At 39.8% G+C, this 101,086-nt stretch overlaps 1 protein-coding gene and 1 long non-coding RNA gene across 4 annotated transcripts; one reads left to right on the forward strand and one right to left on the reverse strand.

Annotated features, from left to right (window-relative positions):
- Positions 1-221: 221 nt before the first annotated feature.
- Positions 222-16,821, reverse strand: LOC105746396 (uncharacterized). The gene is made up of 3 exons (XR_001118783.2): positions 16,599-16,821; positions 11,485-11,586; positions 222-414 (listed from the first exon to the last, which is right to left on the reverse strand). It is a non-coding gene; the product is annotated as an uncharacterized lncRNA (long non-coding RNA).
- PANK1 (pantothenate kinase 1) lies at positions 15,540-71,193 on the forward strand. Of its 3 annotated transcripts, XM_071215781.1 has the most exons (8): positions 15,707-15,865; positions 16,045-16,349; positions 42,003-42,355; positions 54,016-54,269; positions 59,096-59,272; positions 59,775-59,898; positions 65,270-65,395; positions 69,737-71,193. In XM_071215781.1, exons 2-8 carry the CDS (start codon positions 16,079-16,081, stop codon positions 69,794-69,796), a joined length of 1,365 nt encoding a protein of 454 aa, XP_071071882.1. In that variant the 5' UTR covers positions 15,707-15,865; positions 16,045-16,078; the 3' UTR covers positions 69,797-71,193. The 3 variants fall into 3 exon arrangements, with proteins under 3 accessions (XP_058154787.1, XP_004461472.2, XP_071071882.1); XM_004461415.5 differs by having other exon boundaries at positions 15,589-16,349; XM_058298804.2 differs by lacking the exons at positions 65,270-65,395; positions 69,737-71,193 and adding an exon at positions 60,443-65,153 and having other exon boundaries at positions 15,540-16,349.
- The last annotated feature ends 29,893 nt before the right edge of the window (positions 71,194-101,086 follow it).

Raw genomic sequence — 101,086 nt, forward strand, 5'->3', positions numbered from 1 at the left:
AGGCCTTTTGTAAGTTCCAAATTCATTCCTATCCCAGGACCTTTTAACTGTGGTTCCCTTTGCCTTGATCTTCATCTAAATTGCTCCTTCTCATATTTTGGGTCTTAGCAGTATCAGTTACAAATGACTGTTGGCTGCATATAAAAGAGACCCCATCTAAGAGTGGCTTTAAAAAAAAAAGACAATATTAAAAAAACAACAAATGAAAAAAAAGAGTGGCTTACACACATAGAGGTTTATTTGTCTTACATAAAATTTCCACAAGTAGGCATTTTAGGGCTGGTGCAGCACCTTCATGAGATACAGGGACTCGGCCTTTTCCATCTTTCAGTTCCACCACCCTTCATATGTTGACCTCACATGTCTGACCTCATGCTTCCTCATGGTCACCAGATGGCTGTTGCACCTAAAAGCCTTCAGGTGCATGTTACAGGAAGAAAGGAAGAATATAAAAGCCCATTTTTATGTAACTTTTTATTATGCAGAATTTAAATATAAAAAATAGAATAGTGGGAAGCAGATGTGGCTCAACTGATAGAGCATCCGCCTACCATATGGAGGGTTCTGGGTTCAGTACCCAGGGCCTTCTGACCTGTGTGGTAAGCTGGCCCACACGCAGTGCTGCCACATGCAAGGAGTACTGTGCCACCCAGGGGCACCCCTGTGTAGGGAAGCCCCACGCGTAAGAAGTATGCCCCGCAAGGAGAGCTGCCCCACGTGAAAAAACGCATCCTGCCCAGGAGTGGCACCACACACACAGAGAGCTGGTGCAGCAAAATGATGCAACAAAAAAGAGATGCAGTTTCCCGGTGCCACCTGACAATGCAAATGGATGCAGAAGAAAACACAGCGAATGGACACAAAGAGAAGACAATGGGGCGGAAGGGGAGAGAAATAAATAAAATAAATCTTTAAAAAAAAAATAGAGTAGTATAAAGACTCCCCCTTCCCTGCACATAGATACCATGCAGCTACAATAATGATCAATTGCAGCCAATTTTGTACCTATGCCTGCCCCACAGCTCTTCCTCTCTCATTATTTTGAAGCAAATCCAAGACACTGTGTCATTTTCACACAAAAATGGTTTATTATGTGTCTCTAAAAGATAAGGGCTCGTCTTTTATAAACAAAGCTACAATATTATTATCACATAACAAATTAACAATTCTTTAATATGATCAAATAATCAGTTAGTGTTCAAATTTCCAGTTGTACAATAAAAATCATATTTTTTACAGTTAAAAGTATCTGAATAAGACCAATACTTACAACTGATATGCCTTTGAATCTATTGGATACCCCTTCTTTTTTTCCTTAAAATTTATTTTTTGAAGAAGTCAGTTTATTTGTCTTGTGGAGTTTTCTAAAATCCATATTTTCCTTATTCCCTATGGTATCAGTGTTCTCTGTATTGTAAACTAATAGATTTTACATGTTTTAATTAGATTTAGGTTTGTTTTTTTTGTTTTTGTTCCTTTTTTTCCCCCTCAAAAACTACCTTGTAGGAGGCCTTGAGTTCTGTTATCTGGAGACACATAATGTTTGCAATGTCTGGTTGTCTCTCTTTTTGTGATATTGGCAGCTTTTGATGAGGACTCCCTTGGCCCATTAATTCATTATGTTACAAAATGGCTGTTTTAATTTATCATTACTTTTTCATTTATTAGCTGGAATGCCTCTATTAAGAGACCTTTCCCCTTCTATTTTTGGGTTACCCACTGGTATAGACAACAAAGGAAATAAAGATGGTCAGTTCTTTGCCTTAGTTTTCCAGTTTTCAGAATAATGAATTGATTCACTACCACTCTCCAGTGATAGTCATGCTTTAAAAAAAATTATCAGTATGAACTCATGGATTTAAACATATCTGATGTGTTTTAATCCATTGCAGTTATTATCTTTATTGAGGCTCAGATTGTCCCATCTTTGGCCATTGGGAGCATCTTCAAATTGGTTCTTCAAGTCCTTTTTGTCAGAAAAAAAAAAATTTTCCTGCAACATCACTTGAAGGTTTCCATTTCTATCTCAATGACAAAAGTTGTGTCATATGGCCACCCAGAGCTGGAAATCAGTGGTGGATGGTGTTTGGGTGATTCACAATCTCCTCAAAGAGGACTTCCCAGATAACCCATGTAAAGAAATCACTCCCTATTATTCTACAGAACTCTATCCTTTATACTTCCTTTATAGTACTAACCATAAACTATGGATGTTTTGTTTATTCTATTATTAAGGGTTTGACTGCATAGATTATATGCTTTATGACATTTTACTCTTCATTGTATCCCCTAGCATAATACCTGTAGGTGCTCACAGAAAATGCTCAATAAATATTTTTTAATAAATCAATGAATCGGGTGTAGACCCATTGTATACATTGCTGCCCAGTGTGGTAGCCACTTGCTACATGTGGCTATTTAAATGCAAATCTAAATCAATTAAAAGGAAATAAAATAAAAATTCAGTTCCTTAGTCTCATTTAACCATATTTCAAGTATTGGAAAGCCACATTTGCCTAGTGACTACTGTTCAACAGGGCAAATATAGAGCATTTCCCTCATCACAGAATTCTAGTGGATAGTGTTAGAGACATGAAACCAGCTAAGTGTTAGATTAACTCAACCAATATCACATAGCTACTAAGAGGATTTATGTCAGAATAGCTTCAAAGAAAAAGAATTCTTAACATCATAACGTAATTATCACTGTTGTTATTACTTGTTTAGTCCTGCTTTCAATTTTGAGCCCTCTGGAGGAATTTACAAGGACTTCAGTTCTGTTTATCTCATAAGGTGACCAACAATCCTCATTTGCCTGGGAATGAGGTAGTTCCCAGGACATGGAAAAGTCTTGGGCAACCATACAACCTCACTATCCAAATATTTCATTGAGGTTTGTGGCAAACAAATGAATTGGTTCATCAGCTGCATTTCAACTCCAAGTGATGTGCCATATTTCATGCTAGAAGTGAGAAAGCTAAGGACTCCATTTCCTGGATATCTTTCCATCTTGGGTCTTGTACATGGACTATCTCTGCCAAGCAGATGTACATGGGCAACATCTGGAAGGGCAGACCAAAATGGAGGGTGTACTTCTGCTGTTTTGTCTGGCAAGCACAAAAGAGGCAGCAGAGGTCCCAGTGTCTAGTCCTTAACTTCATGGTTTAGAGAGACAGGGTACAAGGCATGCGATTTGTAGGTGAAGATTCAGCCTGTGACAGTCAGTCCTGGAGCCAGCAGTTAGGGCAATGACTTCCTGATTTCTCCGTTTACAATGGAAACAGAAGTAGCAGCTCTCTTAGTAAGCTAATTCTATGGTGGAATTCTAGGAGTCATTCCTGAGAGCCCAGTCTATAGCCTGTTCCTTCAGGCCTTCCAGTGACTTTGTAGCCATGCAATCTCCTGTATTAATTCCTTTTTTGCTGAAAGGAGCTAAAGTGGTTTTTATTATTTGCAGGTATATTAGTCAGTCAAAGGGGTACTGATGCAAAATACAAGAAATTGGTTTTTATAAAGGGTATTTTTTTTGGGGGTAGGAGCCTACAGATACCAGGCCATAAAGCATAAGCTACTTCCCTCACTAAAGTCTTATTTTCACTTGTGGGATGGAGCAAGATGGCTGCTGACAGCAGTGAGGGTTCAGGCTTCCTGTATTTCTCCCTTCCAGGGCTTTGCTTCTCTCTGGGTTCAAGGTTCCTTTCTTCCCGGGGCTGGCTTCTCTCCCTCTGTGAGCTTACAATTCCTGGGGCTCCAGCTTAAGTCTTCAGCATCAAACTCCAAATCAAAACTCCCAACATCAGAAACCCTCAACTGTGTCCTTTTATCTGTGATAAAGCAGATAATCCCTCACTATCCAGAGGGGATGGTATGAGGCAAACTGAATATCCTGCATGTGGGGACCTGGTATAAGACTTTCCCTCTCCCTGCTATCATTCTTGAAGAAATGAACATACACCCTAGTCACCAGCATCCTAAAAATACTGGAAATTTGATTATAGAGCAATTTGAGGGAGGGCACCTTAATTTCAAGAATATAAATATATATTCATCTTCCAGATTCTGGAATGCTCTTCTAAATCTTTTTATATAACAGGCTGCCTCTCAACTTTCAGATACTAGCATAAATGGTGCTTCCTTAACTACTCCATCTAAACTGGTCCTCCTCTTTCAGTTATTCACTTCCACATCATTTTGTTTAATTTTAATGTCATTTACAATAATCTGTATTTATTTCTTTATTCACTCCCTGTAGCAGTTTGGTATGGTTATGAATTCCAAAAATAGATTTTGGACTATATTTGTAATCTGGTCTGTACCTGGGCATGATTGAATTATGATTAGGGCATTGATTGGGCCATGTCATTAGGGCATTGAATCCTCACCCCTTAGTGGGTGGGAACTCACAGATAAAGGTATGGCAATGGACAGAGTTGAAGGTTTCTAATGTTGGAGTTTTGATGTTGGAGTTTGATGGCTGAATCCTTAAGCTAGAGCCCCAGGAAGTAAGCTCATGGAGGAAACAGAAGCAAGCCCCAGGAAGAGAGGAACCCTGTGCCCAGGAAGAAGCAAGCCCTGGAAGAAAGGAACCCAGGAAACCTGATCCCTCACAGATGTCAGCAGCCATCTTGCTCCAACATGTGAAAATAGACTTTGGTGAAGGAAGTAACTTATGCTTATGGCCTGGTATCTATAAGCTCCTACCCCAAATAAATACCCTTTATAAAAACTAACCAATTTCTGGTATTTTACATCAGCACCCCTTTGGTTGACTAATGTAAGGGTCAAGGTTCATTCTTTCATTCATTCATTCAGCAAGTATTTATCAAGTGCCTACAATATTTTGGAATGGAGTACCCTAAGAATATCCCCTCCACATCCAAACCAACCCTACTTAACCCTAATTCAGTTTTCAGAATTCAGCTTAAATATCACTTCCTCTGTAAAGACAAAGCCTAGGCCAGGTATCCCTGGTATATGTCCTCTTCACACAGGGTATCTTGCTTCTTTTGCACTTTGCAGTTTGTACTTAACACCATTGCTTTTGGGTGATGTGAATCTGAGGTCTGTCTTCTCTATCATCTCTGTGTGGGCAGGGACTTTGTTTTTGCTCATGAATATATTCCTGGTACCTAACTTGGTGCCCACTATATAGTAATTGCTTAATAAATGCTTCCTGGCTTGTCAGAATCTCATTATAACAATATTTATTCACCAGAGCAGTTTTTGCTTGTTTTTGGTGGTTATGTTTTGGTGTTTTGGTTGGACATCTCTGCCCAATTCTAGGACCCTGCAGAAAGCAGTATAAAAACCACTTTGCAAGAAAGTAGAATTTAAAATAAGTACTTGTTTTAGTTTGCCAAAGGGCTGCCAATGCAAAGCACCAGAAATGGGTTGGCTTTTAAAAATGGGATTTGTTTGGGACAAAAGTTCACAGTTCCAACACTGTGAAAAGTCCAAATTGAGGCATCATAGAGGTGCTTTCTCACCATCATCAGCTGCTGATGATTCTGATGTGTTGCCACATGGTGAAGCAAGATGGCCACCCATCTCTGCCGAGGTCTCCACCTTTCTGTAGCTGTAGGCAAGCCTGGCATAGAGTTTGTCTCTTACCAGACCTCTTTTCTGAGTCTTGGTGGCTCAGCTCTTTGAGCCTCTCAAGGTTTTCTGTTTTCCTGCAGTCCTCTCTCACACATTGCAGAATCAAACGTGGCGGTTCCCTCTTCCCTGTGTCTGTCCGTCTGTGTCCCTCTGTGTCTCCATTTTTATCAGACCCAGTAAGAGGGCGGAGACTAACATGAATCACACCTCACTGACATAGCCCAATCAAAAGGCCAAAAGCAATCCTATCAAGTAATCTAATCAAAGGCGCCTCACCGGAATTTAATGCAGTCACATGATATCATACCCACAGGAATAGATTAGTTTAAAAAACATAATCTTTCTCTTTTTGGGATTCATAAAATAATATCAAACTGCCACAGTACTTAAGTACTAAAAAAAGCTTGTTTTAGGGCAATCTCTTTTATGAGGTGGCCTCATTGAAAATCTTTGAGGAAGGCACCAAGATCAATAATAAAAAAGCAAAAATAAATATCTGCCCTAAAAAAAGAAGTCCATCCTGACTCAGTATTATTCTGGCAATCAAAGTTCTGATAGTTCTTTGTAAATTATGTCTTTTTTTTTTTTTTGAGGTACTGGGGTTTGGGGATTGAACCCAGGACCTTGTGTGTGAGAAGCCGGTACTCAACCACTGAGCCACATCGGCTTCTTTGAGTTGGTTTTATCATTTGTTTTGTCTGTTGTTGCTTTTGTTTTTTTTTTCAGGAGGCAATGGAAACCAAACCCAGGACTTCCCATGTGGGAGGCAGGCACTCAACTGTTTGAGCCACATCTGCTTCCTATAAATTATGTCTTGAAATGACCCTTTCTCTGAGCTCACACTGTAGGATCAATGTTAAGTTGATGAAAGCTTGGGCATGTTTTGCTTTATTTCCCCTTTAGCAGTATAACTAGAATTTCTGCATGGATAGTATAAAATGGTAGACAGATTTTTAGCTGTGTCTTCAGAAAACAACAGTGAATTGTAAGCCTTATTTAAATTAATTAAAAACTAGGTTATAAATCCACATTGCAGACCTCTCTCTTACCATGATGGAAACCTTACCTAGAATCCCACAGGCAGCTTTCCCTGATGTTGGCCAGATCTCCTAAGTGGGTCACAAGCTCAGACCAATCGAGATTCCTCCTTTGAGTCTGGGCCAGTTCCTTGGAGAGTTTTGCTGTCCCTATGTTCAACAAACACTAGGACTCACCAGCTAGGAAGAAGGAAGAACTTGCTTTGAAGGGAAATTCCTTGTCCTTTCCGTGGCTTCAACTTCTTTATCTGAACGATGAAGGAACTGCATTTCTTCACACACACATTTCTTCAGCTCCCATTTTGTGTCCGGTATTGTGTTGAGTCCTGGGAATTCAAAGATGAACGCTTCTGTGCCTGTGCTGAGAGTTGTGCGTGTGATAATATGAGTCTGAGAGGTATCAGAAATGCTTCTGGGACCAGGGAGGTAACAAAAACATGTAAGTTTAGGCAGATGCAGGACAGTGAGGAGTGGTGAGGGCTATGGGGAATGTCCAAGAGAACACATTGGTAGGAAGGGAGATTTGATTTCTTGTTTGCTGATCTTGGAAGACACAAAAAAATTGCAATGAAATGTTATATATTTAATTAGACTGGAATAGGCATAGAGTGATATGACATACACCAGAGAAGCACCCAACCCAGTCTAGTGGTAGAGTTGCTCAGAGAAGGCTTTTCATTGAGTACTTTGAGACTTGAAGAAGAAATCGGTGGCAGTCAGATCAGGGGTATCGCAATTCCTGAAAGCATAAATAGCACAGTACTTTCGGGGAACTGCATAGAATACCTTTGGTTTCCCAGTATCATAGGTTGTGAATTGTGAGTGTCAGGAGATAAAGGCTGAGGCAGTAAGGGTCAATGACATGAAAGATTTATTTATGAATTGTGGGGCATCATTCAAGAACTTTAGGTACAAGAATGTCATGATCAAACCTGCAGTTTTAAAGATCATTCTTGTAAAAATGTGAGCTTGAGAGAGTATAGTTAGAAAGTTTTCCTTCTTTTCTATATTCTTTATCTTGTACACAGAAAGCGCCCCATCCCCAGCTTCCCAAAAGGAAATGCAGACATACCTCAGAGATATTGCAGGTTTGGTTCCAGACCACTGCAATAAAGCAAATTTCCCAGTGCATGTAAGAGTTATGTTTATACTATACTGTAATCTGAAAAATGTACACACCTTAATTAAAAATACTTTATTGCTCAAAAATGCTAACCATCATTTGAGCCTTCAGTGAGTTGTAGTCTTTATGCTCGTGGAGGGTGTTGCCTCAGTGTTGATGGCTGCCGATCGATCAGGGTGGTTGTTGCTGAAGGCTGGGGTGACTGTGGCGATTTCTTAAGATAAAACAGCGGTGAAGTTTGCTTCATCAATTGATCTTCCTTACACAAAAGATCTCTCTGTAGCATGCAATGGTGTTTGATAGCATTTTAACCACAATAGAACTTTCAAAATTGGAGTCAATCCTCTCAAACCCTGCGGCTGCTTTATCAAATAAGTTTACGCAATATTCTAAATCCTTTGTTGTCATTTTAACAATGTTCACAGTATCTTTAGCAGGGGTAGTTTCCATCTTAAGAAACCACTTTTTTGGTTCATCCATTAGAAGCAACTCTCATCCAGTTAGAGTTTTATCATGAGATTGCAGCAATTCTGTCATACCTTCAGGCTCCACTTCTAATTCTAGTTCTCTTGCTATTTCCACCACATCTGCAGTTACTTCTTCTACTGAAGTCTTGAACCGCTCAAAGTCACTCATGAAGTTTGGAATCAACTTCTTCCAAACTCTGGTTAATGTTGCTATTTTGACCTCCTCCCATGAGTCATGAATGTACTTAATAGCATCTAGACTGTGAATCCTTCTAGAAGGCTGTCAATTTACTTTGCCTAGGTTCATCAGAGGAATCACTATCTAAGGCAGCTATTCCATTATGAAATGTATTTCTTAAATAATAAGACAAAGTCAAAATGACTTCTTGGTTTATGGGCTGCAGAATGGATGTTGGGGTAACGGCATGAAAACAACATTCATCTCATATATCCCTCTCAGAGCTCTTGGGTGACCAGGTACATTGTCAATGAACAATCATATTTTGAAAAGAATCTTTTTTTCTGAGTAGTTGGTCTCAACAGTGGGTTTAAAATATTCAGTTAATCATGTTATAAACAGATGTGCTGTCATCTAGGCTTTGTTTTTCATTTATACAATACAGGCAGAGGAAATTTAGCATAAATCTAGGATTTTGGAATGGTAAATGAGCATTGGCTTCAATTTAAAGTCATCAGCTGCTTTAGCCCCTAACAAGAAAGTCAGCCTGTCCTTTGAAGCTTTGAAGCCAGGCACTGACTTATCTCTACTATGAAAGTCCTAAACAGCATCTTCTTCTAATAGAAGGCTGTTTTGTCTATATTGGAAATTCCGTTGTTTAGTATAGCCACCTTCATTAATTATCTTAGCTAGATCTTCTGGATACCTTGCTGTAGCTTCTACATCAGCACTTACTGCTTCTCCTTGCATTTTATTTAAGGAAAGATGGCTTCTTTCCTTAAATCTCATGAGTTAACCTCTACTATCTTCAAACTCTCTTCATATCAGCAATAAGGCTGTTTTGCTTTCTTATAATTCATGTGTTCACTGCAGTAGCACTTTTTAAAAAAAGTTTCTCTTCCCTTCCCCCCCCCGCCAGTTGTCTGCTCTCTGTGTCCATTTGCTGTGTGTTCTTCTGTGACTGCTTCTATCCTTAGCAGCAGCACCAGGAATATGTGTTTCTTTTTGTTGTGTCAGCTCTCTGTGTGTGTGTGACACCACTCTGGGCAGGCTGCACTTTCTTTCACTCTGGGCAGCTCTCCTTACGGGGTGCACTCCTTGTGCGGGGGACTCCCCTGTGGGGGACACCCCTGTGTGGCAGAGTACTCCTTGTGCACATCAGCACTGTGCATGGGCCAGCTGCTCCACATGGGTCAGGGAGGCCCAGGGTTTGAACTGCGGACCTCCCATGTGGTAGGCAGATGCCCTATCCATTGGGCCAAGTCTGCTTCCCCTGAAGTAGCACTTTTAAAAATATATGTTTTTGTAAGAGAAGTTGTGAACTTATAAAACAGTCATGTATAATGTGCAGAATTCCCATATACCACCCCTCCACCAACATCTTACATTGTTGTGGAACCTTTGTTATAGATTATGAGAGAACATCATCAGACTATTACTGCTAACTATGGTCTATAGTATACATTTGTTATATTTTTTCCATATCCCCTCTCCCCACTATTAACAAAGCACCTTCTCTGACACTGAATGGAATAATATTACAATATTGCTGTTAATTATAGCCCATAAGTTATGTTAAATGTATTTTTCCCAAGCATCTTCACATTCTTACCACCTTGCAATAGTGACGTACATTTGCTTTAGTTCATAGAACATTCTTGTATTTGTACTGTTAACCACAATCCTCATCTACCTCTGGATTCACTAGGTTAATCAGTCCCTAGGTTATTCTCTGCTTTCTTTCAATTGATATTTACATCCCTAGACTACCCCTTTCAGCCACAATCCCATTTATAAAGCAGTCCTGTTAGTTATACTCACGATAATGTGTTATCATCAAACTCTGCCCATTTCCCACATGAAGTAGCACTCTTAATTTCCTTCAAGAACTTTGCCTTTGCATTTATAACTTGGCTAACCCTTGGGTGCATGAGGCTTAGCTTTCCACCTATCTCAGCATTTGACATGCCTTCCTCACTAAGCTTAATTTTTAACTTTTGATTTAAAATTAGTCTTGCGACTCTTCCTTTCACTTGAACAGTTAGAGGTCACTGTAAGGTTATTAATTGACCTCATTTCAATATTGTTGTGTCTCAGGGAATAGGGAGGCCTGAGGAGAGGGAGATTGGGACTGGCTAGTTGGTGGAGCAGTCAGAATACACATTTATTAAATTTGCCATCTTATATAGGTGCAGTTCGTGGTGCCCCAAAACAATTACAATAATAAAATAGTAACAATAGTAATAGTAAAGATCCCTGACCACAGATTGCTGTAACCGATATAAAAATATAAAAATAATGAAAAAGTTTGAAATTTTGCAAGAATTACCAAAATGTGCCACAGAGACAAAGCAAGTCCATGTTGTTGGGAAAATGGTGCCCATAGACTTGCTATACGCAGGGTTGCCACAAACCTTCAATTTATAAAAAACTCAGTTATCTATGAATCGAAATATAGCAATGTACAATAAAACAAAATATGCCTGTATAGAAATCATCTTTGTTTTGTCTCTTTCTCACCCTCCAATTGCCTATCAGGTCCTGCAGAGATTAATTCTTGAATCCATTTGAAGCAGTCATTCCTACTGCTATGTCCTTTACTCAGTCCCTATTGTCTTTTATTTGGTCTTGTTCAATAGTCTTCTATCTGGTCCTTTCTCTCCCAATTTATTTTCTAAGTGGCTACAGTAGGGCCTCCTAAAATGTAAATCTAGTGGTTTTTCTACCGCCTAAGTCTTTTCAATGGTTTCCAGTGGGCCTCAGGGTAAAGTCCAGACTCCTTTCCCAGGGGCCTAGAAAGCCACCAGAGAGTTGGGCTCTGTCTAACCTTTTCAGCCACTTTCTGCCTCTGTAGGCCATTCTTTAGCCTTGATGAACTCCTGGCAGTTTCCCAAACAGGTCAGACTGTGTTTCAAACCCATCTGCAGAGTCTAGGCTCCCTCAGTTTGAAATGGATTCTCTCCAACCTCCTCTCACTACACACCTGAAGAAAAACCATTATTATTCAAAATTTGGTGTGTCACTTTCTCCCTAAGCCCATTTCAACCCCCACCTCAACACAACCTCCCTTCTCCTCCCTACCTTGCTCCATCAATGCACACTCTCTGGACTCCTGTAGAATTACTTCCGGCAGCATAGGTGCTGTACTTTGCTTTTTTCATTGTTTCTCCAAGCAAGGACCATCTGCATCACAATTGACTGGTGTGTGTGTAAATTGTTATTGTTTTCAAACTTACTTTTAATATTTATTATTAATCATCATCATTATTACTATGCAGATTACTGTGCTCCAAATCTAGTGACTCAGTCTCTTTTACTCTGGACCTAGAATCCGCACTTAAAAATTTTCTTACGTTATTGTATTAGTCAGGGTTCTCTAGTGAAACAGAATCAACAGGAGATACCTGTAAATAGTATAAAATTTTATGAAATTCTCTAACATAACTGTGAGACGGCACAAGTCCAAATTCCACAGGAAGGCTGCAAACCAGGGGCTCTGATGAAGGTATCTGATAAGCTCCCAGGAGACATTGGCTGCCTGAAGTCAAACTGGAAAATTCTCTCCTGAATGCTGAAATCACTTCCCCTTTTAAGGTATTCAACTGATTGGATAAAACATCATTCATTGCTGACAGCAATCTCCTTGGTTAATTGTAGATGTAATCAGCCATCTATGTAATAAACTCACAGGTGACTACAGTCCATAAATGTCCTTGTATTACAATTAGCCCAGTGTTTGCTTGACCAAACAACTGGGCACAATTACCTGCATTTTACATATTAGCCTAACCATCAGTTACTGATAATGTTCTCATTTTTTATCAGGTGCTGGTTACATGGAGTGCTCATTTGTGCAAAATTCATTGTGCCGTATCCTTAGAGTATGAAGGTTTTTTTAATAATTCAAAAGGAGAAACTCCCTAGGTTATTCTTATATACATCAATATTTGAATGATATAGGCAAAAGTGGGTTCTTTTCCACCCGATGCACTTTAAAGACCAATTCCTGAGACACCAGTGTTTCAAAGAGAGAAAGAGTTTATTTGCTTGTTTATAGCAAAGGAGGTCAGAGGCCTAAAGGCCCAAAATCTGTCTCTGGGAATTGCAGTAATCCTGATAGTTTTATAATATCTGGGTTTAGTAGTTTATGCTAATGAGTGATTGGAGTGGGACTGGCTCAGGTTCCTTCATTAATAAACATTAAGGGGCTGAACAGGATGGTGGGCTGGTGGGTACAAAAAGAGGAGGGGAGGTGTTGCTGAGTCACAAGGTTATTATAATCACAAGACAATCATTATCAGAGATCAAGGCATCAGGGGATGGGAGGTACAGAATGAGGGTCAGTTGTAAGGTTTTTCTTATGGATTTCAAACAGAGGAGGGTAGAGTGTTTACCATTTCAATAGAAATGTTCATATACAAGTGTGAGATCTGGCTACAAAAATTATCATAATAGCAGGTCTTAGAAATGATCATATACAAAAGTAAGCTCCCTTTGGAATAATCATCACAATGGCAGGCTTTAGTTGGGAATGACCATATATAAAGACTGAGGTTGGTCTTGCTAGTTTCAGTAATTTCAGAAATTAACCTTTGGCTATTTTATAGTGATTTCAGTAATCATAATTATTTGTTAATTCTTAACCCTCAGTTATGTAAGACCCACTGAATTATCTGTTTCTCTCTATTGGATTGTAAACCCCTTGAAGGCAGTGAAGGTACCTATTTTGTCTTTGTAGTTCCACCATCTGTTTTAGTGCCTACAGTATAGTAGGCAATCATTAATAAATGATTGTTACATAAATGAATGAATGAATGGAGAGAAGTGGCTTGTCGATTCCCTCCTCCCTCACTCTCTTCCAAACATTTATTCCTTGTTCTTCCTGGAGCACAAAATATCTCAGGCCTCAAAGTTACAGCTCCAACGTCCCCCCCTCCCCCCAATAAACCCATGAGTTACACCACTGCTGGGGTGTAACTGATCCTGACTGACAGCTCAACAAAGGCGGCAGATAGGAACAGGTAGAGGACATTCTGTCCCCTTACCAGCAACTTCTGCCCTGCCTGGGTCTGAGCCACCTGGCTCAGGGCACCTCAGCACAGTTGGAAATCAAGCTGGAGAGAATATGCCCTTGAAAATACTGTAGTACTAAAGCTTCTATTTGCATTTCTAATAAAAGTTACTTCCTAAGCGACTTGGGTCATTTATGAGGAAACTTGAAAACTGTACATTTGAAATTTTACGAGAAGCAATTTTTAGCAAATTTATAGTAGGTGAGAGGGACCAAAAGCTTCCTGGGGACACAATGATGAACAAAAGAGACACATACCCTGCCTAATGGACCTTACAGTTCTGGGGGGTGGGGTGGAGAGATAGGCAATCAAATAATATCTAACTTTTTCATAGCATTTGTGATGCATGGGCACTGGTTTAAATTCTTTTACATATGTTCATTAATTTAACCATTGTAACAACTCAGTAATGTCATTTTCCTTTTTTTAAGATACCAGGGCAGGGGATTGAGCACCAGACCTCATATGTGGGAAGCCAGTGCTCACATTGGCTCCTTTGTTGTGTTTGCTTCTTGTTTGGGTTTTTCTTTGTTTGTTTTTAGGAAGCCCGGGGGGTTGGCGGGTAGGGAACACAACACGGACCTAATCGGGGACCTCCCATGTGGGAAGCAGGGGCTCAATCATTTGAGCCACATCCACTCCCCCTATAATTATTCCTATTTTACAAATGAAGGAACTGAGACATTGTATAGTTACAGACTGATGAGTCATGAAGGTAAAGTATGGGGAGTTGACAATGGATCTAGAAAGGAGACCTAATCTGGTCCAGGCCAGGGAAAGCTTTTCTTAATAAGTGAGGTTAAAGCAGGGATCGGATGGGTGAGTTGGAGTCTAGTAGTCAGAACAGTCTGGGTGAAGAGAATTTCAGACAACAGAAACAACAAATGTAAAGGGATATTCGTTTGAGGAACTGAAAGACTGTAGTGGGAGGACAGGGACCCAGAGATGAAGACGTCTGTAAATGCATAAGGTCAGGGAAAATGAGGAGTAAAGAAATTTAGGGGTTTAGTCTTAGTTTTGCTCTTAATAGCTTCAGCCACCTCTCTGTGGCTCAGCTTCCTCATCTAAAAATTATGAGTGGCTCCTAGAGTTCTCAAGTGGCCCCTGTGGTTCTTAAGCTCTGATTCTAGGCTGGAAAGACCTGCCAATCTAGAGGTCCAGGCCACGGACACTGCCAAATGAACCCAGGCCCAGTGGCCCATCGAACATTTGCCATCCTCTGATTCCTCTGTAAGTACAAAGGATGGAGAACAATGAATATACCTGGTTGTGAGCATGTTTTGTTTCCCTCACTTGAAATGAAGTCAAACTACTACTACTAATAGTGTAATAAAAATAATAATTACCTCTTTGAGCACTTATTATATGTCAGGATTTAGATAAATTCCCCCCCAACACCCAACACCTTTCTTACAGATAAGAAAGTTGAGGCCTTAAGGGATTACACAATTTTGGGAAGGTCCTCACTACAAATTTGCCCTGCTTCCTGAGCATGCCCAGCCAGTATGCTAACTGGAGCTGACTTTCTCTGGGTTTGCCTGGTGGCTGAGGTGGAATTTCAACCCAGTGCCAATTCCAAAGCGCCTTCTCTTGACCACCATGCAATGCTGCATTCCCTTCTTAAAACACAGGCAACTCTATAAATAGCATGACATTGTCTCTTGAAGTCCTTTCTGGGTGAGGAAGGTGCTTTTTATAGCTTGGGGTTGCTTCTGTTTACATGGTTTCTTCCAGTATGGGTAATCCTGCCTACAGCTGTGTCCTTCACTGTCCTTAGAGTGACTTCCTTCGTTTCCCCCCTGCAAAAGACAACTCCACGGAGACCACATGGTGTTTGTTGAGTATGTATGTGCGCCAGCAAAGAAAATTTTCACTCCCTTCCCTCCACAAGTCTGCCTATCTTTCTATAAATAATCGTTCTCCTCCCCTTAGGCTTGTGAACGGTTTGGTCACATAACTAAAACACACACACCCAAAGAGGGAGCACCGCAACGTGAGTGACCTTGCAAAGGTAGCGAGCCCACTGAGGACAGGATTAGCAAACCTGCAACCTCCGGAAATATCTTTTTTCTGCATTCCTTCCAAAGCTGTTCACCACCTCTCTGTGCCTGCCTCGCCCGTTCCCTCTCTGCTCGGTCCTCCACACAAAGCCCAGCCCGCCTTTCTTTTTGCAAACCCAGAGAACTTCAGTCCCCATGTTGAAACTCGTCGGTGGCAGTGGCAGGCAAGACTGGGCATGCTCAGTAGCAGGGACGGGTCTAGGAGACGAATCCGCGTTTGAAGTTGCACGGCCGGGGGAGCCAGGGGAGGCAGGCGGCCAGGGCCCTTGCGGGGCGTGCTCGGGGTTCCCGGGTTCCGCGCCCCGGGCGGGCATGCTTGGGGCAGGCGCCGTGGGCCCGGCGGGCGGGGGCCCGGGCGCGGAGGAGGCGGGGGAGCCGGAGGGAAGAGGGGAGGAGCGCCCGGCTCGCCATCTACCGGCGCCGGTTCTGCGGCTGCTGAATCGGAAGCCGCAGGGAGGGTCCGGGGAAATAAAGACGTCCGAGAATGACCTCCAGCGAGGCCGCCTGAGCCCGGGCCCGCGCGCTGCTCCGCCAGCCTCAGGCATGGGCGACCGTGGCGGGCAGCCAGAGCGCTCAGCCCCGCACGCCCCGGGGGTCCCTGCCGGCGCCGCAGTCGTGAACGGGCTGCTGCACAACGGCTTCCACCCGCCGCGCCTCTGCAGTCGGGGTTCCTCGGGCAGCGATGACGCTGCGTCCCAGCGCCTCCCGCTCCAGCCCGAGCTCCAGCCTCAGCCGCCGCCCCCTCAACACGACTCTCCGGCCAAGAAATGCCGGCTGCGGAGGAGGATGGACTCGGGGAGGAAGAACAGGCCGCGTAAGTCCCGCCGGGATGGGAGCGCGGGGCTGGGGGCGGAGGAGCGGCGGGGGCGACTGCCACCACGCGCCCCAGGCGCCCGAGCGCCTGCCGCCGGGGGACTGACTGTCCGGAGGGGGCGCCAAGCACTAAACATCACTGCCTGAGCCTGACCCCTGCTTGCTCCCCATCCGTAGGAAGAGCCGATTGGAGGCGGACCTGAGCTGGTCCCTGGGTTACGGTTTTCCGAAAGGCGAACGTTCTGCCCACCTTTCTTATTTGTAGCTCGGAAAATGCCTGTGTGCACGTTTGGTGGGGTTCCAGCGTGAGGGGAGAGCGGGCGCACAGCCGGAGCTCCTTTCTCCCTTCCCATCCCTCTCCCTTCTCGGAGCGCCTCTTTCTGGGGTAGGCGCTCAGGCGACCAGCTTGCCCTTTGAATAGCAGAGTAGCCGCCAGTGCCAGCACCTGGGTCTATTGGTGGATGCAAAGACCGAAGGCGTGGAGTTTGACAACCCCCCAAATCACGGCCTATAAACGCTGTTTCTTTGCAGCCAATGAGAGGGCCTGCTGGGAGGGACACACCTACTGATACCATGTGGGCCGGAACTATGTGGGCCAATGAGAATTGGAGGTGGATTTTTAGGGGTGGGGTGGGGTGAGTAGGGTGGTAGAGTTGAAGGTTTGTAATTGTAATGTACAGCTCAGAAAAAGAAATGAGTTGTTTTATTTCTAAAACGGATATAAATAATGTTAGTTTGTAAAGAGCACTTTCCGGACATTCTGGGGTGTAAGTTTGTAGGTAGAATTTAAAGTTGGTTTTTCTTGTCTGAGCCGAGCATCATTCAACTGGTTACCTCTTTCTGGATCTTTTTAATGAAGCTTATAAATGGCAAAAAGCAAAGTAAGTAGAATGTATGTTATAATCATTGCATTCCAGCATGCACTGTTTGCATATGGATTATTATGTTTGATATAAAAAATTACTAAGTAGGCATTTGATTTGTCTGTATTTATGTTTACTTTGGCTCTTAGCTTTTCTGCATTGAATTAAACGTTTTTAAGATTGTAGAAAGTACTTAAACATGAGTTTGAGATCATGATGATTCTGATACTTACGTTTTGTAGGTCTAAAACATTAAGTTTGAAAGTTAAGATTCTGTATGGAACTTTGAAGCCCCACAACAAATTTGGCTAAGGTGATAAGTAAAACATCCACCATCTGAATTTTTATTTGATTTTTTATTCTTGATACTTGTTAGAAAACGACTTTCTTTATGGAATTCATTGATAACATGATTTATTAACCTATTTTGCTTTTGAAGCCATTTTTTAGGTATTTCTCTGCTGTAGGTTAACCAATAGTACCAATGTTTGCAATTTAATAGCTGATGGTAAACTATAAAGAAGACAGTTGTATTGAGTTTTTGTTTAGTATTGCCAGCTTGAATAGTTTGTGCTCAGATGAGGGTATAACAACTCCTGAAATAATTTTTGAGAAGCTGAAATACAATCCAATGCTATCTTCAAGGCAGAGACAAAGTAACCCAGAACCTTAACTTGTGCTTGCAAACACATAGGAATTTGTTTTTAAGTACAAGAAAATATAGCTTTCTGCCTGTCTGCTTTGTGTTAGAAATTATAGTAGTTTGTTTCTTACAAAAATAACCTCTGTTGCTTTATACATTTAAAAAAAAAAGATAAATCAAAATTGGCTTTTCAGTATCTTACCATGTTTTCATTTCGCAGGTTTGAACAAACATTTCTAAAATAAATTTTACCTTATCTGTCACATTTACTGTGTTCACTATCCAAATTTCTAAATTAAAATTGGGTTTGATTTAATATCACTGTGCCTTGCCTATTAACATTCAGGTTTTGGTTTGTTTTTTTAATAAAAAGAGATGTTGATATTTAAATCCTCCAAAGGGGAATCTACTTACAGTTAAGCATATCTCGATTTTTTGATGACTGATAGCTGTCACGTAAGCAATTATTTGGGTGCTTTAAATGTGAAATTAAGAGTATGGTTGCTTGTGGAAACATGGAAACTGGACAGATAATTCCTGCATACCTTTTACAACATCAGATGCCTATCTCTGTCCAAACCAGAGTTGGGTTAGAACACACAATGATATCACTTCTATCAGATAGGTACCTACAATGCATGTGTGGGTAGGTGTGTTTCTTATTTGATAATGTTTTGGGTAGAGTGCAAAATACATTACAATGCTTGGTTTGACAACAATGAATGGAATGAAGTAAAATTTCAATAATTTAGAGTATTTAAAAAATTCCAGTCTGACCCTCAGCTCAGGGACTATTCACATTCTTCTAATCTAAAAATCAGATCAATGATGGGTTGATTTCCCTCAACCAAGAAAGGGAATATTGTCCACTCTTTTTATCTTAAGTGCCATCACCTCACTCTACTCATTCTTGGAAGGTTTTTCCAAGTCTGGCTGCTTCATAAAACTTCCTTAGTTATTTCACTTGCCTCTGTTGTTTAGCAGCAGTGTGACCTCAAACAAATTACTCACTTTCATCTTGAAATGCTGGAGTTGGGCTAGATGATCTCCAAGTGTTGTTTCTTGTACCTTTGGAATTACATGCAATTTCAGAGCTCACAGATCTTCCTACCTGACCTCTATACTACTTATCCACTGTGGCACATGACTTATTATTTAATTATTCCTTTTCTTTGCCTAGTGCTAATTGTTTCATGTGTGTTATTTGTCTTATCTCCCAAATTAAATTTGAAGTCTTTCATTAGAGTTTATGTATTATTTTTTCCCGTATGCCTTGTACCTTGGGGTTCATGAATATTTGATTGTTTTCACAGAAAAAGGTTTAAGTGTCATCATTACCACCTCATTTATTGAGGTAGTTGTTTCCATCCCTGTAACAGACTTAGATGATATTCCTGATATCATAAGATATGAAATAAGGGAGGTCAGTTTGGTTTACTCCTTGGTGCTCTGCATTCTTTGAAGGACGCTTAAGTAGCAGCACCACATGGGGGTCAGTTCAAAATATTTGGGAATTGAACTGACCCCATGTGGTGTTACTTATGCATCCTTCAAAGAATGCAGGACAAATATTCTGGTATTACTACTTTCTGCAGATGTGGTCAAATTCCCAAGTTTTCAAGTCTCCATTTTTCATTTCTAAACAGGAATACATTTTTGCCCATCACTTATTTTATTTTTTTAAAAGATTTATTTAGTTTTATTCCTACCCTCCCCCCCCCCAGTTGTCTGCTCTGTGTCCATTCGCTGTGTGTTCTTCTGTGTCCACTTGCATTCTTGTCAGCGGCACCGGGAATCTGTGTCTCTTTTTGTTGTCATCTTGCTGCATCAGCTCTCTGTATGTATAACACAACTCCTGGGCAGGCTGCGCTTTTTGCGCAGGGTGGTTTTCCTTGCAGGGCGCGCTCCTTCATGTGGGGCAGCCCTATGCGGGGGACACCCCTGCATGGCACGGCACTCCTTGCGCGCATCAGCACCGCACATGGGCCAGCTTCACCACGAGGGTCAGGAGGCCCTGGGTTTGAACCCTTGACCTCCTTTATGGTAGGCCGACGCTCTCTCAGTTGAGCCAAATCTGCTCCCCCTCATTACTTATTTTATTTATATTTGTTTATTTATATTAGAGAAGTTGTACGATTACAAAACATTCATGCTTATTGTGCAGAATTCCCATACTTCACCCCTCCTCTAACACCTTACATTGATATGGCATTGTTACAGATTGTGAAAGATCATCAGATTATTACTTCTAACTAGGGTCCAGAGCTTACATTTGGTATACTTTTTCCATACACCCCCTATTATTAATACCATGTATTAGTATTGTCCATTTGTTATAGTTCATGAGAGAACACTCTCATATTTGTACTATTTGCCACAGTCCTTCCTCCACATGTCTCACTCTGTTATATAGTCCTATGCCTTGTACAGTCCACCCAAAGTGTACACTCTGTGACTCTCCCTTTTATCACAGAGCTGTGCACTTATCACCTCAGTAAATTTTTGAATGTTTTTCTTAGTCCAAAAGAAAAAAATCCCATACCCCCTATTATTATACCCTATTGATTAGTACCTTTTCTGACATTGATGCAAGAATATTACAATATTGCTGTTAACTATAGTCCATAAGTTATATTAATCATATTTTCCCATGCATTACCATATTCTTACCACCTTGTCATAGTGACATTTTTTCTAGTTTATACACAAATGTGCTTTTATTTGTATTATTAACCACAGTCCTCATCCACCTCCAGGTTTACTATGTTATTCAGTCCCTAGATTATTCTCTAGCTTACTTGCAATTGACATTTACATCCCTAAACTTCTCCTTTTGGTTACACTCCCATTTATAAATCGGTCATGTTAGTTATACTCATTGTAATGTGTTCCCATCAACTCTATCCATTTCCATACTTTTACGGTCAAGCTAATTGAAAATTCTACATATGTTAAGCATCAGTAGCTCTTCTCAGCTCTCATCCTATCTCCTAGTAACCTGTACTCTAGGTTTTAACTCTGTGTGTTTGTTCTTCATATTTAGTTCATATTAGTGAGTCTATACAATATTTGTATTTTTGTGTCTGGCTTATTTCATTCAGTATAATTTCCTCTAGTTTTATCCCAGTTTCATTTTTTCTTCATAGCAGCATAATATTTCATTGTATGTATATACCATATTTTCTTTATCCACTCATTGGTTGATGGACACTTGGGTTATTTCTGTCTTTTGGCTATTGTGAATAATGCCACTGTGAACACTGGTGTGTAAATATCTGTTCCATTACTTTTTAAAAAAAAATTTATCTATTTATCCCCTGTTCTCACTGTTTTGCAGTTGCTGTCTGCTCTCTGTGTCCATTTGCTGTGTGCTCTCTATATCTGCTCATCTTCTCTTTAGGAGGCACTGGGAACTGAACCTGTGACCTCCCATGTGTGAGAGAGGTGTTCAATCACTTGAACCAACCCCTGGTTTGTTGTGTCTCTCATCATCTTTCTTCTCTGTGTCTCTCTCTCTCTCTTTTTAAAGATTTATTTATTTCTCTCCCTCCCACCCCCATTGTCTGCTCTCTGTCTTCATTTGCTGTGTGTTCTTCTGTGTCTGCTTGCATTCTCGGTGGCACTAGAAATCTGTGTCTCTTTTTGTTTTGTCATCTTGCTGCGTCAGCTGTCTGTGCGTGCGGAGCCACTCCTAGGCAGGCTGCACTTTTTTCACACGGGCGGCTCAATGCGAGGCATACTCCTTGTGTGTGGGGCTCCCCTACACAGGGAACACCCCTGCGTGGCACAGTATTCCTTGCACATAGTAGTGCTGCGCATGGGCCAGCTCACCACACTGGACAGGAGGCCCTGGGTTTGAACTCTGGACCTCCCATATGGTAGGTGGATGCTCTTATCAGTAGAGCCATGTCTGCTTCCCTCTGTGTCTCTCTTATTGCATCATCTTTCCATGTCATCTTGCTGCATCAGCTCACCATGCCTGCCCATTGCGCCAGCTCACCTTCTCCAAGAGGCACCGGGAACTGAACTGGGACCTCCCATATGGTAGGCAGAAGCCCAATCACTTGAACCACATCCATTTCCCCCAAATGAATTATTGAAGCATTTGAAGCAGAACAGAGAATGGCAGGAAAAGGTCAACATGTCCTTTGCTAAGTAGGACAGTGTTGGAAGATGAGAAGTTTCGACGAGGGAGTCTCATTCTCAGGGAAGAAAGTATTCTGCAGATATTTAGTGAGGGTCCAGGGTTGGTATAAGGGTAGAATTTCTTTGAAATCATATCCTTGTTTTCTTCTCTTTCTACCAAAAGTAGTTGGGCTCAGTGCTGCCTACCCAATGGGCAGACTAAAAAGGTACTCCCCACACAAGCAAAACATTAGGGGGAGGCAGATGTGGCTCAAGTGATTGAGCTCCTGCCTACCACATGGGAGGTCCCAGGTTCGGTTTGTGGTGCCTCTAGGGAAGATGAGCAAGATGGCGAGGTAATGCAGTAGGCTGGTACAAGGTGATGTAGCAAGAGACACAAGGAGACAGGCATGGGAAGCGGACTTGGCCCAGTGGTTAGGGTGTCCATCTACCACATGGGAGGTCCGCAGTTCAAACCCTGGGCCTCCTTGACCCGTGTGGAGCTGGCCCATACGCAGTGCTGATGCGTGCAAGGAGTGCCATGCCACACAGGGGTGACCCCCACATAGGAGAGCCCCATGGGCAAGGAGTGTGCCCCGTAAGGAGAGCCGCCCAGCGCGAAAGAAAGTTCAGCCTGCCCAGGAATGGCGCCCCACACACGGAGAGTTGACGCAGCAAGATGATGCAACAAAAAGAAATAGATTCCTGTGCCGCTTACAACAACAGAAGCGGACAAAAACAAGAACATGCAGCAAATGGACACAGAGAACAGACAACTGGGTGGGGGGGCGGGGAGAGAAATAAATAAAATAAATCTTTAAAAAAAAAAGGAGAAAAACATAATGAGACACAAAGCAGGAACGGAGGTGACTCAAGTAATTAGGCACCTCCTTCCCACATGGGAGATCCTGGGTTTGGTTCCCAATGCCTCCTAAAAAGAAGACCAGCACACAGCACAGACACAGCAAATGCAAAAAACAATGACGCGGACGGGGAGAAATAGATTCATGAAACAAATTTATAAAAATAAAAAGCATTAGGGGGACCAAGGAAAGAAAGAAGGAAGTCATGTCTTTATATATCTTTATACCTATGAATCTATTATAGATATATAGAGATATAGATTTATGCCCATGCATGTACCAAAGTATTAATCACAGGAAAATTACAACTTTGGATATTTATTTATGCATATTTCATGGTTCAGTATTGTTTTTATTTAGAATGCTTTGATGTATTTTGAACTACTTACTCATTACATGTCAACTGGATAGCACTATATCTTTTCAGCATTTAAGTACTTTATTTATTTTTTATAAGATTTATTTATTTATTTCTCTCCCCTAACCCCTCCCACCCTGGTTGTCTGTTCACTGTGTCTATTTGCTGCGTCTTCTTTTGTCGGCTTCTGTTGTTGTCAGCGGCACAGGAATCTGTGTTTCTTTTTTGTTGCGTCATCTTGTTGTGTCTGCTCTCCATGTGTGCGGCACCATTCCTGGGCAGGCTGCACTTTCTTTTTGTGCTGGGCGGCTCTCCTTACGGGGCGCACTCCTTGGGCGTGGGTCCCCCCTACGCCGGGGACACTCCTTGCGCGCATCAGCACTGCGCATGGGCCAGCTCCACACGGGTCAAGGAGGCCCGGGGTTTGAACCGCGGACCTCCCATGTGGTAGATGGACGCCCTAACCACTGGGCCAAGTCTGCCGCCTAAGTACTTTAAATAAGTGTAAATCTGGCCCCACATGGGCCTCACATCTTTATAGTAAGATTTATAATTTATTTATTGCTGCTGAAACAGCAGGGTGGAGTTGCCAGAATATCTTCACTTCATGTGTCTGGTTGGAGTGGGCAGGTTGAAATATTTCCCAGCCCAGAGGGAAAGATGCTTGGTATATTTGACTTCATAAGTAGGAAATATGAGGCGAAAAAGGAACTTCCCAGTTTCTACTCACTTGGGTTTTACCACAGAGGTAGCTCACTCTCTTCCACTTGTTTAGCCATTCTATTTCTTTTGTTTTTTAATACTTTTATTGATATATAGTTCACAAAAGTTTTAGTTCACACATTTTAAGTTTACAATTCAATGTTTTTTAGTATTTTTTTTGCTCATTGCCTGCTCGTTGTCTGTTTTTTTTCTTTAGAAGGCACCGGGAACCAAACCCGGGACCAGAACCTGGGACCTCCCACGTGGGAGGTGGGCGCTCAGCTCCTTGAGCCACATCCTATGCCCTGTCTAGCCATTCTGAATAAGGACTTGGAGAGTTTGGAGGATTTAAAAGACGTTTTTATTTAGGAAATTTCAAACATTATATGAAACTAAAGAAAATATAGTGTAATGAACTGCCAAATACTCATCACTTGGTTTTCATAAATATCAGCTTATGTCCAATTTTATTTTCTCTATTACATGCCCCACCTCCCTCCCAAAACTTGTATTATATTGAAGTGAATACCAGACACCATATCATTTCACCTATAAATATTTCATATATATTTTTTAACCCCCCCCCCTTTTTGGCTTGCTTGCTGTCTGCTTTCTGTGTCCATTCGCTGTGCATTCTTCTGTACGTCTGTATTTATTTTTTATTTATTCCCCTCCCCCCCTTGTGGCTTACTTGTTGTCTGCTCTCTGTGTCCGTTCGCTATACACTCTTCTGTGTTTTTACTTGTCTCCCTTTTTGTTGCGTCACCTTGCTGAGTCGGCTCTCCTCAGCGCTTGTGGGCTGGGCGGCACTCTGTGTTGTCCTGGCCGGCAGCTCTCCGCAGTGTGTGGGCGAGCCTGCCTTCACAAGGAGGCCCTGGGATGTGAACCCAGGGCCTCCCATATGATAGACAGGAGCCCAGCTGATGGAGCCACAGCCGCTTCCCTTCATGTATATTTTTAAAAGATAACTCTTAAGAAACAATCACAATTCTGTTACTCTGAAAAAAGAATGTATTACTATATATTAAATATTCTGTTGAAACTGTAGTGTTTTATAATGTACCATTAGGAAAATAAATTCAGTTACTTAACCTCAGTCAAAATTGCTCCATCCTACTTGTAGGTAAATAGATGAAAATCTGATACTGTGTTGTCCTTAGAGGATATTTATTTGCCCGTACCTGTTACTGTTGGTTTATGATTAAATTTTAACCGTTTCTTCATGGTCCAAGACTTGCAACCTTATTCTTAGATTGAAATAGTTTTGTGCCCTCCCAAAAAAGGTGCTTTGAGAATGCCCTAATATCGCTGACCCAGAAGTAACTAGCATCTCCTACATGTTTTTTGTCTTAACATGCAGGTTAAGAGATTTGAAACAATATTAAAAGAATTCTATCTTCCTTTGCTCTGAAGTCATTATGGTGGGACTGGTGGGGGCCGGCAAGGTAGCACTCATCCTGAAGGCTTGCGGGGTCTGGACTGGACCTGGACCTGGGAATCTGGAGGTGCTGGATTCAGGGTTTAATATAGGCTTTAGGAGAGGTTTGTTGAGATATGTGAAATTAATGATTCCAGACCATTTTCAGACTTATGACACACTGGCCCTGTATTTCTAGTTAACTACAAAAACAAAGAGAAGGGTCTTGAATCTATTTAGTGTCACTCTTCTTATCAAGCATTCCTGGGAGCAAATCAGTTTTACATAAGTGAAGTCTTACTTATAGAATGGTTAGGCTTGTTTTGCCTTTGTCAGATTTATGAAAACTTGTTTTAGCTTGAAGCTTGATGAAAAATTTGCTTAAAATGCATTTCATACATTCGTACCTCCCTCAACATCATCCTGAGTATTATTTGTGTTCCTGATAATTTAGGGATCATTAATATCAGTTTTATACTAGGTTTTTTATACAAGAAGTCTTAGGAAAAGGTTTGCAAACTGTATTTATTCTTTTGTTTATCTGTTTATCCATTTATTGATATTTGTTGTATATCAGCTATGTGCTGGGTATGACTTTTAGGGGATCGAAAGGTTTCATACAAAATTGTTTAAAATATTTTTGTGTATTTAAAAACTATAATTAAAAACATGCATAGACCACATAACTAATATTTGGGCATGTTCTTTAACCTCTCTGAGCCTCAGTTTTTTTATCTGTAAAATGGGCATCATAATAGTACCTACCTCATTGGGTCATGAGAACTAAATGAAATGCATGTAAAACTCCTAGCTCAGAGCCTGGCACAGAGTAAACTCTTCATGTTAGTTGGTATAATGCTACTACTACTAGATTAACTCATTTTTTTATGTTCCTTGGAATAAACTTTTGAATCCTTATACATAGATCTTTGATTGAAACTTTTGCAGCTCTGAAGTCTGTTTAGCCTGTGGATATTTGTCTATATAAAATTACACAAGACATATCACTTTCAGCCCATCTTACCACACTTGATTATAGGCAAGGTTTAGTCATATTTGCCTGGTCAATGTTTTCACTTGGACTTAGGTCAGTTATGTAATAAGAAGTGAATGGGTAACCTGTCAAGTTCTGGCAATGCTTTGTTAGTTTTAAAATTTATTACAAGGAAAGTGGCTATATCCATGAATAATAATGCCCTGCTTTTATGTTTATTAAAACAATATCATTATTATCATTAAGTATGTGATAAGATTTATCAAGTGAAGCAATAAGATGTGTTTGGTTTTGTTTGTTGTTGTTTTTTTAGGAGGTAATGGGGATCAAACCCAGGACTTTGTGCATGGGAAGCAGGTGCTCAACCACTTAGCTATATCTGCTCTCCTAAGATGTTGCTTTTATCTATTTCATATGTGGGGTTCACAGTTGAGATTTTTTTTAAAAAAAGGATTCCAATGCTAAAATGTTTTAAAATCTCACCTTTTATGATACAGAAGGGCACTGAGCCCCAAAACCAAATGGCCCCAGAATAATAAGATAATTTGGATATTCACATTTATTCTTTAAGAGTTTTAATCTCATTTCTCAGTCAGATTGCTGTGCCTTTGTTAAAAATTATTAAAGTAAAAAAAACATTTCTTATTGATTACAAGGACCGTCACTTCTCTGGCAACTTGCCAGTGATTACCCAGAAAATAGCTGAGAGTCTAGAAATAAGCAAACACTTCTGAGCAAACAAAATCACTGCCAGAAAGAAGAAAAATTGAAGATGGTCATGTACCTCCTACTTGGAGATGTCTGTGCGCTCCCTTGGAGTCTGTTTACTCTTACCAAAGTCACAGTTTTAACAGACTTGCTTTTCTGGTTTCTCTGTATCCATACGAAACTGGTCAGGGATAGATAGATAGAGACAGCAGTGAGGAGCTTATACCATCAGCCAAAAAGCAAAACAGAAAGCCATAATAGAGATGAAAGCATACTCAGACAGTGTCATCTGGGAAGCACAGGTTTACGTGGTTCCTGAGAGCACATCTGTGTGTAATGGGCATAATAATTGATTTGCATATGTGACTCTCGAGTCATCAGGAAAGAGCTAAATTGTCTTCACTCTAATTTTGTGTGTGTGGTTTAAGAAAGAATATGGAAAAGTGGATCATGCACTTTAGAAAGATTTTCTTCAAAAACTATTATAACTTTGGCAGTTATACTTTGAAACTTGAGTTATCTATCAAGTGAGGGAATTCAGCCAGAGCTCTTTAAAAAAACAACAAAACCCAGTTTTATTGAGATATAGTTCACATTCTATGCAATTGAAGTGCATAATTCCATGATTTTTAGTATACCCAGAGTTGTGCAACCATCATCACAATCGATTTTAGAATATTTCATCACATTTTCCCCAATCCCACTAGCAGTCACTCCCCTTTTTCACCTATACTCTTGAGCCCTAGCCAGTCACTAAACTACTTTTTATCTCTATAGACTTGTCTATTCTAGACATTTCATATAAATGCATTCATACAATAGATGATCTTTTGTGACTAGCTTCTTTTACTTAACATAATGTTTCCAAGGTTTATTCATTTCATAGCATGTATCAGTACTTCATTTTTACTGTTGAGTAACTTTCTAGTGTGTGGATAGACCCCAATTTTATTTATCACTCCCATCAATTGATGGGCATTTGGGTTGTTTCCACTTTTTTGCTATGATGAGTAATACTGTTATGAACATTCATGTACAAGTTTCCATGTAGACATATATTCTCATTTTTCTTGGGTATATACCTTTGAGTGAAATTCCTCACAGATAACTCTATGTTTAACCTTTTAAGCAACTGCCAGACACTTTTCCAAAGTGACTGCACCATTTTACATTCTCACCAGCAGTGTATGAGGGTTTTGATTTTTCTATATCCTGGTCCACTCTTTTTACTATCTTCTTTTTCATTCTATCCATCCCAGTGGATATGAAGTGGTATCTCATTGTGGGTTTTGGTTTGAATCTCTCTAATGGTTAATGATGTTGAATGTCTTTTCATGTGCATATTGTAGACCAGAACAGCTTAATTATAAATTTCTTGAATGGCTAGAAAAAAGTGTCAGGCTTTTCTTCATGACAGTTACTTAAGAGCATGTTTTATACTGAACTGCCATTAGTAAGAATTAAAGATAGTTCTAATGAAGCAGTGTTGGGTTCTCGGACAATGCAGATTTCCCTTAGCTGAGTTTTCACTCCTTCTTTCCAGACTGTTTGTGATTAATAGTGCTTTCAGACTAGACTGTAAGTGCCAAGAGAGCAAGTTTAGGGCTGTATACCAACACTGTCTGGCATAGGACCTCCCACTATCTAGGAACAAAATGATTATCTGTTCCATGAGTCAGTGAATAAGCATGTAGTTCATTTCAGATTATTTGAGGAGTATGCTTGTAACCTGGTCTTTATATTTCACCTTGCATTGTTGAGTGAGCCACTGGCATACTTTCTCCCTCGTTCCCCACACCGCCTGATTTTCCAGATTTGAACTGTCAAGTCTAAACTAAATGAACAAAGCCCATTTCTCGTAGACCTGTTGTTTAGCCTGGAAGTGTTTTTCTCCCCAAAGCCTCCTTAATTAACTACTCTCTGGTATTAAATTGTTACTAGCATCCCCGGAGTAAGCAAGCATGCTCTGGTGGTTTGTCAAGATAGAAAGCTAAACCTCTTGGTGCTTTAAACTGGGATTTGTTCAAGCTGGTAATGAGATCTTGAGCCTCAGTGTAGGTCATTAGGGAGTGCTGAAGGAATGTACCTGGATGGATATTGTGATCAGTTCCCGTTGCTGAAATTATCACATACACACAGGCGAATCGTAGTCATTTTCCTTGACACATCTATGCATAGTCAAAACTATGGAATCTACCATATTTCTCATGAAGAAAGTGGTGTGATTAAAGCTGAGGACCACATGGAAAGTTATTGACCTTCCATCTCCTCTAGATTGGTAAGGCTTAGGGGTGACGATAGCTTTCTGTCATTGTGTTTTTTCCCACCTCTCCCCAGAGGGCCTGCGAACATTACTTTGGAATGAGAAATAAATGTCACCTGCTTACCATTTCTCTTCCTTAAGACCCTGAACAGAAATACAGGGCTTAGCTGCAGGGGTGACAGGGCGAAGAAGGGCTTGGAGGATAGTACCATTTCACTCTTCCTCCCACCTGATTTTCTCCTAAGGATGGCATGGAGGTGCTCCAGTGACCCCTGACCTCGTTGGGCTACTCAGAACATTTCAGAAGAGACTGAAGGAAAACAAATTTTTTAACCTAATGGGCTTGACATTTTTGGGTCCCCTCATCTACAGCTCTATCTCACCGCTGTTTGTGCCTGGCCAACATCCAAACTAAAAATAAATTTACTGCTGCCACCAGAATGGCGCCTCAGTACGTGGCTTCCTGTGACCCTTTTCCCCCTCCCAAATCTCAGCCTAAAAAAGGTGACATGGCTTTTATGTGAGTTTTTCTTTTATTCTGATTTCATGTGTTTGCTCTGTCAAGCTCAGCCATGTGAGTTGCAATTCAGAGAATGTCTGCCTGAATGACCCAAATACATCAGAACTGTTGCAGAGCTAACTTCTTTATGGAGGAATGCATGCTTATCTTTATATGGAAGTCAGTGGGAGAGAGGAGTCCATTGACAAAACTTAATTATACATGGAATATTTCTAAACCCAGTCATGCCGTTTAGTCATGGATGGATACAACCTGAACTTCAAAGGCTGTATTTAACATTTGAAAATCACTATTGATATCATGTTATAAATTATCCATAAATAATTTCATTAACAAGCAGTTAGATGTGTTCAAGCCTCTTCTGCAAATGGGAACATCTTCTGGGTCATTACAGTACATTGTCCTCGGCTGTCAACCTCCTGGTTCTGCCCTGATAATTACATGCAGGGGCAGTTCATTCAAACTCAGATTTCTCAGACTGCTTTCTAGCACTTTTGAAACTTGATCCAGCTACTTAACAACATTCTTTTTTTCTTAAGGCTTTATTGAGGTATAGAACTCACCATAAAATTCAAAGTGTACAATTCGATGATTATTAGAATATTTACAGAGTTGCACAACTATCACCACATTTGTTTTTCATTGTGGAAACATATATCCAACATAAAATATCCCATTTTAACCACTTTTAAGTATACAATTCAGTGGTATTAATTATATTTACAATGTTGTGCTGCCATCATCACTGTCCATTATCAAAACATTTTCATCACCCAAGGAAAAACTCTGTACCTGTTAAGGAATAACTTCCCATTTCCCTCTCCCGCCCACAGAGCATTCATTTTAACTCAACTAGAGGTGTGTTTCTGAACTTCACCAATGAGAATTATGGAGGCCTCTTGTTGAAAATATTTTTTAGGGCACCACTCCAGTCCCACAGAGTCAGAATCTCCAAGCGATAGCCTGGGAGTCTGTATTTTTAAGTAAATGCCTTGATGATTTTTTCACTTTTTTTATTTTTCAAAAGATACTTAGATTACAGAAATGTTACAGAGAATATATAGGGGATTCCCATATGCCCTGCTCCCCAAACCTCCCACATTTTCCCACATTAGCAACATTTTTCATCAGTGTGGTACATTCATTGCAACTGATAAACATATTTTGGAGCATTGCCACCTAGCATGGATTATGGTTTACATTGTAGTTTATACTCTCCTATATGACTGTAGGTTATGGCCAGATATATAATGACCTGTATCTGTTGTTGTAATGTCATTCAGGATGATTCCCAAGTCCCGAAAATGTCCCCCTATTACAGTGTGGTGTCACTGCCTTCACAATGGTATTTCTTCCATTGCTAGAATCACAATAAGTCTATAGTAGAATGATGATTTTTATGATTAGGCAAATTTGGGAAACAATGTAGTTGAATATGACCAACTGTTTTATAAAATATAATTAAGGGAAGTGGATGTGACTCAAGCAGTTGGGTGCCTGCCTACCACATGTGAGGTCCTGGCTTTGGTTCCTGGTGCCACCTAAAAAGAAGATGAGCAGACACAGAGAGTACACAATGAGCAGACAGTGAGTGTAGACAACAAGGGTGGCAGGAAGAAAGAAATAAGATAAATCTTAAAAATATATATATAAAATTAAACCTTTGACTTTAAAGTTTAATTGTGCTAAATTCTAAAATTGTATTAATAGTTGTTTTAAGGAAATGAGACTGTAAACCATTGAGATCCAGTACAAATTACAAATGCCAGGTAGGCATGGCTCTGATAGTGCATCATTTCCAACTTGGGTTTGGGTGTGGAACAGAATGTAAACAAAGGCTCAGAAGGGAACATGGCAGCAGGGTCACATTATGACTTGTGGGCCCCTTCCTCCATTTGCAAAATAGTTAAAATTATACTTTTATGGCTGCATTGGTATAAGGATGTATATATTATTATATATTGAAATATTTCTTTGCCCTTAAAGCTAATATTTCTTCTAGTGATTTAAAAGAAATTAAAATATTTTCATTGACACATAAAAATAAGGGGGCCTTAGGCCCTGTGCCTAGTGTGCCTCATGGGTAAGTCGGCCCTACAAGGCAGAGGTGGTGAAGTCCAGACTATATTTCTCTGTGTAGCTGTTATGATAATATTTCTAATTGCCTCAGAAGTTCTGAAAGGAATTCCCACTGTTCTCTTTTCTTTCTTGAATGTGAGAAGATGATCAGCCCTTTTGTTCCTTATCAGGTGAGAGGAAGAAAACTGAGAGGAATCTGGGGCTACGCCAGTGGGAGGAAGATTATTGTCTCAAATGGGGCGGTGGCCTTTCCCACAGTAACCCTTTCCTGCAAAGGAGCATTGTGTCCCCTTCGGGGCACCAAGTGTAAGGTATGGTTTGTGACCAGATAAAAGTGTAGGTGGGTGAATTAACCTCAGGCCTATTTCCCGCCCCACATTCCAGCCTGAAGGAGTCCTGGTGTCAGGAGTCTAACTGGCTGAACAACTCTGCTCTTGGATATCAGGATTTCCCTGTCATTCTTGATGGCTTGTATCTAATAGATTTCGATAATAGGGCTTGATAAGGGTGAATGTAGGTGGGATGTTACATCAGAATGGAAGTAACTGTAGAGTTGGGGAATGAAAGCATGCTGTTTTCCGTGGGCAGACCACAGATCTGCTATCTTATCTGTTCATTGAGGCTAAGTTAGAACAATATTTTTTCTTTTGTGTCATTACAGAGCAGTTTTTGACTCTATTTTAAATAACCTTTTTTTTCGGATTATAAAGATGAAATATGTTGATTATAAAAAATTGAAAAGCCTCATCAGAAAAGCCAGATAAAGAAAATAATCACCCTAATCCATGATCTAGGGATAATTGCTCTTCATATTTTGGCCTAAAATTTCCAGTCTTGTTTCTGTGTCCAAATAACCTTTAATTTTTAGGCAAAATTATAATCATACAAAGCATACCATTTAATCACCTGCCTTTTCACCTAATAACTTTTTTTTTTTTTTTTTTTTTTGAGATACCAGGGGTGGGGATTGAACCTGGGACCTCATATATGGGAAGCCAGTGTTCAACCACTGAGCCACATCAGCATCTCTGAGTTGGTTTTTTCATTTGTTTGCTTGTTTGTTTTCAAGAGGCACCATGAACCAAACCTAGGACCTCCCATGTAAGCAGGTACTCAAATGCTTGAGCCACATTCACTCCATTTACCTAATAATATATCAGTCTCTTTACATCATTAAATGCTGTCCTCTAAAATAATTTTAATGGAGGTATATTATTCTTTTGTGTCAATGAGAAATTAGCCTTCTATTGTTGGGTGATAAGTAAAGTGGAAATACTATATCAAAACTTATAGGAATCTTGAACTTTTTAGTATATATTTCCAAATAACCCTGTGGAAAAATTGCACCAGTTTGCATTTCCATCAGTACTGTTGCTTGTGTCCTTGCCAACACAGGGTCTTAACATGTGACTAAAGTTCAAGAGAAAGAAATCTGGTGTGCATTAATTTGAAAAAAAAAAAAAACATTTCTTTGCATAGAGTATTTAATGTTTAGCAGATTGCTCTGTGCAAAATAATTATGGGTTACTTTACAATGTTACATAAAGCCTCTAATTAAATTTCTGCATTTACCACTTTCTTCAAGGTTATGGTCCTTAAATGGTTCTTAGTTTTTCAAATCCTGTGTTTTATGCGGTTAAAATTATGGTTTTGGAGGAATGTGTGTGTGTGTGTGTATTTAGGATCATGGAATGTGATCAGGGAACTTAATTACAAGTTCTCAGTACAATGGATATTTAGCTTCTAGTCCAACAGAACTGTAGACCTGTAAAGGAACCTTAGAACTGATACAGTCAACCTCATTGCTTTATAGAATTGGAGGCTCAAAGTTAAATGGCTTTCTGAGGTTTACAACTGGAGGCAAGGCCGGAATGTCCACTGCACTGAAATTCTTACATTCCATGGAATGTGGAAAGGGTGCATCGGTTTGCATTCCCAATAGGAGTGTGTGAGTGTTTGTGTCCTTGCCAGTCTACCTCCATGTTAAACAGATTAGTTAATGGCTCAAGTAAGAAATTTGCCCACAATCACTCTATCTGTTGGGATTCTTTCAGTTGCAAGTGACAGAAAACTAAATTTGGAATTTATTGGTTTGTCAAACTGAAAAGGGGGGATTAGACTGACTTTGGGTGAGGCTTAAATCACGGGGCTTAATGTTCATAAAACCTGGGCCTTCCCCATCTGATGCTGCTTGCTGCCCTCCATGTTAGCTGTAGTCTCAGGTGTACATATTGGGAAGATGACTGCCAGCAGCTGCATGTTTAAATCCTCCCAGCTTCAAGTCCTGTGGGAAAGAGTGTGCCTCTTCCCACTGAGCTAGTACTAATGGCTTTCCTATGCCCATTTCTGAACCAATCACTCTGGCCAGAGGGAATGCAGTCCTCTGATTGGCCAGGCCGAGAGGTGGCACCAACTCTACCCAAAGCACATGAGGTGAGAGTGGGAGGGTGTTTTCCCAGAGGAAGACATTATCACCAAAAGAAGGGGAATTGATTCTGGGTAGGCAATCAACAGGAAATATCCACTGTACTCACAAATGTAGTGACATTGCCAAGACTGAAGAACCTGGGTTTCCCATCTCTTACCCAGATGTATAAAGCAATTAAGCAAACATTATCTTTGTAATTGTAGGGAATCTTCTTGCTTGTAATTGAGCTATGTAATCAGCTAGTTTAGTGGTAGCAGAAGAGTCATGATAATAGTACTTGTAACTCTCCCATCACTAGACTCGAGTTCTCTGTAATCTTACCAGCAGACAGAAGAGAAGCCACAGGAGAATACAACACCTTCCCTTTTCCTGCCCCGCCACTCCTATGCCCGCATGGTATTTTTGAACATTTTACCTGATGGGAGAAAAAGGCATCTTAAGTATTGAATATCCAGAGTTGGTGAAACTGATCCCAGGAACTACTGCTAGAGCTCGTGGTCTATTTGCCATGTCATTTAAAATATTAATTTCAGGATGAATGATAAACCCTGTTAGGTGAAAGTACCTGAACACAAAATTTAACACAATTAATTTTTGAAGGTTGAATGTTAGACTGAATGCTCAGGGAACTTAATGACAAGTTCTCATGCTGCAGATATTTAGCTCCTAGTTCAACAGAACCAAAGAACTGGAAAGGAACCTCATTGTTTTATAGAATTGGAGACTCAAAGAGGTTAAGTGGCTTGCTGAGGATTATAACTGGAGGCAAGGCTGGAATGTCCACTGCATACTGCTTCATTATTCTTGGAGATCAGGAAGGTTTGGGTGTAGCTTTTTTGAGTAAACTGGTATTCTTTCCTTAAAATTTTACTAGCAGCTATGTACAGCAGGGGAAACAGATTGAGGGGTGATGAGTCTTGTTAGGTTTTTTTATAATTATTATTATTACTGGAATAGTGAAAATGCTCTAAAAATGTGTTTGAAGTGATGAATGCACAACGGTGTGGTTGTACAGAATACCATTGATGTACACTTTGGATGGATTTTTGCTATATTAATATGTATCGATAAAAGTGATTTGTAAAAAAAATTACTAGCTAAAGCTCACATAATTTGACATACTCACAATTAAGAGGCTTTTACAATTATGTTTTGCATTGGATTTATTTCTGGGAGCAAGGCGATCAAATATGCTGCTATTGAATATTGAAGAGTGGTGTTGAGTGTAATAAAAGTGCTAAACATTGGCCTATCGGTTTTTATAAAAAGACTTGCATTTTGCAGGGACTGAACTATTGAGATATTTAGTTTCTAGGTAAAAAAAAAGAGTATTAGCTATTAAAGCTTCTAGTACATGGATACAGAAATGCAGGTTGGAGGTGTTGGTTGACTGAGGGACTTTAACCTTGTTTAATTGGATGTTAGGGACTTTGGTTTCATGGGAACACTTTAACTAGGTTAATTATTGGGTTTGATAACAGTAGGAATAGTGATGTGAACATGAACACAAAACTTAACCATATTTCCACAGTAGCCGGTATGTTCAAGTTCTCTGCCTAGTTTGTTCAAGTCAGTTTTCTCAAGGAGAGAAAAGAAAATTTTGCCTTTCTGGGACTGATGCATCCTTAAATGAATACCAGGACTTGGAATTCAGGGCCCTGGACCTGATACTAATTCTACGGTGAATGACCTTGGGCAATTCCTTGATCTGTCTAAGCTTCAGTTTTCTTATCTGTAAAAACAGGATGTTGGGCTTGACCTAAAGTTCCTTCTACCTCTTAAAAGTTAAAATATATCTCTGAATATATTAGCAAAGAATTACATTAAGCTGTCAACCTAATTTAGGCATAATGACACCCTCAGAGATAGGAATATTTCTAGGGAAATACAATTTTATTACATACTTGAATCTAAGTTAATATTTTTCAACTTGTAGAGGCAGCTTGTATGTAATTAGTATGCATTTAGTGAAAAAATATTTCCAAAATGCTTTAAAAGCTTTTTTTTCCCCTGTTAAGTTGATTGCACAAGGCTCAAACATCTTTTCCACCTGTTAGTTTTCTTAACAAATCTATTCACAAGTAGTGGAAAAAGAAATTTCAGTCCTGTAGCTCCCTTCACAGTTATTATAACTAATTCCGACTTGGTGGAACCTTGAAAGAGTTGTTATTGTCCATGGCAGCAGGCGGTTGCTGAGGCAGACCCATGCTGAAAGTTCATCTCGAGCACTGAGATGCCTGATTTGCATTCCGGAAGAAATGTTGGCGTTAAGGGAACTTGGCCCACCAGGTCTACTTCTTAAAGCTCTTCGGCTAGTAGTGCGGAAACATTTTATGTTTAGTTCCCTAACACTGTGCTATCCAGAGGAGGGAGATTTTTTTTTTTATTATCAGGCTCCCATAACTCTTCAAAACCGTTTCTTTGGCTAGTAGGAAACTTTTTTTCTTTCCTTTCTTTTCTTTCTTTCCTTTCCGTCCGTCTTTCCTTTCCTTTCCTTCCGTCTTTCCTTTCCTTTCCTTCCTTCTTTCCTTTCCTTCCTTCTTTCCTTTCCTTCTTTCCTTTCCTTCCGTCTTTCCTTTCTTTCCTTTCTTTCCTTCTTTCCTTTCTTTCCTTCTTTCCTTTTTTCCTTCTTTCTTTCCTTCTTTCTTTCTTTTCTTTTTTTTTTTTGCCTTTGTTCATTTGAGCACTTTGGTGTTCACTGTGTACCCTGGAAATTTACTGCAGGAAGCCTAAGTTCCCCTCAGAGACTGCTTTAGTGTTCTGAAAAGGTCTTTAAGAAACAGGATTTTCTTTAAAGGTATTGATTACTAATATAATTTTAAAATATTTTTACCACATTTTATTTGGGTTACAGATTTATTTCATGGTTTTAACTATGACTGGATTGACAATCTTGGTTTGTATTTGGAGAAGCAAATATAACAGAATCTAGACGTCTTTTTATTATAAGCACACGTCATTACCACAGTGATCATGGCACTCCTATATCTGTTCCTGCAGAGGGAGGGTTCCAGCGAAAAAACAAGTCAAGTATTCGATGGAGTGTTTACTGGGATAGGCCAGGTTAACCTGCAATAACAAATAACCCTCAAAACTCAGTGATTTAAAGCAACAAAGGTATATTACTCATTTACACCCATATCCATTGAGGGGTGGTTGGGGACTCCATTCTGGCCCATCTTCACCTGAGACCCAGCTGATAGACTGATGGTTGCCTTGGATTTTGCTGGTGCTGGTAAAAGAAAGAATTTGGAGGGTCTTGCCCAGGCTGTGTAGGTGCTCTTGCCTTGGATGTGCCATATACTATTTCCCTTCTCAATTCGCTGGCCAGATTAGTCCCGTGGCCCAGCCCAATTATAAGATGGCCAGGAGCTGCAGTCCAACTCCTTGGGCCAGGAGGAAGGAGAACCAGAAGTATTTATCTGGCAGCACAAATGACTATCACAACCTGTTCTTCTGATTACCAGATACTTGGCTCACTCTCTCCTGCAATCTAGATACACTCATCCCCTCCCCTAAGGAGACACCCCCCCATGTCCCACCCAGTCACTGCATCTGGTTGATGCACAGTACTCAATAAGGGTGTGCTTATACAAGCCAGGTTTTACATCGGCTCTTGATATGGTTCCTCTTGATCTCGATACTGATGAACTAAAGACAAGTTAATTGTCATTGCCACTTTCCCACCCCAATATAAAATGGTGAAACAAAGATTGGAAAACTCAATAGATACTCCCATTTAGAAAGGAGATGGATGGGAGACATCCAGCAATCCCAGGTCATCAGCCATTCTAAAATACTGAAGCAGTTCTGAAATCCCTCTGGGCTTCCTGTCTTGTGGGTGGAAAATATTCCTTTGGGGCCCTGGAGGGGGTCCCCAGTCCATTGTACTCTGTGGCACTTGGCTCACCCCTTGGAATTTCTCCTTTTCCATTGCATTCTTGATCACATCTCAAGTGAGCACTAAAGAATCTCCCTTCCTTAGGGACTGAGCAGCTTTCTCAGAGGATTCCTGTCTTTCGAAGATTGGAGCTCAAGAGTTCTTTCAGATCTTGAACAGTTTTCCTGGCTTTTTAAAGGTTCAGATTCATGGTTTCTTTGGTAGTATAATTTTTAAAACTAAATAGGTTTCTTGTCTATTTGATTCCAGTTTATTTCGAAGTGCCAGTAGTTAAACCCTCAGTTCTTTTCAAGACAAATTTATATTTGCTCTAGGCCTTTGTGTTTTTGCTTCCATGCTTTTCTTTATTGATTTACTTGATGATACCTTGACCCTAGCAAGCTCTGGTGGAAGAACCACACCTTTGGTTTCATTTTTCTTGAGCCATTCTAATTGAAAGAATTAACTGAGAAGCAACAACTGTACCTTTACTTGGAGTATATTAACCCTCTCAAAGTGTAACAGTTGGTATGATTGCCATTCTCTTGGATTGAGTTTCACCACAAAGCTGAGTGTTAATGAGCCCTTTGCACACAAAGACTTTCTCCCTTTTATTGTTTATTTGCTGGGAAGAGGAAGCTTCTCTTTCCAACTCAACAGTCTGCAACTTTGTGTACCACTATTCCTTTTCCTTTTTGTTTATAAACCAGCCAATTATTTTCTGAACTCATCTCTCTTGTTTTGGTTGTGCCTTTTAAAATGCAACCAATAGTAACCAAAAGTCACCCACATATGCCACTGACATTTGGCTTTCAACCTTACACTAGATCTGCTTATTCTTTAGGTATATTATCTGCCTTCCAAATAATTATACCTGATCGTTTTACCACTTGCTTTGCCCTTCTCCAAAATCCCTGTCCTCACTTCCTGCTACCTCGCCTCTAAACCACTGCCACATATTTCAGTAATTGTAAAAAGTAGCATTCCCTTTGGAGTATCAGTCAGAATGGGCCAGGTTCTGCTGCAGTAATAGACAATGCCCAAATCTCAGAGACTTAAAAAAACAAAGCTTTATTTGGTGCTCATACTGTATGTCCATTGAGGATGGTCACATCCTTATGCCAGGAACTGAGCTGATGGATCAGCCACTATCTGGAATGTTTCCTATCTCTGTGACAGCTTTGGAGGGTCTCATGCCTGAAATTAAATACTCCACCCTGGAAATGATCATCACTTCAATTGCCAGTAAAAAAGTTTTCCTTCAGCCTTGTTTTTGAGCTTTACCCATATTGATACTGATAGATCTAGTTGATTCTCTCAACTCTATATAATATTCCATCATATACATACATCACATTTTATTTACATATTTCTCTATTAATGGGCCTCTAGGTAATTATAAATTTTTCATTATTATAAATTGCTACCATGTCATCTTTGTATATGTCTCCTTGTGCTCATGTACAAGAATTTCTCTAGGAGTTCTTCTTCCATCTTTGGGCACATCGTTGCTGAATTCTTACTTTTTACTTCTACAGGTACTGAAAGTTCTTAGAAGAGATGACTTTTCTTCATCCCCTCTCCAGGATCTCTAGCCTCCACCATATAACCTGGTCACCCTACTATAGCAAATCATTATTAACCACATGGGGTGGGTGCTGGCCTTCCTTTACCTTTCTGCAGTCCCATATGACCATAAACATAAGGATCTTCTTTCCTTCCTGTCTTCCTTCTTTTCTCCCTCCCTCCGCTCATTTTTTTCCCCCAAACTAAGTGGGGGTAAATTATTTATACTTCTAAGCACCTCTGTTTTGCTGTTCTCATTGACAGAAGATTTCTTTTGTCATTAACACTCAGATGGTTCTTTTTTCTTTTTTTAGGATTTATTTATTTCTCTCCACTCCCTCGTTTTGTCTTTTTTGTGTGTGTGCATGTGTCTCTTAGTTTAGAAGGCACTGGGAACTGAACTTGGCCCCTCCCATGTGGGAGGGAGGCACCTAATCACTTGAGCCACCTCTGCTCCCTGCTTTGTTGTGTCTTTCATTATGTTTTCCTCCTTGTGTCTCTCGTTGCTCATCTTGTTGCATCGGCTTGCTATGCCAGCCTGTCATGTCAGCTCGCTGTCTTGCTTGTTTTCTTTAGGAGGCACTGGGAACTGAACCTGGGACCTCGTGTGTGGTAGGCGGGAGTTCAATCACTTGCACCACATCTGCTTCCCTCACTATGTTCTCTGTGTGTGTGTATATAAATTGTTTTATTAACAGACAAGACTTATTTCTTCTTGGGCACACCTACAGTGCAACCACAGAGGCCAGTGGTCTTGGTGTGCTGGCTTTGGACAGCCTTCTGTGGGCCCAAATCTTCTTCAGTCATTCCAGGTCTTCACAGAACTTGTTGTCCAGACCATTGGCCAGGACCTGGCTGTATTTCCCATCCTTGACGTCCCTCTATCTGTTCAAGCACCAGTCAGGGATCTTGTACTGGTATGGATTCTGCGTAATGGTGATCACATGTTCCACCTCATCCTCAGTGAGCTCTCCTGCCCTCTTGGTGAGGTCTGTGTCTGCTTTCCTCAACACCACATGAGCATACCTTCACCCCACACTCTTAATGGCAGTGATAGCAAAGGCTGTTTTCTGCTGCCCATCAATGTTGGTGTTGAGTATTCGCAAAATGTGCTGGAACTTCTTGGGGATCACTAGAGACGTGGCAGCAACAATGGTGGCATGTAGGCGTCCTGTCTCACTGTGTTCTTTTTAATGACTGCTTAATATTCCACAGATTGGAAGTCACACATTGCTTGACAGTTTCCCTTTTGAAGGGCATTTGCTTTATTCCCAGTTTTTATTTTGTTTTGTTTTGTATTCATTTTAATCTTGTCATTCTGAAGGGTGCTGCAATAAACATTCTTATACCTATCTTTGAGTATTGGTGAAACTAGGGCTCTGGCCAACCTATATGATTGAGAGTCATTGAGATTTTTCTTTTGTGTTTCCTATAGAATTCATAGAAAGTTTAGAATAGGGGAAATAACTAGTGACCATTCTAATGTAATCTACTCCTTTTAAAAATGAGGAATTGTGATCCAGAGAGGTGGAGGGATTCATAGCAAGCTAGTTACTTGCCACTGCTCCTGGAAAGACCAGCTCTTCCTTGAATTCTGCCACTATAGGGATTATCGTCTCTCATAGTCCACTTTCGCTCCCTTTCTCTTTATTTATTCTGTGGGTTAAAATAATGGAGCCTGGTTTTATAGAGTCAGCCCACGAGGCAAAAATTGAGTGTTGTAAAAATTATCATTGAAAAGTCCCCTAGGAAGAAATCATGTGGGTTGGGTTAAAAAGCAATACAACCATCTCAGTATACCCAGCATGGCCAGTTTTCCCTCTGGCATTGGAACAGATCACTGTTTCTTTGGCTGAGACTCTAATAAAATACTTAGCAATTGGGAATAAAGTTTTATGCAAAATACATATTTTTAAATATTGGAATTGTTCTCAGCATGGATGAATCGTATAGGAGTTGTGACTGGCTTAGGGAACTGCAGCATCAGATTATTTCTCATCTCACATACTCAACACTTAGACACTCATTGAGTAGAGTGTGGGCGCAATCATGGGCTTCACTTAAAGTGTGAATTTCCCTCTGCCTATCTCTTTCAGGCTCATATGGTGGAATTCAAACAAATTGGATATTAAATACACATACAGATGTGATACCATTGCCTTTCATTATTTAATATTCAAATAGTGGACATTTCTTTGTGGTTAGAATTGCCCATTCAGTGGCACTCTTTCTTTCTGTCCTCCAGCATTCCCATGGTTTGGCATGGATATCGGTGGAACCCTGGTTAAGTTGGTCTACTTTGAACCCAAGGATATTACAGCCGAAGAAGAGCAAGAAGAAGTGGAGAACCTGAAGAGCATCAGGAAATATTTGACTTCTAATACCGCTTATGGGAAAACTGGGATCCGAGATGTCCACCTAGAACTGAAAAATCTGACCATGTGTGGGCGCAAAGGGAACCTGCACTTCATCCGTTTTCCCAGCTGTGCCCTCCACAGGTTCATTCAGATGGGCAGTGAGAAGAACTTCTCCAGCCTTCACACCACACTGTGTGCCACAGGAGGCGGGGCTTTCAAGTTTGAGGAGGACTTCAGAATGGTATGTTGGGTTTGTCCTTATTAAAATGACAAACCATCTCTCAGAGAAAGAAAACCTCTCACAGTCCGCAATCTTGACATCTCATACTTAAAACTAGACTACCAGTCTTAGGATTTTGGACATGTTTACCTCACCTCTCTGTTCCTCAGTTTCCTCCTCTGGATGAGAATAAAACTAGTTCCTACCTCATAGGATTGTTGCATTCAGGATTAAATGATATAATACGGGTCTCATGCTTAGTACATGCTCAGTAAATATTAGCTATCATTTTCACCATCATTTTTGTTACAAATTGCTGTTGTACAATACACTAAAAACTAGATGATTTTTTTAGATGAAGTATTTCAGTTGGAATTCTCCATAGAATCGTACCATGGTTTTATGAACTTATAACCATTATACTAGTTTTATAGATATAGACTGAGACCTGTAGGAAGGTTTTCTGTAACTCTTACTACAAATCACTATTTCACCCTTTACTCCCATGTGCCTTTTTTGTTACATTAATCTTACTTTCGTTTAAAAGTTTTACTCACACACAAAATTTTTTGGTTATCATTTAGAAGTGAATTCCTTTATTAATGAATTCCGTTTAGGGAGTTTGGTTCTATATAAGGATAATGCTGTATCCTGGCAGGTGGTACATGTTTGCTCATTGAGATTCTAAAAATTTGTCTAAAAGGAAGATACTCATGGATGAGTAATGTGAAGTCTACAGTTTCCTTTTAGCAATCCCTTAACATCTCTGTATTCCCATTTCTCCATATTCAATTAGTTAAGATAATAATCTTCAAACTGTTCAGCCTTATCTCACAGGACTTTGTGAGAATAAAGTGGAGTAATATAGACCTAGTTGAAAATTAAAAGGGAGCTAGATTAAACAGAAGTGACTGAACATAAGAGAAGAAAGTATTGGAAGGTTTTAGAATTAGGCTTGCCAGAAAGTTGAAAATATAATGTGGTAAGTTGTAAAATACATTTTCTCAAAGCCTGGAGTGCAAATTCCTGGCATTTTGTCATGGTACTAATATAATCCAGCCTTGCTATAAAGTCTATCATTAATTCTCTTTTGGGACTCCATTATTCATGGTGTTTAATAAAGCTAAAAATGCAAACATCATTTTATTTGTATCATCAAAGGTAGCAACATTTATCTCATTGAATGTAGTAAATAGCTTCTAGAAAAGCTGTCAGCAGAGCCCTAGAACAGCCTCCTTAGTGGGGCTGCTCACATTCAGAGTTTGGCTTTTCTCCTGTGGCTCTGGCGCTTATGTGTAAATGATCCACAGTGGTCTTTTGTCTTTCGTCCTACCAAAGGGGCCCAGTGATCAAGAGGTTTCAGACCTGAGAAGGTTGAGATCCCGGGCCATGGTTGTTAGCATGAACCCAAATTCTAGTCCTGTTTCTGCATTTAACCAACTTGGTGACTTTGGGTGACACATGTCTCTCCTGTGGGCCTCTGTTTCTACATCTGCCAAACAGTGGTGGTAAGGAAGGGAGGAATGGGAGGATTCTTTTTAGGAGATCAGAACTTGAAATAATCTTTAGAGATCAGGAAGTATGGCATTCTTAAGCTACATGGATGAGGAAATTAAGGGTTAAAGAGCTTAAGAGGTTGTAATAGTGCCCAGCAGTCTGACAAGTCCAGGCATACATCTGTACATAAGATGTCTTCTGCTTCCCTGTTCTGTCTTGGCCAAGGTTAAGACGGAACTGAAGAAGACAAATCTTTTCCTATAACCTGTTTGTCAGTGCACTAAGTGCTATGCCCCTAACCTCTGGAGTTTGTGAAGCTTTTAGAATGCTCAGTGAGTTTCATCATTTCTTTCTTAAGCATTCATTCATTCACTCAATAAATATTGAGCCTCCTGCTAAGTACTTAGCAGAACAAAACAAAGCCCATGTCCCTCTTGAACTCACATTCTAGTGGAAGGAGATGGTCAATAATCACATAAGCAAATGAATATAGGATATAGTGAAGAACAGAGTGAGGGGGCCAGGGAGTGCTGGGAGGATTTGTGTGTGATGGGGTAACACTGAAGCAGAGACCAGAAGTGATAAAGAATGAACCATATGGTTATCTGAGGAAGAGCATTCAGGCAGTGGGAACAGTCAGTGCCTTATACCGCAGCTCTTTCCCCTTCCAGAATAGAACACTGATGCTTAGTTTAGAGGATCAATCTGTCCTACTTTTTGATGAAATAGTTTGACAAACAATAAAGCACTGCATGTATACATACGTACCTGTAAAGTTCTGCTAAATTATGAAATCACTGTTTTGAATGTAGTCTAATTTTGTAAAATCTACCCAAGTAGGGCTAAATAAAAGATGTTCAGCAGATCCTGAACAGTTACCAATTAAAATGTTTGATGACAACTGTATCCGTTTTTGTATATGGTAAATGTACTTTAAAACCTTAGGTGAGGGAGGCAGTCTTGGCCCAATGGATAGGGCGTCTGCCTACCACATGGGAGGTCCACGGTTCAAACCCCAGGCCTCCTTGACCCATGTGGAGCTGGCCCATGCGCAGTGCTGATGCGCGCAAGGAGTGCCCTGCCACGCAGGGGTGTCCCCCGCGTAGGGGAGCCCCACGCGCAAGGAGTGGGCCCCGTAAAGAGAGCCGCCCAGCGCGAAAGAAAGTGCAGCCTGCCCAAGAATGGCGCTGCACACATGGAGAGCTGACACAACAAGATGATGCAACAAAAAAGAAAGACAGATTCCCAGTGCCGTTGATAAGGATAGAAGCGGTCACAGAAGAACACACAGCCAATGGACACAGAGAGCAGACAACCGGGGCGGGGGAGGTAGGGGAAAGAACTGAAAAAATAAAATAAATCTTAAGGAAAAAAAACCAACAAAAACCTTAGGTGATGTTAACTATTTTTCATACAATTTAGAACATATAGGAAAAGGCTATAAACCATGAAGCAAGCATTAAATTAAACTCCTATAGAATGCTTTCAATTGAACAAAGGCTATATCTCTTTTCCTCCCTCCCTCTCACCCCTCTATCCTTCTTCTTCTTAACATTTTAGGATTTCTGTCACAACCAAATTTCAGACTAGCAAAAATTAGCCTCCAGAATTAATGATTGACCAAAATGGAACACAAAGAAAAACTTGATCTAGCTACAAAGGATCTAACCCCAGAAATTGATAAGCCAATGAAGAACTCCGTCATATAAAAAGGGGCACTCCTTCTCCCAGGGGGATTCCTGCATGTTATGCACCCCGTGCTCGACACTGTAGGTTTCTGCCAGGTCTGCATTTCTCCCCATTGTCTATGTTCTGAGGGTTTTATTTTAAAGAACCTATCGGAATATTTTATGTGCCAATTCTTATATTTTCATCCACAACCACATTTCCTACCATCAACAAGATTATTCTTAAAAATGCAAAAAATTCTTAACAGTGGAACTTTATAGAAAAAAAAGATATCCTATCTGTCCACCTAGTTCTTCTTTTTAACATAATAGAGTTTTGTTCAATCCAAGGCTAACAATAATTAGAAGCTAAAAGTGACTTTTTAAATTACTTAAACAGACAAAAGTCAGTAATCCATAAGACTTACTCACTGAACCAACAGGATATAACCACATCTTATTTGATTGACTTGATATTTGGAGCATAGGAAAGAATTTTCTGATTGGTATCATCACATTTTTCCAGGTTGAGGATCTAAGAATTGATTTTTTTTTTTTAAAGAATGTGGGCCATTTTTTAAAAGAAGATTTATTTTATTTATTTACTCCCCCGCCCCCATTGTTTGTGCTTGCTGTCTGCTCTCTGTTTTCACTTGAAGTGTGCTCCCTGTGTCTGTTTGCCTTCTCTTGAGGAGGCACCGGGAACCAAACCTGGGACCGCCCCCCCAATGTGGGAGAGAGGTGCTTAATCGCTTGAGCCACCTTAGCTCCCTGCTTTGTTGTGTCTCTCATTTTCTTTACTTTTTGTGTTTCCTTGTTGCATCAGCTCACCTCACCTGCCCATTATGCCAGCTTGCTGTCTTGCTCATCTTCTGCAGGGGCACTGGACACTGAACCCGGGACCTCCCATTTGGTAGGCGGGAGTTTAATCACTTGAGCCACATCCGCTTCCCAGAACTGACTTTTCCTATGCCAGAAATCTCCAAGGGAATGGCCTCCAAAGTTAATAATGGTGGAGGAATCATCAGGAAGGGGCAGGTAGTTGTTGACATGTAAAATCTCTTAAAGAGAGCCATTCAGGAGGAGTTGTAAATTTGGCTCCTTATAAGAATCCAGCGACTGATTTGTGATATGCAGGGCATAAGGTTTGGTAGACACTGTTGTTCTCCACTTGGTTCTGGCTGGATGTTTTTGACCCCTATCCCTCATGCATGGCCCGTTTCATCATTAGGTGGGGGAAGGAAGAAGCCATCTTTCTGGTTTTGTTGAATGGCTCACTCGCAGAACATGTTAAAATTCATCTCTTGCTTAGGGAAAAGAGGCTGAAGCATAATTTGTAATTCAGGATCAGCCATTTTATATGCAAATTGTTTTTTATTTAGTAAGATAACCTTTTCTGTCATTTCCAGGGTCATTGTCAGCAAAAGCACTCTGGAAAGTGTGAAGTGTCATACAAATATGTATTTTATTCATTTCTAAAAGCTAATTTGGTGATTCATTTCCCAACTGCAGTCAAATAATGTAACTGGTTTAGTGTAGGTTCATGGAACTCTTGTGGAATTTTTTTTTTTAATCTTATTTAGGTATTTAGCGAGTTAACATTTGATAGACTGAGCTGAAGGATATAGGAGACTCTCTTAAAATTTTACCCTGAGTATGCCTTCTATTTTTTTCTAATATTGGCATATAGGGAATCACTAAAGCCTTTCCAGAAATTAATCTTCTGTTTGGAAATGATGTTTCCAAATTCATTTCAACTTGAGATAATAAGGCCTGACATATTATACCTCTTCTAACATAATGTATTTTATATTTTTCAAAGCATTTTCATACCACTATCTCATTTGATTTCTTAAAAAACAGCCTTGTGAGTTAGCTAGGCAGATGCTATCAGGGAGATTATGGGACTTTATCAAAATCCTGTTATCACTGTACTGGGTATAGTAATGGACTCATCTCTAAATCATCAGCCCCAAATACTGTGCTCCTGCTATACTCCTGGTTCTCAAAGTGTGGCCCTAGGACTAGCAGCATTAGCGTCATCTAGATCTGATTATAAATGCAATCAGAAACTCTGGGGGTGGGGCCCAGTAATTTGTGTTTTAACAAGCCTTCCAGGTAATTCTAGTGCAGCTAAAATTTGAGAACCCCACTGTACCCATTCTTGCTTGGGTGATTTCGGTACTAGGCAAAACAATGATAGTTTGTCTTAGTTGTAGATTGAAGTTTTTTCTACTTTACCACGTTCCCTCTTGTTCGCTTTAGGATCCTGGGTAGATCACTTAACCTGTTGATTCCCAGAGATATATTTCATCTACAAGATGGGGAATATATTAGCTTCCTTGCCTAAAGCCCTACTGCATAACGGAGATCAACATTAGAACATACATAAAATTGGTAGCCTGGAAGCCGGATTCAGCCCACAGGTGTGTTTTCTTTAGCCTGCCGTATTTAAAGAAAAATTCCAACTAGCTGCCAGCCCTTAAAAATGGGGATATTTCACACAAAAATTTGGGTTTCTGGCTTCTCTTGAAAAAAGGATCATCTGGCAACTCTGGACCCTCATTACCACCTGGCAATAATCGGCTAAAGGTGAATCAGTCATAGCTGTCCTTTTACTTAGGTGTGGATTGTCTTGTTTGCCAGTCTCCAGTGCTTTGTTATTTCATATCTGGTTTTTGTTTTCTCACTGACTCCTTCTACAGGCATTTGAGTTTGTTACCTCTTAAAGAAAAGGAAACTAAGCCCAGAGAGTCTCACAGTAACAAGGATCTTAACATGCTGTTTTAAGCTTTCCAAAAAATTAATCCAGTTTAATTAACAAAAGCCTTTCGAGAGGATTAATTCCCAACTTGTTCTGAATTTCAGATGGTCTTGTTTGAAAATACAAGTAGCTATTTGGCTTACACTTGGGAGTGTGTTATTTTCCTGGATTGTGAAGACTTTTAAGGGAGGTCTCAGGGCAAGTGACTAATATATCTGCTTCCACATCTGTGAATGAGTGATTTCAGGCTTCAGAAACATCCACCCCTCAGAAAAATTTGTAGAAGAGATGTTTGTTTACTGCTAGCACTTTATTTGAAAGTGATTTTGAGGGGAAAGTTGAGATCGTTTTGTTTTCTTTCAGATCAAAGTTAAATGTGCTTAGTTTATTTGCTTTGACAGATTTTTCTTTTTCCTTAGCACAGTTTCAGGTTGTCCACCTGGACAGACTGTACTTCTGTCCGTGTTCATGATGTTGACTTTGGGCATGACTGCTAATTTGCTCATTGACCCCTAATTAATTTTTAAGCAGGTTAACTTATGGTTCCAAGGTTGGCTGATGAAATTGCTACTTTTTACTTCAGGGTGATCAAGGAGGTGACTACCCTTCCCTGTCCCCTTTAACAAATGATTACTAAGCAATTATTACAGACAAACACTTTGAGTGTGGTGTTCAGGGGCACCAGATGAACCAGAGAACAAAAACAGGCCATTATGTGACCAATGCTCTAAGTGCAGTGCAAGAGGTTACCATGGGATTTACCCTGCTGTGCCCCACTATCGTCTCTTTTAGGTATCCATATAATTTTGTACCTATAGTATTACCCCTGAAATGTGCGTAATTATATGGGTCTTATCCACAAGGTTTACTCAGTGAAATATGAAATGTTTGGAACCATTTATGTGATAGATTTCCTTTATCACCAAGAATTACTTAGAATGTTTGTTTCCATGTGTTAAGAGTAAGTAATTCCTTCTTCTGACTGATAACCTGCTCTTCAGGTATAGATTCAGTAAATTTTGTGAAATGGGAAATTCAGTTGAGGAAAGTAAATTTTTGTAACAATGCTTTCTTTTTGGCAAAATATCTAAGCATGGTATGCTGAGATCAGCTCAGTGATAAGTTGACTCGAAGGGAAAGCATCGCAGAACTTTATGAAATAAAGACAGAGAGGAGATAAAGATGGGACTAGGGGACTCACAGCTTCTGGAACTGAGAGCCTTGACCCTAGTTTCCACATCGTATTTATTGAAAACTACCGAGCAGCTGTTTGCTATCAGAACTGCAACATCATCTACAATAATAGGGAACAACTGCAACATCTACAATAAGGAAAAGGTCATACAAAGTTCAAATGCAATTTGAACTATTTTCCTACATTTCCCCCTTTTTGTTTTTGCTAACTTTACGCAAATGACATTTCACTGATTAACAAAGTTTCCTGCCTGATATTTTTCACTTTTAGGTTTGAACAATACTCATTAAATTTTTTCTCAATACATTCGGTCCCAGGATTGTTCAAACTTAAAACAAGAGATTTACATATACATTCAACAAGGTACATTTATATATCACGTACAGTTCATCAAATCACTTAAGTACACAATATGATACATTATTAAAGTTCTGATTGGTATTCAAGCATTTTAACTACCATAGATTATATAACAACAAAAAATAAAACTTTCAACTAGTAGACATTTAATGAATAGCTCATAGGCTTAATATTCCCAACCAGCAAGGCTGTATAGGCCAGTACACGATCAAAAACTATCTCATTTCCCCCAGTTTGTATAGTGCTCTTAGCACCTTCACTGGACCTGGGGCCACATCCAATTCATAGGCTAAGTCAGTATCTACTTTCTTCCTTTTTTTTTGTTTTTAAAGCAGCCTGCTGAAGGTCCTCCTACTCCATGAAAGACCTTTCCTAATTAACACATCTTAGTGAGGGATAAAAGATTTTTAGTATTCCAACAATATTACAAATTCTATTAACATGAGAAAACATTTTACTTTATCAATTACAGCAGAGAATATAGTTTTGTTTTACCCAACCAAACAACACTTAAGAATTTGAGAGAACAGCAGGGACTTTGTAGCCTGTCCCAATTGTTTGCCTATTCCAGGCCCTTAAAATACCATCGTCTCTGATGTTTTTTAATAGGTCACTGTCACAGTTTCTTCTATGCAGCCAGATTCATTGCCATCAGGCCAGAGCAGAAAGCCTTGAAGAACTGCAAAAGCCCATTCTTGACCTTTTCACACAGTTTTTTGCACTTTTTGTATTCATTCAGGCTTGTTTTATTTTTACAGAACACATGATCTCACTGAATGCTACCACAATACTTTTACAACTTGCTATATGCATACTAGTTCTGTCCCATATATCTCCATTTCTGATTTTATAAAACCATTTTATTTTAGGACAAAATACATCTTATTAAATTTCAGTTAGCACTCCCACAAACATTTTACCTTTTTCAATATTTGCTTAACTTTTATATCTTTCATTTTATCCTATGAAGAAAAATATTCATTTCAATTTAAGCAAGAACTATTTTTTATGAAAAGACTTATAGCAATTCTTATTAATCAAGACTTAAAATTATTATTATAGAGATCTCATTAACATTTTAAACTTGGTAATAATATAAGTGCTTATTTAATTTTTTGGCCATTTGAATAAAGCTCTTTCAGAACCTTTTAGTTATCAAATTATATCACCATCCAGAGGTATCAAAATATACACTGACAATTCTTTTTTCCTTCCTTTCTCTCTTTTTTTAAAAAAGATTTATTTATTTTTCCCCTTGTAGTTTGTTCCATTATTTGCTGTCTGTTCTCTGTGTTGATTTGCTGTGCATTTTTTCTATATCTGCTTGTCTCCCTTTCCTGCATCACCTTGCTGCACCAGTGCACAGGCCATCAGCTCTCTGCGGCACATGGGCCAGCTTGCCTTCGCAAGAAGGTCCTGGGTTCACATCCCAGGACCTCCCAAGAGCCCAACTAATTGAGCCATAGCCACTTCCCTCTTTTTCTTTCTTTTTTGAACTGTCACATACTGAAACAACAATTACAACACACACACACTGACATTGAACAAACACAAAAGCAGTTCCAAATCTCTTAATCTAGAATTTCTTCATTGATTTTAATTTGACTTTTTATATGCTTTTGAGCTGCCCTATCTTCTGCCTTTTCTCTGTTTCTTTCCGCTAACATTCTTTTTGTTAATTCTTTTTATTGCTTTCTTTTATAATTCACTCTTACTTTTCCAGTTTTTCTCCTTTCCATTTCCTTCTTAATTTTTTTCTGTCCCCAAGTCATACTTGCTTTATGTTGCCACACTTGAACAAGTTCTGTAGTTTAGATACTTTGATGTAAAGCCATTCTAGTCTTGGGAATGAGACCCAACGGTGTAGTTTTCAGCATCCGTCTATCCATCTGCATGACCAGAGGTTCTGGGTTCCACAGGAACTTTCGTAGTCTCTTGGCATTCATGGTTATGGCTTTATCTGACAAGCTGGCACCCACATGGGACTTTATCCATCTCCTGGGGAAATACAAGCAAACCCCCAGGGCTCTGTGCTGTTACACCAACTTTAGTTTCGCTTGAGGCGATCCTTCTTCCCTTTGGTTCCCTGTACAGATGCAACTTGCTGCAAGCCTTCTTTCCTTCAAGCCCCACGTTGGGTACCAGTTGCTGAGATCAGCTTAGCAATAGGTTGACTCAAAGGGAAGGCAATGCAGAACTTCACAAAATAAAAGGATAGAAAGAGAGACACAAGAGAGAAGATAAAGATGGGACCACGGGACCCACAGCTTTTGGAACTGAGAGCCTAGTTTCCATATTGTATTTATTGGAAACTATCAAGTAGCTGTTTGCTATCAGAACTGCAACATCATCTATAATAATAGGGAACAACTGCAACATCTACAATAAGGAAAAGGTCATACAAAGTTCAAATGCAATTTACACTATTTTCCTACAATGGTACTTCTATAGATTGTTTCCAGACCCTAAAAACAGTACTCATTATGACTAGGAACAACAGAAGAACAGTGAGTTACTGGTGGCTTCTTGCTAGTTGTGTGACGTGGGGCAAGTTATTTAATCTCTCTGCACTTTAACCATAGAATATGGTTAATAATACCTATTTATTGGGATTTTGTGAGAATTAAATCAGCTGGTACTTATAGAGTGGTTGGCATGAAGTAAAAATATTAGCTATTATTTTCTTAAAGAGGCTTAAAAAAATCTAGGTTAGATGTTATAAATTATCTTCCTTGATTGGTTCAGGTTTGTGTTGGTAGTTCTGGTAGTTGTTAGATTTTTTTTTTTTTTTTTTTTTGGCCGAGGAAAATGATCATCAACCCAGATTTCTGGATGAGCAGTAATGCCACTCTTGAGGGTTATGAATTAATGAATTAAACTTTTGAGGATGCAAAGTGACAGAGAACCCCTAAAGCTAGCCCACAGCCAATTCAATTTCCCTTTACTTTTTTTTCCTCTGCCTTGGCGAGTATGACTTTTTGTCTCATAGGAATGTGAAAGGACATACTGGAGCCACCCCAGCTGTTATGAAAGAACCAGGGTTTTTTTTGAACCCTTTGTATGTGCTAAGTACATCCAAGTTTTATCATGTAATCTTCACAACAGCACTATGCAGTGGGCATTATTAATATCCCCATTTTACAGATGAGAAAACTGAGGTTTGAGAAGTTAGTAACTTGCTCCATAACCTTCAGTTAAGGGAGTGTTGGGACTAGAATTCAAAGCCAGGTCTGTGTGACCCAGAGCCTCAGCCTGGAGGGAAGAGTATTGGACTTGGTGAGGTCAGAAGAGATCCTCCCCAGCTCCCAGGCTCCCTGTGCCTCCTGCAGGCTCCCCCTGGGTGGCCTGGATTAGTTTCCTATGACTGTTGTAACAAATGGCCACAAACCTGTGGCTGAAAACAACATCCTGGAGGCCAGAAGTCTGAAATCGAGGTGTCACCAGGGCTGCGCTCCCTCTAGAGCCTCTAGGGCAGGGATTCGTAGCAAGGGGTCCATGAGCTTGAATTGAAATTCAAAAAAAACATTTTTGTGGGGACATTTTGGGGATATTAAATAGTATACAGTATAGTGTGGACTTAGTAAGGGGTTCATGGTTTTCACCTGACTGGCAAAGGGGTCTATGGAACAAAAAAGGCTAAGAGCCCTGCTCGGAGGGGATGCTGTGCCTGGCCTCCACCAGCCTCTGGTGGTGTTGGCATCCCTGGCCTGTGGCTACATCACTCCAGCCTCTGCCTCTGCCTCTGCCTTGACATGGCTGCCTCTGTGTCCATCAAATCTCCCCTGTGAGTCTCTTATAAGGACACATGCCATTGGATTTAGGGTCCACCCAAATAATTCAGGATGATCACTTTATCGCAAGATACTTAATTTAATTCTATCTGCAAGGATCCCTTTTCCAGATAAGGTCATACTCATGGGTTCCAGGAGTTAGGACATGGACATATCTCCTGGGGGGCCATCACACAGACTAACGATGGCTTTTTTAGCAACCAGCTTGTCTTTTAGCTCACACTGGGTGGGCTGGATGTTTGGTAAAGGTTACTTTTCCAGTGCGGAAGTGTCTATCAGCAACATTTCTCAAATTGGTGTTTCAATGCTTTTAAGTAAACGACCCAATCCTTAAGTCCTGTGAAAGTCTTTCAGGCCTCCCTGAGGTAGGTCACTGGCCTCTCTCACAAGGTTTTCTTCTCTTTCAGATTGCTGATCTGCAGCTCCATAAACTGGATGAACTGGACTGTCTGATTCAGGGTCTGCTTTACATTGATTCCGTTGGCTTCAATGGCAAGCCGGAATGTTACTATTTTGAAAATCCCACAAATCCTGAATTGTGTCAAAAAAAGCCGTACTGCCTTGATAATCCATACCCTATGTTGCTGGTTAACATGGGCTCAGGTGTCAGCATTCTAGCAGTGTACTCCAAGGACAACTACAAAAGAGTTACAGGGACCAGGTAAATGTGTTTCCACAAGGAGATCCTTTTGTACTTAATCCAGGCTTCTTCCTTGATTACCAGTTGATAATAGGTTATTTCCATTGAATACAGTTCTTAAACGGAAGAGCTTGTCCTTCTCAGCCATAAAAGTGATTTATTGGATGATATGTTAAAAGAGTAAAAGGGGAATTTGTATAAGGATGCATAGCATCATTATACATAGTCCTTTCCCTGCTGGAGATGGTGGTCAGGTTGAGGAAGGAAGGGTCACACACATCAGAAGCTTGCCGACAAGGCAGTACAGAGTAAGCGCCAAATGAATGGCCAGGGCATTAAGCACAGTAGAGCGCCGATGAAGGATCATGGGGATGATCAGAGAGGGCTCCTGAAGAAGCCTTCTTTTGGAACTTCCTTGATGCCTAGCACAGTGCGGCCTGATAAAAGGTGCTACCTGAATGATGACCTGGTTGACATATGTCATGCCAAGCGGCAAACCAAACTAGGCTTACAAAGAAAGCTTTTTATTGTCAGGTAAGTGCTCCAACTGAACACTGCAGTAGTTGACATACCTGACAGGGAATTTCGGGGTATAGTGGACAGGAACATAGCCCCACAGTGACCACAGTTGGACAGAGCTGCCTTGATTTTTAGTGCACGCACACCTCAGGCCCCACCTAAGGGCCGATGGGCTCAGCTTCCTGTTAATAGGGGTTCAACTTGGGAAAAGGGTCTGTGGCCAGGACTCTTTGGGAAATCCTAGCATAAATAAAATTAAACAGGTTTTCTTCACTGTAGAACTTTTCAAAGCCTTTCCAATGAGCATGTGATTTGTCAGTTTCTAAGAGAAGGATTTGATATGAAGCATTTCTCCAACTTACCGAAACACGGAACACATTTTTGGAGGAACAACTCAAGAAACTAGTACCATGCGGAATGTGCTTTGGGATATGCTGTTGAAGCCGTTGTCTTTTATAGATGAAGACATATAACTTCTCTGGGCCTCAGTGTCCTAATTTGCACCATGAAGGGAGTTGTTTCTTAGACTGTTTCTATTGGCTTTTCCAGTATTGAAATTCTGCAGTACTGCTTACCAATTTGTTCTAAAACATTGCTTTTCTGGTGGATTTCTATGCTTGGTGATGGATCTTCTGTAAACCAGTGGTTCTCCACTGTGGGAAGTGGGGCACAGCAGATTTAGTCCCCTAGGGAACTATCTGGCACTATCTGGAGAGATTTTTTGGTTGTTACAACTGGGGGTCGGCTGCTACTGACATTTAGTGGGTAAGAGGCCAGGGATACTGCAAAATATCCCAGAATGCTCAGGATAGCCCACCACAATAAAGAATTGTCAAGCCCCAAATGGGAATAATGCCACTCTTGAGAAACCCTGGTGTAAATACGCATACATACCCACACATTCTGACTGAGTCCCACCTGTTTAAGAGTATAGGCTTTTCATTATTGCCAGTAGGTATATATTCTCTTGCTGAGAATACAGAACTGCTTTCTCACTCACACAGGGATCAAACTTATCTCCTGGCCTTATTAGGACAGTCAGGAGTATCAGAGAAAAATGACTATTTCACTGAGCTGGTTTTACACAAGAGAGCGATCTCCTGATAAAGGTCCAATTTTTAAGAAACTATAGATTTGCTCCAAAAAGGATTAATCGAGTTGTTAAAGCTAGTCCTAAGATAACAAACTAAAACTTTTCACTTTCAATATTTAGAGATATTTACAGCTTATATCTTGATTGGCACATAATTTCATGAACTGCCTCACAGGTACACTTTCTCAAACTTGGAGATTGTGGAGATGTGAGTCATATTCTTGAGTAGCTGCCACTGAACTGATTGTGGTGATTGGCTTCTATTACACATGTAATAATGACCATAACTTATAGTTATTGATTAATGTCCATTAATGACGAGTGCTTTGCACTCCTCAACAAAACTTGTCTGGGTGTAAGGGCACTAGCACTCCCTTTAACCAGTAATTTTGGAAATGTGCTATAGGGAGCCTGCAGACAAACAGAGAGCCCCTTTCTGGGCTGCCACAGGTAGAGGAGGGGAGTGAGACCTCAAGCCTGTGGGCTCTAGGTCCTGCTTGTCCAACCAGAGCCTTTCTGCCAAAGGTTTTTTTTTTTTATCTAAGTTAGAAAGCCACTGACATAAACTGTTGTGGTCAGCTGTGAACATCCCTATGTAGAACACACTTTGGGAGTCACTGATTTTAATTAAGCAAATGGCTTAAGCTGTTTTGCTATGCCTATCGTGAGGCCAAAAACTAGCTCCAGATTTTTTGTTACTGTACTATACTCTATTTCCCTATTTACTTTTATTTTTAGGAAATCCTATCATTGTAGGATAGCAGTTTTCTTATATAAATGTATGGCTTTAAATGGATCATTTCAGTCTTGTGTGTCATTTTTTTGCATCCCAGATTGGGTAGCAACTTTTTTTTCCTAGTAACACAACTCCAGTTTTATTATACAAGTCAAAGAAAAAATAGAACTTTACAGCTGATGTTAGAATGTGTAGCCTATTAAAAGAGGAGTGTAGAGAATTTTGAAACTTCGGTGGAAGCAATAGTACAACTCATTTCATTGTTTTGCCATCTATATTAAAGGCATGAGCACTTAGCAATTAAAGATTTCTTCTGCTACTTCCTAAAATCTCTTACTACAAGATTGCTGTTTTTTTTTTTAATAGTAATATTCAGGAGCTGTTTTCAGCAAAATGTTTTCTCCTCTGACTTCCTGAGGTTCTTACTGTACATCTGCTGAAATGAACAGATGTATCAGATTATGAGTGAAGGAACCACTTGATTAAATAGCAGGCTGAGGATATTAATAAAGGGCTAGAAGGCTGTTGACTCTTCTGTGACTGCATTCTTTCTTTCTCACTGCGGTGTGCCAGCTGTGCAAATGCATGCTCTCTTTCCGCATTCAGCTCGGATTCATTTGTCTGGAACCACCTGTCATTTTCCAGTCACACAAAGCACTTGTCCGTGTTCACTCATACCAACGCATCAGACAATGAGTTGCCTTCTTTCTAAGTCAGCCAATGTCTTCAGTTGCCTAGGTTTGGGCAGGTTGCTCCACACCTTCATTAATATGAACACCCGATGTTTATTAAAGGTCATTAATGGAAGTGAAAGTTATTTAGAAGCTAGACGTGTGAGCAAGACTTCTTTTTAAAAAATACACAGAACAGAACAAATCCACATGGCACACAAGCCAAAAAGTGTCCCTATTAAAATATGCTAGGTTTGCCATTTTGTTTGAAACTGATAATGTAGCATGAAATGCCATGTTAGATGAAAATAAAGATAATCTTTCTTAGAAGAATCCCAAAGTTTTTACTAACTGAGTTGTAAAGGTGATAAAGTACATGAAGGTGTAGGTAACCTTGTGACACTGCACCTAGTTTGGGTAGCTGCTATTGGTGGTGCTTGGCTAAATAATTTACCCCGGGAAAGCCCATAATTTCAATTAAGTATGTATATTTCTAAGATTTGCAATTTAGGAAATCGTAACCTACTGCTTTGCTTTAGATTAGATTTAAAGAACTATGTGTCTATCCACAGTCTGGTATCTTCTTGTTATCAGTTACGGACAATAAATGTAGTTTATATTAAATTTTCCTTTTTTCAAACTTAAGTTAAAAATAGCCTTAAGACCGACTTAAAATTTTTCTTAAAGTTGAAAATCAATCCCCAAACACAGGATTCCCAGAGCTAAGAGCACTTTGTGGCTTCAGAACAAACTCATATGAGCAGGATTCCTATGTATCTTCTTCTGCATGGTAAATAAAGAACCAAACCCAGGTCCATAACTTTAGGAATCAGTGCTCCTTTTTCAAGCAGGAGGTCATTGGTGATAGCTTCACTCTGAATTTGCTTCTCTTTCCATCAGATAACTTTAATAGTATCAGGTAACTTTAATGTTGATACTCATGCTGAGTTCATTCTCAACAACCATAAACCGTTCCAAATTTTTGTCTAAAAATTATTTTAAAGGAATTTCCCCCAAAAGTAGTTGAAAGCTTTTTAAAAAATATGGCTTTAAGCATTGGAACGATTTTATGACCTTTGTTATTATTTTATGACTCTTGGGTAGTAGGTAAAATATGAATAGCTTTTTCCAGAGTCTACTAGAAAAAAATCCTATATTAGATAGATACCTGGTTTTCTTCCAGAAATCTCCAGAGAGATTAAATGACGTGTTTTTTTTTCTACTGGAGAAGCAAGATCAGGGGAAAGTGACAGCTTCAGAGCTGGCAATTCCTGGCAGAGTCCTGGATCAGTTTTGTCATCCAAGGGGTTGGCTCCAAAGTTATGAACTATGTGTCATAGACACAAAATTTCTTTTCTCATTGTTTGTATTCAGCTGCAAGTAGTTTTTTATTTGTATTTTTATGTGATTAAAAAAAAACATATTTGCAGGTAGTTTTTATTAGCAATCCTATCCCTGGTTATTTGCTACTTATAGATGATCCAAAAAGGAGAGATCAAAATGACCCAATTTCTAAGAGTGAAGCACTTAGGTCAGTAGCTAGTTGAAGGTCTCACAACGGAAATCAGTGAGAGTCTTTCTCTGGCATGGGTTTGGTCTTCAATTTAGGGACAAGTTTTCCTTTATATTTAGTTGTTTATATTTTCTGCCCTCTTTCTTATACAGTCCACCCTAAAGCTCTTTTGTACCATAGCACTTTAATTCAAGTCCTCCTTTGTTTATCTCCTCTTGTTTTTATTAACCCTTTTTAATGGTCTTGATGTGGCTGGGGACTTGGATGGGCATATCTTAAAGTAAAACTTAAAAATAAACCTTATTGTTCCTTCAGTCTTGGAGGTGGAACATTCCTAGGCCTATGTTGCTTGCTGACTGGTTGTGAGACCTTTGAAGAAGCTCTGGAAATGGCAGCTAAAGGCGACAGCACCAATGTTGATAAGCTGGTGAAGGACATTTACGGAGGAGACTATGAACGATTTGGTCTTCAAGGATCTGCTGTAGCATCAAGGTAGAACCTAAGTAGCGAGGGGCAGTAGTGATTAAGCACAAAGCAATCTCTCTGCCCTGGCCGTTCATTTAGTACTTTTTAAAAAGTGTCAGCCTACCAGCCTAGGGCAAATATATCTTGAATTGGAGCTCTGACTTGATCTCCTTCCTGTCTTTCATGAAACACTGAGATGATTCGCTCTTGAAGCTTATGCTTAAAATTGGGCAACTTTGAAAGAAGGCTCTGGAAAACTGCAACAGTTTCCCCTGTTCAGTTCTTGTCCAGCTATCTAGAGACTTAAAAAAAAATCCCCCCTCCCATCAATAGTCATGCTACTTTGTCCCTCTAAGAAAAGGGCAGCCAGCCATTCATATCGTAGTCCTCTCTGCTTATACACCATGGTTGTCAAATCAGGTCATTTGAGTCTGAACAGAGTTATTCATAGAACTTTCCACAATACTTCGGTGGAAACATGGGCCTGCCTAAGGATGATCTGAACGCTTGCTAATATTTTCTAACATAGCTTTGGCAACATGATGAGTAAAGAAAAGCGAGAATCCATCAGCAAGGAAGACCTCGCCCGTGCTACTTTGGTCACCATCACCAACAACATTGGCTCCATTGCTCGGATGTGTGCATTGAATGAGGTAAGGCCCCAGCCCAGGAAAACCATCCATATGCATCGTCTTTGGCAGTGCAGTCCCTGTTGGCCCTTATGAAACTACTGATCCTTGGGAAATATGCCTTTCACTGTATTCACACTTGAGGTGTGGGATGTGGGGGTGGCAGGAAGAGGGAGGAGTATGTTTTATTATTTTATTTTTATTTTTATTTTTTTAGGAGGTACTGGGGATTGAACCCAGGACCTTGTACATGGGTAGCAGGTGCACAACCACTGAGCTACATCCACGCCCATGTTTTATTTTTAAGCAGGCACTGTATGATAACAAATGATAAACCATCCAACTGTGGGAACAGGGTAAAATTACAACCCGTGCCATATCCTCTCCAGCCATCAATGTCACGAGCCTGCTAAAGTATGAGGAAAGGCTCTTTGCACACAGTTGGTCTCTTTGTGTCTTTGCAAATAATTGTATGTAAAATGCAGTTCCTAGCAGTTTTGCCCATTTTAGTACCAGAAACACTGGGAAAATTCCCTTGTTCCACTTGTGATATTCTCTCTGCTTTCAGCTTCTTTACAGTGTTGCCTTGTGGAATGGAGTTCAAGCAGCATTGTACAGGGCTATCAAAGCATAGAGAGCTTGCTGCAGCCGAGGCCAGTCAGAGCCCCTGAAACAAGAACAGGTGGAGCTGGTAACAGACAACGCTTTGTTAAAATGTTCTGAAACCTTTCAAAATTCCTTTGAAAATAAAAAGGAACCCTTTTTCTGAAATATGAGGCGTGTAAGGAACTGTTCTCTTCTCACTGAGGCACATTAGGAAGACGAGAGGGGCTGGGGCATGGAACAGGTAATAGGAGACATAAGAACCAAAGTAGCACCAGTAATAGAGTAGGGTTTTTTATATATTTATTTATATTTATATTTTAAATGGAAATCTGACATACATGCAGAAGAGGGCTCAAATCCCAAGTGTACACCTCAATGAATTGTCACACTTCTCTATGAAAAGATAAAGAGCAGTCTGGGTCCTGTAGAAACCCCCTCGTGGCCCCTCCCCATAGTGGAGTGTTAAGCAGTGTGAGGCTTTGTGATAGGTGAGTGCTAGCCTTGCCTTTGCGTTCTGCCCTTACGGAAGACATGCGCTCCTTTCATGGGTTGAAAAGAGTGTGTTGCTGGCCAGTGGATCTGGCTCATAAATTTTTTTTAAAGATTAAAAAAAAATTTTAATTTATTTCCCTCTCCCCCTCCCAGTTGTCTGCTCTCTGTGTCCATTCGCTGTGTGTTCTTCTATGACCCTTCTATCCTTATCAGCGGCACCGGGAATCTGTGTTTCTTTTTGTTGTGTCATCTTGTTTTATCAGCTCTCCGTGTGTGCGGTGCCATTCTTGGGCAGGCTGCACTTCCTTTCGCACTGGGTGGCCCTCCTTACGGGGCGCACTCCTTGTGCATGGGGCTCCGCTACATGGGGGACATCTCTGCGTGGCAGGGCACTCCTTTCGCGCCATCAGCACTGCGCATGGGCCAGCTCCACACAGGTCAAGGAGGCCCGGGGTTTGAACCGCAGACCTCCCATGTGGTAGGTAGACACCCTATCTGTTGAACCAAGTCTGCTTCCCTGGCTCATAACTTTTTGAAGCTCAAAAGTTCCCATTTCAGATGGAGTTTAAAGGCAAGGCTGACATTCAGATGAAGGGTTGTTTTTTTGGCAGCGATGAGTGTATTTCCCAGATGGGTTTTCAAAGTCCATGTCTGTCCTGGAACTCACTGTAACAATGTTTATTATTTGACATTAACCTTGAAAGAGTGTTTTTCCAAATGGTTAAGCAAGCACTAAGACGTGTAGCAGGCTGTACTTCTGGGCTCTAAGAGGTCAATTAGACTGATGGTATCATCCCCCATCCACAGAGCAACAGATGTCCTTTTCCCTGCTTTCTCCAGAGCTGGCTTCTGTGTGAGTCAGCAGGTCTTTGTACAGGTATTGTAATCACTTTGTGGGGAGGACACCTGATCTTTGTTTTTCACTTTTGACCTTAAATTCAATACCAGTTTTTGTTGGAATATAGCCGATGTGACTATTAGAAAGTGTAGCAAGTTACACCTTGGTTTGAGTAATTATTTAAATGTTTAGGGGAGTGGAGTTAAATAAACCAGCAGACTCTCTTGATTGCCTTGGAGAAAGGCTCCATTAGATGAGGGTTGGAGTCTCCATGGGGTCATATCAGTGCAGACCCCAGTGGATGTACCAGGAACCATCAACTTCACCATCCCCTAGCAAGCAATGACATGTCAGTGCTTTGCTCTCTGGAGACACTGATTTGGGAATCTTTGATTTAAGCCATTTGATAGACACAACATTTACTGACTTGAAAATATTTTTGCTGTGATGACTAGAATGCTGTGAAATGCTTCTCTATCAACTTTAAATTCTCTTATTTCATTTTGTTTTGAGTAGATAAAATGCAGACACAAAATAAAATTCAAAGGTACCAGAAGGATATACAGGGAAGTGAGTCACCACTTCTAACTCTGTCTCTCACTGTTAGCCTCACTAGTGACAACAATTGTTTTTAGTCCTTTGTATTTTTTTTTTAAGGAGGTATTGGGGATTGAACCTGGAACCTTGTACGTGGGAAGCAGGTGCTTACCCACTGAGCTACACCTGCTCCCCTCAGTTCTTTGATTTTATCCTATCCTATATATATATATATATATATATATATTCCCACACATATATATCCTCCCAAGAGTAGTGTATTCTATATACAGTTCTTTTTTGTTAAGAGCCACTTTATTGAGGTAAAATTCATGTGCCATACAATTCTTCCTTTATATAACATTCCTTATCATGCTTTGATTATCAATTTTTATCAGAATTGTTAAACATACATAAAGGAGAGGAACAGTATAAAGAACCTTTATATACCCATCAACCCAGATTCAACAGGTATCAAGAATTTGCCACATATGCTTTATCTGTTCTCTTCTTCCTCCTTCCATTCCTCTCTCTTTCTCCTCCTCTCTTTTTCTGTTGAAGTATTAGAAAGCAAATCCCAGACATTTTTTTCAGTTAACTTTGCATACTTTAATATATACCTGAAAATACTGCCTCTTGCTTTTTTAAATTAATGATGTCTCTTGAGACTTCATTTCAGTATATTTAGATTTGCTTCATTTTGAATGGCCATTTAGTATCCTAAACTAGAGATTTGCTATTCTTGATCTGAGCAGTTTCCTAATGCGTAGATATCTAAGTATTTTTAGTCTTTTGCTATTAAAATCTGCGGTTAAAGAGTATAAGAGTACAAGTTTCTTTACGGAGGGTTATCAGATGTTTTTTAATATTTTTAAAATTCTGATTAAAAATATATAACAAAATTTGCCATTTTAACCATTTTAAGGGCACAATTCAGTGGTATTGGATTTTTTTTGAAATTTTCCATTCTTAATAGGTAAAAAATGGTATCTTATTTTAGTTTCAATTTACACTTTCTTATTGTGATTGAGCTGGGACATTTTTTCACATATTTAACAGCTGTTGGTATTTCCCCTTTTGTGCATGTGAACTATTAATACTGCTCATCTCTTTTCCTTTTGGATGGTTGGTCTTTTCTTTTTATTGTATTATTTCTTTACTAATTAGGTAATTGACCACTTTATGTGATGTGTACTATAAATACTTTCTACTTATTGCTTTCCATTTGGATCTGAAATAAATATATCAATGTTTTCTTTAATGAATTCCGACATATTTTAATGAATTTTAGCATTTACATCTCTTACCCACCTGGAACTCACCTGAAGTAAGGAATGCCATCAGCTTGTAATGTTCCTTCTTCCACTATGACTTGAGACCTGGGCCTTGAGCAAGTCCTACCTTAGGCTTGCTTCTTTTGGGGGAGAGGTCAAACTTCTAAGTTTAATTAAATTCCTCTTTAAGTTTCTTACTTTATTTTGAGTGTTCCTTGCTATCTCTAAGTCTGGGCAGTTTGTAGCTACAGTTCTTTTTTGTGGGAACTTATTAAAAACACCCCCCACCGCTGCACCCATGGAAAATTTCACAGTGGCAAATGGGCTGATGAACATGTATTGGTAAAACTTGAGACAGGTAAAAGGTGATGTTCCCAGACCCTGATTACTCTTGATAGACTGAGCAGAAAATAATGCCAACTTCAAAGACTCTCCTTTCCTTTGATATGAGTGACCACAACAACTGGCTTTTTCAGTGGGAAGCCAACGGCTGAGCTCAGTTTTAAGCTTAAGAAATATCTGGAGGAGTGGGGAAGACCAGTGCAGTAGAACTCAAAGCTGACAGGGTTTGGAGTATTGTCTGCCTGGTGGGCTCAGTATGCAAATCTATAAACATGACTTGACAAATATAAATGCTTATTATTATTACTATAATTTTTAATAGACATTTTAAAAGAGCAGTTTTAGATTTATAGAAAAATTGTGCAGAAAATACAGTTCCAATATTACCTTCGCCTTCATGCCCATAGTTTCCTCTACTTTTAACATTTTGCATTAGGGTGGTACATTTGTTACGAATGATGGACCAATATTGATATGTTTTGTTAACTAAAGTCCATAGTTAACATTAGAGTTTACTCTTTGTAGGAACAGTTCTATGAGTTTTGACAAATGTATAATGTCATGTATCCATCATTACAGGACCATATAGAATATTTCACTGCCCTAAATAGGTCCTGGGCTCCACCGGTTCTTTCCCTCTCACCCCTCCTCACGAAACCCTGGCAACTACTCATGTTTTTACTGTCTCTATAGTATAAATTAATTTCTTTTTTTTTTTTTTTTTTACCATATTTTAACCTCTACGTTGCTCAAACAGGAATTCCACCATCTATCCTGAGGGCAGAATCTGAGTGTTGTTTACTTTTTTATTCCCAGGTTTGGACCCAGAACAGCCCCAGAGAAAACTCATGAGATGAATAAACCAAACTAGACTTATTAATGGGAATCTTTACAAACTGGGTATAATATTTTATAGCGGGAAGTTTGGGGGATTGAAGGGATAAACAAACAACTTTAGTGGAATCCCAGTTACAATTTTATATGTATGTGTTGGGAGCTAAATTTTAAGTCAGATGTTAAAACAACTTAACATAATATAGCAAACAGACCCAATATCAGTCTCTGCCCCAACCAACAAAAATCCCAAACCCCGTTCTTTAAGAATGTGCTATGAAATTTGACTTCATCTTGGAAATGTTGATATCATTCCATTAAAAAAAAAAAAAAAGACAAAGAAAAAGAAAAGAAAATTCGTTGTTCAGGGTCCTGGGAGTGCAGTGATATATGGAACCTTGAGTCTTGATGAATGCTATGTATTTTTATGCCATGGCTAAATTGTTTTTCTTTCTTTTTCTTTTTTTCCCAGAATATTGATAGAGTTGTGTTTGTTGGGAATTTTCTCAGAATCAATATGGTCTCTATGAAGCTGCTAGCATACGCAATGGACTTTTGGTCCAAAGGACAGCTGAAAGCTCTGTTTTTGGAACACGAGGTAAGTTGAGCTTTCATAGATTTACTTGTCCTATGTGGAGCATATTTTGGGTTGTTTAATATGAGTGGGTCATCTTAGTTTGAAGATTGGTCAAATAGAAAATCTTGCCATTCATATTTAGCATTTCTGCAAAGGATAAGAAAGAACTATATATAACAAGAAAGCCTTTTTATCCAACAACCAGGGCTTGTGGTTGGTAAATTTTAAAATGTCAGTTAAAATGAGTAATCATTTACAAAATTTCCCTTTAATACTTTAACCATTTTATTTTAACTTAAAATGTTTAAATATGCATTCATTCACCAACCTTGTAATATAGAACCAAGGCCTATTTTTGAGCATGGATTCTGCTGCTTAGAATTCTACAGTTGTCAGTCTTTAATAAGCCACAAATATTATGGACCTTGCTTGATTTCCAGTTTGTTTCTTAAAACGGTTTAAGAAATGAAAGAAACATAGAAAGGCATATACATTAACAATAAAACTGTCAAAAACAAGTTTGAGGATATAGCATAGCTGCCTCTTGATAAGCAAATAACTCAACTGGTGGGAACTAAAGTGCCTGGGCTCCTGAGAGGAGCCACCAGGCTTGAGAGCGCGATGTACCTGGCATTGGCCAGTTTGTTCTCAGAGGAGATGGAGAATATGGGGTCAGCCAAAGAACTCTTTATATGGAGTTTCTACAACACTATGAAGCAGAGGTTCCCCCTTCAGAATCAGTGCTGTGGAGAGCCAGCATTTACATATAAGGTATCTAATCCCTTGGGTATGTTGTAGAAGAAAGAACATTGAAAGAGCTGTTATTATAAATTTCAACTGTAATGAATAACTACACATTCCAAACTGAGTTATTTATTTGAAAATTTACTGATAAATTTAGAAGCTATTTAGAGCAATCTGTACCCATATTTTATTTTATTTAAGCATTAAAAAATAGCCAGAACTTAAATACTAAATAGGTAAAGCCCAATGATAGAAATTAATACTAAAGTCTGCATGATATTCTTTTTTTTTTTAAAAGCCGGCTGAAGGCATGGAGTAATAGCTTTTATTTTATTTTTCCAGTTTTGGGAGAGAGGGCCTCAGAACCTTCACACCCCCTACCCCCAACAGGGAAGCTCCCTTTTTGTGTGTTTATTTGTGGAGTTTTCTTTATAGAAAAGAAATAGGGAAGTGGCTGTGGCTGAATTAGTTGGGCTCCGGCCCTGGGTTCACGTCCTGGGTCCTCCTTGTGAAGGCAAGCTGGCCCGTGCACTGCAGAGAGCTGGTGCAGCAAAATGATGCAACAAAGACAAGCAGATACAGAAAAAATGTGCAGCGAATGGACACAGAGAAGAGATAGCAAAGAAAGGAACAAGCCGCAAGGGGGGGTTAAATAAATAAATAAATCTTAAAAAAAGAAATAAAACGCCCTAGCTTTAAAAAAATTAATTAAAAAGTAAAAGAAAAAATATCACTGCTCTAACTCAGATAGAGTTTCCATATTTAGCAATTAAAAAAAAAAAATACCGGGCTCCCAGTTATTTTATCTGGCATTTCTCTTTAATATCTAGCAACTCCAAATCCAGATCCCTTTGGACTAAGGCTGCAAACAAAGCATGGAAATGGGTCTGGGATTAAAAACCATCTACAAAGTCATACAGATAATTAGTTGGTAGTAAGATAGGAAATAAGAGCTAATATTTTGGGGAAACTTGTTTAGGTAAAAATGTCATTACCGGTATCACTTTGTACAATGAATGCTTAACGACTCTGTGCAATATAGGTTTGATTTATTATTATTATTATTATTATTTTTAAAAGATTTATTTATTTTGCTCCCTTCCCCCACCCCCCATTGTCTGTTCTCTCTGTCCATTTGCTGTGTGTTCTTCTGTGTCCACTTGCTTTCTTACCATGCAGCACCGGAAAACTGTGTCACTTTTCTTGTTGTGTCATCTTGCTGTGTTAGCTCTCTGTGTGTGCGGGGTCATTTCTGGGCGGGCTGTGCTTTCTTTACATGGGGCAGCTGTCCTTGCAGGGTGCACTTCTTGGGCATGGGAAACCCCTATGCAGGGGACACCCCTGCGTGGCACGGCACTCCTTGCGCGTAGCAGCGCTGCATGTGGGCCAGGTCACCACACAAGTCAGGAGGCCCTGGGTATCGAACCCTGGACCCTCCATATGGTAGGCAGATGCTCCATCAGTTGAGCCACAACTGCTTCCCATGGTTTATTATTAAGTATCATAATTCAGGGTCTATTGCCAGTGGTAGTGGAGTGTTCTGATACTCCCTGAAAGATATCCCTCAAAATTCTCTGCATTCTTTAACTCACTCTGGTTTAGATAGGATCTACTAGGGAGAACTTTTGGAGCTCATGTGGTAGCTCTCTAGTGGCCTCCCTCACTCAGTCTCTCATTTATTCAATAAATATTCTTGAGCATCTCCTAAGATAAGTCGTCTAGCCAGGCAGTTACCAACAGTGCCTGGAGAGTCAGGCTGCCTGACTCCACTTCTTACTGACTGCAACACCTCAGGCAATGGACTCAACTTCTCTGCCTCCGTTTTAGCATTTGAGGGAAATAATAGTATTTGTCTCCTGAAGTTGTGAAGATGAAATAAGTCCGTGTAAAGTGCTTAGAGCAATTCCTGGCATATAGTGAGGGCTCAGTAAATGTGACCCATCATCATCACTAGCAGCAGCAGCAGCTACAAAGACCTGCCATGTAGTGTGCTGACACATTCCCACCCATTTCTGCAGGAGCTGTTGAGTCAGGCAAATACTGAGGGTCAGAGTCTCCTGCCTTTTGGAAACCAGGTTCTCTAAAAATTTCTATTTTACAGTTTCTTTCATTTTCACAAAAACTTGGGCTTTTTTGTTGTTGTTGTTGTTTTTTAAGATATATTTTTTATTTATTTCCCCTTGCCTCCCACTTGCCCCCCGCTTGCCCCCCCTACCCCCCAGTTGTCTGCTCTCTGTGGCCATTCTCTGTGTGTTCTTCTGTGACCGCTTCTATCCTTATCAGCGGCACCGGGAATCTGTGTTTCTTTTTGTTGCATCATCTTGCTGTGTCAGCTCTCCACGTGTGCGGCACCATTCCTGGGCAGGCTGCACTTTTTTTGTGCTGGGTGGCTCTCCTTAAGGGGCGTACACCTTGTGCCTGGGACTCCCCTACATGGCACGGCACTCCTTGTGCGCATCAGCACTGTGCGTGGGCCAGCTAATCACACAGGTCAGGAGGCCTGGGGTTTGAACCTTGGACCTCCCATGTGGTACGCAGACACCCTATCCATTGGGCCAAGTCCGCTTCCCAAAACTTGGGCTTTTATTCCACATACGAACAAAGGGAAACTTGGGCTGACTTATGTGACTTCCAGGGTCTGAGGAAGTTTAGGGTTCTTTTCAGCGAGAGGCAGTTTTGAAGTCTGATTTTTGAGGTGGTCCCCTGGCACAAGTCATGTGACCCAGAAAAGGTAATTTACTTTGTTACCTCCTTTTCTCATCTGTGAAATGGGGGTAATCATATGAATTTTGCCATTGCAAGGATTAAAATGACATAATAGTAAAAGTAACACTTATCTAGCATGAAATATGTGCCAGGCATTGTTCTAAGTACTTTATATTAATAGTATAATCACAATGCTGTACATTCATCATCCTAAAAGTTCTAGAACATTTTCATTACTCCAAAAATACTCCAAACCCCTTAGCATTCCTTCCTTAGACCTACATAACAACTAATCTTTCATCTTTATGAATTGATTTATAATTATATTTTATATAAATGGAATCATACAATATGTAGTATTCTGTATCTGGTCTCTTTCACTTAATAAAATGTTTTTTTTTTTGTCTGATATTAACATTGTGTAGTATTAACTTACATTTGTTCAGCTTCCAGGAAAAATAGTCTTATATATACAATTCTACCCATATTCATGTTTCACATAATATATTTAGTTTGTAATAGGGCAACCATACAGTATTTTTCCTTTTGTGCCTGACTTGCTTCACTCAACAGAATGTCCTTCAGGTTCATCCACGCTGTCATATGTTTCACGACGTCATTTCTTCTTACTGCTGCATAATATTCCATTGTGTGTATACTCCACAATTTGTTTATCCATTCATCAGTTGCACCAACCTAATATATATTGACTTATTTCACATATATAAATTACTAAGTGTTCAATAAACTGTATTATTATTATTTTTACTCTACAGTGTTTCATGTTTACAAATCTAGATTTTAAATTTTTCTTATCTACATTAGGGGGATAATATTCCTAGAATTACTAAAAACAAAGGCGTTTGTTTAACGTTCAAAGACTATTATTCTGATTTACTATTGTTTTGGCAGGGTTATTTTGGAGCTGTTGGGGCGCTGCTGGAACTGTTCAAAATGACTGATGAACAGTAGTGGAAAAAGTTTTTTGTGAGACTAAGAGCTGAGACCTGCTGCTGCAGAAGGTGAAAGCCACTATGGGGATGGAAGCTAAGCCATTATGGCAGTTGAACCTGCTCGATTTGTAAATAATTTAAAATTCTTCTAGTTGATCTTTTACTCTTGGGTTTTGAGCTTATGATTCAAAATGGGGAATACAAGAGTTTTTCTGTATACTGTATTTTTTAAAAAATAGATTTGTGCAGTGTGGCCAAAATTACCAATTTTATGCATTAACTTTGAAAAGGTGCCTGATGTTTAAGAAGGACCTTAAATGTAAGATCTGTTTATTTTTCTTCTGGGGTTTACTGATCAGTGTGGTAATTTTAACTTCATTTAGTAATTACTCTAGGAGATTTTACCTTTACTTATATTTTTCATGACGTTTCATGATTTGCTGTTGGTTTCAAATGAAACTACAAATCTGGCATGTTTTACTGTGAACACATTTTGTTTGTTTACCTTTTTTGGCCTTGTTTTTCTGTTTGAATGTCTTAGGAAAAAAGAGAGCCCTTCTTCCATTTTTGTCCTTGGATCATCACTCCCACCACCAACCCAAATGCTAACCTATCTTTAATGTAATTGTTCGTATTAATCATGGTGCTGAACATCTCAACTTAGGTGTGAGATCTAACGCTCTCAGAAGTGCCCATGAAGAAAAGACTCTGAATGTGTTAATGAATTTAATGAGTCTGGCAAAAGCTGAAAATCAAATGCAATTTTGTCTTATCCTTCATGAATATACAGTGTTCTGTTGCATTTAATTTGTGTTAGGTTATGTTTAATTGAAATGTTTTATGATAGAATGGTCTCATCCATGCACAGCATATGAATGGCAGTCAATCCTTGCGCAGGAGGTTTTTAATTTATGGTAGAAATCTCTCAGTAGGTAACTGTTCACATTGGGAGATTTGATGGAAGTCATGGATTGAGGTGTGGAGTAGTAATAGCTGTTTGTACCTAGGAGCTTTGTAACAAGATTATAAATAATGTTGAGGTTTTTCATTGTTACTATTTTAAACTGAAAATTATATTTCAATCCCAATTTCTAAAATTAAAAAAAAAATACAATGCTGATCTATATATTTTTTCTCTTTAAAAGGCTTCATTGGGATTGATGGGTAACAGTAAATTGAGGGTCCTTTAAGAATAATGGAACTCATAAAGACTAAAGCTTTAGAACAAATTGATCTTTGGATTGAGCATATTGTTGAAAGGAATTTTTGAAGGTTATTACATTTGCTCCATGATGAATCTTTCCTTTCTGCCTTCTGAGCACCGTCTTTAACCTCCATTGCTTCAAGTCTTGAAGAAGTTGATGCTAATTGAAGTATTCACTTGTCTGATTGAAATAAAACCTGTTTCTGTTGTGATGTTTTTAGTGTGTATGTGATTTTCATTTCTTAATTACCATGTTCATATTTTCTGCTTTGTACCATAGAAGATTGTGTGTTGTGTTTTTGCTACTCTGCATTTCATAATTTGAGGCTCTCACACAAATGTGGTAAGATCCCATTGTGTCTTCCGTTGAAGTTACAGCTCTATGAAGATGTCTTATGACTTTATTGTTCTTGGTATAACCAACTCCTTAATGCCAAAATATATCTGGTAATTCTGGAGCTTCAAAATATTATGTTTGGTATAGTCATCACAAATAAATATTTTCAACTCTTGCCTGGCTCAAAAAAAATTCAAGCAACTAAAGTGTTCTTGAAAAAGATAAGTGTAAGAATCTATATATTATTTATAATTAGTGCCTTTTTTGTTAGTCTCTTCTGCTATCCCTAATCCTGTCAGGAAACTGCAGATCACGGCTCTGCAAAGGAAATCAGGGGAAGTTAGGGTGACTATATCTTTTTTAAATTATAAATTTGACTATATTGATAGCTTGTCTATTTTTCACAAAGAGGAACTTGTAGCCTGAGGACTTTTACACTCAACCTGAATTACAGAAACTTTTCCTAGATTCAACATTACAAATAAACAGAGTAAGACTAGAGAATTTTTTTATCTTGTGTATCTGAAGTCAGGAAGATCAGGTGGTTCAGAGCATGGCTTTATGAGATTCTTGAGTTTGGATCCCAGCTCAGCCATTACTAGTGGAGCAGGCAACTTGCTAAACCTCTCTAAACCTAGTTTTCTCATGTGTGAAATGGGACAAATAATAGTTTTTACCTCCATATTTAAAGGGCTTAGCACAAGGGCTGACACATAGTAAATGTTCCATTAATGTTTGCTATAATGAAAACAGGTTTATTTTATTATTTACTTTATTTATTCCCGCCTTCTGCCAGATGATTCTTTCATCTGTCTGCTCATTGTTTGCTCACCTTCTCCACAAGGCACTGGGAACCGAACCCAGGACCCTCCCATATGAGAGGGGAGTGCCCAACAGCCTGAGCCACATCTGCTTCCTGCAGGCTATGGCATCTGCTGGCCTGTGGCATCTGCTTGTGGGGAGGTGGCATCTAAGTGCGTTATGGCTGGAGGTGGCATCTGCTTGTCTTCTTTTAGGAGGCACCGAGACTGAACCCGGGGACCTCCCATTTGGTAGGTGGGCGCCCAAGGGGTTGGGCCATATCTGCTTCCCCAGTTAGAAATTTTAAACTAATCTGTTGGATCAGTGATTCCCAACCTTTTAGAAAGTGGGGAACCCATTTTAGCATGGAATTTTTCACAGACTCCATATGCTACTTTATCCATAATTCCAAAATCTCAAACTCTTAAGTTTGTCTTGGTGAAAATGTACTTGGCAGCAAAACCTGACTTGAACATTATTTATCACAGGACTCTTCACATGTTTTGATGCATAGCTCTTACTGTGTTGGGTTTTTTACCTAGTGAGCAATTCAGAATTTTTAAGTACATCTGGCCGTAAGAGTTTTGGATGAAGGGATTATAGAATAGAGTTGTATTTTCTTCAGTTTATGCTACATATATGAATTCAGAGTCCCATTTTTGGAAACTGCTGTTATAGTTGACAAATCAATATTCATTCATACAAGGAATATTAAGAATTTACTTTGTTTCAGAGAACTGAGGTGACTGAGAGGAGTAGGATTTAGTCCCTGCTGTCCAGAGAGGGAAGACAGAATTCTCAAGCCAACACATGTAATAAAGCATGACAGGTGTCATTCATTCATTCATTCATTCATTCACAAATATTGATAGCAGTGAAATAAACACAAACCCACCCTCACAGAGCTTACATTCTAGAAAAGAGAAGTGAAGGCCTTACTAAAGATGTAATGTAATGTTAGCTCTTAATCAGTACTGCAAAGAAAAAGGCAGTGTAAAGGGTTAGAGAGGGAATAGGTCTACTTAGAACTTAAGAGTGTTCAAAGTCAACCCTCCCTTCGGAGGTGACCTTTGAACAGAGAATCCAATGAATTTAAGAACACACTGCAAATTCTTCATTCCTGGCAAATGGAATGAAGTGTTTTGAGGAACTGCAAGGAGGCTGGTGTTCCTGGAGTAAATGAAGGAAAGAGGGGAGGGAAATGACTAAAAGAAGTCTGGGTGTGGTGGTGGTAGGGATCTGCACTTCTGGGGTGGGGTGCTAGAACAGTCTTCATAGATTTATTGTTTTAATATATTTCTCCCTCCCTTCCCCCTGTTGTCTGCTCTCTGTGTCCATTCACTGTGTGTTCTTCTGTGTCTGCTTGTATTCTCATTAGGTGGCTCCGGGAACTGATCCTGGGACCTTCCGAAGTGGGAAAGAGGTGAATACTCTCTTTGCCACCTCAACTCCCTGTTCTGCTATGTCTTCTTGTTTTCTCTCCTCCCTGTCCCTTGCTGCGTCATCTTGCTGTGCCGCTCTCCACAATGGCCAGCACTCCTATGCGGGGTGTCTTTCCTGCACAGGGCGGCACTCTGCGTGGGGTGGCATTCCAGCATGGGCTGGCACTCCGCATGGGCCAGCTCACCGTGTGGACCAGCTTGCCCTCACCAGGAGGCCCTGGGCTGCGAACCGTGGACCTCCTGTTTGGTAGACAGAGCCCAATTGGTTGAACCACATCCGTTTCCCTTCACAGAGTCTTAAGCATCAAGTAGAGACCTAATATAGTAGACCAGGAGGTGCGGGCCTCCCAAGCAGAGGGGGCTGGTGATGCAGAAGCACTGGGGGGAGAAACTGGCCTGGCTTATTTAGAGAACTGAAAGCTGATTGCCTCAGCTGGAGCCTAGTTAGTGAGAGAAAAACCAGATACTAGGGAAAAGGAATTCCGCCAGACTTTGGAAGGTCTTGTATTCCATACTAAAGACTTCAAACTTTTGTATACTTGGTGTGGAGCCATTGAAGAGTTTCAAGTAAAGTGAAAGTAGAATTAATCTAGCTTCAAAGTGATAAGTAAACCAAAATGTCCTATTGAGGTAAGAAATGAGTAAACCAGTTATTGTGCTTTTGAATACATACCACTCCATTATCATGCCGATTTTATTTCCCTTATTGTGCCAAACCTCATGAAGTAGTTACTTAGTGGACCATGTTGTTTTGTTTTGTTTTGTTTTTTTTGTTTTTTTAACAAGAAACTTCAGCTCAACTTTTTTTTTTTAAAGATTTATTTATTTTATTTATTTCTCTCCCCTTCCCCCACCTCCCGGTTGTCTGTTCTCTGTGTCTATTTGCTGCGTGTTCTTCTTTGTCTGCTTCTGTTGTTGTTAGCAGCACGGGAATCTGTGTTTCTTTAGGTTGTATCATCTTGCTGTGTCAGCTCTCTGTGTGTGCGGCGCCATTCCTGGGCAGGCTGAACTTTCTTTCGCACTGGGTAGCTCTCCTTATGGGGCGCACTCCTTGAGTGTGGGGCTCTGCTACATGGGGACACCCCTGCGTGGCACGGCACTCCTTGCATGGCATGGCACTCCTTGCGTGCATCAGCACTGTGCGTGGGCCAGCTCCATATGGGTCAAGGAGGCCTGGGGTTTGAACCGTGGACCTCCCATGTGGTAGTCAGATGCCCTAACCACTGGGCCAAATCCGCTTCCCTCAGCTCAACTTTATTGATATTAATCAGTGGACCATATTTTTCTGTAGCTAAGAAGGTTATGTAAATGCTGAGAATTTTTCCAGAGTACAAAGTCCACTAATAGCTACAAATGTGATTCTCTTCAGTAAGCAGGAAGGTCTCAACACCATTGATAACTGTAAATTCTATTACCTGGGAAAATTGTTTGGAAGGAAGGCACCTACCTTTTCCTTCCAGTGAGCAGATGTCCCTGAATTTGCGAGGAAGATTTGAATTAATGAATACTGTCTACTGGGTCTACCAGGTGCTCATTCATTCACTCTTCATCCATTTCATTTTTCCCTAGTGCCTGTGACCCAGGAAGCATTGGGTAGCACTCAGGATACATCTGCAAACAAGACAGCAAGGTCCCTCTTTCATGGGGCTTACATTTCTGGTGAGGGAGATAGATTTTAAACATATAAACAATAAATAAACTATCAGATAGTGATAAACGCTACAACAGAAACAGGATAATATGATAGAAAGGGGAGGGACTTCCTAATACAGTTGGACATGAGATGAAAATATAAATTATGGCCTCCTCTTTTGAGTAATGGCAGTCAGGTGCACCTTGCTTTTGTCCTTACTGCCTCAATGGAAATGAAAGGTATTTTTTAAAAAAAGACAGCTAATGTATTTTATTTTACTTAACGATATTTTAGTTCCCATGTATTTAAAATATTACATGAAATATTAATTTTAAAATACGTGTTTTTCAAACTCATTTCATGGAATAATACTATTTGAACTGTTCACTTGAACTTGTCAATGCCTTTGTCTTCACCAGAATCATTTAAGGGCTTCCAGAGCACATCAGGTTTGAGACATAGCACTTTTTGAATCTGTATGTGATGGTGACACTGCATTTATTTAAACCAAACCACAAGCACCTATTCCCATAATGAACTCAGTTGTTCATTTTTCAGGTGTCTATTGGTGATTGCCACAGTGTACCCATTTATGTAAAGCTTTTTAAAGTGAATTTTAAAAGGCTAGTTTACAAGTATCTATCACTTGCAACACACACAAAAAAGTTTGTGCTGAAAGTCTTTGCCTTCTTTTTTACTTGCTCTATCAGATAAACACTAAGCATTCTAAACTAGAATTAATTGAGGTACTTTCTCTTAATGTCTACAACAAACAAATCTCAGTCAGCAGTTAGGTTTGCATCTTTTAAAATGTAAGTATCTTTAAAAATTTTTAAAAAGCTTTACATGCATATAATTTAAAGAGTAAAATAGTTCCACAAGATTAACAATGAAAAATAGCAGTGCCCAAGCTTGCTTTTTGTACTTGTGTGTCTAAAAATTTCCAAAAAATATTCTACCTTCATACCTAGTTGGTACTTTGGCAAGGTATAGAATGTTAGGTATCATTTTTCCCTCAGAATTCCAAAAGCACAGCCCTATTATTACCAGTCTTAGAGTGTGGCTGTGAAAAAGCCTGATGTCGTTCTGTCTCCTGATCTTTGTATGTGACGTTTTCCCCCTCCTTTCTGGAAGCTTTTACAGGCTTACAGTCTCAATTTACAGTTTCAGCTCCAGTTTGTAAAGAGATTAGAAGTCATTTGTGTCCTTACAACAAGGAAAAATCTTCACAAAATCAATGACTTTCCTTGGACCCAACAGAGAATTGACTTCAAAAAGACAAACTGTTACCAGCAAATCTGAAAGAACAGGCAAATTACAGAGAATCACAGCCAAGATCAGCCTACTTGGAGCAATCCCAATGGGACCATAAACTGGTGGAAACACAAATTGTTAGAGGCCAAGTATGGACTAGTTTAAGAGTGAGAAACTCCTGGAAGTTTCGTTGTAGTGGCTCCCCATACTTTGGAGGTTTTACCTTTAGGAACTCCGCCAGGTTCTCATGGAAGAGCCTCTGGTGGGGGAGGGGGAAAGTAACCATATTTAAATACACTAAGCCGTTCTCCACAACAAAGGTCTGTGATACAGGGAAAAGACTACTAGCGACTTCTCACCTTAGCCTTCCTGTCTTACCTAAGGGGAAATAAAAGCTAAGAAACATTTGTGAGGAATCCAGCTAAGGAACACTGACCCATTACAAAGGACTGAGATTTAATCATAGGATTATAGGATGCTTTCTCTCCCCTTCCCCTCAGCACCACACAAACGGGGCTCCCATATAATTTAAAACCTCACACTAACAACCTAATTCCCTCAGTTCCTGTCACCTGATCATGTTTGGTTTTTAACAAGATTACAAGGCATACTAAAAGGTAGGGGAAAACAGCCTAAAGAGACAAAGCAAGCATCAGAACCAGACTAGGATATGATGCAGATTTTGAAGTGGTTAGGGAATTTTAAATAAGTATAATTAATATGCTAAAGGTTCTCATGGAAAAAGGACAACATGCAAAGGGCAGATGTAAGCAAAAGATGGAAACTCTAAGAATCAAAAGGAAATTATAGGAATCAAAAACACGATAACATATCTAAATAAATGGGAGGATATTCCGAGTTCATGGGTTGGAAGACCTAAGTATCAAGATATCAGTTCTACCCAAACTGATCTACAGATTTAACGCAATCCCAATAAAAATTTCAATGTTCTTTGTAGAATTGGGAAAGCCAATTATCAAATTTATCTGGAAGGGTAGGAGTTCCCAAATAGCCAAAAATATCTTTTAAAAAAATGAAGTTGGAGGACTCACACCTCCAGGCTTTAAAGCATATTGTCTAGCTACAGAGGTAAAAATAACACACTACTGGCATAAAGATAGATTGATCAATGGAATCGAATCAAGAGTTTGGAAATAGACACATCTGTGGGTAAGTGATTTTTGACAAGGCTGTCAAACCCACTCAGCTGGATCACAACAGCCTTTTCAACAAATGGTGCTTGGAAAACTGGAAAACCGTATCTAAAAGAAAGAAAGAGGACCCTTATTTCACACCTTATACAAAAATTAATTTAAAATGGATAAAGACAATATAAAAATTAGGGCCATCGAACTCCTAGAAGAAAGTGTAGGGAAACACTTTCAATATCTTGTGGTTGGTGGTGGTTTCTTGGACCTTATATCCAAAACATGAGCAACAAAAGAAAAAAATAGGTAAATGGGACTGCCTTGAAATTAAACACTTGTATTTCAAACGATTTTATTAAGAAGGTGAAAAGACATCCAATTCAGTGGGAAAACCATGTATCTGATAAGGGATTGATTGCCATGTTACATAAAGAGATCACAGAACTTAATGACAAAACAACAAGCAACCCAATTAAAAAATGGGCAGAATAATAGACATTTTTCAGAAGTGGAAATGCAAATGGCAAAAAGATTTGAAAAAATGTTCAACATTACTATCTATTAGGGAAATACAGATCAAAACATTAAAGACCTATCATGTCACAGCATAAAGAATGGCCATTACTAAAAAAAGAAAACTACAAGTGCTGGAGAGGATGTGGAAAAATAGGAACACTTCTTCACTGCTGGTGGAAGTGTAAAATTGTGCAGCCTCTGTGGAAGACTATTTGGCAGTTCCTCAGGAAACTAGGTATAGAACTGTCACATGATCCAGCAATCCCACTACTAGGAATATATTCAGAAGAACTGAAAGCAAGGATGTGAACAGATATTTGCATTCTGATATTATAGCAGCATTATTCGCAATTGCTAAAAGATGGAAACAACCTAAGTGTCCATCAACTGATGATTGGATAGGCAAGATGTGGTATATTCATATGGTAGAATACTATTCAGTTGTAAGAAGAAATCAGTTAGGGAAACACATGACAATATGGAGGAACCTTGAGGATATTAGGTTGAGTGAGATAAGCCAGATATAAAAGGATGAATATTGTATGGTCTTGCTGATAGGAACTAAATACAACGAGTAAACTTATGGAGTTGAACTGTGAAGTGTAGATTGGTGGGAGATAGAATGGTGGATGAGAAGGGAGAGAAGATGCTGGATGTATATAGAATGTTTAATAAGGTGAAATGTAAATATGTTGTAATGGTTGGACATGATAGTAACATGAGTATAATAAACACTGTTGATTTATGGATGTGATTGTGACTGAAACTAGTAGTCTAGGGAGATTAATGTTAGTTGGAGGACAGCTGGAAGATGATACAATGATTTTGGCAGTTGTGAGGATTGTGGTTAATAACATAAATAAAGGAATATTCTACTACAGGGTGTTAAGAATGTGGTGATTCATGGGAAAAATATAACTAATGTAATTTATAGACTATAGTTAGTAACAACATTATAGTGTTTCTGTAGCAAAAGCAAAGTTGGTACTATATTAATTTAAAAAACAACATGATAACGGAAATGAAGAATGCCTTTGATGGTGTTGCAGATTGAATCATGACCCCATAAAAGGTATGTTCAGGTCCCAACCTCTGGTTCTGTAGGAGTCCTGTGTACCCATTTGTAAATAGAACCTTTGTTGATGCCATTATTAGTTAAGAAATGCCCAACCTTAAATTGGGCCTTAAGGTGGGCCTTAATCCAATATGATTAAGTTCTTATAATCAAAGGAAATTGGATATAGAAGAGAAAGCCATGGGGAAGAGCTGGAAGCTGGAAGGTAACAGAACTCAGACCAGAAAGGAGAGGACCTTGACAGGTGATGAGAAAGCCAAGTGTATTAGACAGTCAAAGGGGTGCTGATACAAAATACCAGAAATTGCTTGGTTTTCATAAAGGGTATTTTTTTGGGGTAGAAGCTTATAGATACCAGGCCATAAGGTATAAGTTACTTCCCTCATCAAAGTCAATTTTCACATGTTGGAGCAAGATGGCTGCTAACAGCTGTGAGGGTTCAGGCTTCCTGGGTTCCTCTCTTGCTGGGTCTTGCTTCTCTCTGGATTCAAGGTTCCTTCCTTCCCAGGGCTTGCTTCTTCCTGGGGTCAGGGTTCCTCTCTTCCTGGGGCTGACTTCTCTTTCCTCTGTGAGCTTCTCAGGGTTACAGCTTAAGGCTTCAGCATCAAACTCCAACATCAAAATCCTCGCATCAAAAGCTCCAATTCTGTCCTTTGCTATGCCTTTTATCTGTGAGTCCCCACCCCTTGGTGCCCTAATGACATGGCCCAATCAAAGCCCTAATCATAACTCAGTCATGCCCAGTAATAGACCAGATTACAAACATAATCCAATATCTGTTTTAGGAATTCATAACTATATCAAACTGCTACACCAAGGAACCCAAGAATTGCTGGCCAGCCAGAACACTACTGATCTCTGGAGGAAGTGAAACTTTTAGCCTCTGAAACTGTGAGCTAATAAATTCCTGTTGGTAAGCCAACCCATTGTGGAGTCTTAGCAGCCTGGAAAGTAAGACAGATGGGCTCATCAGAAGACTGGACATGGACAAGGACAAGGAAAGAATTGGCAACCTCGAAGATAGGTTAATAGAAACTTTCCAAACTGAATGCAAAGAAATACTACTACTACTACTAGAATAGAATAGAATGTCCAAGAACTGTGGGATGATGTTAAAAGGTATAAATATGCATATTGTAATAACAGAAAAAGAGAACAGAGCAGAAGAAACATTTGAAGAAATAATGACTAAGAATTTTCCAAAATTAATGACAGACCCCAAACCACAGATCTGGGAAGCTTAGTGAACATCAAGCAGGATAAATACTTTCCAAAATCTATACATGGGCATATCACTTTCAAACACCTGAAAACCAAAGAAAATAGAAAATCTTGAAAGGAATCTGAGGGGTTGAAGGCACAACTTACCTGTAGGGGAAGAAGGATAAAAATTGCATTGTACTACTCAGAAACCATGTACATGAGAAGAGAATGGACTGAAATATTTAGTGTTAAAAACTTCTCTTTGTCCCCAGTATTCTGAAATGTTTTAATGCTAGGCTATGGTGAGTGTATTTTCACCCACTATACTGGTTACTTGATGAGTCTCTTCAAACTAGAAATTCATATACTTAATCTCTGAGAAATTTATTTTTTAATTTTTATTTATTTCTCTCCCCTCCTCCCTCCTCATCCCCCCCAGTTATCTGCTCTCTATGTCCATTTGCTGTGAGTTCTCTGTCTGCTTCTATTCTTGTCAGCGGCCTGGGAATCTGTCTCTTTTTGTTGCGTCATCTTGCTGCATCAGCTCTACGTGTGTGCGGCGCCACTCCTAGGCAGGCTAGACTTTCTTTCACTCTGGGCAGCTGTCCTTATGGGTGCACTCCTTGTGTGTGGGGCTCCCCTATGAGGGGGACCCCCCTGCGTGGCACGGCACTCCTTGCGCACATCAGCACTGCACATAGGCCAGTTCCACACGGGTCAAGGAGGTCCTGGGTTTGAACCGCAGACCTCCCATGTGGTAGGCGGACGCTCTATCCGTTGAGCCAAGTCTGCTTCCCAAGAAATTTTCTTACAATATTTCTTTGGTAATTTCATCCTCTCTGTTCTATCAGGAACTATCAGTTTTGGATGTTGGGCTTCATATCCTCTTTCTCCTATTTTCCATCGTTAGTCTTTTTTGCTCCATTTCAACTTTATCCTCCAGCTCTTTTATTGAGACTTTTATTATTATTTCTAGTATCATGCTTTAATTTCCAAGAGTTCTTTTTGTTCTTTGATGTTTTATAGCTACTGTTCTTATTTCATGGAAGTAATAGCTTTTCATTTTTTCAGAAGATGTTAATTGGTCTTTCGTGTTTTCATTTCCCTGTATAGTCTGTCTTCCAACTTGCTTTTTTCTGTCTGTTATGGTCTCTTGTCTTTCATGTTAGAGGCTTTCCTCATGTGCCTTATCACCATCAACTGGGTGCTTACACAAAAGGATGGAGCATTAAAAATCTGATTGAAAACTATGCAATGGGTGGGACTTGAGGATTGAGTTTCACTGTAGGGTCATATGGCTCAGCAGTTTCTTTTGGAAAACGCTGCCTGTCAATATCTGAATCTTTTCTCTAGAGTTGGCCAGGTTTTCTGGAGAAGATTCTTTCCATCTCCTCTCTGGAGGGTGTAAGCTTGACTGTAGCATTCTGGGGGTAGAGGTGGGAATCATGGCATTCAGCCTGAGAAGCAGTAATGTGTAGAGGTTAAGAGCAAGCACTCTGAGCTGCCTATGTGAGTGTAGGCGAGGTATTTAAGCCATCTAAACTTCACTTTTCTCACCTTTAAAATGCAAAGATGGGAAGTGGACTTGGCCCAGTGGTTAGGGCATCCGTCTACCACATGGGAGGTCTGTGGTTCGAACCCCAGGCCTCCTTGACCCGTGTGGAGCTGGCCCATGCGCAGTGCTGATGTGCTCAAGGAGTGCCGTGCCACACAGGGTGTCCCCCACATAGGGGAGCCCCATGCACAAGGAGTGCACCCCGTAAAGAGAGCTGCCCAGCGCGAAAGAAAGTTCAGCCTGCCCAGGAATGGTGCTGCACACACGGAGAGCTGACACAAGATGACGCAACAAAAAGAAACACAGATTCCCTTGCCACTGACAACAACAGAAGTGGACAAAGAAGAAGATGCACCAAATAGACACAGAGAACAGACAACCATAGGTGGGGGGGGGGGGAGGGGAAAGAAATAAAATAAATCTTTTTTTAAAAAAAGTTAAATAAAATGCAAAGATTGTTAGTAGGATTAAATTAGTCACTAAATATAAAGCATTAAAAAAAGACTACTAAAGCACTATTTAAGTGTTGCCAAAATCATAGACAGACTGACTTAATCCCACTATTTTCAATATAGTACCCTGCCCATAACCATGCCAAATGTGGACCAACCCAGCCTTCCTCTCTTTTACCATCTCAAGGGAATAAACTTCCATTTTTATGCTGGGGAAGGGGAGGAGCAGTAACAACTGCTGAGCATTGGGGAGCACCTGGGCAGGTAAACATTTTTTTTTAAAGATTTATTTTATTTATTTCTCTTCCCTCCCTCCCCCCACCCCATTGTCTGCTCTCTGTGTCCATTCACTGTGTGTTCGTCTTCTGAGTCTGCTAGCATTATCTGGCGGCACTGGGAAACTGTGTCTCTTTTTTGTTCCGTCATTTTGCTGCGTCAGCTCTCCATGTGTGCGGCACCGCTCCTGGGCAGGCTGCGCAGGAGTGTGGGGTGCACTCCTTGTGCATGGGGCACCCCTATGTGGAGGCACCCCTGCATGGCATGGCACTGCTTGCACATGGCAGCACTGAGCGTGGTCCAGCTTACCACACGGGTCAGGAGGCCCTGGGGATCGAACCCTGGACCCTCCATATGGTAGACGGACACTCTATCATTTGAGCCACATCCACTTCCCAGGTAAACATTTCTTAAACTGATATTCAAGCAATCCTATTTTTCATCTCACTTTTATCCTCACTTTCAGGCATATTTGTTTATTTAAAATATAGTGCAAGCCACATAGGAAATTTAATTTTTCTGGTAGACTTCATTAAAAAAAAGTAAACAGGTGAAATGAATTTTGACTTATTTTAGTTAACTCAATATATCCATTTTATCATTTCACCATGCAATCAATACAAAATTATTGAGAAATTTTATATTCTTTTTTCCATACTAGATCTTCAATATCTATTTAATACTTACAGCCCGTCTCAACTCAAACTAACAACATTTCACATGCTCAAAAGCTTGTGCTCTCCGGGCACCACCACTGTTCCAGCTGGGGCCTGCTGGGGTGATCCATGGGTCGCAGCCAGGGCCACGAAGACATAACCGTGAGGAGCAGTGCGATGAGCTGGAGGCTCGGGAGACCATCTACCCAGAGTCCTTCACAGTATTATCAGAAAATCCACCCAATTTCACCATTGTAATAGCCGAGGCTAACGAAAGCGATGAAACTCTCAAGACTGTGCTCAAGTTTACATGAAGTGAAATATACCCAAGTGAAGCTTCCCTTTATGAAATAGTCTCCCTGGAAAATCTAGAAGATGATGTTTCTCAGGCATTTATAATTTAAAAAATTATTAGCATTACAGGCAGAAGAAAAATCAATATGGTAATGTTCTTTAGTGTTGGCTGTGCAAGAAAAATTAAATTACAGTAAATCAATAAAAACTAAAGAAAAAAATTAGCAGAAGCAGAAAAGCAATTCTTTCGTGGCATTCTTGTTACATTTGAGAATATCGTAAGTTGAAAAGTAAGTTTGATTCAGACTCTCAGAAATGAAAAAGAAACAAATGAAAGAAGTATCAGGAAAAAATAAAGTGGAAAACAGCTATGTGAAACATCATAATCTTGGCACATCTGATACCTAGTTCTTGGAAAATGAAGCAGATGAGGCTTTGTTCCAGGAAATGGATACTTGGAACTGTAGGATGATAAGGATGATCCAGACTACAATCCTGCTGATTCAGAGAGTGACTTTCCCACTAATGAACTGTCCCCATCTGCAGAGAGGCTTGACTGGCTCAGCATGTGTGACTGTGCTAAAAGGGTTTTGATTTTCCTTTCTTTTTTCCTAAGAAAAAAATCATTTTCAAGAAAGTATTCTGATAACTTTCATCATTGAACTTAATAAACTGATACTAAAGTGTAGTGAATAGGCATGACAGTGGTGCAGTGGGTTCGGCGGTGCTGGTCTCTGAGGTGGGTAGGGTGGGGAGTTGGGTGGGACTCTCCATGGAACTGGGGGTAGGGGTAGGGGAAGGTGCAAGTGAACTCTGGGGATTTGCAGGTCTGTGGTTAAAACTACAATATTGGGAATGTTCTTTTGGCAAATATGGCAGGGGAGGGTTACTGGTGTCGGGTGTTGGATGTAGGAGGCATACAGGACAGGGCACACCTGGGGCAGACTTCTATGAAATATGTAAGTGTTCATCTTGTCATAGTATTTTATGTCAGTGCATGCAGACCAACACAATTAACACGAAAATATTACACTCCCATCCTGGGGAGTCCTGCTATGTTCTCAGACAGAGGGGCAAGTGTCTCTCAGGAACATAGGTGGTGACCAATAAAAGAAAACAGACCAATATGTTAAGCCCCCAATATTATTGCAAGTAACTGAATCTCATTCTTCAAAAAGTGAAACATAGTGGTTACCACAGGTCTTGAGGGAAGGAAGAGGGAAGGATAGAATAGATGGGACATAGGGCATTTTTAGGGCATTAAAATTATTAGAATTGTTCTGCATGATCTTGCAATAATGGATACAGGCCATTTTAAATTTTGTCAAAATTTATAGAAGTGTATGGTGCAGAATGTAAAACAAAATGTAAATCATTGACCATGGTTAGTAGCAATGCTTCAGTATTTGTACATTGATTGTAACAAATGTACCATCCACATGTAATGTTAATAGGGGAGAGAGGAAAAGGGGGAGGGTGTTGGGTATATGGGAATCCCCTACATTCTGTACATGACTTTTCTGTAACCTAAAGCTTCTTTGAAGATAAAATGAAAAAAAAAAAAAGACTCTGGGGGAATATATGGAAGAAAATGTCACTGTAATACAAGACAACAGATCTTACAGTGATGAAAGACACAACATCAAAAAATATTTTTTTATTAAAAATGTTTCAACTTTTTTGTATTTTATTTGTTATTTTTAAAACTATCATTACTATTTCATTTTCCTATTAATTTTATTTGGTTACTTTGTTGGTTTCATTTTTGAAGAAGTTTTTGGATCACAGAAGGGTCACAGGGGAGGATCATTGGTATGGGGTGTCAGTGACGGGGGATGCCTGGGATGAGGTTCACTTGGGGCATACCTATAAGGCATATGAATGTGTTCAAGTGTTCATGGGGCATTGTCACAGTGGGTGGAGATCCACACAATAACTGAAAGAATATTGATTCCCATCCTGGGGAGCTCTGCCACATTCTCTAATTGGACAGCAAGAATCCCCCGAGTATAGGGCAGTGCTTAGTGAAGGAGAATGGACCCTTGATATTGATGATTGTACTTATGAACCTTTTCTTTTGAAATTGAAACTTAGCCTAGTGTTATATGTTGCCTAAGAGTTACCTCTTGAGAGCCTCCTTGTTGCTCAAATATAGCCTCTCACTAAGCCAAACTCAGCATATAAATGCATTATCTGCACCGCTCAACCCACCCCCCCTCCCCGGCTGTCATGGGACATGACTCCTAGGGATGAGTCTCCATGGCACCGAGGGATTATTACCAAGTGCTAACTAGCAATGCACATGGAAACTGGAAGAAGATCTTAACCAAAAGGGGGAAAGGGTAAATACAAATAAATTTTCATGACTAAGAGATTTCAGAGTGAGTTGGGAGGTTATTCCAGAGGTTACGCCTATGCGAGTCTCAGCAGAATCTCATTGACTGCCACAGTAAATATTGCTTCAAATAGTGGGGCTCCTGAGGGCTCTTAGACACTATAGGCAGGGCAGAGAGCTCAGGAGTTTGGCTCCCTGCCAGTGGACCCTACTTTGGAATTTACACTCCCCAGTGTGACAGAGTTGGACTCAGTTGTGGTTTCCCTACACATGGCTCCTCTGCCACTTCTATTTGAACCTATAGTTAGTGCTAGAGTTGATAGGTGTATGTCCAAGAGACTTAAATCTTTGGGCTATCTATGTGCCATTTGGACCCTGAATCTCAACAGAATTGCAACATCTACTCTTCAGTTCATTGGATTCACTCAGGACAACTAACAAAAGATGATGATGGAAAACACCCATTCCAAGGAACAGAGAGAGTCTACAACTGCAAGCAAGATAGTCCCATCTATCTGCTCCATGGAATCTAAGCCCCCTCTCACTTAGAGGCAGAGTGGGCATCACCATCCCAGAATCCTCAGGATTGGGAAATGAACGATGTTGTAGAGTAGACTTACTGTTATTCTACTATAGACTTATTGTAATTCTAACAATGGAAGAACTTTTATTACTGATGTGGAGGCAGTGGCTGCTGGAGGTTCTGAGGGGAGGAAGAGGGAAAAGCAGGAATATGGGGGCATTTTTGGGACATTGGAATTGTCCTGAATGATGTTGTAATGATGGATACAGGCATCTATATATTTTGTCATAACTTACAAAATTGTGCAGGATAGAGTGTATATCATAAACTATAATCCATGCTTAGTGGCAATGCTCCAATATGTGTTCATCAATTGTAACCAATGTACCACACTAATGAAGGATGCTGTTAATGTGGGAGAGTGTGGGAGGGGTAGGGAGTGGAGTATATGGGAATCCCTATATTTTTTATGTAACATTTATGTAATCTAAAGTATTTTTTAAAACATAAAGAAGTATTAAGTTTTTTAAAAAGTTTCAAAAAAAATTACTACACAATAGCTTGTGGCCACTATATTGGACAGTGCAGGTCTAGGGTGCATATTAATATAATTTCCTGGGTTCACTTCAGTTGGAATCCTCAGGGGTACTGCCCAAGAGCAGTACCTTGAGCTGGGTAATTGCGCTTTTAAAAAACCTTTATTAGTTTAATTTCCAATAGCAACATATAAAGTACAAAGTGTAATATAGATCTCCGTTTCCTTTCCTTATCCTACTCCTACAGCCACTCCCAGCTCCATTACATCTTGTTTTTATTCATATGTAATTTTATTTTTAAATGACATCATGTAGTACAATAATTTCAGTGAACATATATTGTGAATATCTTTCAATGACAGTACTTGAAAATCGAGGTCTTCCTTTTTATTGGTTAAGTAATATCCATTTTTATGGATGTGCCATAATTTATTTCATCAGTTCCCTTTTAATATACTTGAATTGTTTCAGGTTTTTGCTATAATAAACATTGTTGCAATGGGTAACTTTGTAAATTTATCTATGGGATAAATTCCTAGAGGTGAATTTGCTAATTCATGGGGTAGAAACATACAATTTTTTGATAGTTACTGCCAAATTTCTCTTCCAAAAATTAAGTCTGTACATCATAAATTATTTTAAGAGGGCCTATTTCTCTACATTCTTACCCACATTAGGTATTATCAATCCTTTTCATCTTTGTCAATCTTATAGGTGAAAAATGAGACCTCATTTTAAGGCAAGTAGAAAGAACTGGGTCCTTTTTGAGTTAGAATTTTCCTTCTCTATTCTCCCCTCTACTCCGTTCATAAAATTTGCTGTTGCTATTTTAACTAGATCTGGCATCTAAAGAATTTGTGCCATTTGGCTGCTGTGACATGCTACAAATTATGTTTATTTTATCATGTTCCATAAGTGAGGCAAGTGGTCTATGTCACATTATTGTGTTAGGAGATCTTAAATTTTATAAGAACTGTTTTCTATTAACTGTTCACATTTATTTATCCTGACATATTAAATATTTCTTCAATAATATGCTTAAAAACTGTGTTTTCTAGTATTTATGCTGTGTGTGTATTTGTGTGTGTGTGTGTATGTAATGTATTGGGGAAGGGGTAGACCCCAAATTAATCCTACAAATAATGAATGTAGTGTATTTATTAAAACTGTATAATTCAGGTAGAGTATATTTTTAAATTTGGTATTTATAGTTTGTCACACGTCACATTATTTTAAATGTAGAACAAGAGCATTTTTTAAAAAAGATTTATTTATTATTTATTTCTCTCCCTGCCTGCCCCCCACCCTGTTGTCTGCTATGTCCATTCGCTGTGTGTTCTTCTGTGTCCACTTGCATTCTCGACAGCACTGGGAATCTGTGTCTCTTTCTGTTGTATCATCTTGCTGCGTCAGCTCTCCGTGTGTGCAGCACCATTCCTGGTCAGGCTGCCCTTTTTTCACGCGGGGTGGCTCTCCATACGGGGTACACTCTTGCACATGGGGCTCCCCTACGCGGGGGACACCCCTGCGTGGCACGGCACTCCTTGTGCGCATCAGCACCGCACATGGGCCAGCTCACCACATGGGTGAGGAGGCTCTGGATTTGGACCCTGGACCTCCCATGTGGTAGACGGGTGCTCTATCAGTTGAGTCACATCCACTTCCCGACAATAGTATTTTTGTATTAAGCTCCATAAGTGTGGGTTGAAATAGGCAAGTTAAATGCCATTGTCAATTTTAAGCAGGAATATTTGAAGTATTCTTCTTTGGACTTTGACTACTATTTTTACTGAATCTGTACATTTTAAAATGAGCAGTCACTCTTCTGTCAGATCAGGTAGCAACACTGGATTTATCAAGTAGTTATTTATGCAATGTTTAGACAGGCAAAACAAAATGGAGAGGTGAGGCAATTATATGTAGATCATACCCACACAACTTAAAACAACTACAAAGGAAATAGTTCAGAACAATGGAGTTTCGTTGGCTCTATGCTGAACATTTAGTTAATTGCACGGTTCTTCACATCTTTTAGCCTGTGGTGGCCGTTAATTAACCATGGCAACCACCTCGGGGCAATACCTGTCCATTATAAAACTTGGTCTCAGAGAACTTTAAGAACCATTTCCTCGATAGCATAATATGTTTTAAAAGTCATAGAGAGAGACAGTACCAAGATATAACCTTAGTTGCATATAGGAAATTAACCTGTTTAAAAAAGTATGATACTAAGATTTGCAGTTTTAAAAGAAAAACCATATTGTGCATATTTTTTGGATATTTAGCAAATTCTCAATGCACTGATACATAAACTCTAACATGTAGAGATGAATTCATTCCATAATGTTAATTATTGATTGATTAATTAAGTACTGTCAGCTATTACTTACTGACCCTGTGCTGCAAAAGCTACTTTAAAAGCAATAGCTGAATCTTACATTTCAACTGAGAGACGGTAATTTTCACCACTCAAGTGGTAAATTGCAAAAATGTGCTAAAGGCACAAAGTGAAGGCTATCAATGTAGATAGAAATTACACCTACAGATTTCAACTCTGTATTCTAATTTTTAAATTCTAAAAGGTGGACAAATATTTAGGGCAAGTCACTTAGGAGGGTGCTACATTATTAGCCTGCTTTGCACTCTCACAGGTTTTGACCTGGCACTGGAAGGAGAGGGAGGTCTTGGAGCAGAGAGGAACTTTAATATCCTTCCAAACCCTGAGCTTCTGTGATTCTGAGAAATGATCATTTAGTATGCCCTTATGAAACCATCACATGGGAATAAAAGGTGTTTATATGAAGAAGAGTTCACAAAAATAACTCCAGTGGCGTAAGCTTATGTGCTTGGCTCTCTGGATATGTCATCCCATTTAATCCACCCAGTGAATGAGGCAGAGTCTTAACAGGAGAAAAGACAGGCTCAGAGAGGTAAGGGATCATGCCCAAGACTAATCAAGAATAATGAAATGGGGGAAGTGGATTTGGCTCAACTGATAAAGCATCCGCCTACCACATGGGAGTTCCAGGGTTCAAACCCAGGGCCTCCTGACCTGTGTTGTGTGGTGAGTTGACCCACATGCGGTGCTGATGTGCACAAGGAGTGCCATATCACACAGGGGTGTCCCCCACATAGGGGAGCCCCACACGCAAGGAATGCGCCCCATACAGAGAGCTGCCCCATGCAAAAAAAGCGCAGCCTGCACAGGAGTGGCACTGCACATACGGAGAGCTGACGCAGCAAGATGATGCAACAAAGAGACACAGATTCCTGGGGCCGCTGACAAGAATGCAAGCGGACACAGAGGAACACACAGCAAATGGACACAGAGAGCAGACTACTTGGGGGGAGGGAAAAGGGGAGAGGAGAGAGAGAGAGAGAGAGAGACAGAGAGTGGGAGGGAGGGAGGGAGAGAGAGGGAGGGAGGGAGAGAGAGAGAGGTAGGGAGGGAGGGAGGGAGGGAGAGAGAGAACTTAATTTAAAAAAAGAAAAGAAAAATGAAATGGCCGTTAGGGAAAATCAAGCTTCTTTGGGACTAAATGATCCAGAGATTTGCTTCCATTCTCCAAAAGAAGCAATGTCTGAATGTGTAACTATCGCCCCTATAATTCATTGTGTTGAAATGTCTGCATGCCCAGTCCAAAAATTTCACACCAGCTGGTCTGAGGTTCTAGCTCTAGTGCCTTCCTGCCTTCCTCCCTCCCTTCCTTCTTTCCTCCCTTCCTTCTGCCCTCCTCATTTCCTTCCAGGTTAATGCTCACATTCCTCCATGCAGTCCTCTGGCTTTCCCCCTTCATTATACTGATATCTCCACCACACTCAACACAACTATGAATGCTAGATGTGTACATACTGTAGTGATGTAAATATAAACAAACAAAAAACCTTATTGACAAAATTCTATGTGGTTACAATATATATTCCTTCTTGTCCAGGAAAAAAATATATGAGTCTACAAAATACTGGCTTGTCATTGTGAAGATTCATGCCAAAATTAATTTTGAACAATGGAATGATTGGTGAATACGATATCCATTTTCTTTATTTTGATTTGAAATAAATGATATTTCTCCTTTATTTAATAACTTGCTTTTCTTAGCTCTGATGTTCCTTTTGAAAATTTTTATCTCATGAAACTAGTTCATCTTGATGCTATAGCTATTTTTTTTTCTTATTTTTCAGTTGTTAAATTTTTTGGGAGGAGTGTATAGAAATAATGTTATTTGGCTTTTAGCAAGTATTTCTCATTAGATTAAAAATTTTAAGAGTGATGTATTTGGGTTCAATGAGTAAATATGCTTTAAGAACTAATTAATATTTTAAGGCCTATCTTTTTTTTTAAGGCTTATTTTATTTTTATTTCTCTCCCCCTCCCTCCCATTGTCTGCTCTGTGTCCATTCTCTGTGTGTTATTCTGTGTCCACTTGCATTCTTGGCAGCACCAGGAACCTGTATCTCTTTTTTGTTGTGTCATTTTGCTGCATCAGCTCTGTGTGTGTGGTGCCACTCCTGGGCGGGCTGCGCTTTTCATGTGGGACAGCTCTCCTTGCAGGGCGCACTCCTTGAGTGTGGGGCTCCTCTATGTGGGGGACACCCCTGTGTGGCATGGCACTCCTTGCGTGCAGCAGCACTGCCTGTGGGCCAGCTCACCACACAGGCCAGGAGGCCCTGGGTTTGAACCCTGGACCTCCTATATGGTAGGTGGATGCTCTATCAGTTGATCCACATCTGCTTCTCATTAAGGCCTATCATTTTGACATGATTATAATCTGTATTTTGAAGAGAATGTCTCTTCATTTTAAAATAATTACTTACTGAGTTATTTTTTATTACTGTTTGTGGCAATTTGATTTTTTTTAATATTATGCACTTTTTAAATTCATTTTTTAAAAATATTACATTCAAAAAATATGAGGTCCCCATTCACCTTCACTGCCCCCCACCCCACCACTCCCCCCACAGCAACACTCTCCCCCATCATCATGACACATCCATTGCATTTGGTGAGTACATCTCTGGGCATTGCTGTACCTCATGGTGAAAGGTCCACATCATAGCCCATACTCTCCCACGTTCCATCCAGTGGGTCATGGGAGGATCTACAATGTCCATTAATTGTCCCTGCAGCACTACCCAAGACAACACCAAGTCCCGAAAATGCCTCCACATCTCATCTCCTCCAATTCCCCGCACCCAGCAGCCACCATGGCCACTTTTTCCACACCAATGCCACATTTTCTCGATTACTAACCACAATAGTTCATGAATAGAATATCAGTAAGTCCACTCTAATCCTTACTGTATTCCTCCTTCCTGTGGACCTTGGATTGGTTGTGTCCATTCCACATCTATGTCAAGAGGGGGCTTAGATTCCACATGGATACTGGATACAATCCTCCTGCTTTCAGTTGTAGGCACTCCAGGCTCCATGGTGTGGTGGTTGACATTCTTCAACTTCATGTTAGCTGAGTGGGGTAAGTCCAATAAACCACAGTGTAGGAGCTGAAGTCTGTTGAGGCTCAGTGGTGGTTGACATTCTTCAACTTCATGTTAGCTGAGTGGGGTAAGTCCAATAAACCAGAGTGTAGGAGCTGAAGTCTGTTGAGGCTCAGGGCCTGGCTATCATATTGTCAGTCCAGAGATTCAGATCCCCTAGATATATCTTAAACCCCAGCACCAACTACAATTCCAGTAAAGTAACAGGAAAGGCTTGTGAAAAGAGATCACATCTGAGTCCAGCTCCATCACGCAGAAAAACCAACTCCAAAGAAGGGCCAACTGACGTGGCAGTGAACTCCATCTGCCATGACCATAAAACCTGTGGGTCTCTTTAGCCCTCAAAAGAACCAATACCTGGGGTTGTATCTACTTTATCTGTCTCTGAGACTCTGCTCAGGTGTGCATACGGGCAATCCTTCTGACAACCTCCAGACTCTTTTTTAGAGACTCATAGCCATATAAACTCATTTGTCCTTTCCATTTCCCCCTTAATTTAGGTCAAAAAGCATTTTTAACTCCTGTTATTATATGTACACAGGGATATTCTGCTGGGCCGTGTTGAACCTCTTATTCAAGGTCATTTTCTAGTTACGTCATCAGCTGGTACTTGGTAGTGGTCCCTCAGTGCCAGGGAGGCTCATCCCTGGGTGTCATGTCCCATGCTGGGGGGAAGGCAGTGCATTTACATGCTGAGTTTGGCTTCGAGATTGGCCACATTTGAGTAACACGGAGGCTCTCAGGAGGGAACCCTTAGGCACACTGCTGCTCTAGGCCTTGCTCTTATTTCAGGTGTACAGGCTCACAAGCATAGTCATTAGTATCAGGGACTCACTGTTGGACCCTCATTCCTTCCTGGTCTTTGCCGTTGCACCTGGGGGACTGCCGCTGTTCCCCTAGGGACCATGACTGACCCCCCCGCCCCGGCCAGGAACCCAGCACCCCCCCCAGCTGTAGTTTTTAATTCTTTCCACTATGAGTATATCCAAACATTTCCATGCACCCCGGACACATGCCCTGTATAACTCCCTGTCAACCCTATGTCCCCTGTCAATAACATCCCATACCAGTATTCCTCTGCTGCCATTGTTGAACCACTCTGTGATCCAAAACTTCCTGAAAAGTGAAGCCCAATATAATATCAGGTTCCCTTAAGAGTAAAATGGAATATACAATGAGTTTAAAGGTTAGATATAGGATACATATTGAATTGGAAAAATTCTACATCCTATCATTTTCATTTCTTTTTTCCTAATTATTGAGCTTCTCTTCACAAGAGCCCTAGATCACAGTAATTCATATATACAATATACAGTACTCCCACATATCCAATATAAAATCTTTTCCCTTCCACAGCAATAATCTTTTAACTTATTCATACCATATTTACTGAAACTGATGTACAGATTTTGAGACAATAGCTTTCAAATAAGATAACATTTGTGTTTACATTGTGGTTTATACTTTAGGCTATACAATTTTCTAGATTTTTAGTTATCCTATGTTTTACATTATGGTTTATGTTATTAGTCTGTCAGCCCCTATATGTTTTTGGTGTAACATTACATGTTTTATATCCATCCTTGTGTACTCTTGTGAAACACTTCTATTGCCCTCACAGTTACATTGGTTCCATCTATTCAATATTTATTTCCCCCTCCCTTTGGGACCCACAGTGACAGTCAATCTTCATTTCTTGAGGAGCCATGTTCAGAGATACTTGCAACAGTGTTGAGGGCTTGACTTGCTCAACTGCCCTAATGCCCTGGGAGCCCCCATTTCTCTTGAGAGATACTGTTCCCTCTATTTGATGGCATTAGTCCTCCCCAGGATGTGGGTCTACCTTCACTCTCATTATATGGGTCTCTACCCAATGGTATAAACCACTCTAGCAAAATGAGCATTCACATATTCCCTAGGAGTCTGTCCTACATCAGATTATTCCCTTTAAGTATCTTAAACAGGTAACTTTTCTAATTATATTTTGAAAAGGTTTTCTCAGCATTATACTCTCAACCAACACCTGACAATTTTCTATGTTTGTATGTTGCCCCACCCTCCCCCCCAATTTCTTGGGCAATATTACCCATCCACCCATCCCTAGCCCCCCTCAGTCCCGCAAAGCCCCACCCAAAGGTAACCCTATGCCCCCATTTTATCCCTTCTTTGTACATATACTTACCTCCAGCTTATCATAGATTTCACCCATGTAGATGTCAGCTTACATCCTTCCTCTACCCCCCGATTTCCTGTAAGCCTATCTTCCAGTCTCTAGCTCTCTGAGGCAGCTTGTTTTACTTATTTCATATCATTGAGGTCATGTAGTATTTGTCCTTCAATGCCTGGGTTGCTTCACTCAACATAAGGTTCTCAAGATTCATCCATGTTATCACGTGTGTTTGTAGTGTACTTGTTCTTAAAGCCGAGTAGTATTCCATTGTATGTATATACCACATTTTATTGATCCACTCTTCTGTTGATGGGCATTTGGGTTGATTCCAATTTTTGGTGATAGTGAACAATGCTGCTATGAACTCTGGTGTGCATATATTGGTTTGTGTCCTTGTTTTCAGTTCTGCTGGGTATATACCCAGCAGTGGAATTGCTGGGTCATATGGCAAATCTATGGTTAGTTTTTTTGAGAAACTGCCAAACTGTCCTCCAGAATGGTTGGATCCTTCTGCATTCCCACCAGCAGTGGATGAGTGTTCCCATTTCTTCACATCCTCTCCAGCATTTGTATTCCTCTGTTTTTTTCATAGCTGCCAATCTTATGGGAGTAAGATGGTATCTCATTGTAGTTTTGATTTGCATTTCCCTGATAGCTAAAGATTTTGAGCATTTTTTCATGTGCTTTTTAGCCATTTGTATTTCTTCTTTGGAGAAGTGTCTGTTTAAATCTTTTTCCCATTTTTTAAATGGGTTGTTTATCTTTTTATTTTCAGGATATAGGAGTTCTTTATATATGCAAGTTATAAGTCTCTTATCGGATATATGGTTGCCAAATATTTTCTCCCATTGTGTAGGCTCCCTTTTCACTTTCTTGACAAACTCCTTTGAGGTGCAGAAGGCTTTAATTTTGAGGAAGTCCCATTTATCTATTTGTTCTTTTGCTGCTCGTGCTTTTGGTGTGATGTTCATGAAGCCATTTCCTATTACAAGGTCTTGTAGATGTTTCCCTACACTGCTTTCCAAAGTCTTTATGGTCTTGGCTCTTATATTTAGGTCTTTTATCCATCTTGAGTTGATCTTTGTATAAGGTGTGAGATGGTAATCCTCTTTCATTCTTCTACATATGGATATCCAGTTCTCCAGGCACCATTTGTTGAATATGTCATTCTCTCCAAGTTGAGAGGGTTTGGTGGCTTTATCAAATATTATATGGCTATATATATGAGGTTCTATATCAGAACTTTCTATTCAATTCCATTGGTCTGTGTGTCTCTCCTTATGCCAATACCATGCTGTTTTCACTACTGTAGCTTTGTAGTATGTTTTGAAGTCAGGTAGTGTGATTCCTCCAATTTCCGTTTTCTTTTTCAATATGTCTTTGGCTATTAGGGGCCTCTTTCCTTTCCAAATAAATTTCATAGTTAGTTTTTCTAGTTCCTTAAAGAAGGCTGTGTTGATTTTTATTGGGATTGCATTGAATGTGTAGATCAGTTTTGGTAGGCTAGACATCTTAATAATATTTAGTCTTCCTATCCACAAACAGGGAATATTCTTCCATTTATTTAGGTCTTCTTTGATTTCCTTGAACAGTCTTGTGTAGTTCTCGGTGTAAAAGTTTTTTACATCTTTAGTTAAATTTATTCCTAAATATTTGATTTTTTAATTTACTATTGTGAATGGTATTTGTTTCTTGATTTCCTCATGATCTTGCTCATTACTGGTGTACGGAAATGCTACTGATTTTTGCGCACCGATCTTATAACCTGCGACTTTACTAAACTCATTTATGAGTTCTAGAAGCTTTGTTGTAGACCTCTCAGGGTTTTCTATGTATAGGATCATGTCATCTGCAAGTAATGAAATTTTGACTTCTTCCTTTCCAATTTGAATGCCTTTTATATCTGGCTCTTGCCTCAGTGCTCGAGCAAGTACTTCTAAGACAATGTTAAATAGAAGGGGAGAGAGTGGGCATCCTTGTCTTGTTCCTGACTTTAGAGGGAAGGATTTCAGGATTTCTCCATTGTAAATGATGTTGGATATGGGTTTTTCATATATACTCTTTATCATGTTCAAAAAATTTCCTTGTATTCCGATCTTTTGGAGTGTTTTTATCAAGAAAGGGTGCTGTATTTTGTCAAATGCTTTTTCTGCATCTATAGATATAATCATGTGATTTTTTCCCTTCAATCTGTTTGTATGGTGTATTACATTGATTGATTTTCTTATGTTGAACCATCCTTGCATACCTGGAATGAATCCCACTTGGTCGTGGTGTATAATTCATTTAATGTGTTGTTGAATATGATTAGCAAGTATTTTGTTAAGTATTTTTGCATCTAGGTTCATTAGAGAAATTGGTGTGTAATTTTCCTTTCTTGTGGTGTCTTTTTTTGGCTTTGGTACTAGGGTAATGTTGGCATCATAGAATGAGTTAGGCAATGTTCCTTCTGTTTTGATTTTTTGGAAGAGTTTCAGCAGGATTGGTTTTAGTTCTTTCTGGAATGTTTTGTAGAATTCACCTGTGAAGCCATCTGGCCCTGGGCTCTTCTTAGTTGGGAGGTTTTTAATGACTGATTCTATCTCTTTACTTGTGATTGGTTTGTTGAGATCATCAATTTCTTCTTTCGTCAATATAGGCTGCTTATGTGTTTCTAGGAATTTGTCCATTTCCTCTGAATTGTCGTTTTTGTTGGAATATAGTTTTTCAAAGTATCCTCTTATGATAGTCTTTATTTCTGTGAGGTCAGTGGTGATATCTCATTTCTCATTTCTTATTTTGTGTATTTGCATCTTCTCTCTTTTTTCCTTTGTTAGTCTCACTAAGGGTTTGTCAATTTTATTGATCTCAAAAAACCAGCTCTTGGTCTTGTTTATCTTTTCAAGTGCTTTCTTATTTTCTATTTCATTTAGTTCTGCTCTTATCTTTGTTCTTTCTTTCTTTCTTCTTCCTGTGGGGTTATGTTGTTGTTTTTTTACTAATTCCTCCAAATGTGCAGTTAGTTCTTCAATTTTTGCTCTTTCTTCTTTTTTGATATATGAATTTATGGCTATAAATTTCCCTCTCAGTACTGCTTTTGCTGCATCCCATAAGTTTTGGTATGTTGTGTTATCATTATCATTTGTTTCAAGGTAGTTATTGATTTCTTTTGAGATTTCCTCTTTGACCCACTGTTTTTCTAAGAGTGTGCTGTTTAATTTCCATATCTTGGTGTGAAATCTGGGCCTCTGGCCCTTGCAGATTTCCAGCTTCACTCCACTGTGGTCAGAGAAATTATTTTGTATGATTTCGATTTTTCTGAATTCATTAAGCCTTTCTTTGTGGCCTAGCATATGGTCTATCTTGGAGAATGATCCATGTGCACTTGAGAAAAATGTATATCCTGTTGTATTCAGGTGTAATGATCTGTATATGTCTATTAGATCCAGCTCCTCTAATACACTGTTCAAATATTTTGTTTCTTTAGTGATTCTCTTTTGAGATGTTCTGTCCAGAGTTGATAGTGGTGTATTAAAATCTCCCACTATAATTGTAGGATGCGTCTATTCTTTCACTTAGTTTTTCCAGTGTTTGCCTATGTATTTAGAGGCGCCCTTGTTAGGAGCATAAATATTTATGATTGTTTGTTTTTCTCGTGAGATTGTCCCTTTCACTAATATGTAGTATCTTTCTTTGTCTCTCACAATTGTTTCGCATTTAAAGTCTATTTTGTCTGATATTAATATAGATACTCCTGCCTTTTTTTGGTTATTATTTGCTTGTAAGATTGTTTTCCAACCATTCACTTTCAGCCTCCATGAATCTCTGGGTCTAAGATGTGTCTCTTGTAGACAGCGTATAGATGGGTCATATTTCCTTATCCAATGTCCCAGTCTGAATCTTTTGATAGGTGAGTTTAATCCATTGACATTCAGTGTTATTACTTTCAAGGAATTATTTATGTTAGCCATATTTTGATAGGACTTGTGTTTGTCATATTTTGTTTGTTTGTTTGTTTCTTCTTTTTTTTTTTTTTATTGCTCTTACACTCTCCTCCAACTCTGCCTGTCCTGTTTTTTCCTTTCTTCCTGCAGAACTCCCTTTAGTAATTCTTGAAGGGGAGGTTTCTTGTTGGCATACTTTCAATTTCTGTTTATCTGTGAATATTTTGAACTCTCCATTATTTTTGAATTCTAGTTTAGCTGGGTAGAGTATTCTTGGCTGGAAATTTTTTTCTTTTAGTACCTTGACTATATCATACCACTGTCTTCTTGCCTCCATGGTTTCAGATGAGAAATCAGCACTTAATCTTATGGGGCCTCCCTTGTATGTGATGGTTTTCTTTTCTCTTAGTGCTTTTAGAATTTTCTCTTTGTCTTGAACATTGGATAATTTGACAAGTATATGTCTTGGGGTGGGCCTGTTGGGGTTTATGATGTTTGGGGTACATTGTGCTTCTTGGATATGTACATCTGTCTCTCTCAGTAGATTTGGGAAGTTTTCAGCCATTATTTCCTGCAACACCCCTTCTGACCCCTTTCCCTTCTCTTCTTCTTCTGGGATGCCTATAATACGTATGTTTGTGCATTTTGCATTGTCATTCAGGTCCCTAAGTCCTATGTGGATTTTTTCTATCTTTTTATCGATCAATTCTACTATCTGTTTGATTTCTGATATACTGTCTTCCACTTCGCTAATTCTCTCCTCTGCCTCTTGTAATCTGCCGCTATTTGCTGCAAGTGTATTTTTGATTTCTTGAACTGTGGTGTTCATTCCCATCATATCTGTTATCTTTTTGCGTATGTCTGCAATTTCCTCTCCAAGTGTTTTCTTTATATTGTTTATCTCTTCCTTTACTTCATTAAGTATGTCTCTGATATATGTTCTGAGATCTTTAATTACTTGTCCGAAGTTCTGCTCCCCTTCTTGGTTTTTAGTTTGTTCATTAGATTCAGCCATGTTTTCCTGATTACTTGTTTGGTTTGTAGTTTTTTGTTGCTGTCTGGTCATTATTTTATCTTGACGGGTTTAATCAGTTCCTTAGTTTCTTTGTCTAGTCTTGGGGATTAATTAGTTGTTGTTCTTGTGTAAGTGTTATATCTTCTCTTTGTTACTTTGTTCTTCTTATTCTAATTTGTTGTTGCTGGCTGAGTTCACTTTGAAGGAAAATATTAGGGACAGGGATAGGCAATTGTGTAAAAAAGGAAAATGTGTAAAGTAGTATTGGTAATAAATGTTACCAGAGCAACAATATGAGATCTGGGAGGATGGGTTTTAGACTCATGTAAGTTGTGTAGAGTTATAGCAATAAGTAGAGTACCTATAATGAGGTAGTCGACTGAATATGGGAGGAATATAGTATGAATTAAAAAGCCAGTGTTTTCATGAGGGAGGGAAAGAGAAAAGAAAGACAATAGTATCAAGAGTGGATAAAAGACAGAAAACAAAACAAAGGTATTAGAAATTAAAAGTTAGACAATTTGGGGACCAAAGAAAGGGAGGTGGTATATAAGAGAGACAGTAGATGATGGAGGATATCAAGATGTGGGGGAAAAGGGATAGTGTAGGTTGCCAAAATCAATTCACACAGAAATGAGGCAATGGAGGATGAGCAAACCCAGCAAATGTGAGGTGCTCCCTGCAGCACCTATTGTATAATTAAGATAAAATAAAATAAGAAGAAAAAGAGGGAAAAGAGAAAAAAGGGGGGTGTGGGCAAAGAGAAGGGAGGGAAACAAGCAAGAAAAAGAAAAGAAGAGAAAGGAAAAAAAAAGAAAAATAAAAACAAAACAAAAAAACCCCTAAATAAATGAAAAAAGACCTTGGGGGATACAATGGGAGTAAAAACTAGGAGATAATGCAATATTAGCAACCAGGACAATAAAAAAGAAAAGAAAAAAAAAAGTAAAAGAAAAAGAAAAAAAAGAGAAAAAGGAAAGAGAAAACAAAGAACAAACAAACAAAAAAAAACAAACCGCAACCGTCACAGGATAGGACAATCAAGGACCTCAGATGGACCTCAGGGTGTGGTGGGTTCAGGGATGGGAAGTCTGTGATATTGCAGACTCAATAGGTGTGAGTCTCTGGGGTGTGGGCCACCAGGGTTTAGGGGACACAGACCTGGCAACCTCAAATCCGGTTAACAGGGAGCCTGGGAGCACCACAGTGCAACACAGCCTTCGGGGATCCCCGCAGCTAGGTACCAGCCCTATGTGGGGGGTCACGTCCGCAAACTCTGACCTCTGTGTCAGAAACCCAAAATTCTCCCTCACAAGAGTCTCTTCTGTCACTGTGTCACCAATTCGACTTCAGGACACCTCCCGCCCTGCAAGCCCCCGGAACAGCCTGCTGGGGGCGCCTCTTTATTTCGGCCAATTTAAGGATGCTGCAGATCGGCAGCCAGGCCTAGGGGGCAGGGCTCTAA

The sequence above is a fragment of the Dasypus novemcinctus genome, chromosome 6 (assembly GCF_030445035.2).
Source record: "Dasypus novemcinctus isolate mDasNov1 chromosome 6, mDasNov1.1.hap2, whole genome shotgun sequence".
Lineage (NCBI taxonomy): Eukaryota > Metazoa > Chordata > Mammalia > Cingulata > Dasypodidae > Dasypus > Dasypus novemcinctus.

Excerpts from the sequence above, each read along its gene's own strand:
- PANK1 (XM_004461415.5), top strand. The coding sequence starts at position 15,671 with ATGTTGAAACTCGTCGGTGGCAGTGGCAGGCAAGACTGGGCATGCTCA. Across the intron at positions 16,350-42,002 it reads GGGGAGGAAGAACAGGCCGC|CATTCCCATGGTTTGGCATG; the intron begins GTAAGTCCCGCC and ends TCTGTCCTCCAG. Across the intron at positions 59,899-65,269 it reads GGATGTGTGCATTGAATGAG|AATATTGATAGAGTTGTGTT; the intron begins GTAAGGCCCCAG and ends TTTTTTTCCCAG.